The sequence below is a fragment of the Gavia stellata genome, chromosome 5 (assembly GCF_030936135.1).
Source record: "Gavia stellata isolate bGavSte3 chromosome 5, bGavSte3.hap2, whole genome shotgun sequence".
NCBI lineage: Eukaryota > Metazoa > Chordata > Aves > Gaviiformes > Gaviidae > Gavia > Gavia stellata.
In genome coordinates this window covers 21,101,390-21,228,762 of record NC_082598.1, presented here as the reverse complement: position 1 = coordinate 21,228,762, position 127,373 = coordinate 21,101,390, and the positions used below count along the sequence as shown (strand labels likewise).

Sequence of the window (127,373 nt, the reverse complement as noted above, 5' to 3'; positions counted from 1 at the left end):
CTACAATGCATGATGATTAACCATCGTTAAAGACTGGGCTTTCACAGACCTTGGCATTAACTAATAGCTAGCTATTTTATTAATTTTGATGTACTGAATACCATCAAAGAACAGAAGGTGGAAAAGGATACAGAAATCATTTTTTGAAAGTTCAGCTTTAATAAGATAGTGAATTCCCACTGTAATAGCCATTATAAAAATGCACTGACTAGTCCCATGAACTGGTACACTCCACTTTAACCGTATCAATGCAAATACAAATTGAGGCAGCACATGAGTAATTTTTGCTTCTTCCAGTCTGTCAAAGGATTAAGCTTTTATGTTACTACAGAAAGGCTCATTTATATAAGTAATGAAAAGCAAGCACATACAGAAATGGATAGGATCAAGAGTTTGCACAGAAAAATAAGTTTATTGTGTTAGCATTTCCATACCAATTGAGTTGGCATGATTCTGCTTTTCTGTCTTTATTATAATTTTTTAAATGATCAAAAATAATGGATGCTGATAAGACTCAGCTTGCATAAGGCTACAAAGCACAAGTACGAAGGTAGCAGCCATGGCATAGCTAGAATCTCAGACGCGTATTAACAGGACCAATCCCTACAGCTAGGGATGAGTCACTGCATTCTTACTTTATACAACAGTTTTATTACACAGAAATTAACAGTTACCTGTTATCTGTGCCCATGTATCAATTAAAAAAAAAAAAACACAAAAAACCCCAAACAAACAAAAAACACCACACCAAAAACCCCACCACAAAAAAACCAAACACCTCACTGACACTTCCCCAGAACAGAGAGATGCTGTTTTTAGAACTACTTCATATAAATCAGAAAGAAAAACTACTAAACATTAAACCAGGCCAACCACAAACAGTTTTCAGCTTTGGAATGCAACCAATATTTCTTGAAAAAAGTCAAACTGAGTCATTTTTTTTTTTACATTTAAAAAAAAAATCTATTTTATTTGTCCACCTTTGTTTCATTAGAAAAGGTTTAATTTGCACAATACACAGCCTTCACATTTTTGCCTTGCAATGAAAAAAATTACTGTCATTGGGGGGTTTAAGGACTTATCCCTGTAATACAGAGTGCTTGGTGTAAAAGGCTTCCCTTGCAATAGTAATGAATCACCTCAAAGTTCTGCTAATAATCAAATTCCAAAAGGCATGAACAAAAAATATGACACTACTTAAATACAATCATATATGAGAAGAACCACCTTTGTACTGCAAGATTAGAACTATACTATGTTTTAAGTTAGAAGAAAGCATAATTGTCAGAACAGATAAACAGGTCCCTCAAACACACCCAACTTGTTTAATTTGTAATTAGTTCTATTCTTACGTAGAAGAAAATGTCAGATAAGTAGTGTTCAGCTTGCAAGCACTCACTTAAATGCTTTTCCATTTTGTTCAGCTGAAGGCCCAGCTTTTCAAATCAAAAAAGTTTTCTCAGAGTACATTTTCTCAACACTGAGGTTGATCAGTTTCTTAATCATATTTATCTTAAATATGCCTTTTTTGGTTATATAAGCATGAAGGCACTTTAAAGAGCTATGGCTCTTCTTGAGAGAAGTAAACAGGCTGCTTGTGCTTCAAATGTCCCATGCACTGATTCCGGAACACTTGATCTCTCTCTTAAGAGATGATAGAGTTCCAATTTCTCCTTTTGGGACTGAGAAACATGGGGTAGGACCACATCAACTGTGATAAAAACTAACCCACTCTAAACAGAATCCAGACTTACCTTCAAGCTTATTTACATACAGTAAAATTAAATACTCACAGACTGACAATACTTGTTATCCCCTTCTTCAGAGAACAATCTCAAAACAAAAACAAATTACAAAGCCACAATTTAAAGATTAAGTGAAAAGCATTTCACAAGCATACCTACGAAGCCCTACCAAATCCAAAAAAACAGCTGATGGAAAGTTAATCTTCTGCAGCTCTGCAGAAGATTCTAAAATGCAGTATTTTGCCTCACTTGCACAGCAGAAATAATTCAAATTAATACTAGATGAAGTATAGTTAGAAACTTCTCAAGCATCCAGTTGATTAAGACAAAAACCAAGAGGAAAGGTCTCAAGATACAACAAGCACCATAAATATAGGCCTGAGGCGCCGCAACAAGTTATAAGACTAGTTGATAACCTATTTTTCACTTAGAATCCACCCTATTGAAGGTGTTCTGGGATTCCAAACTTCTATTGTACTTTAAGGACAAACATGATTTCATTTCTGGACCAATTTCTCTGTCCTAGTCTGGTGTGTTGTCATAAATACACTTAGTCCAAAATCATCATCACAGGAAAGGGCACAGAGATGATACCAAGAAGTTCACTCAGGGAGTGAACCTGATAGCTTAGAATTTGACCCTTCCTTTAACAAACAGCACAGAAGAATTAGCAAAGCAAACAAAAGAGATACACTTTAGATGAGGTGGACAAGAGGCATACAAGCACACCATATGTCACTCTAGGCAGCAATTATTCCACGGCCCAGTTTTCAATGTTGCTCAGAAGTGGGGAATTTTCAGAACTTCTGGTCATGATGAGGAGGGAATTTGTTACTAAAAAATTAAATGGCAAATTTATGGCTCAACAAACCTGGCAAAGGCTTTTGAACCAAACCTTCCTCCTGCCTTGAGTAGCTCAGTAACTGCCTCCTAGCTCTGAGGCAGGAGGGGAAAGTAGTCTTCATCAATCCAGGGAGCTGCGCAAAGCCATGGGTACAGACCAGTCATATAGGAGACAGTTTGATAACGAACCGAGTACAGAGTTATCCAACCCGGTATACAGGAAACTTTGTATTTACAGATAAGGGGAAAGTTAACACTTAGCACTTATTTTTCCTTCCTTTTCTCCGCTCCCCCCCACCCCCCACCCCCCCCCCGGCTCCTTTTTCAATGAGGCTAAAATAATGTGAGACTACAAGAAAAACTTCAGTTCAAAATTCTCCTTAACTTTAGAATCATGGCTTTTTCATCCCATTTCCTGAAGGCAACACGAGTTAAACTTACAAAGTGACACTGTCAACACAAGCCAGTAAGGAAAATTAATGATACCCGTATCTTCAAGCATTCATGTGAGCAAAGCCCTTGAAATTTATTTTAGGAATGCCCCATTAGAAATGGTTCCAAAGCAAAAGGGTATATGCACCTCGCAGTCTTTCATCTATCCTGCATTTACTTTTCCCTAAAGTGTTGTGAGCATAACAGACTTCAGAACGAAAAGGACTGACAGACCAACAAATAGCTAATAATCTTGCAGTTATCTCACACACACACCCTGTTTTGCATATGGACACTGGAGCATAAAAGCTATGACCATGCCAAAGCCTGTGACAGAGGAACCCTAGCCAGGTGTTTGCAGTTCCAATCTGGCCTCCAAAGGGCCTGAGTGCTTCAGTCTTTTCGATGCCTCAAAGAGCCTTTTTAAGAATACAGGGACACACAAACCCTTTATGATTTTCAGAGGTACCTGGAACTACATATACACCTCCAAATTTAAAAATTAAATGCCTTTAAATTTCCCCATTAGTTCACTCAGAGCAACTTAGTGGCTGGGAGTTATTTGGAGAGATTGGCTACTAGACATCATTTTTGTTCTGTGAGGATGTTCAGCATTCACCAAGGAGGAAAAGCACTTTTTTACGCTAACATACGGCAGTCCTATGGAAGCCCGCAGTGCTTCCGTGACTGCCTTTTTCTGAAGAATTCAGGCGTGTACCATGTTCTGCTAGTTTTATGACTCCTCGTTCCTAAGCAGCCATCTGGAATAAAGGGAAGCCTCACAGAAAAGGCAAGCACTATACACAAGTGTCAGCTTCCTAAGTACATACTCTCCGCTTAAAATAACTGTTTCAGCAAGCCATGATGACAGAAATAGGATTTCTTCACATTTTTCAGAGCCAAAGCAGGTGGCCACAATATCCCCAACCCACCGCCAAATGCATCTTCATCTAACTAGGATTTCTATTTCCTTGCATTACTTTTGCGCTTCAGTTTTACACTGTACTTTAACACATGACAGTTTCTTCATCAATTCAATATGATTCTTTTCAAGGCAAAAAAAATCTGTAAGTGGACAACAATTTTTAAAGACTTGAGTATAAATCTGAGTGTCAGGTACTGTAGGGATTATTGAAATTACTGAAAAGCAAGTGTTTTCAATAATTTCACCAGATGTTCAGAACAGCTATTCACAGTAAAGGCAACAAACACTTTGTTTTTATCTTACATCCTTACATAAGAGGCAGCCTCAGAGTGAGCTTCGTTTAATCTTTCAATTAAAAGCTCCCAAAGCAAATCACTCCTACTCTTAATAATTAAACTCCTCCATATGGCAAGTAGGCTGAGCAGGATATAACAGTTAACTTGACAATGTCATTTGTGACATTTATTTAAATGATTAGAGTGAAAAATAAAGTTCATCATTGCAGCACATCTTTCCACTAAAAGCATTTAAAAAAATGGACAAAATTTTGACAAAAAGGGCAGAATACACTTATCTTCTAATCACAACACCGACATCACTTAAATGAGCTTCGTGAAGAGGAAAATGCAGTAATACTAATGACAGCAGGGAAAGGGGAAGGGGTACAATGGGAAAGGAGATTCAGGACATTGTTGTCTCCAAAGAATTTTAAAAAGTAAAGCTTCACATTAGGCTTTTCCACTACTCCATATTAAAAATTCAGGTAATTTCTGAAAAATTGTGTTTGTAAGTCCTGCAGTAACAGCAGATGAGACTCATAGATGAAACTCCGGACTGCAAAGTCTGGTATCTGAAGCATTTGTTTCTGAATACATGTGTAATGCTTAGTGACTGGAAACACTTCAGTTAAAAAAAAAAAAAACAAACACAACTATTTGCAGTTCAGCTCCATGAAAGCTACCATAATTCTTTTAAAATCCACTAAACATTCTTCAAGTACAAAAAGATGACATTTCAAACAACCTTAAAATAAATCATTACCACTTCAGTATGTATACAAGTGATCTTTGCATGAGAGATCCAAACCTGGTTTTGTCACTATTGAGAAGTGTCCATTTATTCTGCTATTTCAGTATCTTTTAATATATGCAAATTGATTATTTTTTCCCCCCACATGGAAACTTGAAACTTGATGAGGCAAGAAAGGCTTTGATTTTTCTTTAGATCACCATTAGCTCATCTCTGCTTTCTCCACACCCACAAAAAAGCTGTCTAATTCTGAACTTAAACTTCATTTTTATACACAGGGGGAAGAAAAAAAAAGAAAAAAACAGTGAAATCACAATTTGTTATTTAAAGCAGAAATTCAGTCAAATAATGCCATTAGCAAAACCAAGTGTTAAGACAGGTTTCGATTAAAGCTTTTCTAATCTTTCCTCGATAAAAAGCTTTGAAACAAACTGCAGAACAGCAGATACTGTTAACTTTCTGATCGTCTGTTAAGACATTTAAAACATTATACACTCTCTTAGGAAACTATTCAAGAATTTCGTAGCAAAAAACATTTACTCAAAGGAAAAGATACAAAAAGACTTCTCTAGAGAAATAGATTTTATGTCAAATCTAATTTTGCTTTAATTTAATAGCATTAAAAGCAACTACCCCAATTCAGCAATGCTTGTTTAAAAAGGAAGTTACAAGAAGGGGTTTAAATATGTTAATCATGTCAAGGATTATTCTGACAAGACAAAATATCAGTATAAACACCTCATTTAGACTGTTAGAAAATTAATTATTAAATTACAACACTGCTCTGCCTGACTAAACAAAAATCAAGAAGATGGATTCATGGCTTTTCCGTCTCCTTCCCACACCCTCCCTGAGCAATGACACAGTTTGAGGGAAAGAGGAAGTTGGAGAGTTATTGTATACAATGGTTAAAGTAGACTGATTTAGAAGAGGAACTCCTGACAACCCTATCAAAGCAGAATGAGAGGAAACTGGGAGATGCATCTTACGCAAGCCATTGAAAATTCTTCATTTTTTTCCTCCTTCCAACCTTACTTGTACTTTAACGGTACTTACCACACAAACCCACAAACACATATGAACATTCAGTTAAAAAAAAATATGCCAGATATCTGATACCTACTCCCAGCAATAGGAAAGTCTATCTCACTCTACTTATATTTACTAGTACAACGAGACCAAGAAGGGAAATATTTAATGTAGTTTAAGTTTTCATCCATTTATCTTGATTTGGTAGTGAAGACTATTAACACACCTTTAAAAATGTATGATGTACTCTTTGCATGTTATAGTAATTATTAACATCTAAAACTAGAATAGCTCCAAAAAACCCAAATATACATAGGTTCAAAGATGACCTACGTTCATAACTCACCTGGAATAAAAACACCCCCTTAACTCAGGCAAAATGAACAAGACAGTTGGTATTTTTGCCTTGTATCACCTACGTGTTTAGAAGTTACAGCTATCAAAGAAACAGGACTGTGAATTTACTCTTTGAGTTCATTTGTCAACAGAACATTAAGCTGATGAAATAAAACTACAGATGTGTATTCATATATATATTCAGTGACAATTAATGCATAACACACATCTAAGCAGATATAACAACACACATCTAAGCTTTTTATGTATTTTAGGCCTGACTAGTTCTTTTCTGCTGTTCTAACAACTTTCTCCCTTTTCTAATGGCAGGAAGCTGGAAAAGATGCAGTATATCCCTTATTATACACTTTAATCTGCCGAAGAATTTGTCAGCTCTTAAGGAAGAACAGTAGGACAACATTTAAGCCACTTTCTTAATTTGGTCAGGAAACCAGAAAAGCTATTTACAGGTGACCTTCAAATGCCTGACAATACGTCCATGTGATTTCTGAAGCAAACTTCCTAGTAACTGTTTTCTAGATAAAACCTCATCTTCTTGCTTAGAATTCCAACCCTCTTAACACCTCTGCTGTGCATTTATCTGGAAGCCTGATCTTTAGCCTCCTGGTGAAACTGTATAGTCAATATTCAGTGTACCAATTTCTATTCAGATATGGCTCAAGAGCTAAGCAGAGCATGAGGCACTAAATTCCCTTCTGGAAGTCAGTGATCTGCAGAATACAACAATCATGATAGTATGACTGATAATTTAAAAGTGTACAAACTTTTTTCATGCTGAAAGGGTAGTTCACAACTTCTCATAATGAAAAGGGGGGGGAGCACTTGAAAAGGATTTTACCACCTTACATAATTTTTAAAAAGCTTAGTAAAAGGCATAAAAAGTTTTACAGATGTGGTTTTAAGATTTAAAAAAGCATCTTTTAAGACCTAAATCCTTACACTTTTAGATAAATAAACTGAAACATGCTAAAATTATAAATTAGACGGGTGTATTAAAGTCACATTAATTATTTTCATATAAAATTACATATAACTTTAAACTTATAGTTTTAATCACACCAGTTTTTCCTCTATTTGTTTTCACATGTGATTCATAATCATATCCTATATCCATGAATCAGGCATGTAAGCATGACATTGCTGACATTACTGAATCACTTTAGTCTTCTACACCATCTGATCTAGTATGTATATTATTAACTGTTCTAACCAAGGAATCAAATTTAATCCTCTGTGAGCACTATCGTCAGTTCCCTCAGAGTTCCTGTAACAACATGTTGTCAGGATGTATTTATACTTTAAGAGAGCGTATCAGAATTATACAACTGAAACCTAGATTAAAAAGATGTACTTACAATAAAGGAAGCTTAGCATCAGGGCACTCTTTTTTTTAATACACAATCTGTTAAGATTCTAGCATTTGAGTATTAAATTTGTTGGCCTATGCAATGTTTATACTTTCAGAAATACAAAGGCACTGAGTGCATAGATTCATTTTATTTTATCAGTAACATCATAATGAAACACTTCCTTTTAGCACCATTCAACGTATCAGTAATTTTAAGGATATATAAACATCAGTTTCTTTAAATAGTCCTATTAGCTTATGTGAAGATTTAGTAGTGCAGATTGCTGGCTAATTAAGGACTATCTTACTTCAGAAGCTTACATGAACTGCTCTGCAGTTAGCACTCACATCCAACTCCAGACTGCACAACTGGCAGTTTTGCTCCTACTAATATGCTGCGAAATATTTTTCTCATGATGAATTTCACCAAGTGATAAACAGGAGTGACAAATCTAATCATGGTGTGCCAGTTCACCTTGGCTTATTTGATGCAAGTAAGATCTAAAGAGCCCTTTTTAAAAAAAAAAAAGTTTTCAGAATGGAAAAAAATGAGATAGTCACACATCTTTGGAAATAACGTATCATCATTATGCTACTGCTCAAACTTAACACAGATATTGATATTTACAATTATTAGAATGTTAGCATAAACTGTAGCTGCACATATCTTGGACCTATCTTGGTTGATACCATTGTGATAAATGTATTTTTGGGCCCATAAAAATAGTAGCAAATGGTGTGGTTTTCCAGGATGTATTCCATAGTTGTTAAAGCAGTCATTAAAATAGAAGACAGTTCTTGCACAATGACTACACACTGAACACTCATACTCTATGCACAGAGTCATGCAAAGGAATCACACAGAGCAGCAAAACAGAAAATAGTTTAGTTAAACAACTCCAAAACTTAGAATAAGTCATATATTGTTAGAAAGGATTAGCCCAAAACTGATTCTGTTTAAAAAAAAAATTATACTACAAATACATGGCTCTTCCCATTAAAGAGTTAGATACAATTTGTATACAAAGTTTCAAGTAGTAGTCTTCCACATCTAGACAAATCTCAAGAAGCCACATGCAAAAGAAAACCGTAAGGTTCCTGAATATTCTACATCTGCCTGAACAACACACATTGCCAAATACTACTTGTACAGCTTCAAATAACCGTCAGTTGCTCCCTAACAACATGAGCATATTCAGGATGCAAGGAAGAGCCAAGGCAATAATTTCACATATGCTCTGAAGCAGAATAAGCCAACGACTAGTGCTAAAAGGATTCCTAACTGTTCGTGCCCCCGCCATTCGTTCCTGTCCCTGTACTATCCCCTTCCTTGTACCAACATAAGCACATTTGTGCAGTCATGCTGCAGGAAGGATCAGGAAACTGATTCTGCCTGAATTGGTTCTCTGTACGCCTGCACAAACACTTGGAACAGTAAAAGCAGGGCAGGGGGAGGAGGAAACCCATGCAGAAGCAGGCAGAACCGCACTTTACAGCCAGTGCTGCTGCTAAACGCTGGTCCTGACGTGCCCTATGTTACAACTGAATCTAGCCAGAAACACTGTAGGTGAGCAATAAACTGAAAAATGGAATTAATACAGTGGAACAACATTTACACTACTTGCGTGGAAAACTCCAGCTCCATTTTTTAGATCCTTGCTTTCTCTACTAGGAGGCACAGGACAAGGCCATGTCCTAGACTACTTGTTGCAATGAACAACTATCAAGTGGAAAAATTACATACATATTTACCTGCAACAAGCTGACATCATGGCTGGATTTTAAATACAAAACTGAACTCTCTACTTGAAAAAACGCAGATTGCTTCAAGTAGATTTTGTGGCCTATAAAACCTAAACCAGACTTTTGTAACACTATAGCAGGAGTTGGAGTAATAGCAAACACAAATAAACAAAACAAAACTCCACAAGATTTGACAAAACAGTTTCTAACACCACTGCCACCAATCTCAGAATTTGTCCTTTCTCTAAGGCTCTACCCACAAGCCTAGAGAACTCACAAGCTCCAGATGTAGCCTACTTTGGCTGCAGTCAGTCCACATCATAAACCCTAGGTCTTCAGAGACACCTCATCTCTACAAACTTACACTAGCAAGCTCAAGGAGTTTGCTAAGTACATGTCTGTCCCATATATTGCTATAATTTATGCAGTCCCTTCATTCAAGCTCCAAATTTTTGACCAGTTTCCAAAACCTAAGATCCAGAACATGCATTAAGAATTCAATACACAGGACTATAAAGAAGCAACATAATAGGATCTGTCCCAAAGCTGACAAACTATGACACTTGGCTACATAAAGCCAAGTGAGTTTGTGGGGGTTTTTTGTTTTGTTTAAGGGCTTTTTAAAATTTTTATTACTGGCAGCACAACAAGACAGTTTTCTGACGAGAAGAAACAGCCAGGAAGATACTTACGGAAAGCTCAAATGAAATAACAAGAAAGTATAAAGTTCTTCCAAAATTTAACACTGTGACAATTGAGGTTACCACCAACTGCAAGAGAACATTGGTATAAAGATATCTTCAAAGGTAACCAATGACATTAAGAGATACTTTATCTACTCCTACGTCCTAATGTATGTTCCTGACATACACTGGGAAAAATCAAGATGAAGTGAAGGGCAATAAACTTTTTCCAGATGATGACTACTTTTACATATGAGAGTCATTACAGGTACTTTATGACATATATACATATAGTTTATTTTAACATAAAATTTCAGTGTATATTTTAGAGTCTTACATAAGACTTTAAACACTAATATTGATTTGTAGCTATCAGATTTGAAAATACTAAAGCATGAAAAATAATATCCTAGATTTTTTTTAAACTCTGCTGGACACATTCTGCAAATGGAACTGGGTACCTCATGCACAGAATTACCAATGCTTCTGTTGCTATTTGCTCCCTGCAACAGACAGAAGTAGAAAAACAGGCACAGAGCCAAATTCCAACAGACATAAGTGTTTCCACTACATTATCTTTTTTAATATATCAAATATCAACACATACAGGCAGTCCATCATTTTCAATATCAAAAAGTAATTAACTTCCAAAAGCCAAAAAAGCCACTTGCCCATCATTAAGGATAAGCAAAAGCAAACCAGAACCATGAAAGATTAATTCTACTTCAAGACATTGAATTAGATCCCATTTTCAAAAAGCCTAGGAAGTTAATTTCACAAGACCTTCTGTTTCCCACAGAAACAGAAATATGTTACAAATAGAACATATAGAAAAAACACTTTTACTAAATAAGGATTGTTTTCAAATATGTTGGGGTTTCAGTCTTGTTTTGTTAGGTGTCCTGTTGCTGGTTTATGGCCTCCATAGACAATAACACACATCTGAAGTTCTTTATTCACATGTCAGAGAATGAACAGAACACTATTCTACTTTGTAATTTCACTTTGGTTTAATCAAATACAAGAAACATACATTCTACAGGCTTTATCTCCAAGGTCTATTCTTATGCCCCAAATGCAAAGCTGACAGCCAAAACCCAACTATTCCGAGTCAGCCACCTCTATCAACCAGCATAAATGTTTTAAACTTTTCTATATTAACACATTGGTTTGTAGGTTATAAATATTCGCTTTATATCTGTTTTTGTCTGTAACCATTTTAAAGCAATTTTTATACCAAGTCAACTGCTGGGGGCAGGGGGACAACGTATTACTATTCTGCATTTCTGAGGAATACTGAGCACAATCAACATAAAGTTGATACCAGAAAATGGGTAACATCGCCATGCCTTACTCTCCATAACAGAGCTACATTCTCTATTTACTCTATTAAAACACAAAGGAAACAGTTTCCTCCTTTCATTAAGTTTCATTTCTTTAGTAATATTTAAATTAACACATATAAGTTAATACATGGAAAAGTTTCCAGTTAACATAAAAACAGATAAACATAAAAAGACTCTTTAGACATGCAAAATGCTTGCTGAAGTTCTTCTGACACAAGTGAAGTTTTATTACCAACACCAAACCAAAGCCAGGTTATATTGCCTCTAAAATCATGAAACAAACAAGTATATTTAAACTTACTCAGTTAACATTACCAAAAAATGAATCCAAAGTTTTCAAACTAGGAGGATACGCTCAGAAAAATTCCACTCCTATTCAGAAATTCTCTCTGGAAACAACATGAACCAAAAGTCTTAGACATACGCTTGAGACAGATCAAAGAATGGCAATATTTGTATATGTGACAAAGACAGGGCTCTTGCAAGAAGAGAACTGAACCCAACTTTGAAAACCATGGGTTTAGTATGTTACTTCAAAGTGGTAGCATCACAAACTGAAAGCTTAGTACACTCACCATATTGTAAACAGACAGCTATCTTGCAGAGTTATTTTCTCCCTTCCTTTACCTGTGGTAATATTACAAACAGCCTACATCAGACTACACTACTGACCCACTACCCTACTAGCTTAGCAATTATCAATTAAGTTTTCAATTTTTCCTTCCTTTCTTTTCTTTAAAATTTGATTTTAGTATCTAAAATATTAAGATTTATTTAGAGGAGGAAGTTTCAAGGTATTAAAGAAAAAAGTCTTCCATCTAGGCATATCAGAAATTAATTGAAAACTTTCTTTTAAACAAGTCCACAAATTTACTTCTCTGTGTGCTACTAATTCCCTATCTCATGCAAGATAATACTCAACTCTCAAGAAACAATCTGAAGCTGTTAAATGTTTTGAGTGATAAACTCTCCATCTTTTTCCCACTGGAGTAATAAGAAATTATTCTGTTTTCTGCTCACATGCCTTCTTTAACTCAGCTGAATGAAAGAACCTTTCTACATGTGATTTCACCTGGTTTCTCTCCAAAACCTACTGGTTATTAGTCATATGTGATGGTCTAACACACGAATAACCTCCAAGCAGAAAAATTCTTTAAAAATGCACATTTTGAAGTACTTGGGCTGAAGCAAAACATTAAATATCTTCTGTACAGAAACAGATTACAGTTTTGCAACAAGCCAACTGACCATCTAAGATATTCAAGTAACTTTTTTTCTAAGTAAAATGTTGCATTGTTTGACCATACATATATACATGAACACACACCTACTTGCAGCATGCAACTTTTTTTTGTTTTGGAGGCTCATTTTGAATTCATTAATACTACATGTTCTTATGACTTTTGCCTTCCAAATCTTGCGCTCCATGAACTTGTTCAATTTTATTAGGATTAGAAGAAAACAAAGTTTCAATCCTACACAATTTCAAGATCACTGATTTTCAGAAAGCTGGTCTTGTTTAGTCTTGTGAAGAGGACACAAAGGTGATCTAATAGTAGCCTGCAACTAACTACTTGACAACAGACAGCAAACCCTCCTCAGTAGGGGCAGACCATATAACATGGGGCAACAGTCAAATTACACACCAGGAAGGTCAGGTTAGACATCAGGAAACCCTTTTTTGCTAGGAGTGCATTGCAGCACTATGACAGGCTACTCAGAGGATGTGAAGTCTTCACCCTTAAAGGCGTTCAGGAGCTGACCAGATGACCTGTTCTTGCAATAGTGACATTCTTGCTCAAAGCACAAGTTTGACATCCAGTGTTCCCTTTTAATCAGCATCTCAATCATCTCTTTTGAAAGGCAGATTCTAGAATAACAACTGCCCCCGGTACTGAGGGATCCAATTCACATATAAAAATAAAAATGTAATACCAGTAGTCATACCTATTTATGAAATATTAATTGTACCCTCATCATATGTTCTTAGGATGCTCCTCAGAAGCATGCTGTTGGGAAGAAGTTGCTGACCCACCACACAGGTGTTGAAGGAACATTTGGACGTAGCGTTGCGGGACATGGTTTAGTGGGCACGGTGGTGTTGGGTTGATGGTTGGACTTGATGCGCTTACAGGTCTTTTCCAACCTTAATGATTCTGTGATTTACATCCCCAAGTATTAGTAAATATCTAATGATAACAAACAGAAGAAAGAACAAAACGCGCCTGAAGAAACCCTTGGAAAATCCTGATCAAATCCCAAATGGGATCTTACAGCACTGACATCTGTGCACAGGTTTTACTGCCTTTCAATGTGCATATGTATTCCTCATGTAAATAGTAAAGAATGTTTGTATTCATGCATACAAATGAACTTCTCCTTAGGCATTCCTTTGCAAAATCTGTGTGTTTTTACCATCACATCAGTTCAAACCAATACATTGTATATAATGAAGAGGTATGAGTTTCAGCAGAACTTAAGGCATGCTGAAAGACAATAAAGAGAACAGGGTGTCAAGAATTGGTATGCCTGTAGAAGCCTAGAGCTTGAAAATAGGGTGACAACCATTCCGAAGAAAGAATTAACCACAACTAGAATAGGCATGTTCGTTCAAGAATGAGGGTTTTTTTAAAACTACACTATGTTGTATAACATTGCTTTGCATCTTGTAGTTCCACAAGAAATACTTTTTATATTAGGAGACATTTTGTACGCACAACCTTATGAAGGCAAAAAAGCTAAAATTCTACTTTACATGGCCATATCTAGCCCTAAATAAATGACAATCCGTCCTTTTAAGTGAGAGATCTATTGTAAAAGTCTACACCTTTGTGCCATGGCAAGCCAAGAAACTTTCTGACACTGTTAGTTTTCTAAAGCTCCAATAAGATTCAGTGCTGTTTTGGTAGGAAGCCTCACCTTTCCTTTCAGCTATTTAAAAATTGAGACATTTGAGATTCTCTAGGGATGAATACCTTAAAAAAGAAAAAAGGTTTAATGGCTTTATTGACATTTACACAAGTTGAAAGCTAAAGATTTTGAGAAGGGTTAACAATTTTCATATGCAGAAGGAGAAGGGAAGAAAAGACAGGCTTGTTTCAAAATGCTTTCACTTTTTATAAGCAGAAAAAGTAACTTACGAGAAAGTGTTATGTAAGTTACTGCACTACAACTGCAATCCTGATCAAAAATAAGATTCAAGATGCTGTTAGTTAAGCTGCAGTCAGCAGGGGGAAGGGAAAGAGAAGGGTGTGGAAATGGTAGAAAAGGAGATAAAATGGTAAACTGTAATTTTTATTGATCTTAGAGCAGTGTAACAAAAGCACCTTACGAAAACATTCAATATATTCACAAAAATAATTATTTGTAACCTTTGACTTTATCCATATTTTGATTGGAAAGCTGTAGAGATGACCATGTATGAAATACACTAATACAGAGAAGCAACCAAAATCAGTTAAATTGAAGTGAAATCAAGGAGATAAGCAAAATTAATGCAACCAACACCCTGAAAAGGTACCCAAATCTATTCCAATAGAGCTCAATTCTTAAACTGAAAAAGTTCTACCCCAACAGGAAAAATACTGAGCTCAGAGCTCATTTGTGTGTAACTACCTGTGCCAGGACCTTACAGAAGGTATAAACCCCAAAACAAATTCAGGGCTTAAACAGAACACTAACAAGAATTCATTCCAACTTTTTCTGAACAGCATCAGCTGTTCCATGTAACTGCACACTGAACTTGAGCATTATTTATTGAAAGGTGGGCTTTAATGCAATTAACTAAAACCTTTTCTCTAACACTTGCCAGGAATAGCTTACATAGTAAGCAGAGTAAAGCTATTAATATTTTTAAGTAACAGCACTTAATCAGTCTCAAGGAGCAAACTGACATGTAAAAATCAAGGTATGAAACATTATTTAAGTTTATTAAATTTACTGGTGTAAACAATTGCAAGTTTCATTGTGCTTTTTTTTTTTAAATCTACAAGCTTTGAGAATATAGAAGTTAGCAGGTAAATTACTGGCAGTAAAATTTAATCTCTGCACCGTATAAAAAAAGTCTTTGGTTTTTTTGGTTTGGTTTTTTTTTTTTTTTGGAAGTGTAATTATGTCAATGCAAGTTTTAATAAACAAACTTAGAACACTGGAGTTCTTTAAATTCCCTTGTTTCATACAAGATCACATGGCTATTGATTTAGTGATCCCTTACAAAGGATTATCTTTTGTAGTAAAACCTGATTAATAGAATTCTTTTAGCTTGACAATTAAAATAAATGTTACACCATATTTTAAAGCCATAGACAAGATTGCAAGACTACTAGACTGAGGCAAAAATTAAGTATCTACTATTCCAAGTCCAGAATGCCAAAAAATTACAGAAATTGTCAAACAAAAAACAACCCAACTTTCTGAGAGCCAAGTACAAGCTTTCAAATTATGAAAGCATTCTGCAAATACCTGCAGAGATGATTAAGAAAAAACCTACATTACTAAAAAAGCAATCCTATGTTGCTACCAAAGCACTGTCTTGAAAAGAATCATTCCTTTCACCATCATTTAACTGTGCTTTTCCGTGAGAGGTCAAACGAACAAAAGAAATGCCACAAATGCAAATAGGTACTGCTACATAATAAACTACATTAATATATGCCAAGTTCATATACCATAACTGAGCACAGGCCCTTTGACCTACTTAAGAAAAACACCTGCAGTAGCCCAGTCAAACCCACAAGGAAGGAAGAATTTGAGAATGGTTTTCAACCTTGTCCAAATTAAGCCAAATGGCAATTTAAAAACAACAAACCTAGGCAACAGTTTCAAGCTACGTTTGCCTTCAAAAAAAATGTCAGAGTCCAGAATTTGTTCAGTCACTCCTAGCATCTTGATCCAAACCTTACAGTGCCACCCCAGCTCGGCGTGCACACTGAACGCTAGTTTGATTAATCGGTTTCCATAGTCTAGACAATTATCCACCCACATGAAGACATGGCTGACAGAAGCCACACCTCAGAGAGGTTTCAAACAGAAACAAGGAAATCAGGCCAAACATTCAGCCATGTCCGTTGTATCGTGTCTTCCTGCCAACTCAGAGATTGCAAACTGACTCAAAAACCTACCTCTTCTCATTAGCATCTTCCCTTCTCTGATCAAAGCTCCACTGCCCAGCTGCCCCAAGGTCCCCTGCATGAGCATCAAACAGAAGAACAAACTGCAGCACAAGCCCAGCACAAGCTGAAGCTGCATCCTCTGTGTTATGTCATTAACTAAACAGGAAGACAATAAAAAGCTGATTTCATAAGTCAGTCTTGAGATTTTCTGTATGGGTGCAAATATTTAACTCGGCTTGCACACACCTCAGGCGGGACTTGCAAAGCGAACATCATCACTTTTAGCACATCACTGAGCAGTCCAGGGTTTTGCATGCTCAATTCATAGCCAGGAAAACAGCACGACTTGAACAAGCTACAGAAATATTTAGTACTCCAAACACTCAACTTGTTATCTAGCAGAAAAACAAGTTTACAAGATGCTACATATACTGCCAGATAGCTACAGCTACATATACTGCCAGATAGCTACAGCTATCGACAAGTATTAAAATGTAAATCAAGGTGACGGGAGAAGCACACAACGCTTATTCCTACTATACACGAGTTTAATATTTAAAAATTAGTAGAAAACCAACTATAACTTGTTACTTTCTGCTTTCAATGCTGTTAATTCCTACAATAAATTAGGTTGCTACTTTTCCCCATTTGTGTCACTTCTCCCTCCACCTCATCATACACACATAGCTACTCCCTACTTTGCTCGTATTGTTGTTCTTCCGTTTCCAGGTGTTCTCTCAATGCCTTCCATGTTTCACTTCCAGTCAACAAGGTTTTCATTCTAGTTTCTTATCAATCTCCTTATCTGTGAAAGGGGTATTATGAAACTATTGTCAGATAGTTTTGACATTCAGACATCAAATCCATCTTCTTACAGCATCTTCCTAACCTTTTTTTAAACCATAAATATCATTTATGTCATACGTAGCTTTACTTGATTACAAAGACTGCTACTTCCCTATTCCTTCTAAAATTCAGTTCTTCGCTTTCTAAAACTACTTTTTTTTTGTAAAAGCAATGTCAACAATTTATTTCTCTTTACCCTTCCCACCCCCAGCAATGTTACACTGGTTCATTCTAGTTAGTTTCTCATTTTACCAGCAACTGAATGGCAGATATGCATAACTAGACATTGCTGATCAGTTAGGGTTTTTTCCACTGAACCAGCCAGAGCAATTTTTGCATGCATACACACTGCTCCAAACAATGTTAAGAACCGATTTTTTTGGTTTGTTGTTTTTTTGTTTTCATGGGGGTTTTTTTAATTTCTGAAAACTATTTCTTCAAATAGGACATTGCAGAGAGGAAAACGGAGGAAATGTCATCACATGGACAAAGACGGGTTTCTAGATATACAAAGATGTTTGCCACTCATTGTAAAGGAAGATAATCTTAAATCGATATAAGCATGCCAACACTGTTGATTCAGAAACATCCTTATGCCACCAGAGACACGGATGAACACCAAGTCAGAAATGCCAGAGTGATACTTAAAGCTGTCTTGCTGTGATAGTTCATCTGTTTAAATGTTGTACATAAACTAAAAAGGCCTGCCTTTCAAGCTCTTCTGCGTGCGGGCAGTTAGAACTGCCCGGTGCTGTGCAGATTCCCAGATAAAGTTCGTACTAGCTCAGAGACCTCAGCAAAGTATTCCCTCGAACCATAAAACTTGATCCATCATACACTTACTTTTCATTCCAAAACAGTGGTTGTGTTCTTTCATTCCAAATTAATATTTCTGGTGAAAGATGCTATGGGCATTCTTGCTAAAAAGACATACATCAAAGTCTCGACACTTGTTTTTCGCATCTTGAACTTTCCTCCATTAAACCAGATCATTCATTTTTGCATGATGAAAACATGTGGGTTTATGTGGTTGGTTTTGGGTTGTGTCTGCTTTTTGGTTGGTTTTTTTTAAGATACTTTCCCTTCTGTTAGGGAACAGGAGACAAAAAATGCGATGAAACCAAAAGAAATAATATTCCCATAATTACATATTGAATTGGTGATACTGTAACTCACTAGAATCTAAGCAACATTATCAAAGAAGATTTGTGCACAATATGTAAATTTACACAACATGTTAAAAAAATGTTGCTTCTTAATAGGAGTCACTCCAAAAAAGGTGGTAGTATTCATCATTTGGTAATTAAAACATTTTGTTAGCAGAAATCAAGAAAATTTTGCCTTGTTCATTTCAGTTTGGATCCACAGGAATGCTTGGTCATAGCGAGCTAATAGGTTCCTGATAGAATGTCCTCCATTTGTTTGCTGTTTAACATAATGTTTTGTTTGCTGTTTAACACAATTTTTACCAAATAAGGAAAAGCTACACTTCCCCTTAACTTCTTCCTTTTACTCAGCCTACCAGAGTGCCTTGAGTTTTCTCTTCTCTTACCAATGCAATTAATAGTGCATAAATATGTTCTAGGAGAAAAACAGCTACATTCAGTTCTGTCTGGAAAATGTTGACTTTGTTTCTTGAAGGTAATCTAGTATTTTACCTGAAGTCAAATTCAACTGGCAATAAATCATACAAAATCCTTTTCATAAGCTATTGTACTCAATAGAAGAGGTGGTACAACATGTAAAACCAAATGAAAGGACAACTTTTCAGAGACAGGATACAAATGCAGCAGAGAAATACTGAAAACTATGTATGGAGCAAATCTTATACTGAGAGGCTTTCTCAGTTTTTACCCAAGACAAAAACTGAGACTTCCCTTTTTCCCTGTCAATGCTGAATAGCTACAAGTTCAATTGCAGAGATGATAGCGAGCATAACAATCTTCTTCCTTCCTACTGATTTTTGCTGTTGACAAAGTAAAGCGTGTTAACAGCAAATGTCATCTACGACAATTTAAAGAGAAATCCAAGCCTGAGCCATGAAGGCGCAGAAAAACTGATCATTGCTGATCTGTGCAGTAAGTCACCTGAGGTAATTATACACATTGGAATGTTTTAGCAGATAATTTCTTACCAGAAAGACTGCTAATTGGTGTTTACTCCATTAAGTTATTTGCTTAATAAGCAGCTATTAAAAGTTACTAAACAGGGACATGCAGAGGTAGTTACACCTCTCTTGCTTGAGTACTGTGTGCTGTTCTGCTCATCTCCAAACAGAACGAGCACAATTACAACGAGCAAAAGGGAGATCTTCATTTGCAAAAGGCATATGATAGAAAACAAAGTAGGGAAAAATAAACCAAATAGTGATTTTTTTTTTCCCCCAATTGATAGTATTTTGAAAAGCTACTAGCTAGAAAAAAAAACCACACCAAAAAAACTGCCTTCACATGGTGTAATACACAGTTATGACAATGAGTTCTACTGATCATCATGTCCAAGACACCAGACTTTCTTCAAAGTGACATCTACATGATGGAACATAAAGCCATGTTTATCTTATATAGGACAAAAATCAAGCAGTCTGGAACAAGCCTTCACACTTCAGGACATAAGGCAACTAGTAGATGGGTTTTTTTAGGACGAGTTATACTGAATCACTGCGCTGCAACTATGTGCTAGACTCCTTGCAATATCCTTTTCTCAAGCCCGAAGTAGATGGTTATTTCAATATATTAGACAAGCTACTTCTCAGATTTTGCCAAACAATTATGTTCTTAAACAAGGTTTTAACCAGTCATTTCTGGACCAATGAGGGGGGAGAAGCACACAACAATATGCCTAAAATCGTATTTGTAAATAACAGCATCAATTGTTGTCTGAAAGAGTCATCTCTGGAAAAAACTACAATTCAAATATTCCTAAAGAGCCTCCATGGATTTCCACATTACAACACCATGGATAATACACATGGCTTTTCTCTTAAAGAAGCAGACATCAGTGGTTTACTAAAAAGTTGATGCTACAGGAATTGAGTCCTCTCCCCTATCAGGAAGTGAAATTTTAGCAAAATGGATCTGAATAACAGACAACAGTGATAGACGCTCTGTAGAAATGCAAGTACGTTTGCTCTTTTATAAAGGAATAAACTATTGCTCAGGATCACTTTGTTCCACTTACAATACTTCAGTGGTCTGTAAAGATCCACGGTCACACCCAAAATTCAATTCCATTAATTCTTTTTAAAAAATTAGGTAGCAGAAGAATACGATATATGCATACAATCCTCCCTGTCTGTTATCCAAGTCTCTGGAAGTAACCAAGTACTCATAAGTAAGGCTAAATTACTTACAGAAAAGTGAAAAAAGCCTTTAGGGCTTCTTGCAACACAATTTCAGTACTACTGATTTTTTGACAAATAGTTCTCATGCATACACTAACACAAATACTGCTAAACCAAGTTTTTTTTTAAAAAAAGTAAACCAATTACTAAACCCTACCCTAAAAACAAAAGGTGTTTTATCAGTGACTTAGCTAACAACTTCCAGTCACATAACAGAAGTATGCAAGAGAGTATGCCATGAGTGGAATAAACACTGTAACCTGCCAGGCACCCTCAGAGTGGAAAATTTCAGAATCACCACATTTCTCATATAAAAATATAAGACATAATTAAAGATTTGTCTTAATTTAGCATTTGTTTTGCTTTATACTTGTTTCCTAAACAGCTATGGCAAAATATTTTTTTCTTACATGAACAAACACACCAAAAGAATGAGAGACAAGGAATAATCCGAAGCAACATTTCCCAGCTTCCCCAACCTGTTTAGTGCTGGGAATTGTGTATGCAACCCTTTAAATGCTACACAAAACAAATCTGTCACCACTGCTATCCTAATGACTTGTATGTCTAAATGCCATTAATGCCAAGGTATTTTTTCCAAACAGATGCAGCATTTTTACAATGCATTGTGCAGCACACACAATCTTCGTTACTCTCCCTTGACAGAGCTTTCCCCTGGTGCATCCCTCATTTCACTAGAAACTTTTATTTAGTTTCTCTACCAATGTTCAGCCAGCATCCATCTTCTGTTGAACATTCGTAAGGCCATACTGGCAACCTCTCATTAGTTACTCTTATTTGTCTCTGATTTTCCTGTTTCTTCTCTTCTTTCTAAAGTCTGGTTGGGTAACAGTGATAGCTGGTTGGCACATTATACGTTACACCAAGCAGGAGCATGGACAGAATGGAGGAGTTCATTTCGACACACCATTTGCTGAAAGCTGACTATGCTATTTTTAATAATGGAACATTTCATATTCATACAATATTCAGTTATTTACTAGCATCACTATACACAAATAAGGTCCTAGTTCAGAGGAGATGTTAATTGTGTAATACCACATATAAAGTCCTTTTGCATATATTAAGTGTGTTAGACTGAACACAAAAATCATTCCCAACATTAAGTGTTGGGTCAACCATCAACTCCAAATGCAGTGATACAGATGTTCATTAACTGGGCAGAAAACACAAAAATTCAAAATAAATTCAGACAGTAATAAGGCCTTAACTAATCTAAATGGCTTTGCATCATATTTATTAAGAACAAACTCCAGATTTCCTAAGTACTCACTCTCATATCATTCACTATCTGAACTGAAACACCTTATAAAGAACATAAAACCAAAAGCTGCACAGAAATCTACTTCTGGATTATTTTTTTTTCCCTTTTGAACACATTGCTTAGCAAGTTCCATTGGACACTCAACTGAGGAGGTAAATATCAGATATGACCAAAAGTGAAGGTAATGTTGGACAGGCATCCAAAGCCAGAGTTTTGCCCAAGTAAAAAAAAGACATCAAGTCATTCTATACTAGACAAATCACTACTTCTAAATATATTATTTAGTTATTAAAAGATTTGCATATAGTTACCCTGCATATTTTTAGAAGCCTTAATTACGTGAAACATTCAGCTGTGCTTAGAAGTATAGTACAGAATTTAAGCATAAATGTTGATTTATTGCAACTTGCATTAGTCAGATATAACACTTAAGAGTTCTCTGCAGATTTCAATGTTAGCCCAGAAAGGGAACAGAAACTCAGAAGAATCTTATCAGATATTCTGAACGACTAGTGAAAGATCCTCAAACACAGGGTAACTGTAGCATCCTAACAAGCTGCAGATTATACGTCACTAAACGTTCTTGATTTTGGGTTTTCTCTGTCTCTCTGGTATCTTTCAAAGACAATTCTATGCCATCAGAAAAAAGACATTGCCCCCAACTCTCATCCTTCTTCTGCAAAACACGTATTTATAGAAATGAACCACTAAGAGCAACTCCAAAGCTATGGTAGCTTGCAAAGACAGAGTAGGCAGACCAGTATTCTGCTTGTGACTAAACCAATCACAGTTGCATGATACTGAACAATTGTGGGCGAGAATATCACAATTTCTAATTTAGCACAACATTCTGCTATGAAGTACAAAGTGTTACTTGAAGTTCCCAGATGCAATTAATGCAGAGGTGGAATTGTTCTTCCCTTTTTCCATAGCTGTGCTTCAGTCTTATCTACAGATCTAAAATATTTCTGTTAAGAGTTTCAGGACCACATTAACTGATGGCAGTCTACTCTTTACTTCTGGTACTCCTTATGAACATAGGCGGATAGGTCTAAAACCAGCCGAGCACCTTATAGCCACAAAAAAAAAAATCTAGCAAAGCGTGGAAATTCCTTCTGGAACCTACACAGCATTTTCAGTTATATGCTGTTGTACCCAGTATTTTACAAGACCCACACAATTCCTGCATCAAAAGTTTGGCAATAGAGAATGGAAGTATTTAGCTTTTCCATATTCCTTTCCCATTCTTAAACTGGAGCGAAACATAAGTGGTGAATCAAAAGAGGTGAGAAGGCCTGTTAAGGAGGTTGGGGTACACAATCAGAACATACCAAAGCATGCAGAATATGCACAAGAGTTATTGGGGTGGAGGAGGCAAGGCAAGACAAATGCAACAGCACAACTCAACAGGTAAGAATCTTACAAAATACATTCTGAAACATTACATCCTAAAAAAAATAAATTAATTTCCTTACACTGCAACCAACCATTCAGATGAAGTCTATAAAACAGTTTAAAAGCTGAACTGAATTCACAGAATCACAGAATCACTAAGGTTGGAAAAGACCTGCAAGATCATCAAGTCCAACCAAAAAAAAAAAAAAAAAAAGAAAAGAAAAACCACCCACAAAACACACCACAACCCACACCAAAACAACCCACCCACACCACACAGCACCATGCCCATCAAGCCACATCCCACAATGCCATATCCACACGCTCCTTGAACACCTCCAGGGAGGGTGACTCCACCACCTCCCTGGGCAGCCTGTTCCAGTGCTTCACCACTCTCTCAGCAAAGAACCTTTTCCTAATATCCAGTCTGAATCTCCCCTGGCGCAACTTGAGGCCATTTCCTCTCGTCCTGTCACTAGTCACTTGGGAGAAGAGACCAACACCCACCTCTCTGCAACCCCCTTTCAGGTAGTTGTAGAGAGTGATAAGGTCTCCCCTCAGCCTCCTCTTCTCCAGACTGAACAACCCCAGCTCCCTCAGCCGCTCCTCATAAGACTTGTACTCCAGACCCCTCACCAGCTTCGTCGCCCTTCTCTGGACACGCTCCAGCACCTCAATGTCCTTCTTGGAGTGAGGGGCCCAAAACTGAACACAGTATTCGAGGTGCGGCCTCACCAGCGCCCAGTACAGGGGCACGATCACCTCCCTACTCCTGCTGGCCACACTGTTTCTGATACAGGCCAGGATGCCGTTGGCCTTCTTGGCCACCTGGGCACACTGCTGGCTCATATTCAGCCGGCTGTCAACCAGCACCTCCAGGTCCTTTTCTGCGGGGGAGCTTTCCAGCCACTCATCCCCAAGCCTGTAGCGTTGCATGGGGTTGTTGTGACCCAAGTGCAGGACCCGGCACTTGGCCTTGTTGAACCTCATCCAATTGGCCTCAGCCCATCGATCCAGCCTGTCCAGATCCCTCTGCAGAGCCTTCCTACCCTCAAGCAGATCAACACTCCCGCCCAACTTGGTGTCATCTGCAAACTTGCTGAGGGAGCACTCAATCCCCTCATCCAGATCATCAATGAAGACATTAAACAAGACCGGCCCCAAAACTGAGCCCTGGGGGACTCCGCTTGTGACCGGCCACCAACTGGATTTCACCCCATTCACCACAACTCTCTGGGCTCGGCCATCCAGCCAGTTTTTTACCCAGCGAAGAGTGTACCTGTCTAAGCCACGAGTCGCCAGCTTCTCTAGGAGAATACTGTGGGGAACAGCGTCGAAAGTTTTGCTGAAGTCCAGGTAGACAACATCCACAGCCTTCCCCTCATCCACCAGGCGGGTCACCTGGTCATAGAATGAGATCAGGTTGGTCAAGCAGGACCTGCCTTTCATGAACCCGTGCTGGCTGGGCCTGATCCCTTGGTTATCCTGCACGTGTCCCGTGAGCGCCCTCAGGATGAACCTCTCCATAATCTTCCCTGGCACCGAGGTCAGGCTGACAGGCCTGTAGTTCCCTGGATCCTCCTTCTGGCCCTTCTTGTAGATGGGCGTCACATTGGCAAGCCTCCAGTCATCCGGGACCTCCCTCGTTAACCAGGACTGTTGATAAATGATGGAGAGTGGCTTGGCAAGCTCCTCCACCAGCTCCCTCAGCACCCTTGGGTGGATGCCATCAGGCCCCATAGACTTATGAGTGTCCAGGTGGCATAGCAGGTCATTAACTGCTTCCTCCCGGATCATGGGGAGCCTATTTTGCTCTCCATCCCTGTCTTCCAGCTCAGGGAGATGGATACCCTGAGGATACCTGGTCTGGCTATTAAAGACTGAGGCAAAGAAGGCATTAAGTACCTCAGCCTTTTCCTCATCCTTTGTGACAATGTTCCCCGCCGAATTCAAGCATAGATCATCTTCTCTAGTAAATAAGTCATCTACCAAGAGGTCTCAAACTTTCTGAAAGTAATAAATTATGGTTAACAAGGCTATCAAAGATGGGGAGAAGGAGTTAACACTACCTCCCCTCCGCTGAGTAACATATTAATTATAGCTTCTTAGGTAGTATTACTGATTGGCTGAAACCTAACCCTGCAACATTTTAAAGCTAAATGACATGGAAAACAAAACATAAGTGCACTTAAGAAGCACTGTGAACATAAATACCAAATTAATATCCAACACGAGCAGTAATTATTCACTCTGTAGCATTCAAAAAAAAAGCTTAAACATATTAAAGAAACATGGCAAAAATACCTAATATATCTAAACTTAAACAGGTTAGAGGCTCCTTAAACAGGATGGGGCACTGCTCCTAGAAGAGCTCTCATATAAAGCCAGGAGAGCAACACTTTTCCCCTGTATCTAAAGTAAGTGTCCTCTTCATACTCAAGAGAAATCTAACTGGCACAGCAAGTAGAGTTAGTAGTGTGATCCATGTGTCCGAACAGGGCTTTCCACCTCATGGCAAAACAAGTTTGCTCTGTTACAGAAGGAGCCCAGATTCCTAGCTCAGACGCCAACACCTCAAGAGATGTGAAATGAATCCCATCCTTAAAGCTTCTGATCAAGTAACACCACGGGTAAGCACTTTAACACCTACGGGCCCTATGAACTCAACAGTGTTAAACAACAAATGAAAATAATGAGTAGGTGAGGTGGGAAACTGCATAGTAATTGCTACCCAAGTATGCTTTTCCCACCACTTCTTGAAGTTTACATGGTCTGAAACACCAGCTCCCAAATGATGCCGCATTTTCAAAGTCCAGTATAACAACAATAGCCTTGACATGAGCAACAGACAGGCAGAAAAGCCAAGGAGAAGGAAGCAGGCTCACTGCTGAAAATACCCAATGTGGGCAGCAACAGCTGCTGCTGGGGCAGGCTGCTTCCCTCCGTTCTGGGCCCTGTACCCCACCAGTAACCATCCCACATGCTTCAACCCCTTCTGGAAGCAGCGTTGAGGCCAACAGCAAAGCTTTCTGCCTGCCCTGCCAAATGCAAATAGTTATCTCCCTGTTTCCTCTGAAAGGAATGACAACTGGACAAGAGCTGGAAGATGCCTGAAAGTCATCCTTTGGATGACAACAACTTAACAAAAGTCACAGAATGATAGGGGTTGGAAGGGACCTCTGGAGATCATCTAGTCCAACCCCCCCGCCAGAGCAGGTTCATCTAGAGCAGATTGCACAGGAATGCGTCCAGGCGAGTTTTGAATATCTCCAGAGAAGGAGACTCCACAACCTCTCTGGGCAGCTTGTTCCAGTGCTCTGCCACCCTCAAAGTAAAGAAGTGCCTCCTCATGTTTAGATGGAACTTCCTGTGACCAAGTTTGTGCCCGTTACCTCTTGTCCTGTCACTGGGCACCACTGAAAATAAAATATAATTTCTGATAAAATAAAATATAATTTCTGATAGTAGAATTATTTAACACATGTTCAGATGTCTAGGTATACCCAATTATTTTTAAAATCTTTTGAGTTAGGAAAGAAATAATTGAGGTTGCTTTCATTACAACTAAACTTCATACTCATTTCAATTAGTAAACAGAAAATGACTAACATGAAATCAGTAAAATCAAAGGGGTTTGCCTGTTTAACAAACCATCTAACTAGAACTTGCACTTTTAAGTAATCTCTGTTTAACAGAAGTTCAAGATAGGCCAAAGAGGAAGCAAGTTTCAAAATATTTTTAAGTAAGAAATCCAAAACCATCAGGTGAGGCTATTTCATACAACAAGTGAATGTGTCAGAGCCAAAGGCTCATAATTCATGCAAATATAACAGGCTACTTACAACTCTGGGACAAAATGTACAGGAAAAGTACAGTATTTACCTTGCCCTAGCACTTACAACTGCAATACTTAGAGAACTTCATTATTAGTGTTGGCACCTATATTTGCCACCGGTATGAACATCACAATTCACCCTCTACCATGTCTCTAACTTACACTTACTTCACATACTAACATTAGGAAAATACCCAGGAAGTATGCTCTCCACTAGGTATCCAACAACCCTGGGGTTAAGTAAAGTACTTAAGCGAAATGCCTTATATGCTTTAGTTCCACACAATACAGAATGCTCTATATTCAAGTACTGAGCTTAAATTCACTACCTAGCCAAACAAATGAGCTCTTTGAAATATCCAAGCAGTTGTACAAACGGCAGCCTCCGTGGTGATCCCAGGACATATGCCATTGTTTTCCACAGCAGTTTAGAGTTGATGTTTCCAATTCTCATCTGTGCGCAGAAAGTGCCAGAGAACTTCATATTTAAGTCTGCCTTCTCCAAAATTCTGAATGCAAAACTTGCCAAGGAAAACATAATTATAGCTCTGTCTTGATAGTGAAATACATGTTCCTTCCTGCTTCTAACAAGTTTCTTACTACACTCCCAATAAACAGACCAGAATTAAGCCTGTCCTTTATGATCATGGAAAATACAGCATGGACCTCGAAAAGCAAGCTGAATTTTCACTCCTTCGAACCCCATACTTCTCTGAATTTTCATGTGCAAAAATGGCCTTGTTACTAGCAGAGTATTTCACTTCCACTTTCATTTTTGTTGTGTACACCAAAATTTTTGGAAGAGGCAAACTGAACTAGAGACATTCATGAAACATTTCTGCAGTCAGTTTTCAGAACAGAACCCATGGCAGGACCACATAGTTTCACTTAAAGTATTCACAATTGTATAAGAAGCAGTGAAACAACAATTTTCATTCCAATAAGCCTTAGAAACCTTTTGGAGAAAAAATAAAATCAAAAAAAGAAACAAGAGGCCACAAAGTCTGAAAAGTTAAAGTTATTTTCCCTCAACATCCTGCAAATAAGAGTGGCCTGATAGGAGCTACAGAGTGAAGGCCCATTTTCCAAAGCAAATTGGGTTCACTGATCTTCAGCAAGGGGTTAACTGATCTTCCAAATTGTTATACTACTACCTAAAACACTACAGCTGCCTAAAATCTCCACATCACCCACAGTCAGATCTGAAGGTAAAAGACTAGAGGCTGGTTTCTTTCATCACAGATAGCAAGGCACTGTATCTAGACTTTGAGCAGGTTAATAATATTATACTGAGTTTTCAGTGTAGTATCTTCAGTTGGTATGCTTAGCCCTCTGCCTAAAGTCTTCTCAAACACTTCATAGACCCCAAAAATACAGTATCAGAACAATAAATGACCAGAATTAAAGAAGCACTTATTAAAACGTTTGTGCTAAAACTTAAAAAAACAGAACTCTATTCAAATGAATAATCAACTACTACTTTCATATTTAAAGAATAAAAGCAATAATTTGAGTAACAAGACAATGGCTGCCTTGTTCTTTGGCTTCTGTAAGAATGTTAATCAGCTGCTAACAGCATTTTGAGCATAGAAAACTAATAAAGTGGTAAAATAAATAAAACACAAAAACGTCATTGTAATTTTACTAACTTCTGGCAGGAAAGACATTTCAGCCTTAGGATACCATTTAGGAAGGAGACTGCAAGCCAATACAAATCAACAGAAGAAACACAGTTCGATAAAATCAATTTACAAAGTGAGTCAGTGCCGGCAAAAATTTTGCCATTCCTCAAGTTGAAAGCCCTCACTTAGTAACACCTCCCAAAAACTCCTTTAACCATTTTACCCTTATTCTTTCTACATTAGCAGTCACTTTAAACATTTGCACAAAACCAAAACTGAAATGTTAATGGCAAACAGCAAGTATTTGTCAAACTGTCTTGTCTCAAACAACACAACTGTGCCTTGCACCTTCACAGAAGACTAGCAAAAACATACAAATTGGCCGCACTGAGTCAAAGGTGTCCATCTAGTTCAACCTTGCACAGCATCAGTTAGCAGCAGATGGTGCAGTAGAAAGGGTGATGGCAAGAACAATTTTTCCCTAAAACAATACATTTTTGGTTTGCAAAACAGTTCACTGCAATGAGTTTCCTAGTTTAATTCTACCTGTTCACGCAGGTGTGCTGTCCCCCTTCCCCCAGGAAAGTGGGAAGCAGGGGGATATAACCATTTTTAAACCTTCTTCAGATTGTCAATGAATGCCCCCAGGTCTCATAGCATGAAAATAACTACCAGTCTTCCTATAGTTGCCTCCTTTATAACACTCATGATTTCAGAGAGTTCTATTCTACCACATCCTCACTATCACCTCCTAAGACCTGAAACCCATCTGGCTGACAGAGTGCTCTTCCATCCCTCCCTCCCTCCTCCTTGGCCTTCCTTGTTTCCAGCCCAGGGTTCATTTGACCTTTGCTTAGCCAATTTCAGCAAATTATTCCAGCAGAAAATGAACCCAACAACCAAACTGACATGGTTCAGCATGAGGAAGAGGATGGGCTGAAGGCCTAAACCACAGCTGCCAACATATATTGGCTTTAGCTTCCTAAGAACTACGGCCACAGGGCAGGTCTTTTAAAGCCAAGAAGGCCTAATTTCTCTTCATATATAAAAACATATATACAAAAGTATTGGTAAGCTTTATTCAAACCTTTTTTAGTTGTAATATCCTTTCAAGTGACAAAGTTTAGTATACTATTCTCCTTTCTTCATAATTTGTAGTATTTCTTCCTGACCAACAACCAGGCTTTTTCCAAAGAACAATCCACCATTACTCCCAAAAATTTCAAGTATAACAGCTAATCAGAGCTCCAATTACTCAGTTAAATCCAGTTCAAGTATATACTTAACAGTATGTAAGTACTGAACAAAATAAGCTCCTTCCTCCTTTTTCTCCCTGCCCCACTTTTTTAGCACTTCAACACTACCATCTCATCACCCTGTCACACAGTATCATGAAACATCATCAGAGATCTCTGCAGGCAACAGCAGTTTACGTTGAGTCCCCCTTCATCATCCCACTACACATCAAACTTCCACTCACTTCTAAGCTGAAGAGTATAACGCTCTGTTTCTAGCCACCTAGTACAGTGAAGATGCATCCTTTTTCTTCCCATTAAGATAATATTTTACCTGTGATTGTTTATCACTCTTTTGTAAGGAAACAGCAGTTCCTGTGGACCTGATCACAGCCAACGTTGTGTACAGAGCTTCCATTTTGTCAAAATAAGGAAGTCTTACCACTTGTCAACATCAAGAGAAATTAGAGCCTTGACTACTGTTCATAGGATACTATAAACAGACATAAGGCAACATAAAACAAGTGTCTGAGTGCTTCTGTGACAAAAAAGAAACACATCACAGATGCATAGTTTCTTAGGAAGGATGTTTACTTAATAAAGAAACAAACGGGTTCTACTTGGATTCTTTTATAACAAAGTTTAAAAGTAGTCAGTTGGATGCATTTAGAGCTCAGATAGGTGGTGGTGGTTTTTTTTTTTTTTTTTTCCTTTCAGCTGTGCACTGACCTGAAGGACCTGATCCTGCTGAAAAAAAAAAAAATTAATACCAACTTCCAGCTCAGTCAATTCCCCCAAACTAGCTACAATACCCTCTATGGCTCTGACAGCAGTGTTTCAGTAGATACATTCAGGGAACATGAACCAGATAGGAGAGAAGAGATTGAGGCAGTCATGTTCCAAAAAAGTACTGGGAAATTTACGTCTTTCAAAGAAAAATTAAAAATACACTCTGGGGAAGACAGAGCTGTTTTGATGCATTTCTTTTGCAACTAAAAAGCACAAGTAGGAAAGGATGTAAACATATTTTTCCTTCCCGCCACATCACGATATAAGTATTGGGGCTACATGATATTATATAGCCTAATTGTCATATTTAGTGAAACAGTAAACAAAGCTGAGCACTAAAAAAGTAATTTCATTTTCACTTCAAAATCATTTTTAAGTCTTTAGGCAATGAAAATAACTGAAGCCAACAGTATTTTTCATACAGGTATACAATGTTACAGCAAGAAGTTATCCTGCAATCTTCTATATATAGCAATCTAGGATTAAAACTACAGTAGAAGGAATTCTCCTAGTCAGAGTAATTAACTTTCATATTTGTTTCAAAATCATCACAGACCACATAGTTAACAAATAAACAAAACCACTCAAACTATTATACTTTCTGCTTTTTGTTCTTCAAATAAAAATACTGGGTAGCATTTCAAAATGAGGAAAAGCTAATCAAGCTTGTCATTTTCAGACTATAACTAGAAAAAAACAATATAAGACTTATCCTTTTTATTTGCTCTAGATCTAGGCATACAAACAGAAAATTCATCTGCTTACTGCATCTAGTGAGGGTAGGAGGGAGGAATGCATTTCAAGTAAAACCCTGTGGTTGAGACACAAAAAAATTCAGCAGATTGACAAAAGTTACGTTGATAATTTCCTAGCAAAGCTCACTGAACACATTTCAAGATGTAAACAGAGACTGTATGTAAATCTAAAAAAAAGGGGGGTGGGAATCACTTACTGAGCCATTCAAATGCTACATATACAGAAAAAAAACAAGAACCATTCAGGAGTTACTGATGACCAATCTCAACGCGAGCCTAGAAGAGTTACTTAATATTAAGAATAAAATAATGTTTGTGTGAAAATTTCCTTTCTAAATAACACATTTAACTTGCAGAGAACTCTGAATTTTAACTAATTCAGTTCATACAGTCACCTGATGGAACTGAGAAAAACTGTTCCTTTATCTGTGTAACATTACCACATGTGCTTAGTAATTACATACAACTAACCCCCTTCCTTTACTCTAAACCACAAAGCAAGAAAGAGCATTCATACCACACCTTCACGTATGGAAGGTTTCCCTTTTTAAGGAGAAACTCCACAGAGCTTAGAAATCCAAAATGTCTCCATCAAATCTTTATTCAACAAAAACTTGTTTAAATTTATACTCTACCACTATGTTTGTTTGCTTTTAAACACAGCTTTAAATCGTTCAGATAAGCTACTGTTTATTGCTCACCTCAGTTTTAGAAGCTGAGCACATGACAATTTCTTACAGATGAACAATAATCACAGAAACAAAGTACACACACAAAAAAAATCAGGTATTAAAATTTTAACTGGAGACAGTACCAGAGGGCTAGACTCCTAACAGTTTTTAAATGCCTCCTGATGCAGAAGAAAAGGCAGGAAACAGAAAGCATTGACTAGAGGAAAAGCAGCAAAGCTATCTTTGCATTCCTATAAATTCTGAGCTACTGCAAAAGTTCAATCTTCGCACAATCCAAGTAGCCTCAACAACCATTCCAATTTATACCAGTTTCTGTGATGCTGCTTTTGGTTTGCAAAACAAGCTGCAATAGTCAGTGATGGGTTCACTCCCACCTCTGCATCCAAGAATCACCAGAGAAGCAAGATTCACTTGCAGTAGTATAACACTATCTGCATAGAGAGGAAATTTTCTCCTGATATACTTAAAAAATCTTTTCTAGAGACCACAAGAATGAGATTCAGAAGGTCAGCGGTTCTTACCTGTTAATTCAAATTCTGTTGACTCAAACGAGTCACCAGTTCTGTTAAAATGAGTGCTGTTAACTCAAATTCTTAACTGTTCTGACAAGAACATTACCTTCAATTTCCAAGACATATTTTACTTAAAACTCTGAAGTACTTTTCATTATACAGATTTAAGGATTCCTCTAACAGGTCTCTGAAAAATGCCATGCTTTTGGGATTGGAAGGAAAAGGAGGAAGGTCCAGAAGAAGGAAAAAAGAAAAAAAAAAAAACCATGAAAGATACAGTAATAAACTCCCTTCAGTTTGAAGTGCTTACAGAAATCAAGTAAACAAATCATCATTTTCTGTTTATGCTGATTCTAAATTTTAACAACACATTACCATTTTATTCACCCCCTCCCCTGTTTAGAGATGCAAAGATAGTTTCCATAGTAACAGGAGAGACTTAGTAGTATCCAAAGGCAGAACACCACTAACTTATGTAATAACTTGAAACTCACCTTGGCTTGTAAAATGCGTATGCACTTATTTTAAGACAACATACATAGTGGTTATTTACTCTTAACACATACCATATGTGGTCAAGATCATCTCAATCACCTGTATTTTAAAAAGCCAGTTTCACAGATAGGGTGTAACAGACTAATCCCAATGAAGTCTTCTCATACATGCATCAGGATTTCTGCAGTAAATTAGAGTCAACTCTTACATAAAATAATACACTTTTGACATTTGCATTAAGAGTTACAAAAAAAAAAAGGAAGACTGTAGTAATTTTGCTAGCTTTCCCACAATATCACAGCTCTCTGCAATATGTTCCTCTCCCCCAATGCTGATTGAGAACAGATATTAAATACTACAGGACATACAATTACAGCAAACTAAAAATCAATTAAAAGGATATCAAATTGCTTACTTCATACAAACTTTCAAAAAAAAAAAGAAAACTACATTTTTAGGTGTTTTTCATAGTGATAGTATCATTATGGGAAATCTTATCAAGATCAGCTGCCTCTGTCATGGGGTCCAGTCCTCCTTTGACAAATACATGGCAGCTCAACCTAGTTATGACAGATCAGTATCACTGAGGTTAGTTAGAAGAAAATGAGTCATGCCCAAGTTGTGTAGGAGCAGCTAGCCAGAATCTGGTAGGAGGCCCCCAGAAAAGCAGAGCTGTCTTCAGAAAGCTTATAGCTGAAAGGGCAACACAAAACCCTGCTGATGGAGGGATGATACTGAGTCAAAGAATTTCAGGGAGGGACACTGAGGGCTTCTAAGAAAGGGTCTGCTACAGACTACTGCAAGACAAGAAAAAGAAAACACCAGCTACATAACCTGGCTACTTCCCGACAGTAAGACCAGGGAAATCTTCAGAAGAGGTGAAGATGATGGTCAAGAAAAAATGCTCACAGGCCACCACAAGGTGCAGAAAGCACTAGCAGAAGCACTGAAGAGTTAGAATGAAAACACTGGAAGGCTGTAAGGTAAAAATACTCAGCTATGGGCAAAGGAAGTTACAAGTGCTAGAGATCTTATCTCTGAGTGGGATTCCAATGCCACACAGCTACACAAAGGCCAAGATTTTTCTGGCTGACTGGTTTTTAATCTTTGTTTCAAAAACCTCTACAAATCCAGCCAACTACAGCTGTTTTAGCTATATCTTGCAGTTATGACAATTCACCAACTGCTGATCGAACTATCAAAACCCGGAAACCTTGTTGCACAAGGTTTCTTTGCTGGATTTCCCCTATTGCTGGGTTTCTCCTATTCACTATCACTAAAAATAAAAAACACACTAAGAAATTAAAAACCTGACAAAACTGAGAACAGAGATGAAACTAATTAGATTTCAGGGACAGATGACTGCATTGAGATGCTGACAGAAAGTAAATGACAGCTTGAAGTTGACATCCTTCAGTAGAGAAAGGACTCAAAATTTCTGTCCTCCCAACAGAAATAGTAAGACCAGATCATGAAGAGCTTAACTAGAGACAAACAAATAGAAGTAATGGAATAAAAAAAGCCTGAAATACTCAGTTTTCATCACTAGAGAAATCTACTAGCCTTAAAAAGCAGTTTGCTAGGGAAGTGGCAGAAGTCTCATAGCCCACCTTTTAAGTGCAACACATGCCAAAATAATCATGCAAAGATCATTTTGCTACGTGACCAAAATCACTGCACTCTTTGCATTACTCCACAATACATGAAGTCTCACACACAACCACCAACTTCAAAAGGGATTATTCAAGCCCAAAAAGGTCACTCCTGCAGTTCCACAGTCACCTTAATGATGCAATTCTATGGACATCACAGGAGGCAGGCCACCCTTCTCCTGCACTGCTGACCCCACCTGCACAGTCCCATCCTCTCTCTTCTTTGTGCTGGTGCTAGTGCTTAAAGCATGTCAGGAAAAGGTCTGATAAGAAATCCATCGGGTTTTCTGTTGCCTGCATTCCTTTTCACATTCCTGCAAGTTAAAGCAACAGATTGTGCTCATCACAACACTGGGGGCAAAGAGGGTACAAAGTAGGAAGGGAGCAGGAACTCCCTCCCTCCTGCCTTGTGGGCTGCTGGGAGCACTGGGATGAGCGTGCCTACTCCTACTAGCTCTCTTGTGCTAACAATATTGCTTGCATGGCCAGCTGAGGCCAATTCCAAAGAAGAAAGCCACCCTTTAACAGCCACCCACATTAGAATGGCTTACACCAATTACGAAGTTGCAGCTAAAAATGCATCTTTTCTAGAAAACCTCACTTCTCAACTACCAAACTCAGATTCATTCAAAGAGCTCAGAATGTTAAGATGATGGATAAGTTCCAGAACAGAAACTCAATTAAAAGAAAAAAAATCTTTTAATTACTTTCAGGAAAAGGTTATGTTACATTGTCCATTGTTTCTTCAGTAAATACAATGTAGTGCTATAGTTAAAAATGGTCTAGCGCAATATTATAAGCCATTATTTGAGAGAAATTTATTAGCCAAATACAGGTCCAGGTTCTCTGTCTCACCTGAAAGGCAGCCAAATTAATCCATGATTATGGATTAAATTTAGACTTTTAAACAATAAAAGAATCCACAATTATCCAGAATTACAAAGCAACTTAATTAAAAGTCAATGAATAAACTGAATGTGAAAAACCAGTGTTATCTTCAGGCTCAGAATAGAAGGCTCCTCAAAACTTTCTACCAAATGAAGTAGTGAACTAGCAGCACCAGGATGAATAGAAAATGGCCTCATGGTGTTCCATCCAGTGGCAACACAGTTTTGTTGATCTGATTTTCATAACTGTGACTAAATACCTTCAGCACAGTGTCAGGTGTTATGCATACAGCTGTCATTTATAAATTACCATTAAAAAGGCACATATACACAGGAAGACAACAGTAATGATAATTTATACAGGCACTTAAGTAAATCCCTGAATATCTGATGCAATATGGCAGGAACAGAATCTTAGGCTCTTTCCGAGACCTAATATCAGTCGTACATCCCTTTTTGTCAATTGTCTAGATTATCTTTGCCAGCTTCTTCTCTAATCCAGTAAAAACCTCCAACAATGGGAACTTGTTGAATTATCTACATAATTTGACTGTTATAGGTAAAAGCCTTCCAGACCATATTTAACCTAGATCTCGCCCACTACAGTTTACTTCCTCTTAACCTACAGCTTAACCACAGAGAAAATGGAAAAAGTTTAAAAAAAAAAAAACTATATCCTTCTGTGAACTATTTCTTACATTCACACCCCTCCCACAGCCATTTCCACCCTCCAAAATAAAGCAATACTTTAATATATCTTTTTGCATCAGTCATAGGTTCTGAGCCTCTCAACCCACATTGCTACTTTCCTCTGTACTTCTTGGATTGTTTAATACTCTAGACTAGACATAAAAGTGCAATCAAAAACAAAAAAAAAGCCTTCTGTAATTTATACTGGATCAACATATCCCAGGATAGCACCCACTTTTGCCAGTTGCATAATTTCGCTTATTCAGATCAATTTGTGACTAGAACTCCTGGATTATTTCCTACAGCTGTGCTGCCCATACACCTCTATTTGAGCATCTTCCCACTGCAGCATTTTATGCTTAACAGCTTTTTATCTTACGGATTGTACTTCTCAAACCTATCAAAATGACTGAATTAAAAATTTATTCTATTCTTCTCCAGATGAGTGTTGGCAATCCCTCCTAACTCGATGGCACATCTGCAAGTTTTATCTTTTAGGGAAAGAACGATAGAAAATGTAACTAAAAATCACCCCTCGAACATGTCATCTGGTTTTCTCCCAATCTTCAAGAGTAAGCTTTGCAAAGAGTAACTTAAAACTATTTGGAGGTTAGTTACCAGACAGAAAAACAACTTACATGACGAATGGAAACACCGTATTTATCAAGTGGATTAACATGGAACTATGTTAAAAACCTCCTAAAGACTAAAACTGATTCTAAGATGGCTCTTAACCATATGTATTTTCCAGACCAAACTGTCATGTAACAAAATAAATCCACTTATGACATGGTAGATTTCTCAAATAAATGTATTTCTTCAGCAAATTCACCGCTGGGGGGGAAGGGGGCACCACAACAGCTGACAAGCATCTCAGTACTTCCACAGTCCATAAACCACTAAAAAAAAAATTACTTTTTTCCATACAGACTGACACATCAAAATTGATTAAGCATGAAATGTAGACAGCATCAGCGCTATACATAGCAAGAACCGTTTAATACCACCCACAGATTAATTACAATCTTAAAAAAAAAAAAAAAAAGCTGTTCCAATACAGCGTTTTCACAACACCCTTGGGAGGTGTGACTGCTGCTTCACAGACTGCGGATGTTCCAACTTCCTTAGTTTATGTGGCAAGCCAACAGATTGGACAATTTAGATTTCAGAAATGCCATGTCCTCAAACAAGATCGCTAGATCACGTAGCCTTGCACCTCCACCTCAGAGTTGTTTCAGGAATACTGTTGAAGTTTCATTAATTATAATTAAAATTCATGGGTTTAAAGTGTTACACTGAGAAGAAACTCATGCATGTTTCAGCCACTGGAGTCCAGTAATTTCAGCTCAATATGTCAGTACTATTCCAAACAACATCAGAAGTTTTTCTCTGATAAGAAATGCACCCTACTGATTCAGAAGGGGTATGTTTTTTTCCTTCTTTCTTTCACCTTCTGCATTCTCCCTCCAATTAGAGCGCTTTTTGAAAAGCACGTTACGAGACATGACAAACTTCTACATGTTTTTGAGTATTTCCTAACATACAAATCCTATTTTCTTAAGTGAACAGTCTGAAGACCATAAAGCTTCCTACTGTTCATTACAAGACAGATTCAGAATGTGTATAAGCAATTCAGAGCCGTCAAACCTACTGAAATTAGATTATTTTAAATGTTTCACTGCAACTGCTGTTTTTAACTGCAGGCATTACCATTTGCCATAAGAAGGGTAGTATGAATATATCCACTTTTTTAAAAATAATTACGTGCAGGCAAAAAAGCTTTCCACACTTTTCTGGAGAACTAAAACCCCTCTGAGGGCACGGGATGGACACCTTTGTCTTGACAACATCGGACCCCCGGGCGGCGTGGCAGCCAGCTGTGCCGCCATACAGCAGGTGCTGCAAGTTGGCCGGGGCGGGCCACCTCACCTCCTCCCCCGGGGCCGCTGCAGCCCCCATCCCCGCCGGGAGGGCATCCGGCACCTCGCCTGGAAGGCGCCCTGCGGGCGTGGGAGCCGAGGCGGGCGCACACGGCGGCTCACGGCCGGGGCCGCGCCGCGGCTGGCGGCGCCCGAGACACCCACCCGCACAGCACGGGCGGCACCGCGGGAGCCGACGCGGAAGCGGCGGCTCCGGACCTCAACAATATCGCTATTCAACAGGATCCTGCAAATATCCTGCGGCGGGCTCCTTCCCGGGGAGGGGCAGCGGGGCCGGCGGCCGGCCAGCCCCCGCCGGGGCAGTACCGCAGTGCCGCCGCCGCAGCCGGACCCCCTGCAGACCGGCCCGGCGTCCTCTGCAGAGCCGCATCGTGACCGGCCCCGGGGCGGAGGGAGGCGGCTCGGAGGCGCCCAGGAGCACCGCGGACCCCGCCGGGCGGGGCAGGGCCCCGGCAGGAAGGCGTCTGTCCCCCGCGCCCCCCCCCCCCCGCCGGCGGGATGCTCCCCCCGCACCGCCGGCGGCACGCGCGGGAGCCGTTACCTGTCACAACCGCCGCCGTCTCCGCCGCAGAGGCGGAGGCGCCTCCCCGTCCTCCCCGCCGGCCACCGCCAACGTCCACAGCGTCCAGCTCGCATGCCCCGCCGGCGGCGGCGGCGGCCGCAGCGGGCAGGAGCAGCCCCAGCAGAAGCAGGCAGGTCGGCACCGGGGTCGCCGCCACCCGCCCGCCGGGCGCTCGGAGCCCGCTCATCGGTACCGCCGCCGTAGCGAAGCGAAGGGAGGCAATGAAGTAAGGAAAGAAAGAAAGAAAGAAAGAAAGAAAGAAGGGCCTGGGGCTGGAGCTCCGCCGCTGCCCGCTCCGGCGGCACGAACCCGCCTCAGCGCCTGCCCCACGCTGCCTCCCGCCGCTTCCGGCGGCCACCACCGCCGCCGAGCCGCCCGGGCGACACGTCACCGCGCAGTGACGTCACCGCGGAGGGGCGGGGGAGGCGGGCCGGCGGCGGTGCGCGGGAGGGAGTGCGGCGCCTGCGGGGCGGGCCGGCCGCAACCGTCCAGGGCCGTGGGCTGCGCCGAGCCGCGGGAGGAGCGCGGAGGCGGGTCTTCTCCGTCGGGTGGCGGAAAACTTCTAAGGCCGCTTGGGTCGATGAAGCGCTCCCGCGGCAGTACCCCCTCCCCGGTGTGCTGGGGAGGGCTCGGCCGGCTCCGTGCCCGCCCTGCCCGGGAATCGCGCGGAGGAGGTTCAGTTCCCCCTTGGCAGCAGCGGCCGGACAGCGGAGGTGTGCCAGCGGCCTGAGGGGCGGCGGGCCCCCGAGCCGTGTCGCTGAACGCCCTCAGGTCGAGGCCGGTTACTTAGCCGGGTTCGGGAGAGGCAAGCCATCGGAAAGCGAGACGTTTTAGCTACAGGGGGGGAAAATGAGGCCTTGGAGATTGTTAAATTTGTCCTTACCACACCAACGCTGCAACAAATGCAGTCGCTTGAGGAGAGCTTTCCAAAGGGAAAATGTATGAAAGAAGTTTCAGTTCGGCATGTACAGCTCTTTCAAAAGAAACAAACAAAAAGAACGGTGTTTTAAATCTGATCCCATACAACTGAAATCAGGAAAACTAAGCCCTCACAAAGATTAAACCCTGATTTAATTGTGTTTAGAGCCTCGGCAAAACAACACTTGCTTAAGACATTTCCATCACGCCACTGAATGGGAATAAAATTTATATCGTGCTTTGTCCTGTCCACATCTGTGGGATTTTCAACCAGTCTGTTTTGAGTCACTTAACCAAGAATAACACGGCTTTAAAGACCAAATCCAATCTAATATCTCAGATACACAATACAAGAGAAAACAATGCAGCATGGACAGTAAAAGCTATATAAACATCGCATTCACTATTAGCTATTGCAATCACCTAAGAAATAGCAGAAGTGTTTTGAAAGGGTCTTCAGAGAAGCCTTTGCCTGCTTTGTAAAGCCTAGAGGAGATAGGAGCATAAAATGGAGTAGTACAAGCTGCTTTCACAGGTCAGCAGAATCCAGAAATCTACCTGTGAAATTATTATAGCACTATTAAATGCAGCAGGAAATAATTTCTCTAGCTACATAGTTAACATGCATACTCCATCCCAGCTGAAACATATTTTTATGCAAAAAAAACAAAAACCCCAGAACTTTAAAGTAGTCATATAGCATAGGAAGATTCGGAAAATGTGTCTAAAAGTAATGAATTCTGTTTGAATTGTGAAGTCTGTGCATAGCCTTATCATTTCTGTTGCTGGAATACAACAGCCTTTAAAGACCAACAGTAACTGACCAGATCTTGTGCAAAGAGAACAATGAAATGCCTGCATCTTACGAAAGCTTGTTCAGCGTTGTTTAACTTCAGGGAGGGGAGCTGGAGCAGAGTAAATTCCCCAGATGGAAACAAAGAAACCGGCTGTTAATTTAATTAATTAATTAATTTTAAAATACAAAAATAGAAGTATTCATAAAGAGTACCTGAAAGAGGCAAGTTTCCTGGACGAGTGCAAACTGCTTTGACCAAGAGCCCCTGGAATCAAAGGATATGGACTGCATGAGTCCTACAGAGAAATGCCATATGTCAGAGTAGCTGTGGGATGGGTACACTAACAGAGAGCACTTCAATGAAAAAGCTGCGGGCCTGAGGTAGAAAATGATCCTTTTTAAAACTCCTCCTGCAAAGTCAGTTCATTTTCACCTCTTGCTTTCAACTGCAAGTCCCCAAATCAGGAAGTGTGGATGGATTGTTTTCAGGCAGTGCTTGTGTTCTGGAGTTGGGGGAAGTCATTACTGGTCAGGGCACCTTAGCAGAAGATCTCACGGTGAGAAGCATATTAAATGGAAACACCTCTTGGTACACTGCCGCTTCACGTCACGCAGACTCAGCTGCATAAGTTCAGAATCAAGGAAGGTACTGAGCCTGGGCTGCAGCCTAACCCATTAATCCACAGAAACCTAAATAACTTATGGTTTCAATATGAGGACCCAAATACTGCCGAGTGCCCTGCAAGGCTTGATCACAGAATCACAGAATAATTTATGACCTCTAGAGGTCATCTAGTCTAACCTCCCTACTCAGCCCTGAGGAACACCACTCATAACCACATGCCCGTTTGATTTTGGGCCGTTGACCACTACTTTTTTAGTAGAGTGATTCAGACTCTTTTCCACCCACCTATTCAGTCCACGCCTCCCCTACTGGACTACAAAGATGCTATGGATACTGTGGCAAAAACCTTGCTAAAATCTATGTGTGCTGCTCTTATCACTTCATCATAGAAGGCAATCATGTTGGTAGAACCATGCTCTTTTCCTGAAACAACTTGTTGTCCTTCATCATCCCAGAAATGGCTTACGGAAAGATTTGCTTCACGGTCTTCTCTGAGAGAGAGGCTGGGTAAGGATGACTGTCCTGTAGTTTCCTGCACCTTGCTTTGGTGATAGATGTGACATTTGCTTTTTTCCAGTAACTGGAAATCCCATCTGATTGCCACGGTCTTTCAAAGGTGATAGGAATTAGCACAATGACATTAGCCAGCCTCCTCGGCACCTTCACAAGCACCTCCTGTTCAGCCCTAAGGTCTTGTAAACACCTAGTTTGCTAAAGTGGCCCTAACAACCTTCCTCTACAGTTAGTAGCAGTCTCCTCCTCCAAACATTGCCACTAGGCATAGAGATCTGTGAGACCTGAGGGCTGACCTTGCTAGTAAAGAGGGCTTTGAGTATCTCAGCCTTTTCCCAGTCCTCCATCACTAGGTCACCTACCCCATTCAGCAGTAGAGCCTGTGGTTCTTAGGGTTAGTATGCTTGTAATGAAAACAATTTCGATTGTTTTCTCAACCTCTGGGTGTAGACAGCTGTAATAGAAAGGCTGGAATTGGTGTGAATGGAGAATGAACGTGATGTCTGGGCACGGGGGCACCAGGTGGAGCACACAGCAGCAAAAGGGCTCTCAGCATGGCCTGTGATAATGGTACCCAAATTAGCAGGTCATCAAGACCCCAGCACATCTGAGCGCAGTTTCACAAGACACCCAGATCTGGAGAAAACGAGCAATGAAGAAATCCTGATGACTCACAGAGGTGGGACAGGATGGAGACATTGATCACTATCAGCTGCTCAAGGCTACAAAGAGGCATATCCAAAATCTGTGCATGGTTGCCAGCCTAAAAAGAAATCAGGAGATGTGAGGAGGACTTCATGGCTGGTGTCACTTGGCCCCCATGTAATTGCAATGGATGCTGGACCTAACTTCTGGGCATGGGCATCACAAAGCTGGATGGGCAGCCTGATCACCACTGCCTTGGTGCCCCATGGATGTACAGACATGTTGGACACACACATCCTGGTGCTCCTGAGCATGATGACACCCTGAGGGTGTGAGTGAGAGTTAAAGGTGTTTCATTTCAATTTCTGTCTTCAATAAAACTACCTTCCCCTCAGAAGGTCTGGCAGTGGTGTGTGTTACTTGTTGATAGAGTGTTGCAACAGTATTTCCCACAAGTGTGTATGTTTATCTTTTTGCAGAGGGCAAACTCGTCTCAAGGCCTAGAGTTCACCCACTTACATTACTTTCAGTCACGAGCCCTGCTCAGTATCAATGGACTTGTACAGTCTTGGTCAAATTTTCTGAATGTACTTTGCTGTATGGATAACCTGAGAGGCTTTTTTGAGTCCTGTCCTCCACTCTTCCATTGGTCTTCAGAGCAGAAAGCTAATATTATTTTTTTTAAACTGTATATTTTACTGCTTTGAGTTGCCATTTCTGTCAGCAATTTTATCATCCACATAGCCTTGTTGTGCACGTTGATTTATCTAAACAGAAAAAGTGACAGGAAATCATCTTCAGAGTTGTTTAATGCCCACAATTCTTTCCAATATATACATTTGGCCGGTCCTAAAAACGCCTGGAAGCAGGTTTGAACAGTAGAATAAAGGCAAAATTAAATATTTTTACTGCTATTTGGTGCTATTTTCAGTCTCTCCAAACTACAAGCTGAGAATGCTCTGGGTAGATATGAGGACTCAAGAGGAAAAATATTAACCAGGTAAAGAAACAGGCTGACAATAACAGATGAGAAGGAAACCTGGTGGGCAAAACAGAAACAAAGCACAAGCTGAAAAAAATGCTGGGAAGTCACATTATAGAAAAGAAGACTTAGAAATAATAAGCAAAAGCTTAGGTAGAAATTAATACAATCAGATTTATCTATTAAAAAGCAATGCAAGTACAAACTGACAGTAAGTTAATGTAAATTCAAATAAGCATTGACCACCAGATTATTGGTAAATGGTCCAAAAAGCATTTGATTGTACAAATGCTGTGAAAAGAAATAATCATTTTGAACAGGCTTGAGAGTAAAATGCAAATGTCTTCTCTTGATCAGGGAAGTTTCTCATATCTGCACCCAAATTATAAAAAATGTACTAATTGCAACCTTCTAGTTGTCTGGTTTCACATGCTGGTAAAATCTCAAATGAAGGTAGAATTTTATAAGCTTTCTATTTGCCAGGATGAGAGGATCAGTTTAGGAACCCCTTTTCAGTTGTTCCTGAGTTACTGAAGTTTATGTTTTGAGGAGGGAAAGTCGTTAGCTCAAGAGGAAACTATACTAAGTATTTTAAGTGGTCCTGTATTCCCAGCCCTTAATGGACTAAGAAACTATGGGCCATAGATGTTATCTTGGTTCAGTAATGAAATGGGAACGGAGATAATGGAAGTGAATTAAACATTCTCCTTATCTGATGAGAGTATCAGCCTTTATGATCTTCTTATCGATGACCAAGACTCCAGGTATCTCTCAAATGAGCAAATTGCCTGGTAATAGGCTAAAGTGCTGCTAAAATGACAAAATATCTTTCAATCAGCAAGAAGGAGCCGTCATTAACTGCCAACTAGAGCTGCAGATCTGCAAATAACTTTTTGATTATGTCTCCTAATTTTAGATACTTTTTCAACTGGTATTGTCACTAGTATTGCATAGATTTTTTTTTTCTATGACACTTAAAGAGTAAAGTACAAATATAAAGCAAGTCTTGAGAAATACAGACTGTTCAGCAAATGTTCATTGCAACTGAATCTGCTGTTTGCATGGAAGCTTTGCTCATGCTTTTTTCAGTCTGTTGAGTTCTTTATGGGAACAAAGATGCCATTCCAGCTAGAAGATGTTGTCTAGGCAGACTGTGGTTGGATTTTGTTTATTTCAAAAATAAACAAAGGCTCAATCTGTTTACGCAAGATCTAGAGGCACATCCAGAGATACCAAATCTGAAAGAAAACAATGGCAGAATGAGTTAATAAAATATTTCAGGCAGCACTTTGATTTCTGGAATCTGTAGTAGGAGCCAAACAGCCTGCCAGGACACAATCTTACTGGTGATGGAGGAACAGGAATCTTGCTATCTGCCTGAATATTATTTGGCACATCAGTTAGATTACAACAAAGTGGTGGGTTGTTATATGTTTTGACAGCTAAAGGACATTCAAGAGTAACACAAAAGCACTCATGGAAATTATTACATTACAGATTAAGGTGATCAGAAGTATGTTAAAAACTGCCAAGGGACCATCTTGGCGATCATGATGTGACCGAGTTCCTCTCCTCTTCTGATCTACATACCTCACTATAACTTTTTTTGCCAAAATTGATTGGCAGACTGTAAAAGTCCAGACATCTTATTAAATTTTAAGAAGGCTTTGACTGTGGCAATTTTGCATTCCCAGTAAAGTCATTTGTAGTTCAAACTGGCTTTAAATGATCAATGTAACGATTCTTAATGTTTAATATGAACAGCAGTATTACTCAACCAATCCATACACTAAAAATAATTTGCTTGGCATCTTTCTTTTTTTCTGTTTCAAGCAACGTAAGAATTCAACCCATTTCAACATAGAAGTGATAGCTATAGAGATGACTCACTGAAAAAAGCTATCTCAGAGAGGAGCGTAGATAATTTCATCGCCATATGGGAAAAAAAAAGCCCAGTATGTACATAATCTTTCTTTCACCTTCTCTGAATCTCAGTAAATCTCTAAATCCACCCTTACCTAGAGCAGAGACAGTCAATGCTTTGTGTCTGCTTATTCCCTCCCTTCCTGCTAGACAGCAAACAAGGAAGAAAATTACAATCAGGAGGTGATGAGAGTTGCTACTGCACATGACTAGCTTTTGTATTATAACAAGCATGCAGACCACCTGTGTGGAAAAAAAATAGAATAAAGGTAACAATTTAAAAAAATATCATTTGGACATAGTAACTTAGCACACTCGTGATCACAGCAAGTATTGAAGACTGTCTCCTGGGGCATGTTTGGGTATGTTTTCAGTGGGCGAAAAAAGTTCTTACTCGCTTGGAACAGGAACTGTTCAGGATGGAGTGTCCCTATTCAGGCTGGTAGAGGTGTTCTGGGGGATCAGTTGTAATCTTCTCAGTGGCTGTAAAGTAAACATTGCATTAAAAATAATGTAAGTAGGAATTTTCAGAATACTTTTTTTTCTGTCTAAATAGGGAGCTAAAGCCCTGTTAGCCTCTAATGTATAGAGCTGCTTTTTACCTGAATGAGCATGGTCAGAAAAATGCTGTCGGATTAATTATTTATAATGGAAATAATTTGCCCCTTCAAGTAAATATTTGGGATAAGAACAAAGAATATTTATGACCTTATGAAGAAGCAAGAAGGAATTGACCAGAGCTTTTATTTCAAGTGTGGTTCTGGTAGTTTTTGCAGCTGTTGATTGAAAAGTGGAACAAGCAATCACTCAATCAGAGGCCAGAGCTTGAGTGAGTGGGAGATTGTATTCTCATGATCTGTGACTAACAGATAGTAATAAAAAGCCTAGTGAACTTGTGTATCATGTGTAAATACAATTCTATTGTCAGATGGTTTGTGGTAAATTGAAATGGCTGCTCTGAGGTCATAGCAAGCAGACTGTTTCCTGGAATTTCTGCAGGCAAGCTGCACATCCTGTAAACAGGAGCTCTCTAGATCCGTCACAACTCTACAGCGCGTACTGCCAGGTACCGTGAGCGACGTGGCACCTAATAAATAAGATCATTCTGCAGAGGCAGAGACAACTAGTCTCAAATCATCCAGAAAGTTGAAGGAGATATGGAAACTACTGCTGAGAAAATCAAATAACATGTGTTTTGACTTTGTCTCAAATTTGTTATGTTTTGGTTTGGGTAGTAGGGAAAAAAGCATTGTAGACCATATCCTCAGTTACAAGGTCATTGGAAACAGACCATCTTCCTACTTTCAAACACAACCTTGGGCATCTGGCATTATGACTCACTACAAACCACTGTATTTCTCAGAAAAAAAGAATGAGAGCAAAATTTCATCCATTGGTTACATCTTCAGAAATATTATGTACAGGTCATTTTTGTTCCTGCTTGCTTTGCAGGTTGTGATACTTGGAGGGTTGTGTGCGAAGCGCTAAACTTCCCTGAGCACTCGAGTTGAACGAGCTTTCATGATCTTCCTTGGATTTGGACTTTTTTTATTCCTTTATTTGCCTTCATGATGAAATTGGGAGAGTTTTGGTTAGGGGTGGGACAAAAAAGTTCCGCATTCAGTGAAGTTTGTCAGCTTTCTCTGATATGACCTGTATAGGACTTATTTATCCACTATTTAATGAGTTTTAGCAGTTCTTTTTAAACTGTTCATGGTAGTTAATGGGAAACTGTGTGGAAGGGTTCAACTAAAAGTTAGACATCTAAATCAGAGATGGTCAACTCCCAATACCTTTAGAATTAATAGAGAGTAACAGGAACTTCCAGAAGGTTGTTCATTTCATGCTAAAATACACATCTAAGGTCAGACAACTTTTCCTTTGAAACAGTTGTTTCCCTCTACTGTCAATAAAGGGAGCCTTGGAAACGTATTTTAGCCATTTAACTGCTAAAATAAGTTGATCTAGATCCTGCTCTGTATGTCTTGCCATTATAAAAAGAGGGGAGGAGAGGAGAAGGGAGGAGAGGAGAGGGGAGGAGAGGAGAGGGGAGGGGAGGGGAAGGAAAGGGAGGGGAGAGGAGAGACAAATCAACTTCTAGAAAAAAGTGAGAGAGTGATATTTTGTCTCTTATCCACTAGGGACTGAGCAGCAGAAAGTTCGCCTGATGCTTTTCCGTATGCCTTATTTCACGTCCTTGGGACACAGGAATCCGAATAACTTTTAGGCCTTACTGGAGTGATACACCTAGAAAACAACCATAAAGGTAAATACTTACAGCATGAAAGAGTTGGAACGTACATCTAGTAGCAATGCGTAAACCTTTCCTAATGATTTGCTATCTGCTGTCATATTTATGCTTCAGGTAGTTCAGAGAGTATCTTCAGAACCAACCTTGAAGGACTAAAGAGAGACTCAGAGAAGTATTTGGCTCCGAAGATGCATTCCCAGTGGAATTAGCTGTGCTAACACCAATGGTGTTCCCCTTCCCTTGGAACCAGGATTTGTGATACGTCAAAACGGACAGTTTCGGTATGACTCCAGGACCTGCTACACAACCTTGATATTTTTGTAATCTGAAAAAGAAAAACAAGCTCAAGAAACAGTTAGCTACAAGACAAAAAAATTAGCTTGCTATTGCCTCCTGAATTATAAAGACTTGAGGTAGATGTGGCAGCTGTCCAGAGTTACTGGGGAGAGATTGCAGCAAGCCACGAACTCTGGCAGTGGGTGTTGTTCCTTAAAGCAGGGCGGTTGCCTTGTCCTGAGAGTTTTAAGCTAGAAAGAGGAGCACAATGCGTGGTGTACTTCTTAAATGCTAACAACTCCCCCTTTTAGATCTAACACTGTAAACTCAGACTGAAATAAGGGGGCTAGTGAAAAATTAAAATAAATATTATGAAGGAAATGAAAAGCTAAATGCCTAGCATTAATCCTCACTAAAATCTTAATACAGCACTGAGTCTTGAAAGAATGTTTCTGTCCCATAATAACCCTGCCTTTGAATGGCTCAGTCCCACCAAAAGCAGAGCCATTCAGTGTTGACCTGTTTGCATTGGAACACTTTCCTGAGCAGTATCAGTAACCATCTCTCTGTTTAAATGTCTGGACTGAAGTCAGGAAAGAGAAATTGATCCTGCACTTGCCATTTAATAATCTCACCATGGCGTTTTCAAAAAAGGGACAAAATTTTGGTCTAGACAAAACTGAAAAGCTGCCTTACATTTGCACTGAGAACATACTGATTTCAGTTGAGTTGTGTCCAGTTTTCTGAGAGATCTACAGTAAATTCCACAAAAACAGAACAGAAAAGGCCAGTTCAACTGCAAATATTCTCCATGAAACTGTTTGGAACTTGTGAACAAAAAACCTGTATCTATGAAGGCCTATTTGTTCTATGACATAGCAAAAAAGGTGATCTTTATAGAAGTACAACAGATTGAACTGAGCTTTTACAAAAATGTTCGGAGTTGCTTACTTATAAGAATACTAGCCTTGAGATGAAAAAACAGATAGAATAACTGCAAGAATTACAGTTCCTGCTTTTGAACTAGGAAAATACAAATATGTATTTACATAAATTCCTTTATTCAATGGAAAGAAAAATCACATCTGAATAGGCAAAGATGGACCTTACATGTCAGAGAGCGCCTTACTCTATAGTAAAAAAACCCCGACAGTTTACTTAAAAAAATCAAGATTTTTATCAATTTCTGGGGGAGAATTTCACCATTTTGCAGACACCAGGAAAGATCTGACAAACTAGAAAAAAGTGTAAAGCCTCTAACATCACGAATTACTATTGTACATACTGTGTAAGATGATATTTGGTTTTTTCTTTGCCCAAATCTCTTTGGAGATTTCACCATTTGTTCTCTGGAAATAATACTTTTATTTTGTCTTATCCTGATGTTCTAGAATACTGTGTAAAGATTTAGTGTATGCAAAACAAAGAAGTTCATTTGTACAAACTACCATCTTGACCCCTCCCTCAACCAAAGCCTAGTCAGTAAGGATGAGTTTTCTGAGTAGCATAGAACAATGGGAATATATTCCATTACCTGCTTGACTGTTAGTACATACACTGCTCTGTATGTGACTTCTTTCAAAACCAAGGTACTCAATACGGTCTTAGACAGGTTTTTTCCAACTTCGAGTGAACACATAAGCCAACTTCGAGTGAACGCATTTCCAGCCCGAGAAAATTTGCACTCATTATGGTGTCTGTAACTTCACTGCTTCTCTCTCATTATCTCCTTCTAACTGAAAACCTGGTAGGTATGCAGTAGTACACCCCTTCTCCACACAGTTTGTTCAGTGTTTGCATGCAGAACGGTGACATAGGATGTTCAGGAAAACATCCTGGGCAGCAGTTCCTGCTGTTTCGAGAAGACTGCACTGGCAGGATGGATTTGACTTTCTGAGACTTCAAACCTCTATTTAGGTCTTTATTAACCTACGTTGGTGCAAAGCCCAAATATCTCCTACTTCCATCTTTTAATTGTGTGTTTTCAGGTCTGAACATTGATTACCTGCCTAAATAAATAATACCTGCTGTAAACCAACTCTTCACTATAATACTTACCTTTTATCCATATCACCACCTAATGCAGGAACGGACTGATACCAAATCTTTAAAGTTTTTCCAGGATTTCTTCATAATAGATTAGAAACGTTATCTTTCTCAGGGAAAGATAAGAGTCCTACTCAGAAAGGTTTATATTTTCTGTAAGCTGTAAACTGTGGTTCACAAAGACAGGAAAACCAGATTACACAAAACTATGTAAGGATGTTGAATATTGCAAAAAGAGAAGAGAGGAGACTATAAAGCTCTGGAACAGAAACATCTAGTGGTAAAAGTTTTAATTTCAAAATTTATATGAACATATCAAAAAGACATTTTCTCTTTCATATGATTAACAAAACTTACTCAAGTTTTTAAAATAAAAAATAATGAAGAATTCAGAAACACCTTTTAACCTTTTAATTGACATACATGTTTTAATTGCTTAATAAAGATGCAATCTAAAGTCAGTAGGGAAAAAAGTGTACTTTGTTAAATATACAAATAGCAAATGATCCCTTTCTGTGTTGCAGAGATCATAGTCTACAGAGTTTGAACAGTCTTTTCCACAAGGCCTTTCTTTCAAGAATCACTTTCCCCACTGTGGAAGTGCGTTTTGTGAGAGTGAGACAGAGGTGGGAGACAGGCTTTCCTGCCTGTACGTTAATGGTGAGGGGTATTAATACCGATAATACTACTTTCCCGTGTCTATCAGTTAACTGTAATGTCTTCAGAAACTGGTTATAGTGAGAATACCTCAAATGTATCACAAACTAAAATTAAATATGTCTTTATGTCAGAAACTATGGAGCCAACTTCTTTACCACTAACATGAATGCTGGAAGCAACCCGAACTTCCTTCACAAGCTGTAACAACGCCAGTTTTCCACAGTCAGAACTTGATATTAACATTAATGAACCAAGACTGGGCTTCAAAGCAATGCTTATGTTTTTGTAACCCAGAAGCACTTAAAAAAAAAGAGAGAAAAGGGAAAATGTTTTGACACTAGACATATTATCAAACAAAGTTAGATAATAAATAATTCTGAACAGATAGAAAATTAAATATTACTGCTTTTTACAACACATATTTGTGCTGATTTACTCTTTATATTTGGACTCATTAAAAGCATAACTATCTAAATAGAGCTTTTCAGAAAAAAGAAATCACAGAATGTACCATTCATGGAACACACAACTGTTGAATAAAATACCTATCAGATACCTACTAAAACATATTATGTGGCTATAACATAATATTTTGTCTTTGACTATCAAATTCCAATTTGTCTCTTAGCAACACAGTACAGACTTTTTTTGTTTAAAACAAAGCACAGAAATTGGTCGCATGCTTTGCTGAGCTTTAACTCCTTTGTTAAATAATCCATTTATTTTGGTCATAATCCCAAAAAAACCCAATTTGTTCAAACTATTCAGCCAAACACAATGTCATTTGGTAGGGCACCATGATCCTCCATAAAGCCAGTTCTCTGGAGAAAATTGTTTGCACATACCAGTAGTCCAACGTCTAGAACAACACACTGACTTTGAAATATGGGCAAACAGAGGCCCCGCCACATCCTCCTTCACAGACCCTGAAGTGCACCTTCCGCAACCAGCATTGCCTGACAACAGACAGAACCAGGTGAACCTCCTGGGGGTTAAATGAATACTCAGAAAACATGGTTTGCCAAAAAGCAGTATTACCGGCCCGCAATTACTTTACCCCAGTCAGTTGGACTGCATTACAATCATTTATGTGTTCCAGTCTTACAAATCCTGCTGAATCCAAGACGAACATCCTATTGTTCTGTCCCTATTAACATCTGCACTGTTTGTCATCTGCAGAGACACGAGTATTCTGAGATGCTTCTCACAAGCATAATTGGTCTGTATGACCATCATTTGGTAGGTATACTATTAATTGCCTAATTAAAAAAAATACTAAGATGAAGAGGTGTTCAACACCATTGAGGTGTTCAAGGAACGTGTGGACGAGGCATTGTGGGACATGGTTTAATGGGCATGGTGGTGTTGGTTGATGGTTGGACTTGATGATCTTACAGGTCTTTTCCAACCTTAGTGATTCTGTGATGAGAAATTTTAGCACTGTTTTAAAGCAGAGCACAACTGTTACACTGCCGGATCAAAATGATCTTCCCTGTATTAACAGTTTTGTTAAGGTATTGAAAAAGCTGAGCATGAAGTGTTCGGGAAAAAAAATTCTTTCAGCGGTTTCAATTAGCAGCACAGCTTATTCTGGATTCTAGAGATTTTGGATTATTCTGTGGTTATTGACTACAATAAATGGTTCTTGCAGAACTGCGCACAGACATGCAGTCCCTCATAATAAGCATGGCCTTGTGCTAAAAGCCTGAAGTCTCCAGAAGGGTTTTCTTGCCCCCTCTCATACTGGGTCCTAAAGCTGTAAAAAAAAAAAAAACCACAAACCAACAAAAACCCCAACCACCCAAAAAAACCCCAAACCCAACAAAAAAACAACCCCACCACAGCTGTCCTTCAGCACCTCTTCTGAAACCCAGTATGGTTAACACGGCTGGCTGGAGGGGGAATATTCACCGGAGCGTGCCTTGGCCCTGGCTCGGCCCTGGCCCTGCCTGGGCCCTGGTCCTGGTCCTGGTCCTGGTCCTGGCGCTGCTGCCTTCCCCTGCTCGGTAACTGCACACGAAGCGAGTTTCTGGGGGCCCGAGGAAGCCTGCTGTTAACTGGCCATACAAAACACCAAGCTCTGTTGATGTCAAATACGTGCTTCAGCTAATTGCCTTTCCTGTGTGGGCTTTGGGGATGAAAGCAGCCGGTGCGGCAGCATCTGCCAGCAGCCAGGCATGGGCAGGAACAGCCTTTAGGAAAGGAGGAAAAGGAAGGGCCCCGCGGCTCCCGCCACCCCTGCTGCATCCTCCCTCCCCCCCATTTCCTCGCGTAGAATACTGGACAGAATACATCGTACCGATTTGTTAAAATACGTAGAAAGGCTCTTCCCCTTCCCCACTGAAGATACAGCCCTACAGCTTTGCAGTATATTTCACTATCTTTTAAATAATCTCTTATTTAGTGTTAATAAGCGGCTCACTAAGTTGCTTTCCCCTAACTGATCTTTATACAGTAATTCTGTTTAACGAAATCCCTTAAGTCTTGTTGGAAGAATTTTACAAAATTCATTGGATGACAGTAAAAGAGGCGTATGCTTGGGCATATTTTTGTTTCTGGTAACAAGTAGAAATTTGTCTTAAAATGGTGCCTCTTTCCAGCCTTTTCCCTTTACTGGGATATCTAACCGTTTTACAGTCTCCATACTCTCCACTTCTCGTACTAGAATTTGTTACTCTGACAAAAAAATTCCACTCAATAGTAGAAACTGTTCTAGTTATTCAGTTGTTCCATTACCCAGCCATCAAGATTTAAGTTTCAATATATTTTTGGAAGTACTGAACACAGATAACATGGGTACATTTTTAGACAAGCCTATTTACTTTTGCGTTTTTTAAACAGTCTATTTGACATTACAAGAAACCTTTGAAAGACCATAGCCAGAATCCTAAGGTAAGCAGCAAAAAATTGATCTTTATCTATAAATATGGAGACAATTGGTTCTTGTACTGAAGTGTCTGTTTATATTGATTTCAGATAGGGAGGAACAGACCAAGAAAAACAATTTGGCTAAATTGAGCCATTGAAGGTTCAGCTGAGCCTGTTTAAATCAATGCAATTATCAATTCAGGTATGATTCTACTATCAAAATCTGACCATTACTTAAAACGGCAAAAAAGGAGGTTTAGGAATTTGGAAGTCAAATGATAGACTACAGACATCAATAGGCTTGAACTGGTCTCTAAAGTTAAAGAATTAAAACTTAAATAATTGATACTACCTACATATACAAGAGAAGCATCTAGCTGTAAGATAGAAACCAGTCATTTTATTTTATTATTTTTAAAAAATATTTGAAATGAAAGAGTGTTATTTAAGCAAGGGAGATTGAAAATACAAGTATCAGCCAGAATCTGAAACACAATATTTTATTGGAACTAAAATGAGAAACTGAGGGGAACATGAAAACAATACCTCTTCAGTAAAAGCAATTTTTTAAAACAGATTTAAAAAAAGATATAAAAATCTAACAGTATAGTTGAAGTCTAAGGAGATGATCTTGTTAAATTTTAATCTCATTTTCAAAGCAATTATACTCATTATTCCTGTACACATGTGTCTCTCTGTGTGTATGCATCTTTCCGTGTCTCAAGAAAGTCAACTTAAAACATCTGAAAAAGGCAGCAGAGGTCTTCAAGAGATTTGCTGCTACAGCTGGTCCATACGACACCTGGCTCAAGAGCTGCATGCACTCCGTGTAGCCTTTGGCCAACCCTGAAGTAAGAGGCACAGCATCACCTCAGGCTCATGGAGCAGCCAGCCTGGGCAGTCAGCACAAGTGGTCTAGCTGAAGATGCATGTTGGTCCATATTAGCCGCAGAGTGTAAGGTCCCCTGTCTGGCCATCAGGAGAAATGAGGATGGAGGTCAGGAAAAGGAATTTAAGTACTCCAGTGGGGAAGGCAGAGAGAACCCAAGGGAGATGCGAGGTTGTTAGGATGAAGAATGAGACGCCAAGTCAGAATAAAACAGACCATACCCTGTTAGTCACAGAACTGCTTGTTCAAACAACCCAACAGTTTCTATCTCTGCCTACGTATAACATTTTCAAAACTATTGAAAATGAAAAAAAGAGAAAAAAACATTGCTTAAAAATCCCAATATGGAATGAGTTAGGGTAATGTTCAGATTCTGCACAATGTACTTGCACAGAGCGATGGGAATTAGAGGGTCAGGAGGCCTCCAGGGAATCTCCCTTGCTATTTAGTAAATACTTTAAATTCCCTAAAAAGCCATGGTAACCTTGTAATGACCTCACTGAGCCACAATCCTTGTGACTGCTTTGTAACATTATAATTTCTAAATTGCTACCCAATCTTACAGATTTTTAAAACTGCAGAATGCTGCATTTTTAGAGGTAGATGTGCATTATGTGTTGTTCTGAAGATGAAATAAGGTCTTGTGGTTAATATACAAACTGAGCATCCCAAAGTATAAACAGGAATTCAGGAGAGGAGAGACTGCTCACCTCTTTTAAGAAGGTTACTCTGTAATCTTTAGCAAATCACTTAATCTTTTTTTCCCTACATTCCCCATACATAAAACATCTTGCTGTAAAGATAAAAGCTGTCACTTCTGTCCTCTTTTTAAGAACTAAATGTCACAGAAAAGCCTCTAGTTAAGCAGTTAAAGCCATTTCTTGCAAATATTAAGGAAAAGATCAATTTTCTTTGTTATCCAGAATAAAATTTCCCAAAATATTCTCATTCAGTACGTCATATCTGTTAAGCAGTTTGGTTCTTTATATAAGTGATCATACTGACTCCACAACTTTACCTTTTTTAAAATTAGCCTTATAAATTTACTAGCAGTCTAGAAAAGTTCAGTAAATTTCTTACTACATTATCCTGACAGAGACAATGAGACTCACAGACGTAAAGCTCACAACCCTATCTGAGACTACAGCTTAAATCACTTTTCAGACAACTTTTTAGCAGACCATGAAGGATTCATGTTTCACTATTATACATTCAGCATGTATGACAAATGATGACAACTACGTGTATGTAACTTAGGTGAAGATAAAAGTCCTACGGCAAACGCAGTGGCTATATTACCCCATTATGTTCTTTCGACTTTGATCCTTTTTCAGGTATTAAGATATGCTTAAGGAAATCAGATTATTGATTCCAACTTCGGTATTAAACAAATCAGTGGAAAAAGCTGGAAGACCTCACAAAATGGTATGATCACTAACAGACAATGAGCCAGCCTGACACTGTAGTGACAATCCATCATACATCAATATGTGTTTGGATTCTGAACTGAAGCCTGAGCTGTTGAATCAGAGAGGCTGGAAAACTGGCAAAGGCATAACACTGCTCTCCCAAAGAGGGTGTGGGGCACAGCGAAAGGACTCTTGGCATCGTTCTCAGGGGAATATTTTGGCTCGTGCAAGAACTGGCTCCAACAAGTTCTGAAGGAAGCTATGCTCAGGCCTTCTCTGCAGGGGAACATATTTTACAACACAGGGCCTTTGATGGGACTCTGGGTAGGAGTTCAGAAGACTCCTGAGATAGCTGTGTACCTAATTGAAGATGAATGGGGAATGCGTGACTACATCTCTGTATATGAAAAGAATAAACGGAAGTAGTTAACATGAGAAAGAACATGGAGAAAATTTCTGTGAAGAGAACAAATAAGATTGAGATAGCAGAACTTGTGTATGACCTATCTTTTTCTTAGACAATGAGAAAAAATTCATACAAGTTAAAGTATCTTTATTTTCTCAACTGACGGTATTTGAGCTGATACCCTCTAAGCTGTGAGCTTCAAAAACTCATTTCATATAAAAAGAGAGCTTTTACAACCCTGACATTAACATCACAACACTCAGATCACGAATTGCATTTACTTAATTTAATTTAATTTAATATTACATGCATTTTAGACACTGATTCATATTGTTTATTTGCACAAGTAGTCATTCTCAATGTACAAGTAATAACCATTGCTGTTATGGTGAAATTCAGTAGCATGCACTGCACGCATTCGTGTGCAAAGTTACTGTTTTCAGTTAGAAAATTTTAAGGTCATGATTTCTAAATTAATATTCTACATACAGCTTAATTTTGGTTTTATGCAGACATTGCATAGTTGATGATTAGCTTCTCAAGAAAGACTGGAATTGTGGTACCAGTATTGTTGAAGCAGATCAAGTGACAGTAGCAAACAAGAAGATTTGAAGAAGAGGCATAACTTTCAGGGTTGAAAGGTCAGCAAGTACAGCCTAGGATAAAAAACAAAAGAGTTGTTAAACTTGACATTTGAATCAAATTTCTTTAAAGCAAGTCAAGAAGTCAGAAGAAGATTCAAATACTGACTACAATGCTAATGATAATCAGATTCAGACCTGGCTAGAAACAAATTATGCTGTTTTATGTTAGTGCTTTATTGTATTATTCTTCATTCTAACATTTCAAAGAAAAGCATATGTTTACGTATATAAACCAAGTAACTTTGTTTTAGCCTTTAGCCTTACTTCAAATATACATGGCATCATGGGTGAATAAGGGGTCTAACATTTCAACTTGCTTCTAAAAATAATTGGGAATTAAGAATCCTTATCCTGTGGCTTGGCTAGTACTTGTGAAGTAAGTCCAATGTAATGACTCAAATAGTCAATGTCTTCACATGAAAGTATGTTAAAAAAAAAATATTCATTACAAGCTGATGGGAAAAAATATATATTAACAAATTGCTAGAGATAAAAAAACAATAATCTTCATCTTAATGACTTAATTTTCTTCATTTCCCATCTGTAAAATCACAGTACTCACAGTGAAATTTCAGATTCAATACTGACAAAAATAATCTTGTAAAATTTTTGTCATAACAAAAAGCACAGAAGCAACTACATTAAAATGCACTGAGAAAAAAGGTACAAACCTCCACATATTTCGAATATAATACATCCCAAAAACACAGATTATATATTAAAATAGAAAAAAAATTTGATTGTACAAAATAATTTTATATCATTGCATTTTTGTAGCAAATACACTATTTTATTTCTTTTTACTCCAGAAAAAGCTGTATTACGTACTACATGTCACAATTTCCTTAGATTTTTATCTAAGGTAAGAATTTAGGCAGAAAGATTTGCACTATGTACCACGTGCCATGTGAAGCTTAAGTTACTCTTGTTGGCAAAGCATCAGAAACTATTTCAAATCTCCTCCAACTGAAACTTATCCTTACTTCAGCTGCAGCCAGTGATGTCACCTCCATCAGGTTGACTGCTCGGAAAGCAAACACAGCAGCTGCCAGGACTGAAAGAAAATGCCCAGTATTTAAGTTGCTGACCTGTTAATCAGTGGTTAGAATTATTCTTGATGTAGAATACCAATTCTCACTCCCTTAGAGTAATTATTTTGATTCTGAAGAATAATATACAATGGATGGCTGTGTTTGAGTTTCTTTGGCCATTCTTTAAAACAGACAGAAAAAACGCAGCATTCTTTCAGAACAGCTTGAGTGAAAATGCTTGAGTTTAAGGTGACTAACTTTTAATTAAAAGGGACAAGGTGATTCACAATTAGTTAACTTCTAAGCCAATAATTTTAATTTATTTCAATAGCAATATTTCAGTTGTGAATATTATATAACATTAAAAAATGTTCATTTATTTTGTACTATCTTCTATCTCTCTGCATAGCTGTCTCGTACATACAAATGGAACCAAAACCTTTTCTCTTCTATTCACCTACTTTGTATTTAAAACCTGACCCAACTGAAGATAACATGCCTTCTTTAGAATCCTCATCTTAAACCTTGCATAAATCTTAGCATAGAATTTTCTTTATAAAAATAAGTACAAAACTTTCAGTCTCTTACAAGATGGGACTTCGAAAGAAGAAATTCAGCAAAATCAGGGGAACTCTCAGTTGCTGTAAGTACGGAAGAAGTACTTGCCATAAATGAGTAACATGAATCTTGTATTTTGTGAAAGGTGCTGAACTCATTTATTGTTACCACTGAAGCTGGGAGAACATCCTATGTTCTGTTCCGAGAGCACTTAGCATTTTTGGAGTGCTATCATAAAAAAAAAAAATACCTTGCATATTTTTGTTAAAGATGCAGTATTTATGCCATTCTAGTTTTCTAAATGTTATACTCTTTGATGACATATATGTAATCTGCTTTCAGCATTCAAAGAGCAACTATTTCCTTCTTGTCACAGAATACATTGAAGCTAACATGTATTTGCCTTACATCCAACTGGAGTTAATATGTTTTGTAAAAATAATTCTATTACCAGCAAGAATTTCTAGAGAGTTGTATCCCAAGATTCTGTCCCACAGAAGCAAGAGCTGATCTGTAGCTAAATAACCAGAAAATGCTCGTACCATCCATTTAAATGAAATTCGTAGCCTGCAAACAAGTGATAAACAATAGTTATTGTAGTTCAGTCTCCCATAATGATCAGAATGATCCTCTATAAATTGAAAATATTTCATTATTCTTCTGCATTTCTCTTCCAGGAAGAATAGCCATTTTCTTTTGCTGCACTAATAATAATTTTTTTCCTTTGCAACAGCCATCAGAGAACAATTTAGTATCTCATTTGACAAAGTACTAATATCATTAAAATATTCTGACCAAACAATCACATTAGAGGGATCCTCAGCTATTATCACCCCCAATGTTTCATCCTTTCTGCCATTATGCTATTATGATGGATACCAATTGTAATAGTAAGATTTTCAGGTTCTATTGCACTTGGTGCTATGAGTACGCTATAGAATGACAGCCTCTTGCAGCTTCTGCTGTAACTAACATATCTCTGTGTCTTCCGTCCCCTAGGAAATAAATCACTTGTTACTCATGTCAGATCTGACATGAATAACTCAAACTTAGCTGAATAATGCAGCATTTCTCATAGAGCAATTCTCCTCTCTTTTTCATAGAACATACAGAAGAAATGCACAAAGCATACATATGCAGGTTAGACAAAGGACTCTCACTGACTTTCAAGGAAAAATGGCACATTGATGTTTGCACTTTTGAATAATTTTCCATAGCTTTTAAATTAAATGTCACTGAATAGCATTTCCAGATCAATGAATCTGCAACATTTGTAGCAAGCCAGAAAGAAGTACTTACGGCTGAGCCCCAATTTCTCGAAGGTGATAAAAGAGTTGGGGCAGATGGGTTTGTAGAAGAGTCTCGAACAGCAAACACAATGACACAATGCCCTAATGAAACAAGATCATATCCTGAATATTAACACTCTTCCTGTCAAATCTGAGAAAATAGCATCAGCATGTAAGTGTGTATGAATTTTTAATTCAAGCAATAAAACACTATCAATGATATAATATATAGCTCATGTAAGCAGGACACAAGCAGCTCTAATGCTTTCAGTCACTAAAGCCTTGCTCTTACAATTCTATGTATGTATTAGCAACATAATATGTTTTGATAGTCTCTTTCAGCAGTAAGTTACTTATGGTATTTGTACGTCAGGGGCTAAGTATTTAGCGGGTTATTATAATATGACCTACTTGAAATATTTCCGCTTTGATGAAATAGAACTCAGTTACACTATATAGAGACTAAAAAACAGAGGATGTGAGAAATAATATATTTCTGATATCTAGAAACAAACAGCAATGGGGATAATTACAAAAAGTTAAATGTAAACACATTTTAAAATTTCTTTTAAAAATTACCATGAAAATGAATAGATTCCTGTCTGACCAGTTTCCCTGCTATTAATGACTGAAAGCACAATGCACAGCCTCGAAATGGTATATGAAGAAAAGGATTTTTTTTTTACCCCAGAAAACACTAAAGTGTGTGCGCTTACATGTCATTGATTAAAATGAAAGCAAGCATGCATTTATGTGACTTCTTGAACTGAGAAACCTATTACCTAAAAGACTTGACTCTCAAAAAAATAAACCAAACCAAACCCTTATAAAATGAGAACTGTACTGTTTTAAAGTACATGCTATTCTATAGCAAAGACTAACATTGACATAGAAAACAAATGTATCCAAATGGGAGTTACCTAGTATTCTTTCCAAACTTGCCTGAAGTATACATATATTTCAATCGCATAGAAAAAATCACGCCACTGTATATTATTGTTCCATAGCAAACAGAATATCAAATGAGTGGGTTTTAATTCCTAATGAACTTACAGAGGGATGAGAAGAGATGGAATGGAGTCTGAAGAAAAAACGCACATACATCTCACGGAATATCTGATACAATTTGGAAGGTTCATGGTACAGAAAACAAAGTGGAGCAACTGAAAGGATAAAAGAATTATAATTGACTCAACACTGTAAACTGCTAAAAGAGTTCAGTGATTAAGTGCATGAAGTATGGGGAAAACCCAAGTAATTTATAGTAGTACAATTTACAAAAACAATTACTAAACCAATTATTTAGAAAGAGATGTTTTATAATAGAGTCTATAATTTGAAGTAAAAAAGTTAAGAAAGGGAGTACAATGCATGTTCCACAGACAGTCGTTCTATACACATTTCTGTAAACAGCCTTTTTATCTGTCCACTCACCACATCTACGGCTTCATTTTACAGGGGCATTCATTATGGATGACAGCTTACATTTTAACACACTCATAGTCTCTACCTCTACATTAACCTTCCCTTCCAGTTTTATTTACACAAAGGTAGGGATATGGATATGTTTATCTGCATATATATGTACACATATGGACACAGATAGATGTACATTTATTTATATATATGGCTGTATGCATGTGTGAATTCATTTTCATACATATATACACACACACCCCCCTCAGAGAAGGTGGCTTAATAGAAAATAGTAGCATATGTGTATGAGAGGTGGGGTGCTAAGGTAGGGTGAGATGGTCGCAGAAACGTGTATTTACGTAGGGGTAAGAAAAGCAGAGGGTGTTACAAGTGTCTATGTTTTTAATGATTGAAGATGGAGGTGGAAGACTTGGCAGCGTGCATATGTACATAAAGGCCAAGAGGATAACCGAACAGTGCCTGACAGTTGGCACCCTACGAATGCATGCATGCGAACATGCAAAAGTGTTTAGGATTTACATAAGGCCCCAGATACTTCCTCTGAGAGCAGCACAGTATGGAATACACAGACAGAATGCTCTGCTTGGTCCCAGCTACCGTACCCACAGCCTAGAGTTACACTACTATGTTTCTGCTGCCTTGCTTTTGAGTGTCCCTCCTTCTCACAACCAGCACATTCTGTGCCCTTGCAAAAAGGGAGGACAGGAGGGAGGGAAGAAGCTCACACCCAGTTTAAGGGACACTGTTGACACTGTTCTCAAGGGCAGAGTCAAATACTAACATTCTGAAAAGCAGTTTTACACAGAAAAAGTGAAAGCCTCCTACTGAGTACCTAAGGAAGAGTTTGTAACTAAGCTGTTCATTACTTCAGAGACTTAAGATTCCCTACTCAGGTTCAAATTTGCATTTCATATTTAAATTGCCTGATTTTAATGATCGTGTGATCATTAAACTTTATTATTAGCAAAACATAGCATTGTAAGTATAATCTTAAAATCTGCTTGCCCTGTGATGCCACAAACACCTTTGATAAATCAAAGGAGAAAACCGGAAAGCTGTAACAAATAGTCTAATGTTGTTGGAATATCTCTGCACTAGCTGCCTTGTCGTGTCTGAGAACTGAGGAGATTTTTCTGCTCTTTTCCTAGAAATCTTGTTGATATTTGAGCTGTCCTCTGTGCAGTAAAGTAGCAACCATTCTATTATTTAATGCTCCTTTAACACCTGTTCTAGGCAAATGGATACAGCAACAGGCCTTTCACATAATTAGTGTTTTTACAAACTCTTTTCACAGGTAACTTGGTCTACCCAGAAGTGAAATACAAGAAAAGAACACTCTGTCAACAAACTTTATCCATCTATTCATGTACATTAGGATGTATAGCTCAGCTATTAGCTCTCAAAGAAGGAACTCCCACACAGTAGCGAGCTGTAATATAAGTAAACAGCAACAGCCTGGAATTTTGAAGATTATATACAACAGTCTTCATACACAAAGAAACAGAATACACTCATGTTTAAAAGTTGTAGAAAAGTACATACAGCTTTAAACTGCAATATGATAAAAAGCAATCCTGACGTTTTAAGAGTTTATGAGTCACACTTACCATACATAGAAAAGCCATGAAAAGGAATTACACCTACAAAACAAAGATATTTCTTTTTTTGTCCTTTTATATTTCTTTTTATCCATGTAAAAAAAATCTATTGTTCCCCCAAGTTTCTAAATGGTATTCTACTTACCATGGGAATAAAATATTTCCTTGTTACTCAATCTGGTAAATATTTAAGTACAGGAACTGTATCACTCACTTCAGTACAACCAACTACATGCTTAAACACATGCTATAGTTCCTAGAAAGCCAAGTAAACCTCAATTTCCATTAAGCTGTTACACATAAGCTTTGCTGAAATCAGAAGCTAATTTCAGATAAATGATAACCCATAAATGTCATGCACTGACAAGGAGGGAGCAGGAAAAAAGGAGGCCAAGACTTCTCGTAATTCATGTAGTACTCAGATAAAACATTTAGAGGACTTGGCAGTTGTATCATGACAGTTCTCTCTTCCTTTCCAGCTGATCTTAGCTCCCATTCATTAATTTTCATATAGTACCGGTAAGAGGGAGCTGCTTTGGCAAAAGGTCATAAGGACAATGCTTCATGGCTACAAAGCTGCAAAGAACTGCTGAGGCAGAAGTGGAAGAGGGGAGAACAAAAGTATGTGCTACAACTGACACAACTGGAACACAGAAGACATAAAAGACAAGGCCAGAGATGCAGATTTAAGATTAGTGATGTAAGGCCTTGAAAGCAAGAGCAAAGAGCTTGAACTTAAAATACAAATGCAGCGCAAAACCAGGGAAAGGATTCAATAGACAGGGATTGAAATGGTCAAAATGAGAGCTGAAAAAACCAGGTTTAATAACTGAAGTAACAACAGCAGCAATTATATTAACTTAAAATTATATAGATTAGTTATGTCTGAATTTTTAAAACGAACACACATTTTGAAAGGAAAAGACTGTAAGGTGTGATTTGTTGAGTACTGAAAAGCTGGGGGTCAGACAGTTTCAGCATGTATCATTCAGATCCTCTAAGTGGTGGTACAAGACTGGAATACAAGCTGCTGCACCAGAAGTTGTTTTCCTTCTCCTTCCCACACACATAGACAAATTCCATATGTGATTGCTAACACCAGGCTGAACATGGTTTTGGAGTAGCTTCAGTCCAGCTTACTCCTTCAAATTAATGAATCTCGCAGAATAACAGCGAAACATAATTTATAATAGAAAAAGAAGTTATGTATTTGAGAAAAAAATCCTGTATCTTTCCAATCTACCACTAGAGGAGGCAATAGTATAATTCTTACCATTTGGAGGATAGAAAACAGCGTATTCTTCCATTCCAAGTTTTCCTGTGAATCATCCAACCACAATTAAAATGTGATTAAACTGTTAAAAGGTGTAAAGATTTAAATTAAAAAGGTAGATTCTAAGCTACAATTATAAAAATCATAACTAATTATGTTATTGACCATTTGATATTGTCTAAAACAAGCAAGCAATACAATAGGACAGGTACAGTGTCAGATGTAAAATTAAAATGCGGCACCAATAAGGGAGGATGACAAAGAGCAAAAAAGAGGAGGAAGATTTCAGCAATGCTATCGCATAGAGATTTTATTTGGGTGTGTCTTAGGAGCTTTAAAGGTGTTTGCTGCAGACGTTGAAGACAGTGAAGCTCTATGAGGGGATAAGGTTAAGGGAATAAGTCTGCCATGCTGTGGCAGACTGACCTAGGGACAGGAAAGGCATTTAAAGAGATATAAGAACAGATAAAAAAATATTCAAGGCTTCATTAAGCCTGCAACAGAGAGGAAGATGGATAGTATAGTTTTGATATTACAAAAAATATTAAAGTAATCTGTTGGATAGAGAAGATTAATTAAGTCAAGACAATCACTGATAGTATAGACTGACTATACAACTTTCTCTTCCTTGCAAAATGAACATGTTATATTAGTTAACCGTATTTTAACTATAGAACCTAATAATTTAAATTCCACTATTAAAAAATTATCAATTTATTTAGAAATATAAAAGTGTTTTTAAGCATAATTACAACTAATTAAAAGCTGTAATTATCTTAGTTTTAAAATGAGAAAATGTAATTACATATATGAAAATTTGTAGAATATTCAGAGATCCTTTAGATATCTATTTTGTTCACTTTACACAGAAGAATTTAGCACAGGGAAGTTTTGTCAGGTTCAATGGAATCTAGGCTTAGCTATTTTCCTGTAGCATGAATTGACAGAATTAAATTCAAAATTACCCTGCAAAGCACTTGCCTACTACCCCATGAAAATAAAATCCAGTATTTTCCAGTTGCAGAAATCAGTTGTTTCATTAAACTAAAAAATATTTTTTACTTTTCCTTTCAACAGTTTGCTTGCTGTGCAGCGGGGAGTTGTAATCTGGAAGGAGAGTATTTTTAGCATAAAGCACATCTCTTGGAAAATTAGCCAGAAATAGGACCTACAAGCCTTTCGGATTTACACTGCACAGGTTCAGCAGAGATTTAGATTTCAGCAACTTTGTTCCCCAGATTTGTCTAGGAATAAGTAGGATGTTCCCCATAGCTGTGTTTCTGGACTGCCATGGCTCTGTGCCTGAAGTGAGACCTGGGATGCCACTGCTGTTCTGCACTCAGGTAAGGCCTTTGCTTGTTTCAAGGCGTAGGTAAAGAAAACTCCCTAATTAAGTTAAAGAGAGAGAAAAGGCCTACAAAGCAATAAAGGAGGAAGAAAAAAAATTAGAAAATAAGCATTGCCTCTAGTGACATAAGAAGCAGTAAGAGGAAAACTGTCAGCAGAGGTCCTGTTCAAAAGTACAGGGATTACATTTGGCTAAATACACTGGCATGAGGGACCAAGGAAGAAAATGGAAATGCAGAAGGTAAAGGTACATGGGAAAAAAAAAGTGATTGGATGGCTGAATGATACAAGAAGGAAGACAAAATTAGGAACCTCTGGGTAAAGTCAAGGCAGATGAGGATCTAAGAAGCAAGGAAACAGAGTCCAGAGGTATGGCATTAGAAGTTGGCAGAGAAGTCAAGTGGACTGAACCAATAAATTTAAGATTTTTAAGAAAAATAAGACTCACATGAGAACTTAAGCCAAAGAACATCCAAAAGTAAGCTAACACTCTGGAAGATGCCATGTTTTGAAAAACAATCAGCATATGTCTGCTTGGTAGAGCTCTACTCTCCCAGACCTTCAAACAGAGTCCACAATTCTTCAGCAACATGTTCTGCGCCTGTCTACAAATATCTGCAAAACTCACTGCTTTGGGACGATAACATCCTACCACCACTTCCAGTTGCTAAATATCTTGAAGTTGCAGAGGACAATGTTGTATATTTAAATTTCTAGCTCTGATGAACGTAGATGTTCTCATGATTTTACCATATTGTCATAGTTTTAAATTTATTTTGGTAAAACACTGGAGAATTATACACAGAAAACTACAGTAAAAGAACAACATTGCAATCTGGCCTTCAAGTGATCAGCTTCTAAACTGTCACAATAGAATCTGTGCAGATGTCAACTAGATACATGAAGTTTTTATTAACGTTCTTTTAAATGTAGTCTACTAGGTGTAATGAACGTAAAGGAAATTCACATACTGTATTACTGCAGCAGTCAACAAAAATCTATAGAATCTTTTTTAAAACAACTCCTTTTACCTCGTATGTATGATTTGGGTGGGGTGGCACTACTGTAAGCAAAGTGCTCCAATACAGATGTATCTCGGGAAAAACAGAGTAATACCTGTAGAAAAGACAACATATAATTATCAGCTGACTTACTGGATCAAAAAAGCAATGTCAAACAGACTTAAGGACCTCCCTTAATTAGCACCTATTAGATGCTATTGAAGAGACCTAATATGGCTGAAAGCTCTTGACCAACTTAGTTTACTTTCCTGTTCAAATTTCCAGGTTCACTTTGAACTTGCTATCATTTTACCTTCACATTCATTTGTTGTCAGTAAAATATCTACCTTCTCAAACCCTCGTCTTTGCCTCTCAGCTTCTGTCACATCATTAGTGACTGTGCATGCAACTGGCTGCTTTGACATCTATTAGGTCATTCTCCTGTTCAGTTACTATGACCTGGGGAAGTCCTAGTACGTGAATAAGCAAATGAAACATTTTTGCATGTGTGCAGTTCCAGAAGACTGATACTGACATTCACTTTCATTCCCAGGAGCTTTACAGAATGCTTGCATGATATTCAGTTCTTTCAAAAAGGACAGATTGTAATGTTCACCTCGTATCCATAAGTTCTGAAATGCACATTGTATTTTGTAAAATATATTTGTATTTTTTATTGTTTACATAAATGAAAAAATCTAGTATTCACAGAAATAGAGTATAAAATTAAATACTAAAAGCACTCCTAGAAAAAATTAATAAAGAATCTCATCCTATATGCAGTTCTAAAAAAGTGTGATAATTAGTATTGTACTTGAAAATTTTAATGTTTTCATGCAATGAAATACTGCAATATCAAGAATGTACACAAGAGGGCAGAACACAGACAGACCTCAACTTGCTGCTCACTTTCTTGCACACGTTAAACCCTCTCTGCTCTTGCACATTTTGAAAGTTTGTTTGTTTGTTTTAACTGTAGCCAAGGTGTAAAATGTGCAAATGTTTTAGATGGTGTTTCACTATATAATTTATTGTAAATAAAAATGAATGTTTTTTTCCTTCAACTAATTGTTGCAAACATTTTCCAGATACCAGCATTCGTCAAAAGAAAACATGCCAAACCGAAATACTGTGACATCTGAACATCATTGGGTTTTTTTATTTTTTATGGAAAGTAGATCATATTTTGAGATTTTTTCTTCTTTTGAATCTCAAAACTATTTCTCAGATACAAACATCTTTAAAAAAAACAAATAGTTTCTTTATCTCAAACAGTTTAAGCTAAATATTATTTTTGTGCAATACACAATCGTTTTCATAGCTGCCAAAATATAGCTGACAATAACAATACACAGGCAAATGTAATTCTCTGTATATGTTAACTGAGGTAAAAGAAAAAGAAACTAATCTAAAAAGGACATAAATTATGTTCTCTCATAGGGGAAAGAATGTAACCTTAATTTGAGGCCTCCCTTTTTAGGAATAGAGCGTCCAGTACCAGTATCTGGAAGTCTTTAAATTAAGACTATGCATCTTTATAAGAGATAGACTCTAGCTTGAACATACGTTATGACTACGTTAGACAGGACAAGAGGAAATGGCCTCAAGTTGCACCAGGGAAGGTTCAGGCTGGGTATTAGGAAAAATTTCTTTACTGAGAGAGTGGTGAAGCATTGGAACAGGCTGCCCAGGGAGGTGGTGGAGTCACCATCACTGGAGGTGTTCAAGAAACATGTGGACGTGGCATTGCAGGAGATGGTTTAGTGGGCACGGTGGTGTTAGTTGATGGTTGGACTTGAGGATCTTACAGGTCTTTTCCAACCTTAGTGATTCTGTGATTAAACCTAAAAACTGCTGGGTGAGGTTCTTTGCACGTATTCATTATGCAGGATGTAAGACTGAAGTATTTGAATTGAACCTCTGGCCTGAAATAATGAATTTACAAATTTAATAATATATGTATTATTTTTCTCATTCACAAAAATGATAAAGCTAAAGAAAACAATGACACAAACCCCTTTTTAAGTACAGAAGTGTTTGGCAAACTACTGGATATTTATAATCAAAACTGAAAAGAAAACCACTGAATTCAAAGGACTGAGGAAAAAAAAAAAACAACCAAAGCTTTTATCAAAAAGAAATTACTGTATTTAAAGTAACTGTATTCTATGTCAATAGTTATAAAGAAGTAATAAAAACATGTAAACTTTTGGATAAAGAAAGCAAAGATATTAAAGGAAATAAATTACATCATTTCACATTGTTCTTCCCAAAAAGGACTGCATGCTACTAAAGAGGTACCAATAATCCACCCAAGTATCCTCATTGTTATTTTACGTCCAAATTTTCTGGTTTTGATGGATGCTTTATCTGTTAAGTAATAAACAGACAAATGCCACACTCTGCTCAATGACTTGGAAAACTTAGAGGCAGTAACGAGTCATGAAAAAAACCCAGCGCAAACATAGAAATAATTTATCTGGTTTAAACTAACATTTTCATTACCTATTTTACTTAGCCAATATTTAAGTCCAGTTATCATATTAAACCAATGAATAATATTCCGTATCAGAGTGACTCATACTGCAAAATTTTCCCAGGGGCCACAGAACAAAATCATGTGGCAGTAACGCATTTGCAAATTAGGTTGGAAGAGAGAACTACCAAGGAAAATGGGTAACTTTCTTCTAGAAGAGGGTCTGAAGAATACCACAAAGTACCAGACAAAAACAGAGCAACTAATAATTAGAAGTTTGAGATATTCTTTGCCTCAAAGCCTTGCAGTAAAACTAGCCACTTCATTTTTCAAATATTTTTGGTGACTCTCCTTCAAAGTACTAAGGATAGTTTAGTCCTTTTTATGATTTTCATTCTGTAATCATTATTTTAGTTAATAGAGATACAGAAAAAATTAAAATATTCAACTATGTTATATATTGAGAATGATAAACAAAATCTATTTCTGATGGTCTTAAAACAAAATATTATTCTGTATACTAGTTCATACTCCTTCATAGATTATAATCCTGTGTTCACTGGAACTGTCAGTTAATTAATATGCCTTAGTAGTCTATATAAGGAATGAAGCAGAAATGAGATTTTCACATCCCATGATGAAGAGATAATGTTGCAATAATGAAGATCATCTTTGACCCTTGAATCAAGAAAAACTTCTACATGTAAATATTTTAGTGAAAAAATATAAATGTTTGAGTTGTCATTATGTAGTCACTTCTCAAATTTTAATTCAGAAACAAATTCAGAAACAGATCTTAATATTGGAACTATTTTTAAGTAAAAAGGCTGTAATTTCATGAGGTTATAATTTTAAGTATTAATGTTTAAATGCTTATTACGCTAAAATATTTTATGTAGACGTTATTTAATAGTATGCTTAAATAGTAACACACATTTTTATACCTATATGGACTAAGCAGGACAGTTTCTTGCTTAGTTAAATTACTAACAGTTTTACATAGTACTATCAAAGAAGAAATCATTTAGTTTCACATAGCTCTAAAACAAAAAATTAAGCAAGACAAACCTAACAGATGTGACTAATGAAATTGAAAGCACTGTGGACATGGTCAGTTGCTGCATGACATTTATGTTGACACTGCAATCAACTACACATTAGGAAATTCATAAATGTAATCTCCTTCTATTTAAGGGCATTTTGACAGGCAGCAATGAAGATAATTCCTCATAAATTAGCTGGGTTCCCCATTGCTAGAAGCAGCTTTGGAATGGGAGCAATCCTAAAAGTAACCACACATACCACTACCTTATTCAGAATCAATGTCTCCAATTTAAAAATACGTCAATACAATATCTTTTATGCTTATTGCAGTAGGTCACTGTAAAGCAATTTTTATTTTTATTTTTTAAACTGGAACCCTGAATATACTTCTCAAGTCTTAATTTCTCTGCATGCCACAGCTGTTATCATTTTGTTATTGCAAAGCTGGAAAGGGAAAGAATATGTCTGACTTCGTATTTTCTGGCTTACTGCATTGGAAAGACATTGTGTAGGGTCCTTCAGAGTAGGAGTTTTAGAAGCCTGTCCTGCTTAATCTGTTTAAATGTACAAGATTAACTTATAGTATTGTTATTCAGAAGGGAAAGTATACGTAATGCAGCAAACAGATGCTGTCTAGGGTCTCACTGTACTCTCTGCCTACACGTGAAAACACAAAGGCAGTCCTTACTCCAAAGATGATATAATCCCACAGGAGCATACTTTCTAGCTTTTCTAAGAAAAAAAATAGTTACATACCTGATATAAATAATCCTCAAATACAAAATAGTAGTCATCGTTGCTTGCTGTCAGCTTTACATCCTGTAATCAAAAAAATACAGCACTTTGAAGTCAAAAGACATCTTTTCAGACTCCCATAGAAGCTAAACTTAAGACAGTGATACAAGACACTGTTTCACCAATGAATCATGAAAGAGCTGTAGTTAAGCATATACTCCACATTTTAAAATTTAAAAATGCTGTATTAACTTGATGTTTAAAATATTCAGAATTGAAACTTGAAATGGAAGCGCTCGGACCCCAGTGCTTTCTTCCTCTCAAAACCAGTTATTCCTTCAAATGAAGTTACCATTTCTTTACGACTTAATGGCTCAATTCAAACAAACATCTTACACAAGAGCCAACACAGGCACAAGGACAGAGTTTACAATAATAAATTCACAGTAATTATTCTTACCCTCCTTAAAACCAAATCATCCTACATTTTCTTTGTTAAAAACCCGAGATACTGGTGTGATGAGTATATAAATCACTTAATCACTGTTTAGCGAATCACTTACTTTGTAAATCAGGCTGTCCACCAAAAGATCGTGCTGAATCACATTCGACTTAAGCTGTTCATAATACAAGATATCCTAAAATTAAAAATATTCTATCATCAGTCTGAGACACAACTTTAATTTATATTTAAACTAACAAAGCCAATTTTTAACAATTAAAAAAAAAATCAAGAAAAATCATAAGCATGTATTCAGCTGAAAAACCCACTGTATAAGTTATGAAGCATTCTATCACTGTTTATTCTAGTTTAAGCCCTAAGAAATGAGGCAGATATTTAAGACTTTATAAAATGACTTCCCCTTTAGATAATTAATAAAAATGAGAATGAAGGAACTAACTCAAACCAAAGATCAGTATCTTCCAGCCTTTGGGTCTCTACAGCTAAAACCATTTCATTCTGGTTTTTTTCCTGTTACCCTCTATTTTCATGCACCTCTCCATTAATACGTTCTGTCATATCTTCTAGTGTTAGTGAGTTGCTGCAAATATTTGATATTAATCTAATACGAATCTCTAAAGAGTATAAATTTGTGAAAAGATGAAATGATAAATATATAAAAAGTCTTGTGAAGAATACATAGAACTCAGACCTTTTTTTAAACTCCAATTATTTCTTGAATGTCTACAGAATGTACACAAGGGTGAAACAATGGGGAAGTATCAGAACACTTCTCTGCTTTTGCTCCCTTTCTTCTTAGAAAGAGCTTGCAAAGGAAACAAAAAATTAAATATCGCACTATCATCATGTAATTCCTAAATCCCTAAATACCTCTCTGTCATTATGCCTACAATTGAATAACATAGTTTCAGACTGAATACCACAGTTTCAAATGGATTTGGAATAAACTTATAAACTAAATCAGGAGTCCCAAAGCTCCTTCCCACTTCACAAAACTATTTTGACTTCAATATGTCTCTAGAGGCACCACATAAATACTTGCATATTCCAATTTTTACATAATATTTACTGCTGATTTCTTTGCAAAAAAACTAAGTCTGGAGTAAAGATTTAAAGAAGAAATAGGAAGTAAGATGAAATTCTGAGAGGAAGAGAATGGAAAAAGTGTGAAGAGAAGAGTAGAGAACATTGTAACTGTTCTTTGTATTAATCCAAAACTGAGAAGTGGTGAATATTATACACTTAGAAATTATTAGAATTGATACATTATTGGAATGTTAAGTTGAAATGAGGACAAAAGCTGTATTTATTAAGCAATGATAACTAGCACAGGGAAAATATTTACATTTTTCTTTCTGAGAAATAAAAAGGAGAGGTATAAATAGTACACTATTTTTTTATGAAGGAGCAGACACGAATAGTTACTAAATGTAAATTAATCGCAGTATGAATGTATCACTCTGTTCTTAAGGGCTGCAGAGAACTACTCTAATATTCAAGCCACAATTTTAAAGCATCAATACTGTAGTCTCATTAAGTGTAACACTGCCAAATGAATAATGTCTGAAGCTTTTTTTGCCATCTCACATGACTGTATATATTAGAACAGAAGTAGCTAATAAAAAAACCCCTCTTCTCTTTCATGCTAAGCAGATTGCGTGATTAACTGTTTCCATTGTACATGGAAGTACTCCTGCATAAGAAGGTACAATGAAACTCATGGCTACAAGGGTACTAGATAACGCAACTACTAATCTATTGTAACTTGGGAAAGAGATTCTAATAACCTCATGGTTTCCTGTTATCATTTCCTAGTTTTTAGTTCTCTAGAACTGCCTTGAACAATTGCTAAAGGCTGTCTGGAAGTGGGAGAAGAAAGTGGTATGAAGAAAGAGAGTAATCTTTCGCTACACACATATAAGCACACTTTAAATTTATATGCAGAAATGTTTTCTTCTTAAAATACTTTCACCTCAGGTCACACGGTGGCTCCAAGCCACAAATTAACATTATCACTAGTCCAGTATTTTGTACTAACTTTTTCCTTCCTGAATTAGGAAGCCATTCAATTATGTTTTACATTTGCTTACATGAGTCCATTTTCCTGTTATTATTAAAATTACTGTAAAACCACAACTAAAAAGTAATCACTTAAGTACAAGGTCCATTCATCTTAACAGTTGCAATAATTTGGTATTAAGTTGAATTGCTGCTGTTTTATTCACACTTAGAATGGACTTCGTGATTTGGCATGCAAGGAATGACTTCACTGAATGTATGAAGAACAGATTTCTGTACAAGAAAAAAATATTCATAAATGATGCTCTACTATACTGACATCATGAGTTTAGAGTGCTAGTTTCAGGGCAGCTTTGCTTATGGCATCATACTGAACTATGACTGTTATGTTATTAATCTCTAAATTATTTACTAGCTTCCTATGCCTTAATTAACTGCATTATTAATTGAAATGAAAAGAATCATGATAATTGCAATTATGTATAAATTACAGTTTAGTATAGCCAGTGAATAGTATCTTCCGCAGAAGAAAACCAGAAAACCGCTGAAAGAAATTTAAATGAAATAGGTTTAATCAGAACAGAGCATTTGCTCTTTGTTATTCCAGAATGACACGTGTATTTAAAACATTTTGTAAAATTTCTTTTTGTTATAGCAAAGGAATCAGTAAAGCTGAAGTGTAGAAACTCTCCATTTCTCACCCTTCAGACTTGTGTACCGGCTTTAAAGAACAATCTACTTATCAGCATATAGGGCAAATATTGCCCGAGTTAGAACAGAGATTTGAATCACTTAGCCTTAACCAACAGGGTGTACAATTTCTGAAATATATATCCTTCCCAATTTTCCTCTTTAATTTGTTTTAATTGGTGTAAATACTTCAAGCAGTTAAAAAAATGGTAAGAATAAGCATCCTGATGTTTAGGGCACTGCCTTAAAAGAGAGAACTATTGCGTTCAGATTCTTCAGCAACTCACAGAAACTGAATGGAAGTTCTTTATAATTCAGTTGAATACTTTCTTCAGTACAATTTTTAAATAAAAAGGGTACATAGTTTATCCCCTCTTCTTTTTTCACAAATAATAGTTTCTCCATTGCTCTTACAAAAACCCACTAGGCCAACTTGGTCATTTCTCAGAAAATAAAACACCGTTTGCTGTCGCATGAACTAAAATTTCAAACACAATTCAAAACTCTACCCTGAAAAAATAAATAGTAAATTAACAGTGCAAATATTAAAACAGTACTTAAATATTTTAACAGTTAAATAATGTAGTAAAAAGACCAGAAGGCCAAGCTGTCCACCTGAACTAGAACGCATGAGAAAAAGTTTGGGAAACAAATCAGAAATTATTAAAACAGGACTTGCAATGCAAAAAACAAGCACAATTGTTCTAGGAATAATGGGTTTAACTCATTACTTGTCATTCATTTTCTCTTAAATTGTGATTGTTATAATGCAAAATAAAAACAGGGCTTGGGAATCACACCGATTTTTTAGACGCAACTTGATCACAAGTAGATCTTGCCCATGCCTCTTAGTAAGAGAAGAGGCTTGTAATTCATGCTGTATTAATAAATTTATTCCTTATATCTGAATCATAAACAAGATTGGTCACAGATTTGCTTTCAAGCCACATGACCCTTTTGCTTGACGATCAGTTTTTCTCACTTCCACGGTGAGAAATGTTTTTAAGAGCCTCATTCAGGCTTCAAAAAAGATTCAAGTCTTGTTTTACTATTTCATTGGTTGCATTTCTTCCTCCAGATGAGACAACTGACTACTACTAAGTTTCAGGAGTGTCCAAAGATGTGGTAGGTTTCTTAAGCCTAAAATGTTTTCATTTATCAAACCAAAATCTTACTATTTGCATCTGATTCAACCTTTCTTCTCTGTCTGCCAAATCTTAATGAAACCTTGATTTGTAAACTTTTTACTTTTTAAAAATGTGTTGCATTTTTATATAGACCATGGCTTTTCTCAAAATAATATATATATTTTTTATACTGCATCTCCAAATGTACTCATCATTCCAAGTTGAAACAAAGTACATTTCAGGATTGCAGTGCCCAGCCCTCTTGACCATACAAAGCCACATACTAAAATTTCGACCCAAAAAAATTCATACTGTATCCACCTGAGAGCATAAGGAAAAGGGAGCTCTGAAAGTAGCTTACAGGCAAGAGAGAACAGCATCTTTCAGCAGTACCCAGCAAAGTTAGTTGAAGCAGAATCTGGTGATCCACCTTCTTTGAAATTAAGGTTTGGATTACTCAGCAGCCTTTGTGAAGGCACAGTCCATCTGTGGCCTGTCACGAAATCTCTGGCACAGGAGGTGCACGCTCACTGTTGAACTGTAGACAGCTCATGATTCATTTTTAAGTTACCCTCGTCATTTGATTGCACTATCTATACTTGCCTCTCAAATCTAATACAAGAAATGGTGGGTGAAGCATCGAACTAGGAATATGAAGAAAGACTGACACTAGGGAGTCTAGAAAGGAGACACTAAGAGTTGCGGGAATTGAATGAAGCCTAAAGAATGGCAACCAGCATTAATTAGGAGAGCTGTAGATTTTGGAACAGAAGTACCAGAAACAAGTACAAAACAAAAAACTAAACAAATTACATAAAGAGACAATGGACAGAAGAGCTAAAGAAAGTCCCTCCTGTCAAATCCTGGAAAAGGATCCAAAACTTATTCTCCTTTTACCAGACACCTGTGAAATCTACTTGCAAAGTACATCCTTCTCCAGTCAAAGATGATGACAGTCCATTACTGTTACTGGCTTCTCAGCTGTACGAATGGTGCAGTGGGTACCTTCGGCTACTGATTCTAATCTAAATAAACCTACTGATAAGGCATAGAGTTACATCATGCTCCATTATGAACTTACCACCTCACCTATTTATTAAGTTTTTTAAACGTAGGAAATTATATTCAGTAAAAGCCGTAGTAAAGCAAAGCATTACTAATTTGTGCATGCTGGAATTTTCATAATTAAGATTGATTTTCTACCCATTAACTTAAAAAAATTAGAGGAAAAAAGCCTATGAGATAATGCAAAATTTTGGGTTTTAAGCACTGCTTGAATAGCATGTAGTGAATAAACAATAGGGTAACACACTGAACAGAAGGAAAAAAAAATAATTAAACAGATTCTCAGTGTATGTGTGCCATCCATTTTGTGCAATCACTGAAGCAGACATCCCACAGGAAAAACTGTGGTTTTGTGATTCAAGAGCATATGATAAACTATATATATACAGCAAATTGGACTGTTTGCACAGACAACATTAACTGTGACACTGTTCAGCTTTTAAATGTTTGCCTTTGCAACCTTAAAAACGCTCTTTTAACACAGTTTCTCTAACATGTACCATTACAAATGAAAATAATAATCAATTCATTGCCAGGAAATGTGTTTACGCATTTCTAAATTACCCTGCATATAGAGTTTACAGTTTATCATTTTTACGATTATGATGCTAGATTGCTAGTATTATCCCTTGCTTGGCTGTATATTGGCTTTATACAGAGGCTGAGCTTTACTGAATAAAATTTTCCAAACAACAATATTGGATGCTAACACACACAATGCTGCCCATACCAAACCCTCATAATGATTTACATTAAAGAAAGGAAATTCACAGTCCTTATGAGTTAGAGGTTCATACAGCTACAAATATAATAAAACCTAAGCTGCAAATCAGAAATATTACAGCAAGAAATCTCTGCAACCACACAATTCAACTTCAGCAGAGAAACAGTATATAAGAGGTAGAGAAAAGAAGTGTTAGATAAACCAATAAAGTCTATATGAACTACAGCAGATCATAAAACAGCTACATGTTTCTGAAAACTGCTTTTGCTGTACTTCACAAAAAATAAAGCAGTATATACAGCATATCCAAGAACATCATCTCAGGGTGTTAGCATTCTGGCAGTAGTTACAGCCTTACTTCTGTGAAACACTAGTAAATGCAATGCTTAAAATGAACTACAGCCATTCAGCTTATAAAATAGCTATAGTAACCCATGCGCTATCCTACCTGATCTATGGGGAGTCTGCTAGACCTCAGTCAGAAAGCCTATCCCTTTAGTGCATTCATATTTTTAGTACTCAAAGTCCATAAAACAACTGTAACTTAGAGCTCAGGATAACAAATACGACACTATGCCATGCAAAAATAGTCTTGGAAAATAAGATAAAAGGTTCCAATAGCTGTTACATTAGAAAACACAGTTTCAGTTTAGCATGATAGAAAAACATTCATATGCACTTACATCACCAGCTTAGATGATTTTCTCCAACATAGTATATCTTGTCCACAGACTTGATAATTTTTGTTCTTTGTGAGAAGGGAGGGTGGATTCCATATTTTACTGTTTTCCAATCTTTTATTTCAACAATCTCAAAGTAGTGACAAACTCACAGAGTGCAGCCATCCTTATTTTTCTTGATGTTATTGTTACCATTTTCCAGCCACTTATCATCGTCTTTCTCAAGTTCTTTCATCATCACAAAATATTGTCTCACCAATAATTCCCTGCACACAGTCTATTCAGTTCAGTCTCAAGGCTCTGGACCCTGTAGAATGTCTCCTAAAGGAGAATGTCTACTGCACTGAATCTCAGAATACTGTATGCATATATAGCTTATTTTTCTTCTTCATCTATGGTTGACGAGCATCATTTGCTAAGTACATAGAAAGTTATCTCAAGGTAAAATATTATGTCAACAAGAATGTATTAGCTGCCCTGACATAAGTGGCTACATGCATCCTTGCAATAAGTTGGAGCTGAATTACCATTTATTACACAGTAAAGACACATACATGAGCAGTTGTGATCAAACAGCTAATGTACTGTTCTCTAGCTTACCTAACAGTAAATTGAGTTAATACCGTCACAGCAGAGACTAACCTTTTGAGAATGTCTAAAATATTCACACTTCATGCATAGTATAAACACATACAAAAAACAACTATAAACTAGAGTTAACTTTTAAAGGACCTAACAGTGTGGCTGACAAATACATTAATAGACAGGCATAGCTTGTTCCTCTTTAAAAAAAGGTAACTGTTGAAATTGTCCATGTGAATTTCAGGAAACAGATTTTAATAAATCTATTTCCGTAACTACTCATGCTTTACATGAACATAAAATGAAATATTTTATCATTTTTCAGATTATTATCTTGACTTTCAGTCATCAAAACCAAATACCTGGCTTTTTTTTTCATTTATTTAATTTTCCACATTAAGATAAAAATGCTTTTCAAGCATGCAGCATTTAACAGAATATAAACAGATGCAATGTAACCAACAACATTAATGTCACACCTCTGATATTCTTGCTCTCACAAAAAGAAAGACTTCTAAAATTCAAGCTCTCCTGATAATTTAAAATAAGATGCTCAACACTAGATTTAAGTTAAGTAAGATGTATAATATTTCATTATTATTTCAACAGCTCTTTCTTCTACAGAAAACTCAATCTTTTATTTACTAGAAACAAAAGCCTATTTTATTTTTTCAGAAAGGAATAAACTAAGTAATTCTAATACCAGACCAAATAACTTCAACTCCTTAGGTAAGCTGTCAATGAACAAGATCTAAATTTCTTTTTAAGGGCAAGATCTTATGATTGTACTACGTAGTTACCAATAAATGCCCCAGTATTATAAGAAAATTGCTACATCCTCAAAGGACATGAGATACTGTGAAATACTCAAATTTATGAGCAATTATAGATATATGCATGTTATTTTTTATTGCAAAAAAAGCCTTGCATCAAATTATTCACAGTTCTGCAAAGATTTAAATAGGGATCTAGCTTTTTATGGTATATTAGATCTATTGACTACAGCATGACTTCAGATACTGCAAAAGATTTAATTGTTGAGGACTTGAGTCAAATACAAGGTACTATGAAAAACTGCTGCTGTACAAATGAGTATGAAAGCAATCCACATCTTACTAGTTCCTCTTTATGTCTTTTACATTGTACATATGTAGAGTATATGCAACAATATATAAAGCAATTTACAAGATATGTACATGCATATGATGACAGGTTCAAATAGTCAGGAAAAAGGTATAGCACATCTTCTTTTTATAAAACTTAACAAAGATAAGAAAGGTTCAGTCTTCTTTCCAGGACTTTTTTCTTATTCCCTTCTGAAAAAGTCAGCACCATATAGGAAAACCTCAGGAGCTAGCCAGATCAGTCAAATAGTTTGTTCTACAGTATTTTGCTCATATATCTGTTAAAAAATTAGGGAATAGTCTAAAAGGCTTCACCACAGCACAGAGATTTTTACAGGTATGTGTACATTTCTCATAAAATGCTTATCAGTTTCTGTGACAACTCAGTAGAGCATTTTTATTTTGGAAAAATATCACTAGAAAATATGTGCTTGCACTTTTATGTTTTCACCTAGTCTTCATATTTTACTCTCACTTTGCTCCTTACCTCTGGCTGATTAGAAATATTGAGAATGAGGGCCCACAGATCAGCTCGGAGTGCTGTTGGACATCCCTGACGAACATATTGTTGAGCTGCAGCACTATCTTGCTCTGCTAAAACTGTAAGAAACAAAGCAAGTAATGAATTGATGTAGTTTAAGATTTCCAAAGTTTATCAAATACTTCCATTTTTAACTTTACAAACTGGTTTGCCATGCTCTAAGCATTAGCTAATGGGAAAATATCTAAAAGGTTTGTTTTCCACAATGCAATTTTGAAGTAGTTCCCTTGGAAACAAGACAATTGATATTAATAAGCAAGGCTGTACTACCTTCTGCCACAAAATAGCACTTAGTATGTATCCTCTTAGTATGTATCTATGACTACCTCAAGGCCAGTTGCAGCTGGTAGGCTGGCACCAAGCGGAACAAGCAGCCGTATATAGCCACAAAATACTGTTTAGCTATGAGTGGTATCTCACTTCAAATAGGAGATTGCCTTTTATTCTGTTTTTTTGTGTCTTCCCTATTTTTATGTTAACTATACAAATACCTTTACAGATAGATAACTGTGGGACAAGAATTTTCCATTTCAGAGTGTACTGTCATGTTCTCTCATTATTGGTTTATGTACTGTAGAGGATAAAGACTTTCCTTCTGAAAAGATTTTGGTTTTCCTTCAGATTGACATAAAACAAATACTCTACTGTTGACAGGTTTGCTCAGATGGGTCATTGTTGTGAAGCTTTAGGCTACTCTGTCACAAGGGCCTCATCCTGAATACAGTACTGTACATACCTTAGAGCAGATTATCTCACTCCTTACTTAAATCTATAAACTTGAAAGACACGCATCTTTAGCTATCCTAGTCTGGTAGAAGTGTTGTTTCCCATCAAGGTTATGTGATTAACTACGCTCATACCTGAAATGTCTTTCACAACAGAGAGTGTAGTTGGGAGAATATTTCTGCGGTATTATCTAGACATTAGATCGGTGCTGTGCTGATACTCTGAAGTTTCCAAATCCGTATCCTCTGGTTTTACTGAAGTCTCTCAGAAACAACTTGCTTTTCTAAATTTCACTAAATCAGATAATTGCAATATCTGCCCTGACATGACTTAGAAGGATGAGGTTTGGATTTATAAATCTATTTAATTGATTACTCTTTCCTTCCCTCTTTTCTTAAATACTGAATAGACCATTCCACCAATTTTCTGTTTAACCTGTAGAGCTCTAACACAGATGGTGTGCAATCCTTTTTTGCTAAATGAAGAGGGCAAAAAGAAAAAACATTCCTGCATTTCCCACAAAACTTTAGAAAAGACTGTGATTCATCTCAGTGTCCATGAGTGTTTACTTTATTGTTTCTTACTGAGACACAAAATATTACAAAGTAGGTTTGCTATATACAAGATGGGTTTTACTAAATACAGTAAAGAAAATTCCTCAGACCTGGCAATACATCTAATATAAAAGCAAAAGCAATACATCAGTGGCAACCGAAGTCATAACCCAACAGAGCATGCAGTGAAATTCCCACTGAATGAACTCAGATTTCAGTTTATGGTCAAGACTCTTAACTTACATTTTTACAAAATTTTGTGTCTTTGCATATAGGAAAAGCTAAGACAATCTCTGTAATAGAGGCTGCTCTACACAGAAAAGAGACAAGGAGTAAGAATTACATTGTGGAGTTGAATGACTGGCTCAGGAAGTCTGGATGGGGAATGTATTTGGAAGAAGAGGAAAAGAACAGAGAGATGGACAGCACCCTAATGAGTTGCTCTTGGATCAGAAAACAGATGATGAGGGATAGAAGGAGGACTGCAAAAGGAGAAGTAAGAAAGAAAGGTCACTGTTTTGTTATTGCAACAAAAAAAAAAAAAAAAAAAGGGATGGAGGACTTGTGGGATGGTATCCACTTTGTTTTTTCTTTGATATTGATAAAGGTTAGCAGGAATCACAAGAGACAGTAAGGAGCAGGTATTGATGGACTTCGAACATTCCTTGTATGTTTCTTCTATAAGCAAACTTGAGCTAATAAATTATTATTTCTTTTACCTTCCCCTTTCTTTTGTAGGTTATTTCTCATCCTACAAAAAACCCCGGAACTTCTTCAGAAAAAGGAGTATACAGAGACAAATGAGTGAATTTTCCATGGTGGCTAAGTATTGCAATATTTAGCAAGTTCTGCAATTGCAAATAACAATTAAAAAGACTCTGTTCTGACACACAGGCGTAAACTCCATTACACTAATGAGAACTGTGCGTGCAGAGAAGGGAGTCCAGAGTCTTTCGATTTTAAAATGAAATTCAGTAGTGGCATAAGTTAAGTTATCACCAAAAAGTTATGTCTCTATGCTTCCTGTTTCATTTTTAATGAAATATCTGTGGAGCTGTTTATCTGGTAGCTACTGGTAGACTGCAAATGCTTGCTTTTCTGTCTCTGTCTAAATTACAATGGTATTACTGACTGTCTCTGTCTAAATTACAATGGTAATACAGACTACGCTTTGTGTTAGTCTGTCTAAATTGTTAAAATTCACAAAAGGTATACATAGTTGAGATAGATAGAAATTTACTAAATGTGTTCCAAACTACTCACAGTTTATTACAGATGAAAACAGATCCATACCTTTCTGTCCAACACGTACATGTTCATTTTCAAAGAACTCTAGATAATAAAGAAATAGAAAACAATGTCAAAAATCAAATTAAAAAAAAAGTACTCCAGCTAGTAACGTATTTTATATTTTTACTACACGCCACTACATTCCACTGATTTTTACTACTAATGTCACTAAAAAAATTAACCTGCATCAGCATCAATGTTCTTTTTCAAAAACTAAGAAGAAATAATGCTACAGAATTTTGTCTTGTCTGAAGGACACAAATACCAAAGTAGCACTATACTGCATGAACCTAGACTTTCAATTAGGTCAGTTTCCATTTAAAAAGAAAAACCACTTGATACAATAATGTTTTCCATTTTTATATGGAAAGACCATTTAAAAACCTGTTTCTACAGGAATAAATGCAGACACAGAAAAACAACAGAAATTATGCACTATTTAAGCTACCAAATATTAATATATGGATATTTTCTGTAATCTTTTCTTAAAGATAGTTATTTAAAAGATGTTTGTATATATGCCTCTCTGTTAGTTGGCTTAACATTTATTGATGTTTTCTGTATTTTTGGAGATAGGCAATTTTGTTCTCTAGATCCTGAAGTGTTCAAACACACTGAAATTAACATATTTTCAACTTAAGGTGATGATTTTAAACCTTCTCCAAATCTGACGCTTCATATTTGCGATGTTTTCTATTATTAGCTATATTTACTAAGACCATCACCACAATCAGTTACAGAAGAAACATTTATGTTTATTATGGAAAAAATACACAAAATACTTGACAATTGCAAAGTATTCTACTCATTAGTGTTCTATTTAAATGACTGAAGCATAGCATTAGCTAACCAGGAGGCACTTGTGCTGAATCATCAATACCCAGCTGTCCTATATTTAAGCCTAGTTCACTGAAGTCTTCTTTCTGAAAAGAAACAAAACCATAAAATAATAATTAACAATGTTTAATTCTCTAAATTACTACAGATTTCTTCTGAAAGGCTTAATGCAAATATTTTCTAAACCAAATGTAGTTCTTTTAAATGTATATGTATTAAATGTGAGCTCAGGTTTTCAAAGAGAAGAATCTCACACCATTTCTTACTCTAGTTTTAGTTATAGGCCCCAGTTTTCATGTAAGCTATGAGCTACACCTGGATGTAATAAAGTGGTGAATGAAAGATTAGGTAAGGATATCTAATTACCAGCTCTTTCCCAACTCAAGTTCAAGTTTTTCTACTAGCATAAAATCCTCAAGTAACTTATCAGTGAAGCATTAAGAAGAGCTCTCTGATCTTCCAATTACAATACTAGTACTCAAGCATTTCCTTTCATTTACAATCTGATAATAAAGGGATTTAAAATTACTTCAAGGAGAAAATTAGAAGTTAACCCATTATCAGGTTACTGATCCTGTACAGTGTCAAATAAAACTGTAGAATCAAGATAAACTACATATTTGAAGTTTTGTTGTACAGAAAAAAACCAAGTAAGTGAATAACATGTACAGAAGTATATTTTTGGCACAAATCAAAGCTGTGTGGCATAAAATGAAAACTTCCCTACTGGTAGATAATTTACTGTTTATGTTTTACTTTTCATTAAAAATGTCTTTTCACAAAACTTTCTTATGCTCTGTGTTTTAACTACATATTTAGATTGATTTTCACTTTCAGAAGGAAAACTTATCATGATATTAGTATTCTTCCTTAACGTTTAGAATCTTATTCATTAGCAAGGCAAAATAATTCTTACAGAAACCTCTTGTAAGAAAAAATATACATACCAATTCTGGAATATCTTTAACTTTTAAAGGAACCTGAATTAGCCCCAGGTGACTTCTGAAACTAGGCTGTTCTCCATTTTCATAATTTGGGTTTCGAAGATTCATCAGTACCTTAAAAATGGTAGCTCTGTCATTCCTTGCATATACTCAGAAATTTACATTCAGAACTCTTCTTAACATCATCAGTATTACAAACAGTATGTTCAGCATAAAACCATTTCAGGCAACAATCTCATCTATAGGCCCAAATAATCAAATTATATCTCAACATTTTCAAAATCAAAAAAGAGCCAAATTTTTAAGGACGCAAACATATTCTACTTTGAAAATAAGCTCAAATCATGAAATAAAAAAGCAGAAATAATTTTTGAAATATGGGATTAAGTGCTGGCTACATAGTAATGTCTTGACTAAAATTCACTTCCTTATCAAAGCCATTCGAACACCATGAATATATTCCTGGTGGCTACAATATGCAGGATATTCTTCAGCATTACTTTCTACTAAAAGAATTTTTATCCATATTCTTACATTGGCAATCCTATGTAGCTTTCAATCAAAGTGCTACATAATTTGCCACTGAAATAATTTCTTACTAAATACACCAAAATATCTTCTTTCATTTAAGGAAAAAAAATAAATTACAGAATCAAAAACCTAAAGTAGGGATAAAATTTAAGAGACAAGGAATCATAATGTCAGGATAAGTAACTTTGGTCTATAAAGGAATTTACAGTCTCTTACATACTGTTATTCCATGGGTACAGATTTTGATAGTATAATATTGAGCTGACAAGAATTCTTTCTAAGATGAGTTTCCAGCTCTTATGAAATTCTTCCACAACATCCTACCTCTACAATTCTCAGTCTTCTGAGTATTCTAATACCATATAAACTCACTGTCAGACATGTAAATTAAAAGATTACTGTAAGAAACTGCAAACTTTGGAAAGAAAACAGTACAAAAGAAAAAAAGAGTGACCTCAAGGGTCACTGGATAAGGCTAAAATGAAGATGGATTTGTTTACAGATTCAAGGTTAAATACACAACTTGGCTGTTAGTACAATGATGGAAAACAGAATAAATTAAAAATTTCCAATATTATTATCACTAACTGAACAAGAGGAACTCTTTAGAAATATAATAAAATGGATAGGAAGTTTATTGTTGGATTCAGAAATGCATTCACAATTCATAACCATGGAACAATTTACACTTAAGTCAGAAATACTATAAATCTCCTCTGCCACTACAAAAGACATTCCACTAAACTTGCAGTGAATCACATTGAAATACTAATACATTAATTCTGACTGATAATTCAGTATTAGACTTCTAATTTTTATTCTGTAAATTAGGAGGCCCTCTTAACTCCATAATTCTGCACTGTCATGCTCTAGACGATTTGTTACCTGTATAACTCACAGGATATACAGATACTGATTTTTTAAATTTTAGTTTCAATCACATTTTAATCCAAAATCTCCTACTGTGTCACCATTAGGTTCACTGTCATCCACAATGTGTATCGTCCGTTGTCCATGCCTATTCTAGGCATAGCTTGTAAAGCAACTTCTGTTTTACTAAGATGTTCTGTGCTTGAATCATACAAAATGACGAGTAATACTGTAATTCCTGACTTCAAAGAATTCAGCAGTCACCATTTTTTTAATGGCTTGGTATGATTACAGAGAAAAGCCTTCAAATTCCACACAGTTCTGTTTCATGTTTGATTTTTCACAGTCTTCATAGATGACCGACAATTTCAACTGCATTCAAGTCTACTATCTACCACCAAACAGTCTATCAGCTTCACATATAGCAATTTATCAGCTTAACATATTGCAATTTAAAATGTAAAATGATTTATGAAATCAGTTGGAGAATTGCTCTCAGAGGAAGTTAGCTCCAAACTGACTGTTCTTTGGGGAAAGAGAAATTTACCACAAGTACAATTTAAAAAGTAGTTAAAAACGTAGTTAAAAAAAAAGAGACAATAACATTTTGGTTTGCAAACAAAACATGGAGTTATAAAAAAACATGCCAAATTTCACTTGCTAAAAGGACAAATTGTTTGAAACACACTTAACAATTATTTTTCGCACTTCACATAAAAGACTGTAACGGATGCAATTCAATGGCTGAGTCATTGTTTCATAAATGCTTACCTCAAGAAAATCTTTAGGTGCATAAACAGGCCGGAAGAGACTTAGATCTGAAATAAGATTTCAGTGATGCTACGTTAAAAACAAGAGATGAAAAAAACATGCAATTTTCCCATACCTGTAACAGAATCTAGCAATTTCAATAGCATATTAGAGCGAAGATTAAAATAACATTATCACACAGATCATGTCTACAACCACGACATATTCTCCAAGATTATGCTACTTTTAGTGCCTTAGTTTTGTAAACCCCAAGTGAGTGAACAGTCGTCACAGGAAGCTTTTTACTTATTCCACGTAAGTCTTTAGATTGAACCATTCTTAGACACGGAAGAGTTATGATATTCAAAAGAGGGTTTGTTTTTTTTTTTTAACAGCATCAATTGTTGAATTAACGTACTACTGTCAAATAAAAAATAGGGACTAGTCATAAACAATCCATGAAAAGTATTTGCCACCACAGGGGTGGTACTGCAATACAAGCTAGTACCTTTGCAAAATAATTTCTTTTAAGGAACTTCGATATGAATTAAGGCAGTTAGCCTTGCTCTCCCAAAGGATAGTATGACTGACTATTCTGTGCAAGTGTTATTTTTGTCTTTTGTTAATAAGACGTCTGAGCTTAATTATCCATAGTTCTGAACATTTTCTTTCTATTAGCCTGAGCTTACACTAAGAGAAGCTGAGCCCTAGCTGTATAAAAATCTAAAGCATTCGAGTGAGGAGTATTATACCATAACCTCTCAGTGATGATTCAAAGTTAGTACAATAACTTGAAACAAAATCACAATGAAAACGAATATTTATTTATGCATAATGACACATTACCAATGAGAAAAAAGATTGAAATACGTTTACCTTGAAGTGATTCCATTAATCTTTGACTGATAAACAAGATGTAGATGTTATTTTCCTATGTACAAAAATTTAATGCACATAAACTTGTTGACCTTACCTGGCTCATCAGTTCCCATTTCATTCCATTTATTTAGCAGTTCTTTCTGTTCACTTACAGGCCTCTGAAAGGCACAAGAAAGTAACTCTTCTTTTTTTAACAGAATGAGTAAAAACGTGCCTATTTCAAATACATAAATTAATGTAATACTTTAAAAAATATATTGCACTAGCAACACAAACTTATTTTGCTTACAAATTATCCCTAGCCTGAAGGTATATTCTACTGTAGAAAGTCCAAGTTCCAGTTCATGGGAAAAAGGAGCCCATTTAAATAGTTTCACGTGTTTACTAATGAATTAGGCTATTAGTAGTCAGTTTCATATTACTGAAGATTTACTGCTCATTCCATAGAGCTGTTGGACTTTGTCATTAAATTCCTCTCCCTGGCAGTCATGAAAAGCAAACACAGCTACATCCTTCATCTCATATAATGAAACATACAAGTTCTGTTACCTATCATAGATATACAAGAGGAGAAAGATAAAGAACAAAACATTCTAACATCATTCCCCAATTCCATGATCTTTAAAATTAAAGCCTCTAAATTATTAAAAACCAAACCAAAACAGAGCAGAATGAATGACAAACAAAATTAGCTATGTACCAGTATCTCTCTCTCCTGAAGTACCAGCTCAGCTATAGCTTTCTCCAGCACACAAAGTATATTTATGTTGTGTACAGGCTATGCAGCTAGAAGTTACACAGCTGAGTCTGCACACAAAAAAGCTTTATTAGGAGCAATGAACATAGCAATTAGCTTTCCAATATGCTGCTCCCTCAAGAGGCTAATTACTGCAAACAGCAAAGAGGAAGACCTATAGACTTCATCTTCTCCCAAGTTGAGCTGATGCATACATTGCCACTATCCCTAAAAATTATTCTGGATTAAAATTATTTGGATACCAGCCTTGCAGCTCTTGATAACCAAGTGTAAAATTAACATTACATTACAAGTGTGGAAGACAAGGCTTAATTTCCAAAAAATGTCAGTTTGGCAACAGAAAGTTAATAACACATTACCTTCTGCGCTAGTGGGATGCTGAGTTCTGTGCACATGCTGTTTAGACTTTTCAGAATTCGCTTCTCCCAGCTTCCCTGAAACACACAAAAAAATTAAATTACATGGAATTTCTTTTTCCTCCAATTACATTTATCAAGTAATAACAAGCAACTTTTTAAAGTCATATATGAGAAAGGATAGCAAGAGTCACTAACTGACATATGCAAAAACATTAAGGGACTATTACATGATTGTTTAAATGGAAACAATAGAGCAAACAGATTTCATCATTTACATCACAATAAAGAACCAGAAAAATGCATTGTTCACATTTCAGATCTCCAAAAAGCATGTACTTCACAATTACTTATTTTTGACATATGCCCAACGATCAAGCTTCCTTATTGTGCTGGTTTTGGCTGGGGTCGAGTTAATTTCCTTCATAGCAGCTAGTATGGGGCTATGGTTTGGATTTGGGCTGAAAACAGTTTTGAAACACAGGGATGTTTTGGTTACTGTTGAGCAGTGCTTACACAGCCTCAAGGCCTTTTCTGCTCCTCACACCACCCCACCAGCGAGTAGGCTGGGGGTGCACAAGAAGTTGGGAGGGGACACAGCCGGGACAGCTGACCCCAACTGACCAAAGGGATATCCCATACCATATGACGTCATGCTCAGCATATAAAGCTAGGGGAAGAAGAATGAAAGGGGGAACATTCAGAGTGATGGCATTTGTCTTCCCAAGTAACTGTTACGCGTGATGGAGCCCTGCTTTCCTGGAGATGGCTGAACACCTGCCTGCCAATGGGAAGTGGTGAACAAATTCCTTGTTTCGCTTTGCTTGCATGCATGGCCTTTGCTTTACCTATTAAACTGTCTTTGTCTCAACCCACAAGTTTTCTCACTTTTACTCTTCCGATTGTCTCCCCCATCCCACCAGGGGCGAGTGAGCGAGCGGCTGCGTGGTGCTTAGTTGCTGGCTGGGATTAAACCATGACACTTATATATCAACTTAAAATAACTTGAAAAATTTGTTAAAGCAGGGCAGCCAACTGTGTACAGAGAATGCCTTCTCCACTTTGTGACCTGAAGAGAGTGCAACTCTTTCTCCACAAAAGGTATGTTAGATGTTCTCAGAAGTCAAAAAAATTAGAAATTTGGTGTTCCGTAATGCTCAAAAAAATAGTTCTTCTAAAATAATGCTCAGGAAATAGTTCTCTAATCAAAGAGAAAACCAGAAGTAGACAATACCTCAGTAACAAGTGGACAGCTTAAAGAGCAATCAGATTCTTCTGAGTACTGCATTAGACTTCAAAGTTACCATATGGTGCCTAATCCGTGGATAATTCCTCTGAAGTTAATGCCAACTAGTATTGACTTCCTAGTCAACTGACAGGATTCTGCTTCCGTGATTACAGCAGCACTGGTGAGTTTTATATTTAATTTAGTCTTCTGTGGATGATGAGTCAGGCCCCAATCAAGTGAATGCAAAGATTCCTGTTAATGTCATTTAGCTCTATTTATTATTTGCAATTTGCTCTAGACACAAATTCTACAACAGTTAGTTACTGTCTGATCACATGTTCCTCAAGTTTAAAGTTCTGTCTGAAAGAAGAGACAGTTTATTAGACAGGAAGTAAATGAAGGGAAGGGCAGATGTTCAAATATTCTGTTAAAAAATAAAAATTATATCTTGTCTATAATTGTTTCATTTTAGCTTCCATTTACAAGACCCTCTCATGACTTTTTTCATCGAACAAAATACCTCTCTTTCACCAGAAATTTCTTCTCACAATCCAGCCATGCCTTCACCTTCTCTTGCATAAACAAAACAGATCTGAGTATTAACTGTATTAACTGAATGTTTTCCAAATTGCAGTATTTTTTATAATAGCATAATATTTTAATTTAACTCATTATCATATTCAAATGCCTTCCAAATGCTGCAGTTACACAACACCATGCCACAAACTGGTTATTCTTTCACGGAGGAGTACTGTAGAGCATTTACAGTACCCTATTGTGCTGAGAAGTGGGGTTTTGTTGCCAGAAGAAATGAGAAGTGAGAGAACACGAAGACTACTACGCCATATAGGATAAGAAAGTAGAAACAAAGAGAGAATACAGAGGTGTTAGTAGCAGTTTAAAAAACAAAGTGAAATCATCAAGATCAAAATTAAAGGGGGGGAGGGAGGGAGAAAAGAAAAAGACCATGGATATGCCCCAAGATATAAAAGCTACAAAAGGAGCACAGAGGAGGCAGATGGCAGCTTTGTAAGACCGAGAACCAGCTTGTTCCAGGAGCGACTGAGGTCGATACTCTCGGTGTGACTGACAACTGCCAGACCAGACATTAATCCGCTTATTGTGTTGGGGATGCAACATGTTAGTAATAAATCACTTGTGGATACTAATAAACTGTGCCATAAATCAGCCTTCAAGATTCTGCCCAGTAAAAGATGCCCAAATAAAAGCAACCATGTCAAAACAAAAGTAAGTTACAGAGCCTCTCCAAGAAGACTTCTTCCCCTCTCCTCAGGACAGCTGAGTTACCTGCCGTGAGGAGAACGCAGTATCCTTGACTGAAATAAAAGCCAGAGGCAGAGTTCAGAAAGTCATTTCATTGATGAGAACAGTAAATTTTCCAAGATGATTCCTCTAATTTTATGAAGAAATTTAACACTAAGAAAACACCTTGCTGGGATTGCTATGGTTACAATGATAACCTTCGGTAAAATAGTTGAAACTGAGGAAGGCAGTACTACAATTTGGTAACAATTTCAAACATGTCTATTACATATCAGATTTATTTTACCTTGTAGCAAAGTCATTTATAAACTTTCACTGCAGTTAAATGAAACTGGATGGACAACAAATAAACTAAACAGAAATATGTCACAACTGCATAAACTAGCCAGGATTAGTTACAGCTTTTTCCACAACAATGAATCCTAAAATTCTTTTTTCTAGAAGACTAGTCAGAAACGTGGTTCTTTCAGAGTGTACCTAGTAAGACCTACTCTGCAGGTAGAATTCAAGGTGTCTGGACACAGATTTCATTTGGTACATTTTCTCTAATCAAAACCTGTAAATTCCAAAAAGAAGAGAAATATAGAAACAATGTTGGTACTGCTTTCGTTCTGATGCTCATGAAACTTTCATTTGGCCTCTGATAAGAAGTATAACTTAATTTAGGACACAAGAAACCAAATCAATACATGATCTAAAAGAGATCTGAATATCCCCTACTCCAACTACTGTAACAGGAAACAGAAATTCTTTTACGAATAATAAAAATGTTATCAAATTTCTTTTGACTTTAATACTTTTCAAAGAAAACATAATTTTTCTTTATCAACTATTCAAGCATTCAAGTCTATTTTCTCAAAGAGATTTAGAAACTAAGAAAGGTGATTTGACTATTGAAGGAAGACGTTTTAAGCAGAACTTCAGCAGTCAGAGCATTAGAATATATATTATTGTCATGTTAATTTTTTCAGAGTCCACCAGTCTGTTTCAAGAAAGAAAATTAATAATTTAGCTGGTTTTTGTCCTTTAGGGATTATTTAAGTCTTCTGGGAGAAATTAGGATACATAGGAACATCTCTGTTATACTTTAGAAAGTTCCTAGAACCCATGCTCCTATTGAAATCAACTGTAATGTTACTCTTACTTTAAACAGGAGTGGGGAGTGCTGTAGCTCATAACTACAAAACCTACAGGTCAGAATGCTTTTTTGATTCTGTGTCTGTATAGCATGTACAACATGGGGAATCTGGTCTTAGCTGGGAAAAAAACCTACCAGAATATCAATAGCAAATATGGCAATGTACTTCAAGGCAATTTTCTAATCAAGTCTGTCGTTTGCATATGGACTTTCTTCAAAATGCACGATTTGAAAATTAACAAAAGAGGAACATAGGAAAAATTAAGTACTGGGAGGAGAGGATTTGCTTTAGCAAAGCTCCACTTCAGTAAGATCTTCACAGATTTGGCTAGAAGCATGGAGGTAGAGAATCTAAGGAAGCAAGGGACAAACAGGTTAAAACACAGACAATGACGGTCTTCTATCTTCCCGGAATTCTGAAGTGCAGCCCCCCAGAGAACAATTTATCTTTTCACATCCCTGTATTTTTAGATAACCAGCTGATGCTACTCAAGTAGAACACACCAAATTACCCTTAAGATTTCCTGAAGTAGTACATCAGAATTCTCATTTTTGTGAATGCACTCCAGTACCCTAGTTTTGAGAACTGTCCTACCTTCAGGAAGGTATACTGTATTGCAAAAGATCACCCAGAGTTATGTTTCTGACTGCACAAATTTCAGATAAACCTATCATTTTTTTCATTGGAGAAAAATTTAGAAGTAATGGAACAAAACTTTAAAGAAGATCAAACAAAAATAAGTATTATTAATTCAAACAACATGGGTTCTCCAGAGCCAGTAGAGTATCTCAGCTTCCTTTGAAGACAGCTAATTAACTTAATGTTGACTCCCTCTGGAAAGCAACACCTCTCCCACTCCTATTGTGGAAAGCAGCTGCTGGAGTCAAGCAGACCTACTCCAACACAGAACTGGCTGCTCCTTTCCCATTTTCTTACTCCTTATGCTTTGTAACTGGACGATGGGGCATCATTTCTTATCCACCTATCTCCTCCTTAAGTTTAACATTCCTCCCAAACCCCTGAAACAAGCTCCTAGCTCACAGCTAAAACCAGGAAAAAGGACCTGCATCGATTAAAACATAGCAATGCAAATTTATGAATTATATATTATGGGACTATCATGGTAAGAGTTCCTGTTGAGATTTACAGTCTTTGGTTTGTTGTGAACTTTGTAAAATCTACATATGACACAATTAAAAGACAATTTCATGGGAGGTATCAGACTGTGGAAACACTTCCTAACATTTCTTTGGACTCAGCTTCTTATGCTTCTGTTTAACTCTTTTTGCTCTTATTTTTATGTTGTCCATTTCATTTCTTCATTGCTGTTTGCAGCAGACTTGTCCTAAATCTAGCAAAGGCTTTACCAGTGAACTCTGGGAAAAAAACAAACAGCTGAAGAGGTCTGTAATCATTTCACCTCATCAAAATGTAGACATGAAAATAGTCAATACAGCAGTTCAATGGATTTAGGAATGTTTCAACTCACATCAGTCTCTGCTAGGCAGGTAAAGCAAATTAGCAAAGTTCAAATTTTTAATCCTAGAATCTAGTGCTAACACTTTGTCTGCATTAAGATGCATAAGTTTCAAGCAATTATTCTGCTGTTTAACAAGGCGGGAAGAGGTGAGCTATATCCCCAAAATTGTAACCAGATCAAATAGCTCAGAAAACACCAGAGATGTGAAATAACCTGTTGTTTTAAAGAAAGGTCCTAAATATTACATCTGACATTTTTCAGGAAACAACAACAACAAAAAAAGGGACCTAATATTTCTCTGTGTAGGAAAGACCTAAACAATGACAGATTAAAGCAGCTGTACCCAATGATCTATCTCAACTCAAACACAGGGCCAGCTCTCCAGCACACATGATTAGAAAATATACATATGTTACATTAATATTTAAAGACATGTAAATATTAATGGCAGTACTTTTCCTACACTGGACAATACCACTACATGAATGATTTACAACATTACTATTCATTGCTGTTAATGCTCTATCCTTTCCTAGAAAGCTGTTTTTCTTTTGAGGTAGTGAAGAGAATACAGTACAAAAATTTCAGCCTGCAACCTAAGAATGAGAAAACAGAACCAATTTGAAGAGAAAAAGGGTTAATTATGAACATTTTAATATCTACTCTAAAAAAATATTAATATAGTTTTAATTACTGATTCAAAGTCATTACAATAACTGATATCAAAGTAAGATGCTTTTCAGAGAGTATTACCCTTCTTTCCAGAACTCTGAAGTACAGCAAAATTAATTAAGATAGAAAAGGATAAAGAAAATGTCAGCGAGCTCATAACAACAAAAACAGCATCTCAAACAGTGGCTGTGTATAATAAAAATAGAATGTGACTTATATGGAATACATTTTTTTACCAGGACAAACTTTGTTGATAGCACCAAAATACTCTTTTCCAACTGTTATGATGCTAAAAGACAAATAAGGTGAAAAAAATCTACCTACAAATAAAACAAAAACAGTCTTCTATCTTCAAAACATTAAGTAGATTTCTGATACCTAATGGGAATAAATTGGTAAGTTTCCACTTTTATTTCTCTCCCAAAAGGTATTAGCAACATATATATTTTCATTTTAGCTCTTTCCAAACATTTTAAACAAACAAACAAAATCATGGAAACACTGACTTTGCAAGCTTTTTACATTGCTTATTGCTCTTTAATCAAAAACAGTAACAAAATAAAACCTAGTTGTGATTCGACTGATCTGATCATGATTGTTTTCTTACGGACCTATTACCTACAGTGATAAACACATGTGCATCGTAAAAATCAAACGTTCACACGTACCTCAGTGGTTTTAGAAAATATAATGTTAAATCCGTAACTGTGTATTTATTACTATTTTGCAACTACCACCATTTATCAATATTTCTCTATGAACAGGCTTCATATGTCTTTATTGAAGAGTTGTATGTCAAGAAAGGATTTGAAAGAGAATCTATTGGTTTTGGCTGGGATAGAGTTAATTTTCTTCATAGTAGCTAGTATGGTGCTGTGTTTTGGATTTGTGACTAAAATGGTGCTGATAACACACCAATGTTTTAGCTATCGCTGAACAGTGCGTACATAGCATCAAGGCCTTTTCTGCTCCTCACACCACCCCACCAGCGAGTAGGCTGGAGGTACACAAGAAGTTGGGAAGGGACAGAGCTAGGACAGCTGACCCCAACTGACCAAAGGGATATTCCACACCATATGACATCATGCTCTGAATAAAAAAGCTGGGAAAAAGAAGGAGGAAGGGGGGACGTTTGGAGTTGCAGTGTTTGTCTTCCCAAGTAACCATTATGCATGATGAAGCCCTGCCTTCCTGGAGATGGCTAAATGAGTGCCTGCCTATGGGAAGTAGTGAATGAATTCCTATTTTGCTTTGCTGGCACGCGTAGCTTTTGCTTTACCTATTAAACTGTCTTTATCTGTCTTTATCACAAGTTTTCTCACTTTTGCCCTTCTGATTCTCTCCGCCATTCCGCTGGGGGGGAGTAAGCAAGTGGCTGAGCTGCCTACCAGGGTTAAACCACCCCAGAGGACATGGATGCATAATACTCTTTGAAATAGGGCTATGAAATTTTGAAACTAGTACAGACAGGACTTCTCCTACTCATTCCTGAACTATTAGAAAAACAGTCTTTTCCACATAGAGCTAAAAATATTGGTTAAGTACTGTATACACTTTTAATAATAATAACCAATGAAACTGGTTTAGACAAACATACACCTCTGTGGTTTTCGCTTTAGTAAACTGATAAGCATGATTATTTTCAGGCAGGAAATTGTGGCATTACATTTCACATCACAGAAGAAAAATTGTTTAATACGGCTTTTGTCCATAAATGCTAAAGACTGAAACCCAGGCCAGCAAGATAAGACTTACTGAAATACACAACAATTGAAAAAGTAACACAATTTGTTGAATACCTTGTAAAAGAATACTGCAATATATTTCTACGCACAGCTGAGTTAAATACAATTTTATCCTTACCTCAGATATTTTGGTTAGATCATATTCTGGAAGCATTTTTTTTTTTAAAACATTTTTTATGTGGCTTTTTAAAATTTATTTCAAATGGCATATATTGGTGAAAAAATAAAAGCAATGAAGCAAAAGCATTTTTTTCCTGACACCATTTAATTTTTTATAGTCCAATATCTCCTATTCTCCTTCAATATGACTTAAACTCCTTAGCTCTATACTTTTCATCTTCCTTTCCCATTTTTAAGTACTAAATATATTTCTTCTTCCTGAAGATCTCGCTACCTCTGCAGCCTGTTGTCTTTCATTGCCAAACTGCCTGCCAGTGTTTCTTCATAACAGTATTTTTGCAACCCTAAGTGAAATGACCTATAGCTACACTTTTTCTTCTTCCCAACAAAATCAAATTCTCTTCCTTGACATATTTTATATCGTCTCTATTCTACAATATTCACCTACCTGCCACTGTATCCTACTTCTTTCATGGTTGGAGAATTACTTGAGCATTTTTTGTATGTATATAAAACTACACATATACAACTTTATTATTAACTTTGATGCAATTACAAGTTTATGTTCTTCCTAAGCTATAAAACCTAGAAATTGTACAATAACATTATAGAGCATAAATCTCAAATAGTCTAATCAAAGATCTGATATGAACGGTAAAATTGATAACAACCAACCTGTGCTTTCCTCATATAAGCTAATGGTTCTTTCATATGCTCGGGAGGTGCTGCAGGATGACAGGGCGAAGGAAACCTTAAAGAAAGTATAGCACATTTTAAATGCTCAGATTTTTATTTTGCTTAACTAATCCTGCATTTATAAATCTAAACATAACTTCTTTCATGACAGCACTAGTAAAACCACTGTGTATGTTGATCAAGAACTAAAAATAAGCATTATTTTTAGAAATATTTCTTCCTCATCCTTTCCTATGGACACAAACAACATAAAGATATGTAAGTATTAATAACAATTCAACATGAGTTCTACTTATATTAAAAATAATACTTCCTCATAATTTCACATACTTGTAAAATAAAATCAAATAATTCTATGAACAAATCAGGTTATATTAGAAGTGTATCCTCTTCACATCATGTAATCTTTATGACTCCCTGGAACTTTTACTATCCAGGATACTATATTTTTTCAAGAGACAACAGATTTTTTGAAGGATTTCCTTTTAAAAATCAATAGTGAACATGTACATGTCCAAAGCAATTAGAACTTCGTGGTGTTGACCTAAGCAAAGTTGAATATCCATCCATTCATGAACTTCATTATGCCAAAATATAAAAGCTGGAACAAAGGTAAAAAAAAACAAACCAAAACACTAATTTGTCTTCCAGTGGTGCAGATTCTCTCCAATAAGTTATTGCCAAACATTTAATCCAGCTTAATTTTAACTGTCTCAAATGCCTTTCAGGAAGCAAAATTTACACAAAGATTCTCTTAGAGTTAGCCTGAATTTTCATTTGTTTATATGTATTCAATCAGTTCCTATCATATGATTTTGGGAAACCCTGTCCAAATCTCTTCCCATTTTTAACTGGTGAGGTCATTGTTGTACTTGTTGCTAATTCGTTCTGGACAACTCTGCGCCTATGTGTAAAATGGAATCAATACTAACAGATTTCAGCAATGCTGTTTCTTGGCTTTTCCATAATGCTCATGAAATGATGGTATTCTTAGTTAATTTCAATTTTCCACGCTAATTTCATTATTGTTTGCAGCTTATTTGCGTGAACCCAAAGAAAGCATAAGCATTAGTCCAAAAGACTAAGGTAAATATTTTTAGCTTGAAAGATGAGATGAAGATGAATCCTTCCTAACAGATACATTTACAAGTATTTTGCTGAATCGAGTCCCTCGTACTACTAAGACACATTGTTCAAAACTGTTAACTCTAATAAGCTTACTTAAATTAGCACAAATAGATTTGCATATATGTTTCTTATTATACAGTTGCATTTATGGTTATACTTGTTATGAAATTCACGCTTCCACCTTGCCAGCATGTAAAGGCAACTTATGCTTCCCAGAAGTCTAATCCAAAGTTCACTGAACAATAATAAAAAGGGAATTTCACAAATTTCAGTGTGTTTATAACCATGTCGCAAGCATGATAAGCACTGATCTGGTAAGTCTAGAGATCCAATATCTTAAAATATTTTTTTTAATAATTAATACAACAAATATGTGCAATGCAATAAACATCTGAAAATATTTAAAATTAATTTGCAGGAACTACCTCAGCTACACAACAATTATATTATGACTGTTGGTACCTTTGGAAGTAAAACAACAAAGAAATTACTGAAGTAACTAAAAAATGTGGTGATACTTGTTTCACTCATTCTTTAAAAGGTACTTGAGTCCAATATTTTCACTAGGATGAAAAAGAAATAATGGCACTTTAAAAACAGAAATTAAGCAGGCACCCTTGGTACGACAGATCTTGCAGATAACAGTAACACATCCTACACCTATATATACAAATGAATCAAAAGTAAATCATATGAGTAGAACTTATTAAATAAAAATACTAAATAAACTCACACATTGAGTTCACTATAAACAGCATTCTGAAGCTTCTTTTCCCAACCTGTTAAAATTAAAAAAAAAAAAATCCAGAAGACAAATTTAGGAATTAATACTAATGGAACATGAATCAGAGGTTGCTTTAGAGTGACTACAGTTTTCTGACCTGTCTCAATTCACGTCTACCCACCAGACAGACAGGAAGAGATGAAGAAACCTTAACCTAGTTAAGGTAGGAAAAACTGCAAGTTGAGACCTATATAAAGGTGGAATAGCCTTTATTTCCATCGACTGCTCAAATAATTACAAAGCAGTTTTGGTTAAATAATGATATACTATTTTTTCAATGCAATCATATTATTAAAACAACTATAAATATTAATAGACACAGCTTTCCTGATTATTTTAAATCTTACATCACTTATCATCAAATCTTCACATTATAGTTACATAGCCTACAACTTCAAATGGAAACTGAAAATTTAACTAACGGTAAAATTTTCAAGAGTACCTCCATGAATGCTAATTTCCATTTTCAGAAGTGACTGAACTCTTGTATCATTCAGAATTTTCAAAAAAATTACTAGTATCTTATAAAATTATAAAGTCACTTCTTTGCATAGCACATTTTTCAAAATCCTGCTGGAATCCAAGAACTTTTCCCTTTTAAATTTTCTCTATCTCGTTTAATTATCTGGAATCACTGAATGCCTGCTTCTGGCTACTGTCAGCAACAAGATACTAAGCTGCACAAACTACTGTTTTCATCATGTATGTTATATATATTCTTACATAGTTCTATACTACCCACAAATGTATCAATGAAGTATTACAAACCTGACGTCTTCAGAAAATCCTTGATATCTTCTTTTAGTGATTCCAGTTTAATTTCTGGTTTGTGTAGACTAACCTAATATGAAAAATAAATAAATAAGCATTAAACAAGCACTAAAAAGAAAGTAAATTATGTATTTTAAGTTATGAAACAAGAAACATACATGCTTAAGGTTACACACAAAGCAAACTGCTTCCTACTAAATTGACAATAGTAATTGCAGCCAAAAAAAATCAGCCAACTTTTTCCTCACTCGATGTCTTTGCTTTTACATCAGTGCTAAAAGCTGTATATGGGGAAGGGGAGACAAGGGAGAGGGAGACATATTACACTTAATATTCTGAACAAGTACCCCACATACTTAACACAAATGCTAGACACTACATATTGAAGGATTGGTCATAAGGCACACAGGTAAATAACTAGAAGCCACTCACTGTATTCTACATGAAAGACTCAAACTGAAAATGTTCCATAACTTCTCACTTAGCCTTCCACAGTTCACCTCTTTCAGATAAGAAATGCCATCTTCAAACTTCAAATAAAAACTGTTGACCGAACATTCCCCACTGCAGCTGTAACTACCAGGTATATACAACCTCTTGTAATGAAATGCTCTCAACACAGACAATTAGGCACCAACCAGTTTTACAACCGTACCATGACTCTACCACGCAGGTGTTGCTGCAGATTTTTCAACAACAGCAGGAGCAACTGCTATAGCATCTCCTTCTTCTTCTACAGCTAGAGCAAGAGAAGAAAACAAATAGACCACAAATGTCCAAAAGGACAACAACCAGAACTCAGGAGTTTCTGTGAAGTAACTTCTACTACATATTTTCCTAAAGATGGAGTGTGGCAGTAGCTGATTAACACCAGAGGATAAAGCTAGAGGTTTAGGAAAGAATAGCACCCGTGGCTGCTAACTCAAAAATAACTGTAAGATCTGTGTGCAACTTACTCCACTGCCATGACAGCTCAAGGCATATATTAGAAGCATATGGCCACACCACCTACCTAGAAACACGAGATATCTCTTACCAAAAGCTACTCAGCAATATGCTGTAGGCATATCAGCTGCTGATTCTATATCACCAGCTTACACTGTTTGCCAGCTCTAACAGCACTGTTGACAGCATGGCATGCTTTAGGTCCATCACGCAAAACTAACAAACTCCACAATCCTATCATTTGCCTTACAGTTTATATACAGAAAAAGGTATTTGCAGTGCTGCACAGCTTGCTGGAAAAGTTGGTCTAGAGGAATTCACAATGCAGAATTTTAAGGAAATCTTTCCTTTTTCCCTAGTTGAAAGGAGGAATGGCCAATAATGCAGAGACTGACAGCATCAGCATTTCTGCTCTTATTTTAATTCACCTGGCCGTTACAGGTAAGGAAGGCTTTTATATTTGGTTTATCGACTGCAATAGCAAAGAGACTGTAAGCATGCTTTCTGAGAAAGAAAGGTGATCATAAGCACAAGCCATAAGGTGTGGTGAGTTGCACAACTCTTATGTCAAATGACAAACACACATTCTGTTCAGCACAATGGTAAAGGCAGGCAAAGGATCATCGCTAAAGGCAGGATTTTCATGGGAGTTCTTGGGCAGCTCACAAAATACCCTTTTAAGCAACAGCCTCAAGGAATATCTTATGAAGGATTCCTTCTAAACCTACTTTGATGGAAAGTCCTGTGTCCGTTTTGGACTTATGTATGTCAGAGTGAGTCTAATTTTTTTCTGCTGCAAGGCAGTGGTTTTGTACCTCTCCTGTATGAATTTTAAATGAAGTAACATGCACCAAACTGGGTAGATTGTGCCTTGCTGTTGCTCAGAAGTTGTTGCGCACACTTTTGTAAACGTCCAACTTTGTCTTCTGGGTTAAATATGGCCAATTTTAATCCCAAGGTCCACGCAGTATTTATCTGTGGGGCCTGATACACATGCTTCAAAATCCTTTCTAGATATGCAAAAAACCCTCACAGATACAAGTCATTGACAGATGAAGAATCACAACAAAAAAGAGCTTTACAATCTACTAAAAAGTGGGTTAATTGTCTTGACACTGTAAACAGGGCAAGAAGTGACAAAATTGCAATCAGGAGAATAGTATTTTAATTCTCTGCTGTTCACACATATGTAAAATGTGTGAGCTTTTGGCTCATTAAGGAAGGTCTGACACTCATATTGATGATCTTTTTTTTTTTTTTTTGGTGGTTTCCTGGAAATTGATACGGCATATTGCATTAGACAAGATAAAGGAGTTCATTCCACACAGACAACTTCCTATTTTCCCTGTCAGCCCAAAAGATACAACAGAGGACTTTCTTGTAAACTGCTGTTCCCAACAGAGCTTATTCCCCAGCTGCAGAACAAAAAAACAGTGACTCTTTTGTATGCAGCAGGGTGGCAGTCCAAAAGGAAGCAGGACAGCACTTCGAGGAAAACTTTCTCCAAGGATTACATTAGTGCATCTCCACCAGTTACCTTCATCTCTTCACGCCCATTTATTCAGTCAAGTTCTATGTCACTATTCCTAGCCCTGCTGCAGCAAATATTCCTATGCTAATCTTTAATTTATCAAAACTTCTATTTTTAGCCTATTTCCTGTGTCCTTTTCCTTCTCTTGACTGCAAAATGCCCTACTGAGACAAATTTTTATATAAGAAACATGAAAATTCTCCCCCAAATTATGGGTGCACTTCTGTCCCCACTCGTGTCATTTCGGGATGCAATTGCCAAAGCCTCCTCCCATTTCCACTTTTCCTTTTGTTTACTTCTGGATTATGATCGATAGAGTCCTACAGTGCTACGCAGAGCTACAGAGCCACAGAAACTGTTGCTGTTACAGACTCATTGCATACTGGATTGCTGATCAGTTTTAAAATCAGAAATTGGATACGTGAAAGGTAAGAATCTGGCAGGCAGTCCGGCTGGCGGCTGCAGCCAGTTCTAACACAGAACAATGTACTCTAGCTCTGTGTAATATAACCAAAGAAGAAAATACTTATTTCGGTAGGTGAAAGGAAATCCCTTCAGAATTGCTTTGCCGTAACTTAACAGAACGGTACCTCTTTGGAATTTACACGGATGTTTATGGGCACTAAATTGAGGAGTCAAGGAGACTTAGCAGAGCTGATGTTCCAGAATTACTATACCGGGTCTCCCACAAACTTTTATTTTGCCTTTGGACTAACCGGTCTAACTTACTTCTGTGTTGCACTATGTTGCAAAAAACAGGTAGGTATTTTGGTAGGGTTTGTTTGTTGTAAACTGCTTGATACAATGTACTGCCTAAGTATCATTTGCATTTTCATCCCCTATGGTTTTTTGGTAGAATGAAAAACATATTGACAAAATTTTATTTATACACAAAGCATTACTACGATTTACACTGATAAAAATGCCTTGCTAAGGTTTATTGGGAAAAAGCCACCTTGATGAAATTTGTACTGATGAACTGATTTCCTGCATAATCAAAATGCAGCATATACCCAGGTAGAACTACAGACTCTCCAACTTCAATACACACATCTTGATGAAGAAGTATCTTCCTTTTTAAAAAAAAAAATCTGGTGCTATCAGAAGGCTACCACAAACAGGGTAAAGGAGAGTGAGCAACATCAGGGAACAACCCATGAAGGCAAAGAGAGATAGCCAGACCAGGGAAGAAATCACGCTATTCAGAGGCTCAGTCAGGCCAAGACAGACTCATGAAAGGAGACAGGTATGAATGCAGCGTAATTCAGCAAGTAATAACAAATGATTTTTATTAAAAGTTAATGCCTAGTAGTTTCTCTTCCAATATAACTGGCATTGTGCATATTCTTATGGATAGGGCACCAGGGTTCAGGCGTTGGGTGTCCACGTTTAACTACAGTCTTGGTCAGCTTCTTGCAAATCAAGAAGCAGCCAGCTGTTAGACATTCCTTCATAAAACAAGCTATCACTACAGCATTTGTTGACACCCTCTTGTCCTTCATCTGTACAGAAGAGAAAGGATAATTTTGGGACTTTAAAAATGTTGCCAAACCTTCTGAAAGGCAGTTAAGGTACCACTAGCAATCCTTTGTGTTTATGTTCTCTGCACATCTTCTTTACCTTTGATTTTGGTAAGGTATCCTGCTGAGATCTGGGCAGTCACCATCATAAGTGCTACTCTAAATGGATTACACTTTCTGCACTTGGATGCCAAGACAGAATAAAATCCAGACACCATTGATCTGGCTGAAAGCAAGCAAAAAGATAGCACAGAGCTAGTTGGAAAAAGTTGGCAGGTGTAGTAAATTGATTCATAGAACAAGTGAACACAAAGAGACAAATCTATTTGCAAATTAGCATCTAAATTTGGAAATGGCATTCAGTCACCATGACTGGAGCAACATTGATCATGCAAGAGGACAGATGAGCCACCAAGGCACAGCACTCTAAGAAGTACAGGAAAATACGTAGAGGACCAGCAACATACTACAAAGGGGAGGCTTGACAGAACAAAGTGTTCCAGCATAACTCCAGGGTTAAACTATTTCTTTTCTCAACAAGAATAAACACTGCAGAGAAGTGATCCAACTATACTGAAATGTGGAACTACATCGGATGAACACATATTTTTATCCTGCCACAAACAGTTCTGCAAATAACTTTACACAATCTAAATATTTTTGCAGACCATCCACCATTCATTTATCCTCAAAGCCTTTTTGTTTTAGACAAGTATGTACACTCTCAGAGCAGTTATTACTGTTCATTATTATTTTGCACAAGTGCACTATGTTTTTAGCTTTTATTGCTATTATTTCCCAAATTACAATAAACGACACTACCCCAAATATAGTTCAACTTTAGCAGAAGTAAATTCAATGAAAGCTAATAAATATTCACCTTTTCTCAGATACTCCATTCTGCCATAACTAGATTTTATCAGGATCAAGCAGACTTGTTAAAAACCACTTCAAGTATACCCACAACAATTTCAATGTAAACACCCTCTAAACACTTAAAATCCTACAAATTTAAGGGAGTGATTTTGGTTTATACATTTCTGTAACAGAAAGAGGAATCATTCTCAGCATAACTAAACAAATTTCATTAAGTATAAAACTCTGATTACATTGACAACTTTTGAACCCTTGTACAATTCTACAGTAATTACACTAAGGGAAAAAGTATACAAGTAAAAATAACCTAGCAGTTGAAACAGAGAGCTTCAATTAGCCTCATACAGGAATAAACAGCTTCAAATGTTATGCTCTCCCACAAGATATGCAGGATACATTTTTAACAATGTAATTTTGTTGTTTTAATAAATTTTCTAAGTTTTATTTGAATATAAAATTAGTGCTGCAAATAAAATACACACAGACAAGGTAAAACATATAATCTACATTACTAAAAAAAATATCTGCGAACCAAGCTTGCATTGCTTCTGAACTCCATAATCTGTTCAACGTATTCACAACTGCATTCGATTTAAAATTCACTGCACTGCAAATGTTACTACTGAACCATTTAAACCAAAGTACAAACTCTATCAGGAGGGGACAGTAAGCCCTTTGTTAAATACAATGCACGAAAAGGAATAATTAATTATCTATGATGACTCATGAGCCTACGTTTATTTGCTAAGTTTTATTAAATAAATGCTACATTTCATAGAAACATTCTCCTCTGTAATTTGATATTTTACTTAAGTAGGGATCAGTATAAGTTTCTTTTTTTTAAACTGTTGCAGAAAAATGTCATGAAAATAATGTCCTCAGATTTCTTGCAGACCATTCACTCTGCATAAATTATTCTGTTTATCTGTACTCCCTCTAGAAGCACACAGTCGGGCAATACCCCAGCTGCAACGTTCCTAGTGCTCCCAAAGCAAGCTCCTCTCCTTCTTTGACCCATTTAAAGTCTTGTGAAGACCCTTACCTCTCACTTTGATTAATACTTTCTTTAAACCTTTCTGGTACTAGTCACTGGTGTGTTCAAAGGGTCCTCTCCTCTGGACAATCATTCTGATCATGACATATCCTAGCATATCTCCTCTCCACACCTTGTTCATACCTTCAAGTACCTCCTAAAATCTTTTCTCACTCCCAAACTTAATACTCAATTGTCAGAGTGGGATGGGCTGTCAGGGGTGATTCTTACACTCAGGTTACCACTTTTAGCCTACTCTGACAGCCATTATCCTGTTTTTCTAAAAGTTCTCCTTCAAGTTGTCCCACCACAGACACACCTACAAGAAATAAATCTGAGAAAATCTACACGGAAAATGCCCGGAGGCATTGCTTGTGTTGCGAGTCTTTCTTATTCAATTTAAAATATAATTTAGAACCTTTATCTTTCACTTTATTTCCACCTCCTGTTTTAGAAAGGTTCTTTAGGAATAAGCTACTGTATCTTTTGTTTGGTTGGGGTGTGTGTGTGTGTGTGTGTGTTTGTTTTGGTTTTAAACTTTACTTGTTATTTGCCTCTGGCCACTAGAGGTTCCAGGCAACGCAGAGTCAGACTGATTTCTATTAGAGGTTTGTGGAGGACAGAAATTAAGATTGATTAATCAATCATCTTAATCAATTAATAAAGCCTGGCTTCCTTCAAACATGATGAAAAACAAAGTTTCTGAGTTGTCTGCAAATGAAAATGTGTTAAAAAGCAATTTTTTCACATCTCTGAACTGTTCCATTTTTATTGTCAGTTCACTGACAAAGCTTTTCTCTAAAACAAAATTTTAGCAAGAGTTCACCAAAAAATTTGTTTTCAAACTGCATTTTGTGATTGAAGATGTCCATGTCTCAGTTTTTCTAACCACCTCTAATTTTTACCTTAAAAACATTCACATTTCAGAAAGGGAAGAGAAAAATTAAAACAAAAGTGAACAATTTTGGTTACAAACTCACAGTGAAAGTTGTGCCTGGGCATGTGAGATCCGACTTCTCCTCTGATACCCCACTAATCGCAGCAGCAATTCTACCTGTTGAAAAGCTACTATCTAATATTTTGGCTCTTGGTAACTGTTACTCTTTCCTTTTCAAACACACTACAAAATATGCTCAGAAGAAATTCCAAAGCAAATGACAGGCACATTGACACTCTTTCCTGCATTAACATCTTTCTATTAACTGCAGGCACATTATCAATATACCAAAGTGCAACCTACAAAATCAACCTAACCTTTATTTTCCAAATTGTCACTAACAAGCATATGACCCTACCTCTACTTCAGTCCTCGGGACAAAAATGTGATTACCTTGGTATCTGCAAAGCTAAAGCTGAGACAGCAAATCACCTCGTGCCCATGCCAAACTTATTTGAAAGAGATTGTGTATTGCAGTCCTTGACACTAGCTCAGGCTCCCAGTGACAGTCAAGCATAGTGCTGGTGTGACAGTTCATAACCACAGGGCTACTCTGTCAACTCTTACAAATAATGTCAGGATATTGTGTTTTCCCCAAAATTCTATGAACTGGTGAAAGAAACTGTTCATTTTGAGCTCTCCTTCCTAGACATTAAAAGAAGAGATAAATTTACGAAACAGAGGTTTTATTAATAGTTAAAATACAGGGTTTGAGACTACATGACCTCTCAAAAATTTCAGGCAATATTATAATGGACCTTATGATCCATTTCTGACTCTCATGTTTTCAGAGACAGTAAATATTTTTGAGGAAGGAGTATCAGCAACGTCAGTTTCTACACTGACAGATAAACAGCAATCTTTGTAAAGGTAAAATATAACTGTAGTATAAATATCCAAAACAATAAGTAAGTTTTATTCTGATGCATTGCCTCAACAGATTTCTCAAAATACAGTATGCTTCCCAAAGAATAGCTTAAAAATCATGTAAAAAGGGACCACCTATAGATCAACATTGCAATCAGTGCAGACTAAGCATTGTTCAGAAACTGACTGTTAACCAGCGGACAAAAAACCCACCATGTCCTTTCAATAGACTGAAGTTCAGGTGTGATGCATAGCAATAGCAAAGATTCCATATTTGATGATGCAGCTACAGAAATACCCCATGTAACGGAAGGGAAATCAAGCATTAATTTAATAAAGAGAGTAGCAAAATTCAGAAACCTTCAGAATTCTGTACAGCTGCTAAGGGATGGAGCAAAGATAAGGAACTCACTGATAGGGCCTTTGCAACTGCATAGTATAGCAATAATATGACTATACAAGTATTATAAATAAAACAAGTCTATACTGTACATTAAAGAACATAAATGCATGCAAGGTCAATAAAAAAAATTCAAGATCAAGGAGAACACACAGATTCCTGACAAACAGGGTGTACATTTGGCCCTATTAATTTAAACTACAACCTCCAAAAGATAACTCTCTACATTGAGAAATCCTCTAGTTGATGTATCTAAAAACTTTCCAGTCTTTCAGATCACTACACTGAACTATAGTTCTGATTTAATCTCCTATTACAAACTCTTCAAACACCTACTCTAAGAATCAACCTGAATATTTGTTGCCCTGTTTATTTTCTTTTCCCTTAGCCTTCATATGACTGGAATAATATTCTGACCTATATATACATGTTTTTTTTCTTCTCCAAGAAATTCGTAAAATAGTGTTCTGCAAAGCTATCATGACAGATTTGCTGGTGGCCATTACACCGTGTTTTGTTTATTTTATAGGTTACCTCTATGCTTTGATTATGCAGAGTTTCTGCTTGTATTGAGCAAACTGATATGCTATAGAGTCAGGGAGGGATTTAGGCATTTAACTACCCTTTCAGACATCAAACACCACCACAAAAGGGTACTGTTAAGGTCCTTAGAGCATCCACCTGTACAAAATGGCTGTACTATCCACCAGCAGCATTTAAATACCCTGCCAAGTCCTGACGACACCAAGCTTCCTTGTGTTTCAAAACAAAAGATGCGAAGTATCAAATGACTGCAAAATCAGGCCTCACAGGAGACAGAGAGAAAAGACTGAATGCAGAGGTGAGTACATACACATTTTATTATAATCCGTAACAGAGTTGTTAAAAGAGAGTCCTGTTCTGAAATGCCATCACTGCCTTTATTGAGGACAAGGTCTTGCATTTCACAGAAGCACAGAATCATTAAGGTTGGAAAAGACCTGTAAGATCATCAAGTCCAACCATGAACCCAACACCACCATGCCCACTAATCCATGTCCCACAATGCCACATCCACACGTTCGTTCCTTGAACACCTCCAGTGAGGGTGATTCCACCACCTCCCTGGGCAGCCTGTTCCAGTGCTTCACCACTCTCTCAGTAAAGAATTTTTTCCTAATATCCAGCCTAAACCTCCCCTGGCGCAACTTGAGGCCATTTCCTCTCATCCTGTCACTAGTCACTTGGGAGAAGAGACCAACACCCACCTCTCTGCAACCCCCTTCATTGTAGAGAGCGATAAGGTCTCCCCTCAGCCTCCTCTTCTGCAGACTGAACAACCCCAGCTCCCTCAGCTGCTCCTTACAAGACTTGTGCTCCATTTGACTCTCCACACCTCATGTCAGGCTACCTACTTGCGATGCTGAATTCCCCAACACTTAGTGGAACCCAACGTCTATACTATTCTATAATTCCAGCCCCCTTCAAGTCATGCACATTCGCTTACTCACATATTTAGAGAGCAGTCAGTCCATAAGAGCAAAGCAGACATACATTTTAAAAAGCATTTAAAGACCAAATCAGCAAATTTAAAAATAAAACAAAAGAAAAAAAACCAGAAAAGGCATGCAGTGCTGTCACTTGCTATGGAAATCTTTAGGGATATTAAGAGAAGAAAATCATGTTTCATTTAAAAACCTAACAAAACTAAAGCAGATAATGGATATTCTATCCTAAAAAAATCTGTCCAATTTTAAGCACTGTTTGGAAAAAAAAAAAAAAAAAAACCCAAGATTTTATACAACCCAACCCAAAATATTTCAGTAAGGCACAATAATCATTATAGCACCACTTCTATGTTACTATGGTCATGAACATTGACACAATTTGAAACTGAAACATCCTAAATGAAGTTCACCCAAAATACAAAAATCCGGTTTTAAGTGCAGTTAAGTTACTAAACATAAAAAAGCAACTGCTCTCCCAGCTACGAAAACGTACTTTCATGTGCGTTTTTAATTTATTTTCACTTCCTTTCACCAAATCCTCATTTTCTCACTTTGGAGGAGGAAGGGGGGGGGGGGCGGGGGGGGGGGGATGATGATATTTAAAGCTTTAAAAATTACAGCTTAAAAGACAGACAAAGCGATTCATTTTCGGAAGTATTTGAAGCAGTGCGATTTCAAGAGGATAGTCTTCATATTCACTGCGAAATCCCTTAGTCCCAGGGGGTGAAACTATAAATACAGCTCTAGAAACCAGCCAGCCCGCTCCCCAGCCCCATCGAGGAGGGAGGGAGAGGAGGCCCCGGGCCCCTTGCCCCGGCGGAGGCCGCACGGGCTGGGCCGGGCCGGGCCGGGGGCGGCCGGGAACAAAGCGCCGGGGACGCGGAGCGGGAAAGGGTGGCGGGCCTGTGGGCACAGCGCCAGGTCGGGGCTCACCCGGGCCTGTCGCTCCAGCTGGGAGTGGAGGCTGGAGCCCTTCAGCCGCTGCACGATCCGCGCTATGGTGAGGGAGAGCCCGCTGTCCGGGTCCAGCATCGCGGCGCTGCGCTCCTGCCCGCGAGAGGGTTCCTGCACCGGACCGCTCTAGCCGCCGCACCCCGCCTCGTTAACCGGCGTTACCAGGCAACTGCGGGAGCGGGGGCGGTCCTCCGCGGCGGCGTCCGGCTGGAAAGCGACGCCTCACAGAAGAGTTCCCCACCGCCCACCGTGACTGGAGCGGGACAGCGTGCCCTCCGCGGGCCGGTGTGGCGCCGACCCCCGCGGAGGTCAGCCCAGGAGGCCCCACGCTGTCCCCAGAGCCGAGGAAACCGCCCCGGCGGTGCCTTCAGCTGCCGCCTCTCCCCGGGCACCTGGCAGTCTTCCTCCAGCCAGCGGGCTACGCGCACCTTGGGCTGGATAGCGGTTGCCTAAAGCTCTGGTGAAAATCTCACACGCTGCTTCTATTTCCTAAATAAAAATTTATAATGTATCATTGCTAGAAAGGAAGTCGGAAATAAGTGTAAGGACATGTGAGTCTTGGGCTTTGGCCGCGCAGCCTGAGTGCCAGCACCTGTCCACACTGGTGTTGGCGGCATCCAAACGTGCCCGGCCTGCTCGCTCTGCCCTTTGCTTCTGCGGAGCTTGCGGAGAAAAGTGTCCTCGTCCTCGCACCCTGCGTGACTGCTTCAGCCTTACGGTGTGTCCAACCGCTCACCTAGCAGAGGCGCCTTCGTGACAGCAGCCTATGAAGCCGTTGGTAGCCGCTGTCGCTTGCTGCCTGCCGCCTGCCAGGCCAGGTCACTGTAACCAGCTATGAGCGTTCCAGGTCTGTCTCAATAACGAGTTAAATAATACCTTACATCATCGTTACTTACAGCTTAATTAGCCTGTCTGGCTTTGCCTTGGAAAGGACTAAGCTTTCTCTTACGGTCAGTGCTGCACCTCAGCTGAGCTGCTGCAATCAGCCGCTACAAGGCAGCATCTTCTCGAATTGCTTCGCAGCTAGAGCTGACACTGAAAGGGCTTCAAACCCATTTCAGTGCAGTCAGAAAGATCAGCTTAAAAACATCTTTAGCTGCGGTTTAAGTGGCTTTGCACTAGTATGATGTAGCGGGATTTATGTCATTAAAGCTTGAGAAGCAGTTTAAAAAGCTGCTATTTAGGGCCTGAGATATCATATCCAGATGGTGTGAACAGCAAATTCAGCCCCAAGGCTCCTTTCTGTGTGCTTCCTGAGGAATACTAGTTGACCTGTACTCAGGTTAAGTTTTATTGTGCTCTTGAGTATTTTACCCCTGTCTGTTCAGCGTGGTGAGGCATTAATTCAGGCTCAGTACCAGGAGCTGACACAGCTCTTATTTAAGCAAAGCAGCTGTGTGGCACTATGTACATCTCACTGGGTGATATAAATGCAAGGAACTTTAATCCACTTAGTCCTTCTGGGAAAATCTATTCCTATGTGCATCAGCAACAGGACCATGTAATCAAATTCTCACTTAATAAACTAATTTACAAAGCTGAAATACTAATTTTGAAACCCCCAGAATAATTAATAAATAAGCTAAGAGTTCAAGGAGGTAACATGGAAAAGCTGATAACTGACCTCCAAAGCCAAGCATTAATACCCATTTTCAGCCCTGAGGATGGCCACACCTCCGTAAAACAAAGAACGTTTCAAGATTCTGAAACGTCAGGTTGTAACTTTTTCATTGCTGTAAGCTCTGCAGGTGAGTGACACAGATGTGAGGAAATGAAGATAGATGTCATAAGTTACCTTGCTAGAAAAAAAACAGCTGGATATAATAGGTATAAAAATGCACCTGAGCTCATCCCTCTGAAACCTCTTGACTTATCTGTGAGCATTTCTGGATAAAATGAAGTTTAAAGAAGAATAGTAATGGAAGATCAGATACAAAAGTTCTTTAACTAAGTGTAGAGAAACCTAAAAAAGTTGCTTGTGCTAAATCAAACCACTAAGGAGAACTCGCTTCTCAGTTCATGGAGAGTATGGGGAAGTCAAACGCCCAGTTGTCTACCAATGCTTTGAATATCTATTCTGATTTACATCGTTTTCTGTCAGTTCTGTGCTTACATGCATATATGAAGTTAGAGGCAACAGTGGGCACATTTTTTTTCTATGTGTATTGGGAGTTAATGAAATATTTGCCTACATTCCCAACTGAACAAGCATACAAAGTGTAATAGCTTTGTGTCCTAGTTCATAACAAAATTCTGCAAAGAGTTCACATGGAGGCAGTACCTCTCCTTGTTGTTTTTTTTTTTGTTGTTGAGGAGGATCATTTGTTTGTGTAGGAACTTTACCTGCTAAGACACGCACAAGCAGAAAACCAGGGCATGCCACTAAGCTCCGCAGCTCAGTGTTTGTACATCCACGGTTTTACATTGCAGCTGCAAGCGTGAGAGGAAGCCCTACACCCTTGCCTGGCACGGTCCTCAGCAGTGTTTTCTTTTCCAGTTTTTGGGAGAACCTGCAGACTGCCAGCAGGATGGCAATCTTACATTGCATTTGGCGAGTGTGTCACTTATCAGGACTGCTTGGTATGTGGGGATTCAGAGGTTGGGTATGTTCCTACTGATAGCACAGGAAACAGCACATGGCTCTTTTCCATGCTGTGATCTGCAGGCACCACGTTCAGCCAGATGGCAGGTTGTGGAGCGGGACAGAAGCCACGACACCTTGCTGGTTAGAAGTGTGAGTTCCGCTACTCCTGGGGAATGTGGGGCAATGATACATCAAGTGAGTTTCATGTGCAATGCATAAGACTTTGTAGGTCTGCAAAAGTCATCCTTATCTTCTATAGGTCAACAAATGGGAGAAAAAGTTAATGTCAGCTGCAGATGAGTAATTTCCTGCAGTTGGCTGCCTTTGCTCCAAATCTGCCTTTGTTTGTTACCCCCTGCACGTGCACATCCGTCACTCTTCATTCCCTGTTTTTCCAGGCTATTTCCAATCTGATTTCCTTCCTCCTATGCACTGGGTTTCTCTCCAGTCAGTTATGTCTCCAGTATGGGTAGGAAAACTTACTTCTTGTAAATGCCAATCAAAGCTAAAAGCTAAAAAAGCAAGGCGATATGAAGAGATAATCTTTACAGCATCTCACCCACTGCTGTTAACTGCTTCTTGTGTATCCTTACCATATCCAGTTAAGAAACCTCATGCTTAAGTATGTGCTTCTTTTTTGTTTCCTTACAAGGAGCTTACTGCACAGCAGCTTGAGAACTACAGGGTCTTTGTAAAAAATACCACTTAAATAACAGGCACTGGCAGAAATCCCAACCAACTTTTTAGCCAGTCCCCCTGGTATCCACACAACTGGTTTAACTTGGTTCGTGTCATCAGTGCTTGACAATTACTGCTTTTTCATCATGATCTACTTTTAAATTGCAAGTAAGCAACTGCAGTACAGTCAGTGTAGGGTGGTTTTGTGATGTCCAGTATCACAACCAAAGGTAGCTTGCTGGTTTTATCAGAAGGTCTGGTGCTGGTGTCATTGTTTTTCTGTTGGGTTGTGGTGTTTTGTTTTTTTTTTTTTGCTTTTCCTCCCTTCATCTCTGTCCTACACCCCTGAACACCAACTCTCTTCCCCGCTGTGTCACACCTCCTTTTACAGCTGCAGTGCTCTACAATGTTATACCTTTCTTTACTGTTCCTTGTGTCAGGTTACTGCAGTTAGCTATAACTGATACTGGTGTCCCAAGTGTCTTATATTTATCTGCCACTGAAGGTCTGGAAAGCATTGAGAATTTGGCAAGGGGAAGTAAAAATCACATAGCCAGTATTTGAAATATTTCACCCGTACTCTCTCCCTCTTTCCCCTGGTGCATTTTAGATTGAGGAGAGGATATGAAGCAACAGATACATCATACTGTCATTTTTAAGGCCACATGAGACAAAATACATTTTAATGCTTCTAAATGATCTGAAGACCAGTTTATTTCCCAGAGTGTAAAAGTGGGCAGTAAAAAAGAAAACCATTCAAAGGAAGCATTGAGCACCCAGAAGCTTGTCTTTTTTCCCCACAACTATATTAGTTGACCTAATAACCAGGACTGTCTGCAGGTATCACCAAAGGAGACAGTTGCCTTGTATAAGAGAGTAATGAGTGAGGGAGGTCAACAAAACCCCAGCAGTGTCAACAAAATCCCAGCAGTCAACAAAATCCCAGCACTTTCAAGCTGCTCCCAAGACGCTTTTCCCCTAAGCAATTCACAACACTCATACTGGCCTGATCCCACCTTCAGCTTTCATCCTCTTGCTGCTAGAAATGCCAAGTTATGGAGCCTCCTCTCAGGGCTGCTTTCTCTGCTGGGGGAACAGGGATGGGGAGGGACTGGAGGGGGGGCACTGCGCCTTTACCTGTGCTGAGGGTGGGTGCATTCATGCAGTCAGTGCTCGCAGGGTAAGGGAACGAGTTATGGTGCAGAATAGGGCTAAGCATGCAATCATTGTCACTTATTACTGTAGATCAGCAGCTTACCTTTCCTTGACACCCTGAGTAATAGGGGGTTAATGCTGTCTGGGGGGGAGCTACATATTGTATTCACCCTGATAACATATCACAAATGTTGTGTATATCTCCAAGTTCCTTTTTTTTTTGTGCTACGTGAGACACTGCCAAGAGAATGACAGTGTGTGCAGTCCCTAATGGCAGACTGGGCCACCTGTAAGGAGGCTGTGTCCCAGCCAACAAGTGCCACAGAAGCCCAGGTTTAAAGAAAAAAAAAAAAGAAAAGCAACAACTTTTTTTTTTTCTGCCAAAATGAAAGGATAAGACATTAAAGGAAAAAAAAAGAGGAAAAAAAACCCCAAAAGGACACATACCTTTATCCCCCCTACAAACCCTCTAAATTTGCCTTCCTTCAGACAGGAGATCATGGCATTTTTATCTCCTCTCAGGTAAACTGGATTTTTTTTTTTGGGGGGGTGGTATTTTTTGGACTAAAAAGCTACTCTTGTCTAGACCTTCATTTCTTCTTTCTCCACTCGGAACCGTTTTGAGTCATGAAGGTTTCAAATCCACAATCCAGATCCTCCATCTCAAGCTGTTAGCAGAACTTCACCTGTGAACTAAAGCGTCGGGTTTAAATAGCTACTCTCTGGATTTCTCATCCAAGCAGGTTCTTTCAGAAAAGAACATATTCAGTCCTTTGCTCAGTGTGCTCACTCTTTGTATTAGACTAATGTATATTAAACTTTAATCTCGGTTATGGGCCAATCCTGCAAGATTACATAACATCCACTAGTTTCCTTGTGTAATCACAACCACAATATATTATTTGTAGCTGATAACAGAGAGGTGTAGCAAAAACTAGAAATGCAAGAAAAGGAAATTTCTGTCAGTGACTCACTCTCATCAATTTTAAACTTTATTTAAATTACTGCCCAAAAAGTGACAGGGTATATTTTGAAAAGTTTCAATACTTTATTTAAAATAATCAGCTCCCATGGAGTAATGAGATTTTTTGCCTAAATACCAGTGATGCAATCTGAAGAACGTAGGAAGTTTAGATGATGTATCTTCACTTAACAGGGCAGAAAACATCTCTTACTGCAGACTATTGCTCATAAGAAGTAATATATTTTATCTAATAGGTGGCTGAACTTGAGAGCTAGACTTGACTGCCAATGACATCAAGGATTATCAGTCTAGTTTTAGAAATTTCACAAAATTTCACATTGCTTCAGTTCTTGATTTTAGGTAACTTCCTACCAGACCTTGGCTTTAGATAGCTATAAGCCTCCCTAGAGAGGATCATGTATCTCAGGTCATAATATTTATTCAGGGGAGATACAGACTGGATATTAGGAAAAAATTCTTTATTGAGAGAGTGGTAACACAGTGGAATAGACTGCCCAGGGAGGTGGTGGAGTCACCCTCCCTGGAGGTATTCAAGGAGCGTGTGGACATGGCATTGTGGGATGTGGCTTGATGGGCATGGTGCTGTGTGGTGTGGGTGGTTTTTTGTGTGGTGGGTTTTGTGTGTGGGTGTTGGGGGGTTTTTTGGGTTTTTTTTTGTCATGGTTGGACTTGATGATCTTACAGGTCTTTTCCAACCTTAGTGATTCTGTGATTCTGTGGTACTTTTTAATAGCATTGCTGAGCATAGCAGCAACTGTGAGTTATCAGGCATGTAAAACAAATAACATGCACAAAGTCCCTAATTTTTTCTAGTATTATTAGTTTTAGTCCATTTTTCATGTGTTTTGTTATTAATCAAGTGACATGGGCTTTAGCAGTAACATTCTGTATCTTCTGGTTCGTAAAATCCCATGTGTACATTTACCATGACTATTAAGATATAATTATGCAGATGTAGGATTTCTTGGGCTTAAAACAGACATGGTGTCTATTGATCTAGATCCGTTTTGAAGAAAAACACGTGCTGAATCACAAATACAGTTTATATACTGACTAGTATACGCACTTCATACATGACATACATTTTATATCTTAATTTTAAATTGTATATTCAGCTATCAGCAAGCCTGTCGGGAAATTTACACAACTATTGTACATATTCAAATGTTTTAAAAGACTTAATTCAACATTCAGTAGCAAACATTTTCCCAATACACATGTAACAGCTTACTTTAGCCACTTCTTTTAAAGTTCTTACAAATTTTAACCAATCAGTCTGTAAGCAAGATATGCACTAAAAAGAGCTCTCTTAGGACATTCTTACTTAACATCTCCAGGTCTGAGTTTATTAATATATAGGTATGCTAGGGTTAGATTCTGTGTTGTCTTTTCAAACCGATTGATTTCAGTGAGGCTATGTGATGGAAATACAAGCAGAACTTGGATTTGGTCTGTGAGAGAAAGTATTCCCTTTTTAAAAATGTCTAAAAGATGTGTGTGGTGGAGTTCAATACCTGTTATTAAAAATACCTAAAACTCTGATTTTCTATTTATTTATTATATAGTATTGAGTATTATTCCACTGAAATAGCTTCTTGGTACCATATCCTACTTAGAATAGAATCATGGAAGCATTTAGGTTGGAAAAGACCTTTAAGATCATCGAGTCCAACCATTAACCTAACACTACCAAGTCCACCACTAAACCATGTCCCTACTTATTGCAGTAGGGGAATTTGTCTTCTGTGGAAAATGTAATAAATGTTTTAAGGTAGTCTGTTATACTTTTGTTCACTGCCTGGAATATATACAACTTATTACAGAGTCATGTCAGTGTGTCTTGCAAATCTTCAACAACCAGTAGATCACCTTGAATACACTACTTAGTGTCTAAGTCATAGCCTTCCTCTTCTTAATCATTAAGAGGGAGAACTATAAACTTCAGTGCAGAACAAGCATCTCTCCTTGGGTGTCAATTCTAGGCACTTTTTATTCCTAGGTTAAGATTTGATGACAAAGGGGATTTATCCTTTTTCTGATTTTTATTTTTATTATGAAGGATTAGTAGGCTGATTAGTTTCCTTGTTTGTTACATTTTCAAATAGAAGATTCAAAAGTGAAAAATAAACCAAGAGGATAGTTTCCTTGTTTGTTACATTTTCAAATAGAAGATTCAAAAGTGAAAAATAAACCAAGAGGATCTAGCAACTCTTGTAGGGTTTTTGCAATTCTTTCCTGGTGATTGTGTAGGTGGAAGATAACCAGATACCCTGTTAAAAGGAGCACGCTAGTTTGGGTCGCAGGGATCCTCACTTCCATTACTAGGATTTTTCAGATATCCTCTACCTTGACTTCTGCTTCCTTAACTTGATGTTTGCTCTGATGAAAAGACAGCTAGAAGTGCTAGTAAGATAAACTACAAAATGGAACTGCTGAATGAACTGAGCATATCAAGCAGAAGCTTCATAAGTTTCTCATAGTTTTGAAAGAAAAGCACTGAGGGTGCTTTTCTTTCCTTGTATGGACAAACGCTTTACACCATTGAAAGGGAGCACTGGGCACTGAATAAATATCTTCACCAACTATGGAATAGAACCTCCTCTGATAGATCTCAGGCAGTGCCAGGGGTCTAAAGAATTCTATATTGAAATACTTGCAATCTTCCTGTATTAGCTGAAAAGAGGTTAAGTCAAAACGTAAAACTGACCCTAATTTCTAAACACAGTTTCTCTGTTTATATACAGGAATAGATTATTGCAGCAAATGATCTGAAAAGATTGAGTAGTTATGCTGCCTGTTACAAGAATTGTTGTGCATACACAAAATGCAAATAAATGAACAGTTTTTACTGTGGAAATAAGTTCATAATAAGAATGTGCACAAGAATTCAAAGCAACCACCTGAAGAGTGTAAAACTATGAGGTGGAAGAGCAAGCATATGTAAAACACAGCTCTGAAGGCTGGATACAGAGCTGTTGAATAGCAGGCTACCCTGCTCTCATTAACCCCCAAAATACAAATTTGTATACAAATCTCCTTAAAGGAAAAATTGCACTGAAATATTGTACCCAGCTTTAGGGAGCACAAACAAACCCAGATGACTTGGTTTCAGATGAAGCTCTGAGGAGTGAAAGCAAAAAAAAATTAAATATACAAATGCAGTCAGGTTTTCTGTTTTGCATCACTGTTTAGAGCTCAGTAAAGAAATCTTTCCAACAAATTTGCTAATTCAAAAAAGGGACAGAGGTACTATGTAAAAAAAAAAGTATTATTTTATTAATTAACAGGATACAGGACTGAATCTTATAATCTATCTTGCAACATGTTCCCAGAAATACCAGGAAGCAAAATTAGAAAACATTCACAAAGGTCATAGTGCTAAAGGGCTGAAGAAAGATTGGAATTATTTGTATTCATTGCAAAAAAGAAACTGAAAAGACAAGATATGAAGCTGGTAAAACAATATAGCAGAACGGTAGAGATTTGCCGTAGCTGAGGTGATCAGTCATCAATGTGAGTAGTAGCAATGTAATTGGAGGAATATGTAGTGTCAGAAGAATAACTGGGATGCATTAGACAGCTAAGGTATGGAATATTTTAAAGGCAGATTTTCCCTGATCCAGCTCCAGGAGTTCACATGCCTGAGCCCAAGATCAATAGCTTGCCATAGTCCGTCCTCCTCAGTGGCATGCCTCCTTACATTCCCTAGTGACTTTTGTCATTGATCACTTTTGATCTTCATAGGAAGGACCCCTGCAGCCAACATTCCTACCCACTGTTTAATAAAAGGGCATATTTGCTGTAGCAAAAGGGATAAAACGTGCTCCCAGCTTAAATAAATATGTGGATACACATTAGTAGCCAGTGTGGATAAAAATTTCCTGGTGTTTAAAACTGCATTCAGGCTTGCACTCAGAGAGAGTAGAGCAAGGCAAATTTCTGCTGGATAGAGTGTATAGCATCAACCTAAAATATAGCATTAAAATACCTCATTGGAGTTGTTGAACAGCAGAAGGACCCACTCTCGCTTATGAGGCTTTTCATTTGGGTAAAATTAGATTAATAATAAAGGCAGTGTAATAAAGATTTAGATCAAAGAGGTGACACATAAGTCTGTCCCCCCACGTATGTACTGACATACAGGGGAATAATAGCAGGAGTTGACACTGATTCTTTGAAGGAAGCTACTTTCAAAACCTAGTTAATTTTTTTCCCCAAATATAACTGTCAAGGTTTGCAACAAGAATATGAATGGGGCAAAGACTTAAAATAGCCTATAGAGTAGATTTGGTAAGGGATTTAGAGGAGAAAATGTATGTATGCATATTGATTTTATAATCAAACATTCACTTAGAAAAACACTTTGCTTTGGCATCATTATGCAGTGGTTTAGGACACCAAAACCCCCAAATATCCATAGCCATGCAATGGTTTTAACTTTCCATGAGCTTTAACTGTGACATGAGTTAATATGCTTTTTTTTAAACTTAAAATATTTTTTTAAAAATATCCTTATGCAGTGAGGTACTACTAGCTTTCATAACTTTATCCAAAGGCACAAGTCTTGGAGACCTAACCATTTATTTACTCCTTAGCGTTGGAAATAATACCCCTGTTGAAGGTATTGAATACAGCTCAGTTGTGTGGCCTAAGGAATGAACACTCAGGACTTAAGGTGCTATTTGCAAATTCACAGTTTTGGTTAAGCTGCCTTAAAGGAGGAGAAAATGCACACAGATAGGAAGGGCAATAGCTAAAGAAGCACTCATGAGGATGCAATGAAGAAGGAACAGAGGAAAAGAAGTCATTATGCCACTAACTAATCGAGCCACCATGTAATGAACAGGATGATAGGAAAAGTGTGAGGAAAAATCCTGTTTTGTTTCTCACTCCCCTGTACTATTCAGGGAAATTAAATTTACTGCCTTCTTGATAAATAATCTGGATTTCATCAAAGAAATATCAATTTGTACTGCCAGTTTCTTCTCAAACAGCATTAAAGCTGGAAGGCCTTGGATATTTAGTAACATGTCAGACCAGAAGAACAAAAGTTTCCTATTATTTTAGGTCGGATAATACAGTATATTACCTACCACCTACGCCTTCTTAAAACAGAAAATAAAAATTTATTTAGAAATTTATATCATTATCTGATTTTTTAGCATTTATTTGAATATTTCCCACAGAATCCAGTTTTAAATTTCCAGCCTTCTCTATATCAGGTCTTGTGAACAAGATATTCCAGTATGAAATGACTCAGTTTAACAGCTAATGAAATAAATAGTGCTTTACTTTTTATTTTGCCAGAGCATTCCCATTTGACTTCTAATAACAACTTTTATGAGCAGTCATTAAGAATTAAGTGAAGACTTTGGGGACGTCTGTCTTTACAAAGTATAAAATTGCAACTGACACTTCTGGCTTTCTAACTGAAATGTAAATGAAATTTAAAGACATCACTCTAAGATGATGGTTTGAGCAAGATCATACTTCTGGTACTGCTGGATTTAAAACCAGAGTGAGTAAAAGTAGAATCTGGTAGCATTTCACTAGCATAACACTTAAAATTTTAATAAAACCCTTTACTTGCTCCAGCAACTTAAATAAGCAGAGCTTGTAAAAATAAAATATTAATGGTCACTGATTTTTTATCATGGTCTCATCAGAAATACCTTTCCTACTTCAATTTATTAATTTCCCCCACATTGCAGGATTGCAAAATGAATGCATTAGAATAAAAGGAGAACACTGGGAAGAAGTAAGGTATCCAAGAAATGACACAGCAGCCACAATTCGTATGATCTGTGAGTGTTTTGCACTGCTTTGTCTGTACAAAGCACCTTAACACCAGTGCATGAAATTGCAAATGTAAGATAATGACTTCAGACACACAAAAAATTATTAAAAGAAATCATCCACATTAGTTGCAAATTTTCAAATGTTTGTTAAAGCAAAATCAATGGTGCACCATATAATTTTTCTATATACAAGGATTACATCCCAAAGATCCACTTCTGATATATTTGTCTGGATATTTGGGGATACCATAGCATCCTAACTGAGTCTCGTTCTACCAAAAAGTAAGCATAGAGAATTCAGAGCAGAATTTGTCCTTGGACTTTTGTTTCTCCCTTCTTTTGAGAGATGAGTCTTCTCCTTGGCAGCTTCAAAACAGTTTTGTAATGTAAGCAAAGACTAAACAATGAAAATGAATTTAAAACTTACATGCTTTCAGTCACATTAACTCCCTGCACAATGTAATATTGTATAAACAAGGGCACATAATCCAAACTAACTACAACAATTGTTCCTCTGAGTATGTTTTCTTAAGAACTATATAGACAAAAGCATGGCAAGTACGGCCAATAATACTATCTTTTAACAGCCCATATGTGGTGAAACTCTGGAAATTATTATTTTCAGTGTTTCAGTGTTTGAATAATATTTTGAAATTACTCTGTATGGAAATACTGTCAAATACTCCCAGGACAGCTTAGCACAACAGTTGAAATAAATCAGAGTATTTGTTATCAGTATGGGCTTGACCTGCCTCTCTCAGTTTCTCAAAAACTGACAGCTTTCTACCCCCAGTTGTTGGACAGCATTATACCTATCAAAGAAGTCCAAAACACAAAGTTAATTTGGCTAATTTACAAATAAAGATAAACATTCCAGAAATGAAGACCTAGAACAGAACTGCAGCGGGGGTAAATTGTCTTTGCTCCTGAATGTCTCCCTGTACCTCATCTTACTTGGTTCAATAATTAGTCCAAACTGTCAGCTAGCAGAGTTCCAGTTAACCAAAAAAAACCTGGCCTGGAGATTGTCACAGTAAAAGAACAAGAGTCAAACAATAAAATACTTAATTGTGTACAATGAAATGCATAGCCATCCCTAGCTTAAAATCTTACTTTCATTCTAGGAGCCCCAGAACTTGAAGGGGATAACCCATCATCTCACTGTCTGAATACCCTTCCACACAAAATACTGATGATGGAAAACCAGCAAAATTCTAGATGTCATGTAATCTTTTGCTTTTCTTTTTATTAGATCAAAATCCTACTTGGGTTAGTTACTTTCAAGGAGAGAGTATTATTTCTTTGTATGGATTGCTGGTAGGTGTTTATAGACAATAATAGCTGTCTATGCTGTAACCAATACTAATGGTAGAAAGGTCTTCTAAAGGAGAGAAGTTTTGTAATATCTCCTAAAATCTTTAGATTCTTCTGAATTCTCTGGCTAGCTGTTTCATAACTAGATACCCTACTGCAAATACTTTATTTTCTGTTCTACTTTTTTTCTTATTCTTTGCCCTCACTTCATGGTCTGAATTGTCTCAAATAACTAAAATTAATACTCAAAATTCAGTTGTTGATAAGAGACTTAGCCAGTTAATTACTTTGAAAAAAGTGAAGCTATATGCCCCTCTTTAGCTACTGAGTAATAAAGAATTTATCAAAACGTAAGCAAATTGTATATTCGATTTCTTGTGCAGACTTGTGCAAATTTATGTCAAATCAGAGGACTGCTGTTCATAGAAAGTTTATGATCCCTGTAAAAACTGAAGCTTTCAAGAACTACTGTTATTAAATGAATTCTTCTTATGTAAGTGTAATTTTCAGTATCTTTCTAATTGAGACAATACTTCTCTTGCTACCCATAGCTTAGGTTCCTTTAAGCCAAGTATTATATGATTCTTGGAAACTCAGATGTCAATGAACAAATTTCAATAGTATTACCTTAAAAGTGTTTATCATCCGTTACAGAAACTGATACTCCTCCAAAAATGTAGATGTCAAATCAAATGTCATGAAACACAAAGTAACTTCTCTCTGTACATAGTAAGACACATAAACTGTGGAATCTTAAATTAAAGCCCTGGCTTCAGACAAGCTGGTACCAATTCACCCAATAATACATCAGCTGACTTCCTCTATTTCCTCCCTACTAACTGCACAGCCAGTCCCGTAACGACTTAGTTCGTGTTGTGAAACTAACATCTCTTTATCTAATTCTGAGGAAATGTGGAGATCTGTTTGATCTTAACGTCATGAGTATAGCGTGGCTTCTTTTCAGAGCAGAGCTGTCTGACAAATGTAGCACTGGACCAAGTCTGAAGAGATTGCCTTCTTTTTCCTGACTCTTCCACCAGCTCCCTGAGTGGCCTGTGCCAAATATTCACTTTCCTGTGCTTAATGTTTTTCATGTTTGAATTGAAACTCATAGTGACTGCAGTTAACATAACTACCTTTTTTCTTATACTTCTTTGAGATCTACTAATGAAAATCTCTAGCGGTAAAATAGTAGTGACTCTTTGTTATGTGCTTAACTGGAATCTTAAAAAGAAAAGACTGCAGTTCTCGATTGTTACAGGTAGGGGTTTATTTAGCAGTCTGTTCCAGTTTTGAGCTTTATTAAGCAGTTGAATAGTGTCAAGAACAGTTACACCATTTTGTTGCTGACATTATAACCTATGGGGCCTGTTTCTGGTGGCAGCCCCTGAACTTTTTATCTGTTTGTTACAAACCGTGTCGTGACATACCTCAGAAAAGAGTCTCAGGTGACTGGTACCTTAGAACATGTGATGGATTTTGACTTTGACTGATGCTGAGCAAAAATATGCTCAAAGGAGTCCATTAATGGTACCAACACCTGGTGGTGTTAAGATAATTAAAAAAAAAAAGTGACATCTTGGTCCATGTGTTCATGCTGGTACATTGGCATGTGGTTCTAGCACCCACAACATAAGGGTGTGCAGGGCTATTTTCTTGCATCTCTAGCGTGAATCCTGAACTGTTTTTTTCTGGCAAACTAAAATATTTACAGGGTGAAGAAAAAAATAGGACTGTAGAACACAGTGTATAGCCTACAAAAGACACAATCACCTTTTAAAAATATCTGTGTTTCTCTTTCATGGGTTTCTATTCAACTCTCATAAGCACTTATTCATCTGTTATGATAAGCCACGAGAAGGAAAAGGGTCGACTTCGGTTGCCCAGCGAGCATTATTATAACTTCTGCCTTCAATTTTAAAAATTAATTAGAGGGCTAGGTATATGGAGAGAGGAGAGGCAGCTGAGCCTAGTGATAGGCCAACATTGGCTGAGAAGTGCCAACATGAGTTGCAACATGCACGATAAACCATGTAGGAGGAATGAGTGGGTAATGATTCATCCCAGACCTCACTCTTATTGGCTGTCACAAGGTGTAGAATTTTTATGTGATCTTACGTTACACGGGACAGACCATTTACACATATTTCTTTGAAGCAGTTTTCCCTTAACTTTCTACAACTCTTGCATAGCAATCTCTGGAGCGAAACTGAATTTCTGGCTGTTCTTTCACCCAGAAAACCCACAGAAACTTTAACATGATTATGAAGTTGGACCTGAAGATTTACAGAGACAATATGCTTTATTCGTCCTGTTCATCAGAGAGCCTTGAACATTGTACAAAAGTCACAGCCATCACCTGGGAGACCTCATTGCCTCTCTTCTGAGGAAAATGGTATGACAGGCTGTCTGGATGCCCATGAAGGCATCAAGGCCAGCTGTAATGTGTCATACGGGTAGGTCAGGTGGGTGATACTGCAAACATCCAAGAAATTAAAATACTATGAATTGGCACTTCAAAAGAAAGAAAAGTGATCACCCCCAAAATCCTTTAAAAGATACCTTGAGAAGTATCATCTATCAAGACCTGTGGAGTCTTCCAGGCATTTATTAAGCTACATGCCACAGCACTGTCATACGTGACCACTGGCGATGCACTGCAGGGGCAGCAAGAGCACCTTGTTTGCCTTTGATTCCCTCTGCAGGTGGCGAATGCTATTTCAGAAATCATTGACAGTACAACAAGGTGCTCTGAAGTAAATTTCATCCTTATGTTCCTGAGTTGAGGTGAGTATGATATAAACTGGTCTTAATTGCAGTTGCTGTGAGACACGGATAGGGCTCAAGCTCAGATCACCTTGAAAAAGCTTAAAATAACTGTGTTCCTGAGAATTTTGTGTGTTTTCTGAAAGTGTGGCCTAATTCAGATCTCCCTGTAGTTTGTATCCATGTGAGTAACTCCACTGAATCAGTGGACTAATGCCAGCATAACCCTGGCAAGTGAGAACAGAAGTAGACCATGATTTTCCATATATATTTCTTCTAATTCATTTATTTTACTTCATTTGCCAGGAAAAAAAAGACCTGGCAACAAATCCAAATTATTTGTAGGTTTGACACAAGATAAAGATAAGCTTATCCAAATTCATCATTTTACAAGTGGAGTTTCTATTTAAATTGAAGTAAAGATCTTTGTCAAATTAATGAAAAACCAGAACAGATGCTTATTGTTCAGCAAAAAGAATGAGGTAACTGTAAATTGATGTGGTTTGGTTTTGGATGAGAAAAGCACTATACGTGTAGCATAAAATGACAGAGCACAGAAACTGTTTTGGCTGCAAAGCCAGTGGGTTCAGTATTTGACATTACAAGGGAAGAAAAGGATTAAGACAAAAATAAAAATAAAAATAAATTAAAATGGCAGATTCTTTTATTTTCATGGATTAGCAGGCATCCTCTTCTTCGAATACAGGGAAAAAATATTTTTGTATACTTTTCTCTAAACTGTCTACACAGGTACACTATGGTACCTAAATTATTTCTTAATTAATAAAGCCAATTTTATTAATAAATTAGTGTTGTTAATAAAGCAGCCAACTCAAAGGAAGTTCTTGGCTAAAACTTCCAATATCCCAAATAATGCATGATTAAGTTCAAGTGGGACAGACATTCAGGTTTTTGTTTCTCCTAAATAATAAAATTACATCTGTGATTAGCAAGCATGTTATTAAAACAGCTTCCTTTTTTTCTCTCTCTTAAAACTTGCAGGGAGACAATGAGATGATACTGATCTGCATGAGAGAGTGATCTATCATGCGATTAGCTCTATGTAGTGGAAAGAGAAATGATAAAAAGACAACTCAGAACTGTCCAAACATTAAGATTATTGGCCGTACATTTGAGTAAATCTGTGCAAAAAAATGCCTAGAAAACCAAAACTCTTTGATCCTAATATGTTTCATGCAGAAATCCACTCCAAAAGGGGAGTCAAGAGTTCATAGCAAATTCTTACTTATGTAGTCTGGCAATTTAACCAGCAGACACTGAATCCAGCTCAGCCCAGGACCACATGGCATTCGTCCAGAACTTGTAAAGGAAATAGTAAAATTATTAAACATGATGTCTAATCTCTTGCTTAGAACTATGTTGTTGCCAGAGAAAAAAAATTGTGTGAATGTGATGGCAATGTTTAAAAAGGGCTCCAGGGGAACTAAACCCTTGGAATTACAAGCCAGTCTGTAAGCCTGGCACCCACAGAAGGAAAACTGGTGGGTATGGTAATAACAGATAAAAATCTCTGGACACGTGATCTGCACAAATTTTGTAGAGGAAAGCCACACCTTGCAGATGTAGAGATCTGAGCTTGTGAACAAGATGATCCAGTTTGTTTTAAACTGTAACTACACAGTTGTTGGGATTTGCACAAGGTAGCGTTCCCTCACTCATTCTGCTTTTGGTTGAAATCAGTACCCTCTGGAGTGAATCATGGCTTAGTACTTATCCCTTAACCCTTCGTGTCTATGTTCTACCTTCTGCCTCCCTCCACTATGCTCTCCACTCATTTGCTGTCTGCACGGTACGTGACTAAGCCAAGAGGCTCCACAAAGCAGGCTGCATCCGAGGCAGTTTGGTCCATTTTGCACTTCTGCTGACTACATGAAGCTTCCGGCCATGGCTGCTGGTCTCATTGACTTCAGCCCTCTTGCATGTGCTTTGGGAGCATGCTTTGACACTGCAGCGGGCCCATCGCTTGGGATGGGGCTGGGTGAGGGGGTCCTACCATCCTGGGGAAGCTGGTCCCAGGAGTAGGAGTGAAAGGCAATTCTGAATGGAGGCCCACAAGAAGCTTTGCTATAGCTGCTCATCACTTTCATAAATGCTCCAGAAAACGGGAAGAGGGGAAAGGTAAAAGAGTTTTCTGCTGATGCTAAGTCATTCAAGGAGAGAAGAAGCAAAAACTGACTTTGAAGAATTGCAGAAAGCTCTT

General features: G+C 37.4%; 1 protein-coding gene across 2 annotated transcripts; it reads right to left on the bottom strand.

Annotated features, from left to right (window-relative positions):
- Positions 1–56,577: 56,577 nt before the first annotated feature.
- Positions 56,578–109,956, bottom strand: TBC1D19 (TBC1 domain family member 19). 2 transcript variants are annotated; one of them, XM_059817757.1, is made up of 21 exons: positions 109,852–109,956; positions 99,320–99,392; positions 98,501–98,546; positions 96,619–96,694; positions 88,279–88,353; positions 87,257–87,320; positions 86,305–86,351; positions 84,136–84,246; positions 83,202–83,274; positions 82,355–82,393; positions 79,728–79,840; positions 71,330–71,404; positions 70,788–70,850; positions 66,542–66,626; positions 64,164–64,208; positions 62,900–62,932; positions 60,909–61,018; positions 59,866–59,957; positions 59,018–59,133; positions 57,961–58,031; positions 56,578–56,989 (listed from the first exon to the last, which is right to left on the bottom strand). In XM_059817757.1, exons 1-21 carry the CDS (start codon positions 109,948–109,950, stop codon positions 56,915–56,917), a joined length of 1,581 nt encoding a protein of 526 aa, XP_059673740.1. In that variant the 5' UTR covers positions 109,951–109,956; the 3' UTR covers positions 56,578–56,914. The 2 variants fall into 2 exon arrangements, with proteins under 2 accessions (XP_059673740.1, XP_059673741.1); XM_059817758.1 differs by lacking the exons at positions 96,619–96,694; positions 98,501–98,546; positions 99,320–99,392.
- Positions 109,957–127,373: the final 17,417 nt, after the last annotated feature.

Bases quoted from the DNA above. Each gene is read 5' to 3' on its own strand.
- TBC1D19 (XM_059817757.1), bottom strand. From the start codon at position 109,950: ATGCTGGACCCGGACAGCGGGCTCTCCCTCACCATAGCGCGGATCGTG. The intron at 66,627-70,787 runs GTATGTAACTAT...TCTTTTCTACAG, and splicing joins TTGAGGATTATTTATATCAG to GTATTACTCTGTTTTTCCCG. The intron at 62,933-64,163 runs GTAAGAATTATA...TTTGTTTTGTAG, and splicing joins TGTTTTCTATCCTCCAAATG to GTGTAATTCCTTTTCATGGC.